At 33.9% G+C, this 118,145-nt stretch overlaps 12 protein-coding genes and 2 long non-coding RNA genes across 28 annotated transcripts; 10 read left to right on the top strand and 4 right to left on the bottom strand.

The window, feature by feature from the left end:
* The first annotated feature begins 2,649 nt into the window (after positions 1-2,649).
* Positions 2,650-9,763, top strand: LOC105345884 (uncharacterized). Its single transcript, XM_066079762.1, has 5 exons — positions 2,650-2,689; positions 4,154-4,342; positions 4,500-4,603; positions 8,509-8,578; positions 8,792-9,763. The coding sequence occupies exons 2-5, from the start codon at positions 4,162-4,164 to the stop codon at positions 8,938-8,940; spliced, it is 504 nt and encodes a 167-aa protein (XP_065935834.1). The 5' UTR covers positions 2,650-2,689; positions 4,154-4,161; the 3' UTR covers positions 8,941-9,763.
* Positions 9,764-11,016: 1,253 nt separating this feature from the next.
* Positions 11,017-12,869, bottom strand: LOC105345885 (toll-like receptor 3). The gene is made up of 3 exons (XM_011454230.4): positions 11,942-12,869; positions 11,728-11,793; positions 11,017-11,524 (listed from the first exon to the last, which is right to left on the bottom strand). Exons 1-3 carry the CDS (start codon positions 12,813-12,815, stop codon positions 11,247-11,249), a joined length of 1,218 nt encoding a protein of 405 aa, XP_011452532.3. The 5' UTR covers positions 12,816-12,869; the 3' UTR covers positions 11,017-11,246.
* Positions 12,870-13,565: 696 nt separating this feature from the next.
* On the top strand, positions 13,566-15,125 carry LOC105345886 (uncharacterized). Its single transcript, XM_011454231.4, has 2 exons — positions 13,566-14,615; positions 14,758-15,125. The coding sequence occupies exons 1-2, from the start codon at positions 13,688-13,690 to the stop codon at positions 15,045-15,047; spliced, it is 1,218 nt and encodes a 405-aa protein (XP_011452533.3). The 5' UTR covers positions 13,566-13,687; the 3' UTR covers positions 15,048-15,125.
* A 5,284-nt stretch (positions 15,126-20,409) lies between these two features.
* Positions 20,410-23,021, top strand: LOC105345887 (leucine-rich repeat-containing protein 15). Its single transcript, XM_011454232.4, has 3 exons — positions 20,410-21,562; positions 21,818-21,883; positions 22,406-23,021. The coding sequence occupies exons 1-3, from the start codon at positions 20,668-20,670 to the stop codon at positions 22,654-22,656; spliced, it is 1,212 nt and encodes a 403-aa protein (XP_011452534.2). The 5' UTR covers positions 20,410-20,667; the 3' UTR covers positions 22,657-23,021.
* Positions 23,022-25,222: 2,201 nt separating this feature from the next.
* On the top strand, positions 25,223-27,100 carry LOC105345888 (toll-like receptor 3). The gene is made up of 3 exons (XM_011454233.4): positions 25,223-26,333; positions 26,433-26,498; positions 26,619-27,100. Exons 1-3 carry the CDS (start codon positions 25,460-25,462, stop codon positions 26,873-26,875), a joined length of 1,197 nt encoding a protein of 398 aa, XP_011452535.3. The 5' UTR covers positions 25,223-25,459; the 3' UTR covers positions 26,876-27,100.
* Positions 27,101-28,623: 1,523 nt separating this feature from the next.
* LOC105345889 (uncharacterized) lies at positions 28,624-30,552 on the top strand. Its single transcript, XM_011454234.4, has 3 exons — positions 28,624-29,563; positions 29,676-29,741; positions 30,083-30,552. Exons 1-3 carry the CDS (start codon positions 28,699-28,701, stop codon positions 30,325-30,327), a joined length of 1,176 nt encoding a protein of 391 aa, XP_011452536.3. The 5' UTR covers positions 28,624-28,698; the 3' UTR covers positions 30,328-30,552.
* A 1,281-nt stretch (positions 30,553-31,833) lies between these two features.
* Positions 31,834-33,895, top strand: LOC105345891 (uncharacterized). Its single transcript, XM_011454235.4, has 3 exons — positions 31,834-32,800; positions 32,913-32,978; positions 33,108-33,895. Exons 1-3 carry the CDS (start codon positions 31,933-31,935, stop codon positions 33,368-33,370), a joined length of 1,197 nt encoding a protein of 398 aa, XP_011452537.3. The 5' UTR covers positions 31,834-31,932; the 3' UTR covers positions 33,371-33,895.
* Positions 33,896-35,882: 1,987 nt separating this feature from the next.
* On the top strand, positions 35,883-37,813 carry LOC105345892 (uncharacterized). The gene is made up of 3 exons (XM_011454236.4): positions 35,883-36,882; positions 36,980-37,051; positions 37,235-37,813. The coding sequence occupies exons 1-3, from the start codon at positions 36,012-36,014 to the stop codon at positions 37,465-37,467; spliced, it is 1,176 nt and encodes a 391-aa protein (XP_011452538.3). The 5' UTR covers positions 35,883-36,011; the 3' UTR covers positions 37,468-37,813.
* Positions 37,814-43,484: 5,671 nt separating this feature from the next.
* LOC105345893 (anoctamin-7) lies at positions 43,485-70,573 on the top strand. 9 transcript variants are annotated; one of them, XM_066079764.1, is made up of 26 exons: positions 43,485-43,680; positions 43,805-43,893; positions 45,119-45,158; positions 48,311-48,445; positions 50,166-50,262; positions 52,572-52,702; positions 55,832-55,939; positions 56,762-56,779; positions 59,448-59,584; positions 60,177-60,345; positions 60,699-60,864; positions 61,103-61,193; positions 61,571-61,737; positions 61,872-61,954; positions 62,267-62,404; positions 63,439-63,634; positions 64,099-64,210; positions 64,330-64,384; positions 64,607-64,704; positions 64,931-65,055; positions 65,936-66,141; positions 66,360-66,493; positions 66,641-66,731; positions 66,908-67,039; positions 67,429-67,449; positions 68,562-70,573. In XM_066079764.1, the coding sequence occupies exons 4-26, from the start codon at positions 48,335-48,337 to the stop codon at positions 68,664-68,666; spliced, it is 2,691 nt and encodes an 896-aa protein (XP_065935836.1). In that variant the 5' UTR covers positions 43,485-43,680; positions 43,805-43,893; positions 45,119-45,158; positions 48,311-48,334; the 3' UTR covers positions 68,667-70,573. The 9 variants fall into 9 exon arrangements, with proteins under 9 accessions (XP_065935836.1, XP_034299233.2, XP_065935837.1 ...); XM_034443342.2 differs by lacking the exon at positions 45,119-45,158; XM_066079765.1 differs by lacking the exon at positions 43,805-43,893.
* LOC105330151 (uncharacterized) lies at positions 68,908-75,863 on the bottom strand. Its single transcript, XM_011431746.4, has 2 exons — positions 75,480-75,863; positions 68,908-73,079 (listed from the first exon to the last, which is right to left on the bottom strand). Exons 1-2 carry the CDS (start codon positions 75,540-75,542, stop codon positions 71,667-71,669), a joined length of 1,476 nt encoding a protein of 491 aa, XP_011430048.3. The 5' UTR covers positions 75,543-75,863; the 3' UTR covers positions 68,908-71,666.
* Positions 75,856-76,864, top strand: LOC136273956 (uncharacterized). The gene is made up of 2 exons (XR_010712195.1): positions 75,856-76,340; positions 76,571-76,864. It is a non-coding gene; the product is annotated as an uncharacterized lncRNA (long non-coding RNA).
* Positions 76,865-77,458: 594 nt separating this feature from the next.
* On the bottom strand, positions 77,459-81,387 carry LOC105346269 (uncharacterized). Of its 3 annotated transcripts, none has more exons than XR_010712193.1 (4): positions 81,307-81,387; positions 80,351-80,418; positions 77,871-80,267; positions 77,459-77,787 (listed from the first exon to the last, which is right to left on the bottom strand). It is a non-coding gene; the product is annotated as an uncharacterized lncRNA (long non-coding RNA). The 3 variants fall into 3 exon arrangements; XR_010712194.1 differs by lacking the exon at positions 81,307-81,387 and adding an exon at positions 81,282-81,299; XR_010712192.1 differs by lacking the exon at positions 81,307-81,387 and having other exon boundaries at positions 80,351-80,603.
* Positions 81,388-83,291: 1,904 nt separating this feature from the next.
* Positions 83,292-97,794, top strand: LOC105330160 (putative leucine-rich repeat-containing protein DDB_G0290503). Of its 3 annotated transcripts, XM_066079766.1 has the most exons (25): positions 83,297-83,410; positions 84,184-84,267; positions 84,529-84,656; positions 84,907-85,038; positions 85,460-85,606; positions 85,909-86,055; positions 86,271-86,417; positions 86,744-86,890; positions 87,590-87,736; positions 87,849-87,995; positions 90,544-90,690; positions 90,865-91,011; positions 91,348-91,494; positions 91,613-91,759; positions 92,565-92,681; positions 93,262-93,402; positions 93,517-93,657; positions 94,025-94,171; positions 94,424-94,564; positions 94,675-94,791; positions 95,074-95,220; positions 95,466-95,606; positions 95,717-95,833; positions 96,118-96,264; positions 96,452-97,794. In XM_066079766.1, the coding sequence occupies exons 1-25, from the start codon at positions 83,314-83,316 to the stop codon at positions 96,626-96,628; spliced, it is 3,444 nt and encodes a 1,147-aa protein (XP_065935838.1). In that variant the 5' UTR covers positions 83,297-83,313; the 3' UTR covers positions 96,629-97,794. The 3 variants fall into 3 exon arrangements, with proteins under 3 accessions (XP_065935839.1, XP_065935840.1, XP_065935838.1); XM_066079767.1 differs by lacking the exon at positions 94,675-94,791 and having other exon boundaries at positions 83,292-83,410; XM_066079768.1 differs by lacking the exon at positions 93,262-93,402 and having other exon boundaries at positions 83,296-83,410.
* On the bottom strand, positions 97,795-116,947 carry LOC105330148 (protein SSXT). 3 transcript variants are annotated; one of them, XM_034443357.2, is made up of 7 exons: positions 116,766-116,947; positions 114,174-114,250; positions 113,001-113,085; positions 112,810-112,912; positions 112,224-112,403; positions 104,903-105,388; positions 97,795-98,511 (listed from the first exon to the last, which is right to left on the bottom strand). In XM_034443357.2, the coding sequence occupies exons 1-7, from the start codon at positions 116,832-116,834 to the stop codon at positions 98,492-98,494; spliced, it is 1,020 nt and encodes a 339-aa protein (XP_034299248.2). In that variant the 5' UTR covers positions 116,835-116,947; the 3' UTR covers positions 97,795-98,491. The 3 variants fall into 3 exon arrangements, with proteins under 3 accessions (XP_034299248.2, XP_011430046.3, XP_011430047.3); XM_011431744.4 differs by lacking the exon at positions 97,795-98,511 and adding an exon at positions 102,664-103,907; XM_011431745.4 differs by lacking the exons at positions 97,795-98,511; positions 112,224-112,403 and adding an exon at positions 102,664-103,907 and having other exon boundaries at positions 116,766-116,946.
* Positions 116,948-118,145: the final 1,198 nt, after the last annotated feature.

Below are 118,145 nucleotides of genomic sequence, written 5' to 3' on the forward strand. Positions count from 1 at the left end.
GGGGGGTCGAAATTTTACATAGGAATATATAGAGTAAATCTTTAAAATCTTCTTCTCAGAAACTAATCAGCAAGATGATTCTTTATAATTGTAAAAACCCTGGCTCCAGGACAATTCTTCGGCCTCACAAGAAGGTTCAGAGTTTGATGTAGCTAAATATCCCATATATAAACAATTGTAAAGGATCTTTTTGAGAACTGCAATACTCAACATGTGATATGACTATAAAATTGAAGCAGGCAGCTTTTTGTATTACTGTATTGAGTTATTGCCCTTGATTTATTGATTCTTGATTATTTTAATTAATGCATCCACTGTTAACCAATTATTGTGATGATTATTTTTATATAATAATAAATATTCAATGTATATAAGTTGTTCTGCATAAGAAGTTTTGGGTTAGGCCAGATTAGTTTGTTTATTTTTGATTTCCAATTTTTAGATACTATGAATTATTTAAGGCCGGCACATATATAAGGACAGTGTCTATTGCATTAAGATGAGCAACTGTTTGGGGTTAAACTTAAACAGGTATGGATAGATTGAGTGTGTGAACATCCCTGCTCTATCTAATCTACGTGTTTTCTAACCTTCGATACAAAGTGTGCGGTCATTCCTGCCCTGTATCGCCTTAGTACAAGTGTGCAGTCATACCTGCATTGGTGGTGGTTGCGGCGGAGCACTAGTGAATGGTCATCCCTGCTGGTGTTCAGGCCTTTCTAGCGCAAGTGTGTGGAACTCCCTGTTTGCGTTAGGTTGAGCTGTTGGCGTAAGTGTGCGGTCATCCCTGCCTGCTTGCGTAAATGTTGGTACCTGTTGAGTTGTGTAGGTGTTCGGTCATCCCTGCCTGCGTAACGTGTGCAGGAGCGGTGATTAAAGTCTGCTCTTGTAAATATTGGCAGCAATCAGGGCTATCCGAGTTCCAAGGGGGAAAAATGGATTTTATTTATACAGGATCTACATGTATTATTGTACATTGTCCAGATTGTTTGTATTATGACTCCATTAAGCTGACTTTATCATACCTATTGTTCCTCAGGTGAGCGATGTGGCCCATGGGCCTCTTGTTATTTATACCAGAAACATTGGTTACATTGGTTACAATGCTTATTATGAATGACTTACAAACTTTGTACTTGTGACAGGTAACAGTGGTTACAGGTAACATTGGTTATAAATTGTTCAGGTTTTTACTCTTCAAATTAACTTCAACTCGACGCCATTGTTGCCGCTCAGGCCTTTGATTATGTCAAAAGCTACATCTTGTACTTAAGTTCTTGATATTACGAATAATTCCTTACACGCAAATATATATATATATATATATATATATTATACCCTACATAACATCAGGTGCCTGTGACGAGAGCGTTTCTCACAACGTGACATAGCGTTTTCCTAAATAAAAACTCAAAGATCAGATATTCCTGTAAACTGTGATCCATACCAATAAAGCTTTTAGATCAGCTACACCGTACTGACTAGAGAGCAGATGGCCTTGAAGCAACCTTTGGTTCTCTGTAAGGTGTTATGTATATATTTATTCCAATGCAATGTTGTTGTTTTTTAATTTAACCAAATTGTGGGACCAAAATGATCGATAACAGTTTTTATTAATTATTCTTTTATTTCCAAGAGGCTTAGCGTCTGTAAAAACATTCTTTTTTGCTCAAACGTGTACTTCATTTTGTTATAAAAAAAAAAAAAAAAAGAAAGGGGGGGGGGAGGGTATACAAAAACTGATAATTCTGGCTGCAGATCGATGCAACACAATTTTTAGATCTAGGTCTTCCAACCCGCAGTTGTAGTAGTCTTGAATATTTAATGCCTTTGTTTGTCCTACGACACCAAAGAAAATTATACATTGTATCACTATATTTTATTTAGTCAAATTATTAATATTATATCAAACTTCTAAGAAGCAGCCCCCGTTTTCTTTTCATTCGCTTGCTCTTTTCGTTGCCGTTGTTACAAATATCTACCAATCAAAAGAAGATATGCGCATAGGTAATTAGGATATCACTGTAGTATTGAGACCTTCATTTACCCAACCACTTCCGATCACTGGCCGATCTACATCTTCATTAAGCGCCGCGGCCAATAGGATTAGGAACAACGAGGCTGCGATTGTCCAAAAATCCCGTCCGAAAGATGTCTCCACAAAGAGCCAATCAATGCACTGATTTCCACCTAATCGCTTCGACGGCTTTTTAAGAACCATTTACGTGACTTTATTGCAAATGGAAGTTTCGGAAATACATATTTTTTTCCTATATCGATGATTTGAAGCGGGAAATGAAAGTTGATCCTGCGAACGAAGGGCGTAATGACGGACAACGGTCGCTACGTAACGCCGCAATTATAAAAATTCTGTGTCGTCTGAATGCTCGTGTCGATATTGCAGTATAGAGATCGATTGGTTATTAATTATACATTGGTTATTTACATACCTATTGGGGTCCAAGAAATTTTCAGTGTAATGAAGGAATATTAATTTTCCTGGACTTCTGATAGACTTAATAAGGTAAGACCTCTCAGGTAAGACTTGAGTCTACGTAAAGCTAATTCTAAATTATACGAGACTGATATTTGATAACAAAAACCTCTTTGATATAGAAACGCTGAGACTCTTTAACTTACTGTTTCCATTTCTTTTCGCGCTGTATAGGCTGGGAATGCTTGACCATAGGTTAGTAAATTGCTTTAAATATTTGTAAATTTGAAATACAACTGCAGAACTATCGTGAGAAACAGTTATTTTTCTACCAAAGGTTGTGAGTAACACAAGTAAAAATACATCGTCGTAATTAACATTATATTGATCATTTACAAGTACATTACTGTGTTATTTTATTTCCCTTATCTCGTGGGTCGTTTATATTTTATTTTTATTTTTTTTATTAAAATGGGTGACGACTGAAATATCTGTAATTTTAGTTTTAATTGGGTTTTACTTTGCAACTTCGTTTCTTTTAAATGAGGTTTATCTTTTATCAAATTAAATTATTTAACATCTATAAAAGTGATGTATAAACAGATAGATGGATATACCACATACCCATTGCATCGCTGAAGATCACTTAACTTTCCCTGACAAACGTATTGTAAATTTAGTGTCAGGCTAGGAAGTAAATGGGGGGGTCATTCATGGAATGTGAATTTTGAAGTAATTTCTATTTATACTTACCCAGTACTTTCAAAATTTTAAAACATGGAAAAATGAGAAAAAAGTCCTCAAATTGAAGAAAATCGAAGCTAACCCGATTGACTTTCTGAAGATAAATATCATGTCCCCTGGCTATTCATTTATTTTAATACGCACCGAGGTCTATGCGTGAGAAACAGCTCGTAATAATAAGCTTATAATTAACAACATCGGCGTAAAACGCGAACCGGAATATAACGTCACTTTCTGTGATCTCTTGTTCACGCCGCATTTGCTGTTGGGATGGAAAATCTATATCGAATGCAATATTTATGTAGAGTGAGCGAAAGTTATCATGGTTACGCCAGAGTTTTGTCTTTCCCCGATTTCACGCCCTGCCTAGACGAGCTTATTTTGTGCTCAGTTTATGTTTTTCATTCCCTTTTGTAATCGATATGGTTTGCGCTTCTTGCATTTGGAGTCTGATGAATAATAAATTCAACAATTTGTCAAGTTATTTTTTTTAAGTCAGAAAAACAAAAGAAATTGTTAATTTAATTAAATATATAACAGGCAAGCACGCAAACCCATAATATTATACTAGTAGATAGAATGACAGACGCATACGCGAAACTTGTACGTAAATTGATATCGTGACTGTTAATGCCCTTCGAAATTCCGTACACTGATCAAAAGCTAATACAGAAAAAGCAAATAAGATATTTTTCTGAGATCTTTTGTTTGCTTACATCTGAGGCTGGTGTATCATTTTTCTTAACAAAGAAGGTGTTAAAGCAACAACGCGATGTGCAAAGCTACACTTCAAATGTTACTATTAATTCATATTTCTGTATTCAGCAACCATTACCTTATCAGTTAACTTATGATATCATAAAGAATAATCAGGCCAGAATATTGAACATTCATATTTTTTTTTAAAGATGATCGATTGCTTGGGATATTAAAATTGCAGTGCACATTAATTCTAAAATCAATTTCTTTCTTAAGGTTTCAATATGTCAAATGTTGCATCCCCTAAACCCGTACGTCGAAAGAACAAGGCGAAATTAAAGTTATCTTGGGATGAACCTACCAAAGAGGAACGAATTGCGAAGCAGATTGATGATTTCATAAGTGACGTCATCAAAAGTGCTAAACAGGAATACCTGATAAAAGAGCACCCGAGCAGCATTAATGGTGAGTAGCAAAAATGGAAGAAAAATCAGTCAACGGAAAAAATTATAGATATTTTGAATTAAAGACTGAATAGATTTATTGATTTATTGAATTGCTTGATGTTAAAACTTGTTTAAGTGCAACACTAAGTAGTGTTTTGTTATGTATATAAACACAGGAGAATGTGAGATATATCTAAATGAAGAACTGAAAGAAGAAATGATAAAGCTGGACAGTATGGAGACGGCGGAACACGTCTATGATGATTCTATGGAGAACTGCGTAAGTACGAGAACATCTATTTCAGCATAAGGTTTCCAGTTAAGTAGGAGTCTATGAGACACTTCTATGAAGAACTGTGTAAGTACGAGAACTTCTATTTCACCATAAGGTTTCCGATGAAGTATGAGGCACGTCTATGGCTATTGAGTTATTACTCCAGAGACGACTTAATCCAGTATGTTGTTGTAAGGTTCCAAAAAATAAAATCTATAGATAACGTTGCCATGGCCGGATTTATCTTAGCTACTTGTTATTCTACCATCTGTCCAAGTTAAGTCATTCATATTAGCTTGCTATTAAATCCAATGCCTCGGAGAAAAGGGATCTTTTTTTAAAGATAGCAAGATTCAGTAGTATAAAGAGAATCCGAGACAACATTAAAAGGCAATACTTGTTTGGCTATTGGATGCCTCGCTATTTTGCTGCTATATTACATGGTAATGCATTAAAACAAAGCTTGTGTATTTGATTGCATGTCGTAGTGCAAACAACAGATGGATAGATTTCATTTTTTCCTGATCAGTGCCTTTTTTCTCTCTCCCCATTTTCATTAATCTAAGTAACTTGACAGTAAAGTGTAGGACAATTTCCAACATCACAATTAATCATTATAGCAACCTTTTGGTTCAGTATAATGGATGGAATACCCACAGAGATTCAAATTTTTTTTTTGAAATTGCTCATCAAATGAAGGATAAAATGAAAAAAGATTAAAAAACAATAAATTATCGAAGTACATATAAAGACGCATAATTAACAATCTGTTTAATGATGCAAAACATGTTTAAGTGTATACACTTACATTTTTTCAACTCAAACAGTAGATCACAATATAAATAGTGCCTGTCAACTGCTACCCTCCTAAACAGGCACTATATATTTTATTATACTGAATGTCTTAATTTTAAAGAAAACTGAACCGATTTCTTTAGGAATAACGCGAATTCTACGGCGAACCCGGTATGCGCATAATTTACGCGCATGCAACAATACATGTACGTTGTGTTTCTCGTTGCAAAATGTGTTGCTAACGCTGAGGGTAATAAAACGGATTATTACCAATCAGATTTCAGTATCTAACATGAAAGTATTCTAAAATATATTAGATCACTATATCCAATGGGCATTCATTTAAAGCTGCTTGTAAATGTGCCATGCTGAAATTCTGTGATCAACCCAATGGGTTTCACAACAAATGGGTGATATTAAAACCTATGGCCGATACAATATAAACGATCTAACTTGTTTTACAATTCACATAATCCATAGAAACTGTATAAATGTTAAAGTTTGTAATGTACTTTGTGTAATATGCTCAGTCCACAAAAACTCATACTACCACTTATATATTGTGTGCAATCCAACCCGTTTGCTGATTTGTGCAAGAAAGTTTACATAATTTGTTCAATCACCCTTGACGTCATCGTATAATACATGTATCAGGCTTTCAGTGACCACTATAGTATACAATACAGTAACTTAAATGCGTACCAAATTGTGATATTTATTTTTTTAACAAATTTATTCCAAGCCATGATGCAAATTCGGCTTAAGCATATACCTGATGTAAAAATCGTTGACAGTCATTGAACTCTTCTTGGATTGGACATGCATTCAATCCATTGCAGGCTAACCCCAGCAAAAGATTGTGTCCGTTCCGTTTTCATCATATAGACTGAGACAATGCAACAAAGTGCTTTGTCCAAGGACACAAAAAATCATCAAGTATTCAGAGCATGGATTCGATCTTACCGGGCAAACACAATGACCACTGAGCCATATAATCAATGCATAGAACTTTTTCGTGATAAGTTAAGACAAGATTAAAGGGGCATGGTCACGATTTTGGTCAAATTCTATTTTCTATTCTTATTATCTACAATGCTTTAAAATTGCATTTCTAATAATCAAATAAAATTTGTGAGTCGTTCGTAGAGTTACAAGCAAGATACAGGGCTCACAACTCGTTGTCATGTAAACAAGACTCGTGTCCTGTTTTTGTTTACATAGGTTCAATTTACCAGTAAAAAATCTTTTTGCAGTTTATTTGACTATCTTTTTTATCTATTTTAGGAATAGATAAACAATTCCTAACGTTTAACACATTCGTTTTAGGTTTAAACCTGAAGTTTTAACTTCAACGTTCAAAATGTAAACAAACGCTTTGTTTACATAGCGAAGAATTTCAAGCTCTGTAACTCGTTTATAACTCAAATTCAGGTTGCCTATTAAAATGCCTTTCTGAAGCATTGTAAATATTAAAATCGGAAAATTAATTTTTGACCAAAATCGTGACCATGCCCCTTTAAGCTTGTGATTGTCCATAAATGAAAGAAATATATGATTTTACAAACTGAAGATAGAGAGATATTAATACTATGGAGAAAATGGTTTTCTATATATCATCTGTAACCATGGTTACGACTTTTAATTGCAATTGCAATTTGAAAGAAAATTACACTAAAGAAATTAAAATGGCACTAAACGACACAGACTTTGCAATGATTACGTCAAAACGTTGGAATGCCTTGCTGAGAATTTCGATTACATTACCAGAGAAGTTTAACGATTTTTCATTAAGTTGGTGAATTGAACTTTTTAAGACATCAAGTTCGGTAACGTGAGATGGGATGAAACAGGTTGGGGATGAAGTTTCCATTATCTCTTCCTTTCATTACCATTAGGAGCTTAATTTTATGATGTTTATTTGTCACCATCAAAGATATATTTCTACCACAACAAACCTATCAAGTGTTTATAGAATCAGTTTGAACTAACGATTGATTTATTTTTACATGAAACGCGTTCTTTTTTTACAGAAATACATGTCTATCACCCTCAATGAGTCTTAATCTAGGGGGAAATATTTGTACTAATAGAAAAATATATAATAATCCACATATATCATTTCGACCAAGGTTTGGATGACACTGACCATATATAATTTGTAGACATAATTTTTTGTATATGATAAGGACAGTAACAGTTTTCGGTGAAACATAATCGGATGCTGTTATAAACCTACAATGCTGTAGTCCTGTGTTACAGCAGTCGATCTACAGCGTACAGAGAGCCTAATCAAATACTGGAAATCCAATTAACTTTTGATTTTGAGGGAAATATCGACAATCTCTCTGTTCATTTACTATTGTAATCTAATTTCATATTAGGGGAAAATTCCATAAATGTCCTTTTGTAAATGTCATAAGCGGCAATTTTAGATTTTCACGTAACACTCTTACTTCTATCTTATGGTTATTATTGCAAGTTTATGTCTGAGACGGTTGCCTTGGTAACTAGATATTCACTGTGTCTTTTTTTTCATCTTAGAAGAATAAAAAAATACAATAATTGACTCGATGAATCATGAAAAAAATTTCTTTTTGAACATCGAATTTTTTTATAAAGTTGATAAAGTCGGCTTGAGCAGAATTTGCGACACTAGGGATCTGTGTCGCCGATAAAACTATCAAATTTACTGTAAAAGTGAAATTCATCGAAGTCAACGTTGATTAAATAATCCCACAATGGAAAAAACCCGAATTGCTATTATTTTGTTTGCCTGTGGAGTGAGGCATTGGTCCAGCACGGTAGTCACGTGACTAATAATGATAAATGAGCTTCAGTTTAAAACCTGCGCCTAATTCATGTTGCTTGTACTCTAAAGCTGTTTGTACAACGCAATTTCTCAATTTAATAGTATCACAGAAAATGCATTTCTGATTCTGTCTGTCAAATGTATTTTTGCAATGCACACTGGCGATGGTTTTGTAAAAAATAATTATGTCAAACAGAACTGATGAAAAAAGATATACGTAAAATATTCGATGTCAATATATCTTTTACACGTGTCATTGAAAGGCTACTGAAGAATCAAACTTTTAATAATCATAACTTTTCTTCAGGGCAAGACACGTCAAGCACAATCTGAAATGGAGCAAAGGCACCAAGATGAAAATTGTCCCGCAAGGCATTGTATGTGGCAAGGAAAGCAAAACTCTTTCAAAACATTCTTTTTAGTCACTTCTCTCTCTCTCTCTCTCTCTCTCTCTCTCTCTCTCTCTCTCTCTCTCTCTCTCTCTCTCTCTCTCAGGTTCTTTAACTCGTATTGCATTTTCTATACCTTACTGATATTACCATTAGTCAACTTCATGTCTTCATATTGCATTAAATTTAACTGTGTTCTAGATCGGGCCTCCGAATTAAACGAGGGAAATCCCCTGCTAGCAGAGCATGCCAATATGCCAAAAAGGAGGTATCTACGTTTTTTACAGAGACTTTTAATGAGAATGTGTTGCCAGTGCACGTGTTTCATGAATGGCAATGACGTCACTTAACCATGACAATCTATGACAATGTTTTTACGAGTTAATATTCTATATTTAATTATATGTATTTATAATTCAATCGCTGGTTATATTTATCAGTACAGAACCAAAGACTCTTAAATTAGAACCATTATAACAGGAGTTTGGACTTTGGGTAGTTGTGTCAAACAGCAATGTGACGTATGCCTGTCTATTTCATTGCTGCCCACTCGGTGAAAGCTCATTGAAATCAACACGATTTGTCTGGCTTTTGAGCTAAGACTACGCAATCGGTGCATATTTCATTTGAACCCAGCGTCATTTTTAACATGTTTTGACGCAAGAAATGATAGCTACGTCCTACGGAAAGTCCAAGGCCTTGTTAAAATGGTTCTATAACTGGTGTTTCCAAGCACCAAACTATATGTTCTACATAAACTGAAATTCAAAATTTCGTGTTTTATCAGTTTTAGATTTTTGGTTATTGTTTTCTCATAACATTTTTAAAAAAAATATTTTATTTGAGTACTGTGTACAAACTATGATTTCCTTATGCTTATGTGATACATGAACCTTTACATCTTCGCCAGCCAAGAGTTTCCGATACAATATGTTCTTCGTAAATGCAGGAACGTACTTGGCTAGCGAAAATTGGTCTTTTAACTTAAAGACATTTGACATATATTTGTACTTTTTGTAGGTTCTTGATGGATGATTTAATGATTCTGATATATAAAGTACTATGAAAAAAGTATTGGCAATTAAATTTTTTTTTTTTTTTTTTGTGTCAAATCAACCATATCGCAATTTTTAAAACAAATTATAATCTATATTTCTCCTAGTAATCTAGAAAACTGTAAAAAAAAAAAATATGAAATAAAACAGTTGTTAATCAATTTTTCGTGATTTAATCTTTTATATAAGGTAATGATACATAGTGTTTTCGACAAATATATACCGGTATTTAGTGTCATTACTGTCAACAAGTTTAGCTATTGACTTACGGTGAAAAGATTAGTGTCTTAACAACTACGTTGTGAGCTTCACTAGGAACAATAACGTTAGTTTATTTTGAAAGTGTTTTTCATTTAAAGTGCATCAATTGTTTATTTCTCAAAAATAACAATAACCTGACACCTAGTAAAACTGGCTACTAAAGTAGGCATGTTGTATATGCAAGGTGGCGCAAATAAAATAAAGTCGTGGAGAGAGTACGTTATAATAAAGATATGTATGAACCAATGTCCTTTTAGCATTATCTTCCTTAAAGCCAAATGTTGCATTTGATGTGTTACGTCTTGGTAGTTGTTTCCATGCAGTATAACCTGTCTAGTTCTGTTCGTGTACGATTGCGTTATATCGAGTCCCAATCAATCGCAACTTCTCGGGCCTTTCCGGCAAGGTCGGGAAAAAAACCTCGAATGTTTAAACATCACCGGATGTTAAAATTTTATACAAAATGGAGTCGCTTCCCATTAAAATAAGTATCGGCTAGAGAGTCTTGTATGTCGCTTTCTATTTATATCAAGTTTTACAAAAAGTGGGGTTGTCATGGACGCCTAGGTAATACATTCAAGGTGTTTTTCCAAGCTTGCCGGAAAGGTCCGAGAAGTTGCGATTGGAGTCCCAATGTCACAAATTTACCTCGTCATACTCGGCATTAAGTCTGAGCTTTGCCCTTAAATTTGTGCACTTTTCCTTTTTGAGTAGTTGAGTATTTGAGTTGAGGACTGAGTTGAGGTTTAAACATTTTGGTGAGGGGGGGGGGGGGGGGCTAGTTTATTTAGATAATAAGGTGATTTATGATTATAATTTTAATCATTAGTAATCATAATTAATTTAAACATTAGATGTAAATATTCATTTCAAATCATATATGGTATAATATTGAATTATTGAATTTCGGTTGTATATTTTTAAAGAATTTTTTAGTGTATTCTTGTTATGATTTGTTAGTCACCCGAATCTACGGACACTACAGTAAAAAATAAAATATTAGATGGAATCCGCCATTTTCTTGGCACTCATCATAATTGCTGTGGTCATACTAAAAGTGGCTGCTATTGCCAAACGTTGACGATTAAAACAGATGACACAACCTTGATACTTTATTCACGTTTATTCGTAACAAAGCATCAAATAAAATTAATAAATAAACTTTCAAGCAGTTATCACAGAAATGTACAAAAATAAGCAAGCATAATATTAGAAAACATCAATTTTTTAACGTAGCAGCTACTTTTGTAAGATATTTGAAATACTTTGGCACCGTTGCAGGAATGTTATGCCTGTAAGGTCTTAAATCCGTCTCTATAGGCTCCTTATCGACTCTTCTATTATGGTACTGTAGTCTCGATCCACTTCCGCTCCTTCATGCCCATCATGGCCGTCGCAGCCGGAGCATGCTGTCCGTCTCTCCCCCGAACAAGCGCTTCCTTAACCTTCATGAAGGCCTTTCTCTTCTTGGCTTCAATTTCACGAATAATTTGCATCATTTTGCGTCTGACATTGATCACAATGAAGACTGATATTGCAGACGCGACGAATGCGATCATCAACAGGAAGTAGAATAAAATCTGGTGCCACTGGTAACAGAAGACGCCGGATACAGAACCTGAAATAAAACAGATCATTATTTAACGTCCATAAAGATTCTTATGATTCGAAGAAGTCGTGATATTATAGTTTCATAATGATGAGCTATTACCATAACTTTTTTTTACAAGACATCAAATCAACAAGTATAAAGACCAATTTAGCTTACACGCATTGATTGCTTTGATATGTTAATGTCACAATAATGATTACATATGTTACCTGGGACTCCGAAGCAGTAATCTTTATTTTCACACTCATTGAAATAAAACTGGGTCCATTTCATATCTAAAATAAATGTTAATACATATTTTTAACATACAAATCAACTTTTCATATTCGCAAAAATAACAAATGTCTTATATCTCTAAGCCTTTTCTTAAATAGTATCATACATGTATATATGAGTTATTTCGATATCCATGTATTTACTTACATTGATAGCTTGTCGGTGTCATACATTGGATATTTCCATGCAAATTGATATAATTTGAAGAAAGAGAATGCTGGAATCCTAGATCCGTACATGTGCAGTCCCAGTCAATGTACGACATGTTGATGGAGGTCAGAGATTTCAACCCACTGAAGAGGTTATAGGAGACCTTGGTGAATTTGTTCCTAGACAGGTTGATGGTCTGTAAGGCTGTGTTGGAGGAGAACATCCCACTGGTTAAGTTGATCAAGTTAGCATTATCCACGGTTATCGAGACGGCGGAAGTCAACGGGGAGAAGAAGTTAGCGGCCAGCTCCCCCGCCGTCAGCTGGGCGTTGCGTATCGTGAATCCTCCAATTGGGTTCGGGACGGTAGAGATCTTCGCAATGGTTAAACCTGTGAGACTGGCAGAATCCGTTGAGGCGATGATTCCTTTGTCGATTTCCAGATAGTCCAGTTGCATTCCGGAGAAAACGTTAGCTGGAATTCCGCTGTCCAAGTTGCAACCGGTTATCCTTAATTCCTGGATATAGGTCATGTCGGTGAAAGAGGTTGTGGAGAGACCAAGTGTTCCGGAGGTGGCGCACGAGATTTCAAGAGAAGCCCGGTAGTTGGTATCAAACGTTGATACATCGTACGCATTGAAACCAGAGAACACGCTGGAACTGACCAAATTACCGTTGAAAAACGTAATTTTCAATCTCTGTGGGTTAGGACTGGAGAAAGATGACAGTGCCACGGGAAATGAGGCGTTGGTAAAGTCACAGGTGTAGACCCCGATTGGTTTGGTGTATTCCTGATAGGTACAGCCAGATGGGAAAGTAGCTCCATCACAAACCACGAGGGAGGCCAGGAGACAAACCACTCGGAAATCCATTGTCTTTTGGTGAAGTGTAGCAAGGTAAGAATTTACAGTTCTACATAACTTCAAACGTGGTTTTAATTTTAGCTTATGACATCGGACTTAACACTCCCGTTTAAACTAGTGTTTTTCTGAGAAGTTGGTCGATCTTTAACATTTTAATAAACGTTTCTTTATATGAGTATTTACACGACGTATTAGTTCGAAAGCTCTTTATTGAGAGATGTTTGTATAAGAGATACTCCTTCCTGACATTAGGCTTAAAATACTATAATTGTGTAGGTGCGACATTTTGCACTCACGTTGTTTTAATTTTCTTTAAATTATAGGTTATTGTAGATATTTGTAGTCACTAATTCAATAATTTTGTGCATAATAAACATTTTCCTACGTAATACATCTCTATTATTAGACAGAAGATTTTAATCAAAAAACAAAAGATTATTATTAAGATTTCTGGAAACAGCTAGGCCCTTAAAATATTCAAAGTTGCCTTATTAATTTTTTAACTTTTACATTGATTCAGGGTTTTTTAAATCAAGTTGTATGATTCTGTAGACCAGAAATGCCATGTATGTTGAGAAACAACTCAATAAATATAACAAGTGTTATCAATGTTCACAAGGAGACATATCGTTAAGTTAAACATAACCTACATTGACACATTCAGCCTAACTTCTTATTGTATTTACACATTTTCTTAACATACCTAGTTCTAATTCTTTGAATAAATATTCGACGTACAGCTCATATCCTAATTTAAAAGAGAATTTAAAACATATTTATACACCTGACAATGAGAGAATCTAAAAGTTAAAAAGACCATACGAAGATGTGAGCCAACCGTTCTGCATTTGGAAACAAAAAGTTGAAAAATTATCATCAAAATGTTTACTCTGTTATTTGGTTTACTGGGATTTTCCATTGGGATAGTTTCGGCTGCTATTTATCCCAGTGGATGTAATTATGACTCGTCCTCTTCTATGGGACTGTACACGTGCGACTTCGCCTCCATCACTCTTCCACTTCCGTATATTAATTTCAGCAACCCCGAACCGCAGCGTTTGGTTATTTATGACGTCACTGGAGATCTTTCGGCAACCCAGCTCGTCAGCGGATTCAGCGCCTTCAACTACTCCGCAGTAAATGCAGATTATACCAACTACTTGGAAATTGCTTGTAAAACTGGAGGATCTCTACAAATATCCAGCACGATGTTCACAGACATGAACTACATCAACGAGTTCAAGATGACTGGTTGCAATTTCACGAGCGGTCTCCCAAGCAGCGCGTTTTCTACGTTCGTGGAACTGGATTCTTTGACCATAGAGGGAGGTATTATTGCATCCACACAATCGGATACGTTTTCTGGATTGAACATCACCAAGATCTCTGGATTACCAACTCCACAGGGGAAACTAACAATCAAAAACGCCAATGTGGGCTCCAATTTCTCGGTAGGGTTTTTTGACTCCCTTTCCGATCTGTCCGCCGTGGATATCAGTGGGTGCGGACTTAATGCAATCGATCCCAATATGTTTTTGTACAACAATAAAATCAGACGACTCAACTTGGCGAACAACAATTTCACAACGATTTCAAGTTCATTTCTGAAGAACATGACGTCTCTGACGGAAGTCAACGTGGATGGGATTTCTTTTGATTGCTCCACCTGTGACAACCTATGGTTCCTGGATCATTTCTCTGCTTTCTCAATGCACATCAAGGGTACATTTCTCTGCAGTGGTGGGGAGCGGGTGTACCAATACTTCGGAGAGAAATGCCGGGGTAAAGATAACTGCAATAGCATACCAGGTGAGATCTTGACCCACATCATTATAATTCTACCTGCACCTTATAATAGTAAGAAAAACATGTTGTATCGTAATATTTTTTCCATGTTTTTATTTTTAAACTACAATGTCTTTTCATTTCTATTATGTTGATGTTTTTTTAGGCATTGCCATTGGAATTGACTGCTTTGAATGGTACCAGATTCTGAATTACTGCTTCACTTCCGCTTCCTTTGCATTGTCCTGGGTAGCTTTCGTTGTGGTTGTTATTTATCGTCGCGACATGTACAAGAATGAGAAAGAGATCGAAATCAGAAAGAGAGAAAAGGCCATTCGAGTTCTAGAGGCACTAAAACGAGGCGGAGGAGGAGGGCAGAAGGCGCCACCCAAAGGCAACTTCTCCTGGGCCATCACGGAAGACGGAGATGGCACCGAGGTCAAAAAAGCACTTTGATTGTTGGCTGTTGATTATACTCATCGTTTTTAACCATACACTATCTAATAAGTCTGTGCAAATCTTGGTTAATAAAAAATTGAAAAAAGATCTTCTGGTTTTCTTTCAATAAGTAATAAGAGTATATACCGACTCGTATTGTAAACTTGGGTAAATTTTTAAAACAGGGATAGACAACTAAGCACAAGGCCGATTTGTTTAGAATATTTAGGTAAAATTCAAAAGAATTTATATATTATTTAAGAATGCCATGTTTTCATCAAAATAACTTTATCGCATGCAAACCTCTGAGTTGTTATTATAACGCTGTTTCTTTAGAGTTGTTGATATTCGTTTTTCTCCTTTAATATCTTATTTTCAAAATTTTAAAGTATCTTTAAAATGTATGTACGAAGCAGACATTTATAAAAATTGTTCATGGAGAGTTGTCTTTCGTAGGTAAATGATTTGAAAGGAAGAGGGGTGGGGGATGGTGTTGGCGTGAGTTTCCAAAATACTAGTTATAAAAGCGGCGGCCGGTGTCGTATAATTTAAGGTCCGCCCCGTAAAATGGTCCGGGGCGGACCCTTAATGTTAACATTTAGGGTCCGCCTTTGCTCTAAAAGGGTCCGGCCCGTATAAGAAATGGTCCGCCTAACATTAAAGGTCCGGGGTATATTTCTTCATTTATATTTTTTCAATTTCGACTAATTTGTTACAATAAAATACTTAGTAAGTGGTATCATTTTGTAGTTCTTATAAAGGAGTGCCTACCCGAGGTGAGTCAGTAAATATCCAGCACAGAGTTGTAATGAAAATACTTATACATGTAGCTTGGTGAACACAAATAAATCACAAAAATTATTACTGTTTAAAACTGGATTCTCATTTCAACTTTAGTTTTGCCGGTCTATCTTATATAAACAGGAAATGAAACTGATTGGTGTCATTAATTAAACAATGGCTTGAACCAGGTGTTGTATACACACACCACCCTGCAGGTGTGAGGGGTTCACACCTTCAGGTGTTTGACTGTTTGAAATAATCATGTAAACAATGGACATTTCTTAAGTCCTCTTTTTGCACATCTTTCCAATACGATACACGCTTAAAAACGTTACCCTTTTCAATTACAACAATACATGCAAGCGATATCATTGCTACTTTTTATTTGCTCTAGGGCACAGGGGCATCGTATCCACTCTTCTCTCTATGATATATATATAAATAATACATTTATATAGAGAGAGAGAGAGAGATACGACGCCCCTGTGACTAGGGCATATTATTAAGTGAAAGTTATGCTAATTATTATAAATTATTCAGTTCTTCAATCCCTCTTTCTATTTGAAACTTTATATTTGGATCGGACTATATAAATCAAGGAAGGGGAGTATCCAAAGGAATGGATTTGTTTATAAGAAATTAAAAACATACATTTAAGATTAGTAAAAAGCCATATTCCTTCGGCTGTATATGCATTTTGCTTCTGACAAAAAAATTAAAGGGATCCGATTTTCTTCTTAGAAAAAAAATAACACAGGTGCTTGAGGACAGGACCCCCCCCCCCTTGAATTTAGACCCCTGGGGTAGTTGACACTGTTTTGGTAGAAATTCCATTAAAGTCATGTACACAAGATGCTCCGATTTATTTAAAACAACCCCAACCTGCATATAAAAGATCTTCTTTTCATTTTCATATGCAATGGTGGGGTGGGGGTACATTAATCGTTTATTTTCCGTTAATTTTTAGATATTTAAAATGGAACATGTTGTGTACATGACTTTAATTAAAAGAATTTTTATCCAAAAAAAGTCAACTTCACCAAAGGTTTAGACCGGGGGGGGGGGGGTTGTCCTCGTGCACCTGTGGAAAATATTTGTGTGAAAAAGCCAAATGTTCACACTCCGGCAAAATGTTACTCTAGATTCCTGCCTGCTACCCCCACATATAGCATTCATTATTTTTCCATCACATTTTTTATTGCCATTAGATGAAAATCGATATCGTCAGACATAAAGGACAAACCGACCTTAATATTTTAAGATTATTTCAACAAAACGGACAATCGTTTGCACGAATTTCATGCGTTTGTCACATTTTTAAAAGTCGTAGGATAAAACTCAATTTAGATATGTTTTACTACTTCTCTTACTTAACATTACACTAATTTTTAAGGACACAATGCATGTACATAATATATATACTGATATATGTACATGTATCGGGTCTCGCCCCTTTAATTGAAATATTTTACGATGAAAATTATTTATATAAATATTATTACAGTTAATGTGTAACAATTCTGAGTACATTTAAAAAAATAAAACCTTCACTGAAGTCAGTTTCATGTCTACTCCAACATTACGTAGTTCAACTGAAAAATATCACAATTAAAATCTATAACAAACTCACTACATGTACATTCATGCATGACTATGCAGTTCTTTTAACGAGGCGGACCTTTTCTTGAACTATAATATTGGGTCCTACCTCTAAAATGAAAGGTCATCGGGTCAAAATACAGTTAATTTTTTGCAAACAGTATTTCAATTGGGCGGACCTTTTCTAAACGAGCCATAATATTACATCTAGGTCCTATCCCTAAATTAAAAGAACATCGGGGTCAATCAAAGCAAGTATCAATATGAATGTTAATTTCCGCATTGGGTATTTCAACAAGTGGACCTTTTCTGTGCCACAATATTAGGCCCTAGCCCTAAATTAAAAGATTATAGGGATAAATCAAAACAAGTATTTATACGGATATTTATCATATGAATATTAATTATCTGCATTCAGTATTTCAACGTGGCGGACCATTCTTTAACTTTATTATTGGGTCCTACCCACTGAAACAAAAGATCATCATTAAATTAGAGTTGATTAAGCATTTTCCTATATACCAATGATACCATTGATGTATCGAAGGATATGTAACTAGACACTTCACCAACATGGAAGTCAGAGAGAGAGAGAGAGAGAGAGAGAGAGAGAGAGAGAGTGTGTTACATTTACGATGCTGTTTTAATTTGTCTTCTATTTTTAGTTATCCTGTACTGGACCTCTTATTCTATAACCCTTTCTGGTACCCCTCGATACCTGTATATATCCACCTGAGTTTAGGTTTTTGGCTCTCTTTGGACCGGGTAAAATCACCTGCACGTTCTTCCTGATATTATCAGTTTCGTTAGTTCAATTCTCTAATTTTGTAATACAGACACGGCTTATGGCTGAGTAAACCATTTTACTTATTCAATTCTCTTTGTATTTGTTTATTAAATGGTCCTGGGATAACTTTGTTGTTTCAATGTGTTTTATTTGTAATTTGTATTGTTTGAATGTCCCTTTCGTAAGTTATTCGTTTGTTATGTTCGTTATATAGTTCATTACTAGTATTTCTTTAGTTATCTATTGTCGTGAGTAGAGCATATTCATAAGGCTGCCGTATTTTGAGTAATAATGTATATGTCGTGTTTAGTGACTCTAACAGTGTAATTGGCAAGTAAATGTCGTTACAGTATTTTAAGTTACGTGTAAAGTAATTTGGTTTATCATTATGTATCGTGAAATGCAAGTAAATGTAATGCAGCGCTGCCACGTGTACCACGTTGTCTCGCTGTTATGTACGGTGGGTCATGTGGGTCATTACTTGTATGGAACTTTATGTGTATGTGTAACTTAATGTGTATGTTCTGTGTACGCAGGTCCCGAATATCGAATACTGAGTAGTGTTTGTGTACAGGAATGGAGTGACCTGTGAAGTTCAGTGTACCAGTGTCCTGACGACGACTATCAGCCCATGAATTTGTTTCAAATTGCGTGTTATATAAATTGTGAAAACGTTACTTTTGGTGTTTTATTTTATAAATTCTGGAGGTGTTTTGAAGCCTGTCGGCCAGCCCGCAACAGAGAGAGAGTTATTAATCTATACCAATGCAAGATTGCTACTCTGGACACTATCCATTTGATAAGGACGTCAATATTTTACTCCATGGAGATACAAATATTTTTTTTAGGCAGTTTACAAATATATTTCTGCATTAAAGCGCTTTGTGATATAGAATTTAAACAATATCGATGGAAACGGATTTACTTATAATAAGACTAATGTTTATTTGTTTCCAAATCCTTGCTTAATTGCATGTATGCATCATTATATACATATAAAAATATTGTAAAGAGGGAATAAGTCTTTTAAAATAATGAGGTGATCGAATACTGTACCACAGTACGTACATGTATACACTATATTGTCAACGTATACCCTCTGTTGCGGTAATCCACATCTGCGACCTTTTAATAATTATCTTAAACTTGTGATAAATCTACCTAGAGACGTATAAGTTATTAGTTTATTATCATAAGTTTCTGATCTACTGAAAATTAAACAAAGCAAAAGCTATAAAGCCAATCTTAGTTGCGCAGAGCACTACAGCGGAGACATTTTTTCTCTCTCAGTTAAGGGGTGTATTCTGATTAACACAGGTGTGAATGTCTGAAGGGCTTCTTTTACCTGTGTTTACCTGTCATGAAACCCTCTGCTAATACATATACACCGGAAGAGATTTAAAAACAAAAGGACTAAATTATTGTCATAATACTCTTGCTTTTCTTTTTTTCAGATTCTTAAACAATTGGTCAAAATCTAATCCGCTATGAATATTTGATATTCCACAAAGTAATACGCAAAAGGCCGACTGGATTATGTAAACAAAGACATATTTTAAATACAAGTACACGAGCAAAAAGAACAATTACTTTAAGAGAAATTTTAACAAGTGCATGACTACGGGTAGGACCTTTTCTTATAGGGGAAAGCCGGACCTTAAATGTTAACATTAAAGGTCCGGCCGGACCATTTTACGGGGCGGACCTTAAATTATACGACACCGGCCGCCCGAATTAAGCCCCTTAAATTTTTTCCAAAGACGAAATTTAACAACTGCGAATGAATTTCTGAACCTTTTTTCTTGCATTATATTATATGAGTAACTACTGTGTATGTTTGTTTGTATGTACATATTGAATGTGTCCATCCATAGTTGACGGGTTTGTCAAAACTGCGTTAAGTAAACTTCTTTCTTATACTTTATTCAAATACTTGGTTCAAATCCATGGTAAGCATTTCTAGAATTCCCTAAAATTGGTCGCCGAGTATCTTAATACAAATGTTGTCGTTTTACTTCATTATAAATGTTAAAGCTTGTTAATGTAGAAGAAAGTAAAATTAGAAACAAAATGCCAATTTTTTTTTATTCTCGGGCACTAGTGTACATTTTCTAGTTTCGTACTAGAGTAAATATCGACGAACTAATTTGAAAATTCGAGACATGAAAAACATATAAATATATTAATTATGATACCATGAACTACCTGTTAATGTTCTTTGATTTCATAGAGTAAAAGCTGTTAATCTCCGATTAACCTGAAAGTGAAAAGTTCTACGACATACATAGACACTCTAGAGAAATGGTTAATCTGGCTAGAAGTGGATTACATTATTATCGAAAAAAGGAAAGAAATTAAATGTTGATATTCGCCTGCTGGGGTCAGCTTTGTTAAAGAAAGAAATAAAACTGGAATCGACCCAGTGTGTGAAAATGTAAGATGTGAATCTTCCAGTAATTTCCGTCCATCATGAAGAGTTTGGTGTATTTGATTTGTTGGCTGACACTCTATTTATGGCCAGTCAAGTCGGCGGCCCCCACAGGATGTACCTACAGTACGGACACTGGGTCACGTGGTTTGTATACCTGTGACTTCACGGTGATGACACTCCCTGCTACCTACAGTACCTTCACCAGCCCGATCCCCCAGCGTCTTAAAATACGGAACATCAACGGGAATCTACCAGTCTCGAGCCCAACGAAGACTTTCAACGGATTCGGGAGTTACGCCACAGGAAGCCATGACAAAGACTTCACGTCGTACCTGGAGCTCAGATGTTCCTCGGGTAACCCCTCGGGTCAGGCCCTTATATCCCTGGGGACGTTCTCCCAAATGTCCTACCTGGAGGAACTGTATATCAAAGATTGCAGGCTCACAAACGGCCTACCGGAATTTGTCTTTTCCGATCTTCAGAACTTACACATCCTTGTTATTGAGGGAGGGTCCATTGCTGCAACCGCTGCAGACAGCATGGCTAATTTCAACATTAGCATCTCTTCAACTTTGTCTGAGTCTAGCGGAATCCTAAATTTTACAAATGTTGCCATAACGGGAGGAACCTTTACGACCGGCTTTTTCTACCCTCTGACCACGGTAAACACGATTATTCTCGAAAATAATGGGCTAACCTCACTGGAATTGTCGACATTTTCCCAGAACACCCAACTTCGAAGACTCATCATCCGGGACAACCCCATCACCGTCATTCCTAACAACCTGTTTTCCGGATTAGACGCGTTGGAGTACGTGGAACTGAACGACCTGAGTCTGACGTGTTCTTGTGATAACGTCTGGTTCGTCAAACATTTCGTCGACCACAACATCACTCTTGGCGAGGGAGCGGTCTGTTCTTTGAGTACTAATGGTAAGAAATGGCGACAACCAAAGAATCTGTCTAGGAAAAATATACTGCATATTTAATAGCTTAGAATGAAACCATATACACCAGCCTTATCATAAACTGAAAATTCAAGGTATAAAAGCTTTGTCATAAGAATGCAATTAAAGTTTTAAAAATACATTCCTCAATATAAGATACGTAATCGCAATATAAAGGGCGTTTTATATAATTTATGTCATTTTTGTGATAACCTTCAAAGTGACTTTCTATTTGTTACAGTTAAAAACGCCCAGAAGTACTACTATGAAAATTGTGTGACCTATGATATCTGCGATGGTGTCCCAGGTAAGACAGCGAAAAGCACTATCCTAACCTTATAAACTGGGTATCCTTTATATAACGGGTCCGTTAACTCCCCCATTACCATAAATATATTGGCATGAAAACGGCTCGTACATTCACGTTATCTCTATATTAGTTTTTGTAAGCTTTCTTTTGGTTAGCCTGATAGGCACACGACATCATTTTTGTCAGTGAAGGGGTCAGACAAAGAGTGGAATGGGCAATTGGGCCCGTTAACTCCTTCGCTCTCAAAAATAACTTGTTTTGTCTTAAAACGTATCGTAAAGTCACGGTATCTCTATATTAGTTTTTATGTACATGTAAGTTTTGTTTGGTTAGCCTGATAGGCACACAACATCATTTTTCTCAGTGGAGGGGTCAGACAAAGAGTGGAAATGGCAATTGGTTCGTACGTGTTGGTAATTGCAAGTCAGTTGATAAGCAAAGAATGGATGATGTACATATTGTAACACACCTATTACCTGGATCATGATTTACTATGTGAAGCGTACAATCTCTTTGCAGGCATCAAAATCCAAGGCAGGTGTACCCAATGGTATAAGATCGTCTTTGTCTTCTTACTTATCCTCGCTATAATCCTCACCATTGTGACTCTTGTTCTCCTCATCCACACCCGGAGGAAACTGATGTCACAACATGACAAACTCCGAGCCAAGCAGACGGAGAAATGGTCCAAAATCCAGCAAATACTGAACACCCAGACGGTCAGCAAGCAGAGGCCCCCCGCCGCCACCCTACCGCCCAAGGGCGTGTAGCGCTGACCGTTCCAGTGTTACATCAGTGACCACCACTTATGGTGTACCACCCTTTGTACTGATGATACTAGCAATATGATATTCCATAGGAGAACACATTTGGATATCAAATGAATTCAATTTCTTAAATATTTACGGGACAATATCACTGTGTTCTATCAGAATAAGAAATAATACCAGTAATAAATTTCTCCTTGTATGAGTAATTCCCTTTTCAATGGGATACAGTACCTCAAAAGTATGAAGCAACACTATGTTGATTATTTACTTGACATAAAGTATCAAGGGTGTTAACTATTGCCAATGAAATGCATGTGTGCTGGATTGTTATGTTAATTATTTGAATAAATCTTGTATAAACTAAGCATGCTTGATTTTGTTGTTTCTTTCAGAAAGAAATACATTTAGATTTGTTTTCCGTTACAAAGTTTTCAAGATAGCAGTAACAACATTTTGAGTTTTCCCAAAAGACATAAAGTCCACACCGTCTATTAATATCATAATAGTACACAATCCGTAAGTTAGCGAATAGGGGTTTAGATAACATATGCAATATATATATATATATATATATATATATATATATATATATATATATATATATATATATATATATATATATATATATATATATATATATATATATATATATATGGCTTTGTTTTTCAAATTTAAACAACGTAAGGTTTCATGTGCTAATATTTATAACGATGATTCATGTTCATCACCACACAAATGCGAAGAGTTTTCCAAAAAGAATTACGGCACAGTAAAATAAATAATACAATTTTTTCAGTAGAAACAATCTTTACAAAAATGTTATTTTACGCAATAATCGCACAATATTACATTGCAATGCATATATGCATCTTTGTAGTATTTGGACACATTTTAAACCTACGCTCTTCGAATCTCGTGAGTCATACAACTGGTCGCTATCGATCCATTATTTTAAAAAAAAAATACTTAATCGAATTGTTACGAAATATAGGAAGTTTTTTTTTTTTACCTTCAATTAGTTCATAAGCCTGAAACCGACATAAATGAAACATGGTCTGAAAACGAGAAAGTAAATTAGCAACCGGAAGATAGAAACAAGTGAAAAAACAGTCCATCTAGATCGATACATGTATAATTACATTTGTAAGAAGAATAAGTTGGTCCTTTTGTACAACGTATACTGATCGAAATAACTATACTTTATAAAGATAGTTTGATTAAGACAAATAACGTTGATACAAACAATTAAATGTTTCCTTTCAATTGAAAATTCAAAGGGATTATGAAGGTATTGATTATTGCAGATGAAAATTTATACATAACCCAAAGCAGGTTGTGCGTGTTTTTTTGTTTTTGTTTGTTTGTTTTGTTTTTGTTTGTTTGTTTGTTTTTGTTTTTTTTTGCAAATGCTTGCTAATAGAAATTATTTCATTGTTTATATGATAAGCTATTGTATATAGACAACTGCAATTTTATTGAAAAGAAGTTATCGTAGTGTACCATAATGGAAATCCTTATTAGAAATCACAGCATTGTTGTTGTATTCTTCAGATGAAACGAATTCGGATTTTTTTTAATCAATTATTTGTTTTCTGATATCAAAAGCAAACAAATACATATTATTTTTGACATCGACTAATCTATTTTTTCTATGATAATAAGTAAATTGAAATTATATTTCTTATATCATATTTGTCTTTTCTATATCAAACTCTGCTTAAAAGATTAAGGCAAATGAATATTTAAATTAAACAGATATTGGATCTTAAAATTTAAATTTCAGCAATCTAAAATTTACATGTATGTATATGCCTGAAGGCAGGTCATTACATATCACAAAAATAAAATTTTAATACACCCATTAACGATTGCATTTGATTTAAATTATCTAAAAAAACACATATCATTGATTTCAAAATTGCCTCATTGTTACATACTTTTCACGAAGATATCTGCTTTTTAAAAAAAAAAGAATTCATCATAAAAAATAATAATAAAAAAACACTGAAGATCTCAGAATATGATATTAGTGTAAGCATTTTACTTTCTTGGTATAATTAAACTAACCAAATAGTTTTTTTCTGAACTTGTATATACTAATTAATGTATAAGTCCTCATTCAACTTTTTCGTATTTTTGTAAATACCCATATCAACCACCCTCCCCGTCCCAACTTGTAATTCAGGGAGTGGTTCTATTCAATCTCTTCATTATATTATACATGTAAGCCCAGCTTTAAGTAGTTCAAAATAAGACGGTCACTCCATTTGTTTTCTACTGTACGTACATTTAACCTTCTGTTAAATAAACGAAGTTTATTGGGTTATCTTCTTTGGGGTCTTTATTGTCCATACAATAAAATGGAGAATAGAAATATATCAATATTGCTACAAGTAGTTGATAATAAAATGTGTGTCATTGTAATATGAAAAGAGCAGCTACCAGCGGTCTGTCAAACTAATCCGCCTTAAAAACAAAAACATTCATTTTAACAATTCTTTATAAAAATTTAAATTAGCTGGATTAGCAAACTTGAACAGGTTTCAAAAGATTAGAAATCATGGGCTTATACGTTTTACATTGCAATATCATTCCATATTTAACACAGAAGATTATACAGAAATCTGTGCTATATTGTTACTCTCGGGACGTTTTGTATAATACGATTATATTGCGAACGCTGGCTTTAACTGACAGAAGATCAGAAAATAGGAACACGTTTTGGGATTGTTAACGCCATTCCTTTGATAGTATGTGACCAAAAGAAAAAAATAAGGACTGAAGAAGAGTGAGATTTTTCAAAATGTATTTTGGAAATTGCGCTCTGGTTTTGTTCTTCACAGTTGTGACGTATTCAAATGCGGCTACTTTTCCTTCGGGATGCTCCTACCACGATTTAGTAGGGTCGGTACATCTGTACAAATGCACGTTTGGCACTGTATCTCTACCTCTAACCTACAGCGGTTTCAACAACCCTCTGCCACAATGGATCCAAATAACAAAAATTAATGGAAACATGAACGCTGGATCCTTTACTGGGTTTGGTTCCTATGATACAACCCAACTCAGCCATGACAAGAATCCAACTCTTCAGCTGTTCTGTACCACTGGTGGATCCTTAAATCTTCAGGCCACAAGCTTCAACACCATGGGGTACATCCAAGAAGTCGAAATTTCCAACTGTAACGTTAATTTACCAGATAATGTTTTCTCGCCTTTTGGGACTCTGAACAAGTTGACAATTAGCGGGGGCACCCTTACCCTGAATGCTGGTTCTTTCTCTGGACTGACCATTGCGCCGATTGATAAATACACCGACCCCGCGGGGGCACTGATCATCAAGGACCTGACCCTCAGTGGAGATTTTCCAACGGGTGTCTTTAGTCCCATCAACGGGACGAAAACAATCCGCTTAGAAAATATCGCCCTGACCAGCATCAATAGCTCAGTCTTCTCAACCAACATTGGTCTGCACACTCTCTCACTGAAAGATAACGCGATTGTTGATACCATTCCGACCGACTTCTTTGATGGACTAGATGGACTAGTCAATTTTGATCAGACATCTTTCCTTTGGACTTGTACTTGTGATAATGTCTGGTGGTGGCCAAAATCTGTCAAAAAAGGCATTACCATTCATGGAGCCGCCATCTGCAATTCTCCTGCTGATGTGGCTGGTATGTAATGTCGATCAAATGATAGAACCACCTGTTTAACTATACAATATATCAGTTATGTTGTGTTTAACATCTAACTTTTTTTTTATTATTTTTTAGGAATGCTTGTCACAAAGTATTACGAAACTAGCTGTGCCAAGACCTCCGTCTGTGGTGATACTATGGGTAAGGATTTTCAAGTCTTCCAATCTAAAATACTCTTTCCGATCGAAAACATATCATGAATTAATATTCATTTGTATCAAACAATAATCGAACAATGAATTAAAATAATTTATCTTTCAGGAGTCGCTATAGGTACCACGTGTCTACCTATCGGATATTTGGTCGGGTTCGGCCTCATATTTGTGATGCTCATCTTCTGCATTGTATCACTTGCCTGTATCTGTCATATGAAGAAAACCGCTCTGGCTGGTCCAGTTAAAAAGACCCGCAAAGGACCCCCAGCCCCGGGGGCCAACAAGAGGGGAGGGGGAGGAGGAGGAGGAGGCAAGGAGAAAGGGGGTGCCGAAAAGAAAAGACGAGGAAGTGGATGGGTGTGATTGAAAACATTTTACATGTACATTAATCGAATTAAATACATCTACATGTATTTCAAACTTAATATGATTCCGGGTTTAAGTAAACCAACATGTTTGTAAAGTAATTTATCAATTCTTAGTTGTTAAATGAAGAATGCCTTCCTGTTTTGTGTATAACATACCAACTAAAAAATGCTATATCTTTATTTTATCGATTACAAAATAAAATTGTTCACCCATGGCCAAATAAAGTATGTGTTTGATTAATTTTTCGCGTTTACAATTGTCGATAGTGTTTATTTTACTGTGGAATGATTATGTAGGGCTAGTTTTCGTGATATTTAGTTGTTCACGGGTTCATAGGGACGAAATTTCGTGGAATTTTATATTTGTATGATGAATCAGTACTAGTATAATTCGTTGAGGATTAATTTTATAGTTATAGATGGGGGGGGGGGGGGCACTCAATACCTTAAAATTAAGCCTACACGAATTCTAACTATTCCACAATAGCTGTCAGTGTACATGTGCTGTCTATAGAGTTAGATTCGGATGTAGCGTTCCATCAGAGCGCCTGTAAATTAGGACTTTTGCAATATGCTAGTATCCCCCCCCCAAAATGGAAACATACTGAAAACGTCATGATTATAATGTATACAATTTTATTATTCTTTGGTTATATTTAAATCATATAACACACAATATAAATGCAGAAATAAGTGATCAAATAACATTACATGTGTATATGCTGACAAGGCAATTAAATAAAATACAATAAATCATAATGTAACAGTGGAAAGACTGATAATATGAAAGCATACAATGTATCATACAATAAAAAGAAAATCGACTCAAAATCACGAGATAATAATTCGCAATAACATGATCACTAATTCGTTATAACAAAATGTCTAATTCGTTAAAATGAGATACTTGCTCGTTATAAGAAGATACTAATTTGTTATTACGAGAAAATTATCTCGTTATAACGAAAAACTTAAATCGTTATAATGAGATAACTATCCCGGTATTACGAGATACTTAACTCGTTATATGAGTAACTAATTCGTTGTAACACAATACAAACTCCTTAAAATGAAATGCTAACTTGTTATTACGCATTAATTTGAATCTACTGGGTGGGTTTAAATACAAAATTTACAAATTGACATATTGTAAATTTTGTATTTAAACCCAATCAATAATTAAAAATTTATAAAATGACAGTAGAATAACTGTAATTTTACCTATAAAAACAGATTTTTTGATAAAATTTAAACCTTGTTTGTATTGAAAAAAGACTAATGAGAAATTATATGTAAGTGTGATTTATTTGAATTTTAAAATATTTTACAACATATACAAGTAGATATGCTTATATAAAGAATAAGTACCGTACCATTGAATTTATTAGACCAAATCAATTTAGTTTTCTAAACTGATTTTGAAAGAGAATACCGGTAAAATGTTTCAATTTTTATTTTGCAACTCAACAATATTACTTGAGCAACGTTATATGTAATTGTTTAAGAAGTTAATACAAATTTCATGTGTCCTACTTAAGGCTTTGGTATTAGAAAAAATGAGAACGCAAGGGATTATTTAAAAATAGTCTCAGGTCGTGATACGTGAATAATTTAGCACTTTGGGGTAATCCTCAATTTTAAAGAAAAATATTGAGACCAATTTAATCGCCTTATACCATGTTCGATCACTGATTATTGAACTCCAGCTAAAAGGATTATGTATCAATAATATGGCACTGCTTTGTGATCCCAGATTGGGGTTAAAGGAATATATCCTACGAGAGAGAAACAAACCGTGAAGAAACACAGGCCAGCAAAATGGCGGCGGGAAAGTGGTTCTGCTTCTCCCTAGCATTCTCCCTGTTCGTCTTCACCCTTGGGAATCCCGCCACTTGTACAGAAAAGGAGGGAAACTATGACAGCGTCAGGCCAGTGCGGTGCACCCTTCCCGGGGGTGGGACTCTGTCTAACACCTTTACTACCTTCTCATGGCAAAGACTGGAGATGATCGATTACCAAACTGGGATCCAGGCCAGCCATTTTTCAGGATTTTCGTCAGCTTCCACGGCTACATTCGATTCCTCTTACTCCCACTCGCTGACAATCAACTGTAAAGCCGGCATTTCTTCCTTCACCTTGGCTGCCAATTCCTTCTCTCAGTTTCCAAACCTACAAGTGTTAGAGTTTGTAAAATGCCCCATCACGTCAATTCCCGCGAACGCCTTTCCCGGACACTATCTGGACCACCTGATTTTTACTGGTGGAAAAATTGACTCTGTAGATGCCAATGCATTCAGTGGTCTCAACATCAGCAAGCTGTCCATCCCGGGTGCTGTTGGAGGTATAACTATCAACAGCGCTCTAACCGCGGGCCTTCCAGAAAAAGTGTTCGATTCTTTGCAGTCTATGGAATATCTTGCAATTGAAGCCGCCTCGGTCAACACTATCACAGTCGGCCATGTTGGGAATATCACAAATCTCCGGCATCTAAGTCTCAGTGAGAATCTTATCACTAATTTAACCAGTGGTATATTTACCAATCTAAAGAGTCTGGCCTATCTTGATCTGAGGGAAAACAAATTCACCTGTACCTGTACAGACCTTTGGTTCCTCAAATATGTTGCTGACAACTTCATCACTATGCTTGGAGGACCAGTGTGTGATACTCCGGCCTCCCATAACAGTAAGTGGGACACTCCAGTATAACATCTATCTAATGTATATATTGAAGTTTTGACGGGATGGAGAAAAATATATAGCAAATCATACAAAGTATTTTTTGTTGTACATTTCAGATAAAAGAGTGACTGTTTACGACTCGGAGATTTGTGCGGTGGAAGATGTTTGTGGGGATACTGTTGGTAAGGGCATTGTTGTTATTGGAAAGACTTCGTGAGTTATATAATCAATAATGTTTGACCACAATTTAATAAACATGTGCAACTTTGGATGAACATCAACAAATTAATATTGTTGATAGCATTTTATTTGGTTAGAAATTTAATTGATTAAGGATACTGGTATTTTGAATTGTATTATTGGTAAACATGGACTTCTTAAAGCAGAAAATGGTTTCTAGTTCATTAACCACCAAATTTAGCAAAATTTTGTATCTAACTGAAGAATGCATTTTCGATAGAACGGTAATTGATTTGATCGCATCTTTTTGATATTGAAATTCTTCATTTGATCGTTTTTCAAGGAATTGCAATGTCAGGCAACTGCATACCTCTGTACCAGATGATGAGTTTTATAATGCTAATCATCATCTTGATCATGTCCTGCGTGGCTCTTGGATGCATCTGTAAATCTCGAAAAGATCTCACGAGAATTCAGAGAAGAATGAAGAACAAACGTGCTAGTTCTTGGAATAGGGTACAGGAGGCCATGAAACAGAGAAGTGGAGCAAAACAAAAACCGCCAGTCGGAAAAAACGGATGGGTGTGACAATTGAAAACAAAGATCATTTACAAAATATTTCAATATAAATATGCAGAAAAACATTATAAGCACAACATGGCTGTTTATTTGGGGCAATGGTGACATTGTTAATCAAGCTCGCTGAATATATATCTACAATGTGCATGTATGAGTGTATAAAGCTCGTTTCTTTATTAAGCCACAAGGTTGTTATTTTTTCCTGGGTTTTTTTTCTGTAATAAACCATTTCATGCTCAACTTTGTTCGTTTTATGATTCTCAATTTAATAAATGAATATAATTAGCATTCAAAGAATATTTGATACAACTGTCCTATAACTTCTGGTATGATTTATCTCAAAAAAAAAATAAATTACATGTATACAACATGACCATTTACGACACAATACTACTCCTTTTTTAATGTATAGTCTATGAAAGGTACGAATCAATGGATATGGAATTAGTAGTTCAGTAGAAGCATGGGATGAAGATGCATGCTTTCAATATATGCTGACCCTATCACAAATATTTCAAAATTAACCTATTAAAATTTAGAGGTTTAGTTTGTATAGGCTTCGGTCTGTTCATCTGATGTGTGTTATCTATTTTGAACTTATTTATTTATTGTCATTTTTATATCAAATTCCATTTCAACATAATTTTGTAGGGTTTTTAACATTTATTAAGACACAACGTAAAGCTTCCAATTAATTATTATGACAAAGTAAAAACTATTCTTATATGAAACAATATATTATTGTATCTTTAGGAAATATTCATGTGATCTTTAAAAGAGATAATTCGGGTTAACCAAATCAGCTCTAGATCTGGTTATATCGAAATTGCTTATTAAACGGCTTATCGATATGGTATCACATATTTTTATTTGTACGACATGTTATTTACCAGATAACAAACACTTGAAAAATTACCTACATCAAATGATTCACTTTTTTCATCTTCAATGATGAGAATATGATGTAACGACATTAAAGAAAAAGGAATTGCAGTTTTACATTTTATTTTAATTTAGCATTAAAGAGAAAATGTACGATTGTTTTTTAAAAAATTTTGTTGTGTTTGGTTTTAGAATGTTACAATAATGCTGTTTAAAACAAATCATGACAAAACACTTCAAATCACTAAAATCCTCGATTTAATTGCGAAACAATCACAATTTTTTAAAGTAAAATCTGATAGACCATACAAAACACCTTTAAATGTGTTGTTATAATCTTATAAGGTTTTCTGGATAATGAACTACTTTGTTTAAATGTGACAAAACCTTTTATGTCGTTCAATTATTGCCTTTTAGTACTTGTAAACTCCACAGATTGGATATATTATCCCTGCATTATTTTATTTTTTGGCAGATTTAAGTGAGGCCGGAATTTGACCCGGATTGATTTAGTATTATTAAATGGTTAATCCGTATGTATTGAAGAAAAAATCAGGTTTGTCCTACTAAGGCCAAGTAATTATAATTCTCTCTAATCGTCTAATCCTATATTACAGCAAGATTTAAGCCAGTAATATACAAAGTTTGGTCGAGGCCCTGTGCTTCCAGACTAGCAATGTGAAGGACAAACCCTAAAACAAACGGATACTTGTATAAACTACATCCGTCAAAATGGCGGACAAGTTGGTGTTCGTTGTTAGCTTATGTCTTCTCCTAGCCCCATGGCTGGAAGCAAATCCGACAGGATGTGTTGCAAAGCCCGGAAACTACGATTCTACTATTCCAACACAGTGTACATACGGGTCATTCTCGACGCCTTTAGCTCAGACGTCTTTTACGACTCTGTCCACGCAGAGAATGGAGTTTGTGGAGTATCAGACGTCATTCACGTCCGCTCAGTTCTCAGCGTTTTCAAGCACAACTGGATTCAGCACCAAGCATCCAAACTCAATCACGATAGCCTGTAAGTCAGGGATCTCCTCCTTTGCCTTTGGTTCCAATGCGTTTTCAGATTTCCCTAACGTGGTAGAAGTCACCATTATTAACTGCCCTAGTACTACTTTCCCAGCTTCTGTATTCAATGGACTGACTTTGAGTAAACTGACTATCAAGGGCGGAAGCATCGCATCAATAGACGCGGGAACATTCACGGGACTAACCATCACCAACATGAATATTACGTCCGAGGAGAGCGGACTTATCTTCAAAGACTGTCCGATCACAGGGACGCTACCGGAGGCCTTGTTCTCAACGCTAACCACCATGGAATACCTTATACTAGAGGGACTGAACCTCGACCAACTAGAAACGACCACTTTTACTAATTTGACCAGTCTTCGTTATCTGAGCTTTTCCAATAACAAACTCACGAACATTACTGAGGGTATCTTCGGCGAACTACGAGCCCTCACTGAGATCAATATGGACGAAAACCCGTGGTTGTGCGACTGCGATTCCCTGTGGTTCTTGGACTACAGCCTTTACCACGGCATCAAGCTCAGTGGAGGACCACTATGTTCAACACCTGTAGAATACAACTGTAAGGGAAACCGTCAGTTCTTTCTTTTAGTCCTTCAATTTCATAAGTTCCTTTGACAATAGTATGTGTTTATGATTTATTTTGAACAAAAAGTATCTTTATACTTATTCAGATAAACGTGCAACGAAATACTGGGACGAGGTATGTCCAAAGCTTAACGCATGTGGACACAATGTAGGTATGTAATGAGGGATAAAAAGAAATGAGCACAAATAACGCTGAGGCCATTAAAACAAAAATTAATGGGGATGATATTTTGATGGGTCTGGCATGAAAGGAAACTTGATTTCAATGACTGTCTTTTCAGGGGTTGCTATAGCTCCAGCGACGTGCATTCTGTTGGCTGATTTTATCAGTTACATCCTCGTAGTCATTGTTGTCATCATTTCGAGTATAGCACTTGGAATCATCTGCAAGGTGCGCCGAGATCTGAAAGCCGTACAGGACCGTCTGAAAAACAAGAGAGCTACGTCATGGGGCCGCGTGCAGGAGATGATGAAGAAGAAAGAGGCCAGCAGTGGGGTATCACAGAAGCCACCGTTCCCGACCAAAACGGGATGGGGAAATTGACATTTCAGAATTTATGTGTTTATGTTATTTTCTAATGCATGCAAGTTGTTTGTTTGAAACAAATCAACTGATTTATGTTCTTTTTTTACTACAGTGTCGACAATATATTCCTCTTTGTACTTGTTTTGAATGTTTGACTTGTTTTAAAAGATGATCGATTGTATTACTGATACCGGTATGTTGATTGTGAAAGATTGGCATTGGTTTTCTAAGCAAACCGTACGAACCTAGGAAATTGCCAGCAACATATATAATATCAAAGTCCAATTGCATCTTCGACAAGAAAACTATTTATAGACAAAAAAACAAATGCTTGTTAAAAAGCACAGCAATAAGAAACATTTTTGTGCTTTTATGTTGTAGATAGAAAGCATTTACTTTGGACAGTTTGTTATGATGCACTCTGAATAAGCATTACAATACTATTGTGTTCTTTATGTCAGTCGAGTTCATTGTGTATCATTGCATTGCGTCAATGCCTAATAAACAAGAGTGTAATACATGTATCTAATAAATCTTCATTGTATTTCATAAAGTCTTTATCTTAATTGTTAGAAAATACCGGTATTTGCTAAATGTTAATTTGACCAGCATGCCATGACAATCTATACCACTGTGCATGTACATTGTAATTTCTGCTTCATTTCCGAAGAAAAATTTACAATGTTTAAACAATGTTTAAACAACTTCTGATAAAACCGATTCTCATTTTCAAAAACCCTTTTTAGTTGTTTATCCGCAAATGATTGTACACATCCATTAACTTTTAAAAATTGTTTTAATCCTGATGAATTTTGCAGTATTTGTTGCATTTATTTGTATCCGACAATGTTAAAAGATGGAATGGCGTCATATCTTTAAAATCATTATTTTAGATTCACTGTGCGTGTATTATTTTGTGTTCGATATAGCTTAGAATGCACGGACTTCATACTACCAAAAATTATAAAAATGTCCATTTATGAAAATATTGGCTTTTTTAAAATTCAAGGCACTAAACAACAAAAACAACAATGAAACCTACTTTGACTCACTTTAAACGAACAATCAAAGATTGGTGTAAAATTGCAAAGTAAAATGCTTTATTTCAAGGGGTCAAGAAAAACAACTGCCTCGGGAGGAGGCGGTTTATTCTGCAATTTTAGCTACCTTCTTAATGCATAAACCGCCTTAAAAAAAATTGTTTATATCTCGACATGAATCGGTCGTTTATCTAAATAAAATAAATAAATAAATAAAAATCTTTGCAAAGTCGGTATGTCTTGTGCATTTCGGACGGCTTCTTTCGGCTTTTCGACAACTAAACCGTTGCAAAGTATAAATAAAATGCTTATTAGACGATCTATCGTTTGCCCGATGCAGAATGTGCTGCATATAAAGCTGAGATATTTTTTAAAGGTTGTATGGGCCACCTCCATATTGTGTCGTACTTCCTATCGAAATAAGAAATAAAATCATATGTATAATCTCATAATTATTTTCTTTCTCAAAATTTGTAACAGTATAGCGAAGTGGACTTCGAACTCATACGATTATGCGAGTCACGAGTTCGAATTACGATTCCAAGGGCTTTTATAATTTGTATCCTTAAAAACAAGCAGCTTTTGGTCAAATTGGTGAAAGTATTTTGATTATAGTCTATTTTTATCCACATTAATATCGACAGGTGTCCCATACTGGTCCCCTTTGTTGATGCATACATAGTGCATCTCGCTTTATCTACATATTGTAGTAAAAAGGAAGATAATCTACATGTATGTATATTAGTAATTAACACAAGAATGAACCCCAAGCATTAACCTACCATTAGACGATGAAATGAATTTGTTCTCTTTATCTAAACCTTTATACTTTGAGTCATTTCTCGTTCATTTAAATGGCATATATTTTTTCTCAACAAATAATATGGTCCCAGATTAACTTTATTTTTAATATCTAAGGTCATTAAGCGATATGAAAGCTCTAAAGTAGGTCAACTAAATGGGGCGACGTTTGCTTATATTTTGTTTATTTGCATGGATACTTATCCCAAAAGAATGTACATTGTAAATGACCACTTACATATACGACACGTAAAGTTCGTGTTTAGTAATCCACTTCAGATTTTTAAAGGACGAATGGTTAAAAAAAAATAACCACCATCGTAGAAATCGTATTAACAGAATAAGTATTTTTGTGAAATCTGTTTTCAAAAACTTTAAGATTTTTGTTAAATTAAAATACTTTTTGAAAGAAATCTTGAAACGCAATTTGAAGAAAAAACGTATAGCAAGGACATTTCATTTTAAACGAAGCTTCATATTTTTCTTCTACACGTGTATTCAACTAAAGATAAAAAAAAATTAACATTCATCAGTGTGTCGGCTCATAATCATCGAACAAAGAGGACGAAACGTCATTATATTTTCAATCCGCTTACATTTATCCGCACAAATCGTGTTCCATTTTTAAGAAATTAAATCAATAAGAGTTTCAAACTTTTAAACGTGTTTTACCGTCGCATTATTTAAGGTTTTTACGGATCATTGAGCGCCCGAACATTACAGGACTACATAGGTAGTTCGACCGTTATTTGGAGGAGATAAAAGTATCTCCAAATGAAAACTTTTTTTTAGAAAAACAGTGACATCAGATTGAAAAAATGTCTCTACGATTTTTGGTCGTAGTTTTGGCTATGTGTTACAGCGTGTATGGAAATCCTCAGGGTTGTTCTTACGATTCCACGGAACTCCTCCACACGTGTAATGCTCGAGCCTGGTCCTTACCGCTGGCCTTTGGAACCTTCTCTCCTCAGCCACAAAGAATTCTACTACGTGAAGTGGATGGAGAACTCCCAAACGGCTCACCAAGCGGTCCAACCTTTTCTGGATTCTCCTCCATCAACACGGGAACGTTTGATTCCAACTATGCCCCAGAACTGATCATTAGGTGTACCTCTAATGGCCAGTTAATCATCACCCAGGCCGCTTTCACTGACATGGGATGGGTAGAGGAGTTGACGATAGAAGACTGCGACATTCTCTCTCTTCCTGTTCAAGTCTTTCAAAATTTCGGAAACATTAACCGTTTTGCCATCATTGGCGGGTCCATTGATGCGATGGTAGGAGATAGCTTTACTGGGATGAATGTCGAAAAAATGACCACGGTGCCTGATCCTAGAGGGGAGTTTATTATCCGGAACAGCCGACTTGTATCAGGAGGTTTTGCTTTTGGCGCCCTTTTCTCGCAGGCAAACGCAACCCGCGTCATCATCGAAAATGCCAATCTGAAATCCATCCAGACCGATATGTTCTATGCCCTACAGAAGATGACCTATCTGTCTCTGAGTAACAATCCCTATACTTACCTACCCACAGATCTGTTCAAGGGAATCAACTCGTTGACCACGGTGGACTTATACGGCATTTCCTGGGCGTGCACTTGTACAAACATCTGGCCACCTACGTGGTTGGGAAGCAACAACATCACCATGAACGGAGATGCTGTATGCGGCAGCCCAACAGCGTATGAAAGTAAGTTCAGGTTTTCTACTGAAAGCGTGAAATGGTTCAAAATGTTATTTATTCTTATATAAATATATGTATAAAAACAACGCCATCTTTTCTTCAGATGTAAAAATGTCCTATTATGAAAAAGAACAGTGTCCTCAACAAGATGTTTGCGCAAAAGCCGGACAAACAGGTAATAAACTATACAAAATCATCTTCAAATTTTTTTATTTTCTAAATTCCTGATAAACATGCTCACAGCAAAAAGAATACAGACATCGGGGACGATAAAACCCTCTTTGTCTATAGACCAATACTAGTAAGCATCAGATGTCCCTTTTACAGTAAATGACATTGTCCTCTGTCTATCATCCAGGTTTCGTCGTGGGAAGCGTGTGTGTGACCATTCTGGACGTGGTCAACTACGCCCTACTGTTCACTACCTTCGTCCTCTCCCTCGTGGCCCTTGGGCTGGTCATCCACACCAAGAGACAAGTAGGTAGCGCCAAGGACTCCAAACAGAAAGGCAAACCCGCCGCCAAAGGTTCCGCGATCCGGCGCTCCAGTGCCAGCTGGAACAAAGTCACCGACGCCCAAAGCCAGGGCTAGTCACGAAAGACGAAAAATTGACAATATATTTGAATTTTTACCATTATATCGTTATCATTAATGTCGCTGGTTTGTTATACTGTTTGGCGTCTTTGGTCCAATGTAGAATGTGACTTCCTCTTCCTCCAGTGCGTGGCGACGATTAACAACTTTGTGTAGTCTGCATTTTAATTTAAACTCACAGTAATGATATTTTTTTTTACATGAAAGCACTTTTTTAAAAATTTTGATTGATATTTAAAATGTATCAAAAGAACACATTCCTCTGGTGCCAAACAAGCAAATAGAGCTGTATAATCGTGTACAAAGTCTCTAAGTGTACATAAAAAAGATTTAATTTATCTTCATGTCGCATTTTATAAAGAAATACCCCATGTTTCATCTCAATTTCTGGTAGTATGGGGTTCGTTGAGAGTAATAAAACCTATATTGTATGGGTATTTAAATGTAATATTGGAGCCTTCTTTTTGTGATGCACTTCCTATTGAAATAAACAATAAAATCAAGTATAATTTTATAATTTTTTTCTTTCCCAAAACTGAGCGCAATAGGTTAGAGCGTTGACTACAAATCTGAAAGTCATGAGTTCGATTCCCGCTGGTGCTTTCACAATTTTTATCTTTCCAAATGCTTTAAAACATGTTCGTATGTTGAAGTAAAATTACTTAAACTTAGTTTGATTTAGTTTAAATTACGAAAATAGTAAAATGTTTTGGTATATTACCTCGAGGACGCTGTATATAAGACCGACGGTCGTTATGCTTGAGACTGGTACATACAGTCACATCCCGGAAAATCCCGAGCTCTCTGGCTCAATTGTACATCGGATACCTTAAGAGCCAAATTGAATATAGAATACGATATAAAAAATAAAAATACTATGTCTTTATTTTATATTATATACTTATAAAAATTAAAAACATAATTATCCAAACATTTTGTACATGTTGTGTATGCTAAGAAATAAAAGAAAAAAAATAAAGAAAAAGACGTTATGTCCGTCATGTGTCCGTCAAATATCTGTTGCTGTTGCCATAGAAATATAGACAGCAATCACGTTGCGTCGTTGTAGTTCGAGGCAAAACAAAGCCTGTGAATTTACGAGAAGACAAATTGTGCTATGTCATGTGAATATCCACACAGAGAAATTTGTAGTTTCGGAATCGATACAATTTACGAATCTTGTGATTAATTTTGTGACATTACTGTTCTCTGTTCCAAGTCATGTGCATAATGAATACAGCGCTGCAGAGGAAATTGTTAACGTTTTCAAATTATCAGATATACACTGACTTTGATTTTTTAAAGTTTAAACGAAAACTCAAATCCATCACTTGTTTTTAGGTTGACCTTCTTCTTCAAGAAACCAACCAGGTCCTAGAGACGCCATTGTTCCAGATTTTAGGAGGCTGAATATATTGCCATACATGTATTTTATATGTATATAGGATGAAACTACGCCAAAACTTGCCTTCACGTGAAAGGGAAACAACCCCACTAGTTTGTGGATACATACTACGCTTTGTACGAGTATTATTTGCATATACGTGTTTCGTACTAACTGTAAGATTAATAAATTACCAGTTTTGACTTACATTGTACATGCTATGTATATCTGTTAAATAAAAAAATAAAAATATGTGCCCATGCATTATATTTTGACAAATATGAATATATATCAAATTGATAATGCTGGGAATCTTGTTCTCTTGCCATCGATAGTACTTTCTCCCACAACCCTTATATATTTGATTTGATCAAAATAAAAAACCAAGTACATGCTTTTGATTTAATTCTGCTACAGGAAATAGAGATGTTATTTTAATAAAAGTACATTTTGTTGGTGGTGGCTTGTAGTTGTGTTGGAGGGTTATATTATATATACACGACGATAACTAAGAATACGGCAGGCACGTAGCATCGTTTTTGAAATTATAGGAGGGCCAAACTCACCCAAAAAATCTTGACAAGCGAATAAAAAAGAAAACTTCTAAAATCCATGATAATATTAATCCATGGGGGGGTGGGTGTACCTATAACGTCTTATAACATCAATTTCACTGTTAATTGCCCCCCTTTCAATTCCATCTTAAATTGGGGGGGGGGGGGGGGGACTCTATGTTAATTTACTTTTTTTAAATGTAAAAACATTGTTTGCTGCGAGAAAAGCCCCCCCCCCCCCCCCCGATGCTACGTGCCTGATACGCTAACCGCTTTAAAAAAGAGTTAGTAAAATTGATGAATTTAGACACTCGACCTAAATGTAGTACCCTTTACCCTCTTTACCGTCTATTTTGGAAGAACCGTCTCAGTCGATTTATATCATTCTTGATGCTCTTTACTTTTATTTGTATGAATTTAAAAGTTATTGCTAATTGCGAATTATCAATTAATGTCTATTTTCATGTTGTTACCTTTTTTGTTATATATTTTTTGGTGTTGTAGAAAAACAATATCAAGCTTATTAAATTATTTCAAACTCCACTTTATTTTCATTTTGTTCAGCCCAAAAATTTACGAATAGCGATATTTTTAAAAAATTGATTTCAAGATCACGCATAATCTTAAACTTGATATACATCTATGTACAGTTTTTCGTTGTGATTAAACACTTCTTAGTTCGAATTCCTGTTATTGTATGACCCCTTACTGATAGCATCGTTGCAAACCACGGTTTTGAGTCTACAAGTTTCCTCAAACTGGTGATGGAGAGAATCGATGTGAATCACACGTGGGTCACCGACGATGTACTGATAGGAGGGGAACGAGTTCAACATAAAATTGTACAGGAAAAATCTCGAAACATTTTCAGTTCATATCATGGAGTTCTTGATTTGATTTGAACATATTGTATTTCAAGAAATACAAAACGTTCAGACACAAGTTCTGACAACTTACGGATTATGTGAAAGAGGGTTGAAAATATTCATTTAAGGAGGCCGATTTGGGTTTTTTTGCGGAAAAACTACAATAGCGTAACTCTTTATTTTTTAACCATATGTAATTTAAACCAACTCTAGTTTATTTGCGAAGGTTCATGAAAATCGACCGTCTGGTTCTTTTTAGGGACCATCTCAAAATAGAGGTACATTTACTATAGGAATATATAGGAAACTGTCATTTTCCACACATCAAAGCAAAGCAAAGTTTTTAAAAAATACTACAATAGCTTTTTTTCTCAAATTGTTAAATATGATTAATAATATCATTTCCTACCTTAAAAAACACAAAATTCTACCGTCTGGTTTTTAGTGGGGGCCATCTCAAAATATTAAAATGCACCAAATTTTGCTATATATTTGTTTCATCACGAATGATGATTGGTATAATGGATTCATTCCAAAAACGAGGAAAAAGTCCTCGAGGATAGCATCATTCTGTATATAAAATTTCAACAGCGTACAATATTTACCTTTTCTTTTATGTTATTTCGTTTAACGTACTCCTACAAAGCTTCATTTTATCATAACGTCATAAAAGCGCAGTGGCAATGCTCCCCTACCGCACAACGTAAAAATCGTGTTAAAAATCAAATTTTCCTTTAAAAATCTAACAGTCACTTGATATTTTATATATTACTTAAAGACAATGTCTTACGTCTTTCCATAGACATATAGCGTTATATGTGTATGGTCTTTCTCATAAAATATTATCAAATCCCTCTATCACTATTTATGTCCCCCAGTGGAAAAACCTTATGTAGACCCCCCTTTTTGTTTTATCATCGCGAAGACCGGGGGTTATCTTATTTGTTAGAATCAGTATGGGGATAGAGGTCTCCTAATATTTTCTTTCAATTCATACCTAAGGTTACTTTATGGGTTAAATTTTACCAATTCATGGACAGCGGGTCGTCATTATATTTTATCAATCCAAGGACCGGAGGTTACCTTATATGGTATATCAATACGGGGATTGTGGGGCATTTATGTGTACTATCAATACAAGGTCATTTACTGTATTCCATCGATGCGGAAACCGGATGACATCTAATGTATTCTATCAAAGTCACAGACCGGAAATCGCCTTATACAATCTTTAAAAAGTGGAACGGAGGTACTATAGCCATAGACGGACCGGAGGTCATGCAAACAAGGGTCAATTTACGTGTTCTCTGAATACGGGGACCGGATGTCACTTTATTTGTTATGGCTATTTGAATTTTAATTCAGTTAGGTAAACAGTGCATTTACAGGCACGTAGCATCGTTTTTTTTTTACGGGGGGGGGGGGGGCAACCTCATTCAAAAAATTCTGACAAGCCAAAAATTAAAAAAATTAGAAATTCAAAAATTAAAAAAATTAAAAAAACCCCAACAACTATAACATCAATTTTCAATTTCCCTCATAATTTCATTTTTTTTAATCATTTTCATTATATTTTTTACATACTCCCAAATGAGTGGGAGAACCAACTCCATGATTATTCAATTTTTTTTATATGTAAATTTAAAAATCAGTATGTCATGTAAACTCTCTCTCTCTCTCTCTCTCTCTCTCTCTCTCTCTCTCTCTCTCTCTCTCTCTCTCTCTCTCTCTCTCTCTCTCTCTCTCTCTCTCTCTCTCTCTCTCTCTCTCTCTCTCTCTCTCTCTCTCTGATATAAGCGAGATAACTCCTGTAAAGTTTTTTAAATGTCGCAAACAGTACAAGGAGAAATACTACTTACATAAAAAACGAAAATGGATAACCTCTTTAACTTTAAATATAATAATATGCCTAAAGTTAAGAATGCTTTTAAATTGAAATATCATTCACTTCGAAAAGTGTATTAGCCATCGTTAAAAGATATCCCTTTAGATATTTTGTTTTAAGAAATATTACTTTTACATTTAAGAGACATTATTTTTTTCTTTTCTTACAAGATATGTCACTTGGAAAAAAGATACAGTGTACACTTATTCTTTTTTTAAAGTGTTTTAAAGCATCTCTAACGTTTGCATAAAAAAATATATTCAAATTTTATTTAATACTATTTATTGAAACTAGTCAAAATGATTCGACACAAGTTCTACAACAACAAAGTTCTCTTGTCCGCTCTTTCTTACATACATGTACAATATCTTTATTTAATTACATAGTGTCTCTTTATCGCATAGATATACCTACTACAATCAAATAGATTTTTCTTAAAATAAAACTCATTTCTTTTCAAAAGAAATAATTTTCCAAGTTGATAGATAAATCTTCGTTGGAGAAACGTCTTCTTCATTAAGAGATGTGTCAGAAATGACGAGAGATTTTTTTAAAAATAAATATTGAAATGGCATGCAGTGCATTCTTTACTTGTATTTTAAAGCAGGAAATTGCTACATGTACCAGTGTTTCTGCATCGTTTTGCTTGCCAATATGTGATATGCCAACGAATGTGATAAACATGTATACTTTAATGTGACGGATGACTGTTTCAAAGATTTTACCGAGTTATCTATTACCCAGAAAAAACTACACCCTACTGTTATTTTGTATAAATCATACAAACGTACAATGGGATATAGTTTTGTTTGGGTAGTGGCTATTAATCAGCTAATTATTATGGATAGTGGATAACTGTAAATGCATTTTTTATTTAAAATTACGTACACATTTTGCATTCATATACCCACACAGGCAATTAACAAAAATACGACGTGATATATCTTATATGTATTTACTATGAAATACTTTTGACCAATAACCCCCTCCCCCCCCCCCCCCCCCCACACACACACACACACATACACACAAAGACAGAGTTTTTTTTATGAGACATAAAATAACATAGAAGTACTTTCAATAGACGACAGTAATGTACACTGAACCTTACTTGGCCAGATTTCCCGGACTGGAATAACACATACATTGTACTCCGTGAAATGGACCGATACACAGATAAACAGTCGAATGAAAAAAACAAACGCAGCATTCATCTAGACTAAACATTCGTATTTAGTCTACACTATAGTCACATTCACACCTATATAGATTCAGACTGTGATCGAATAATAAAATTTTAATTTAAATATTGTATTAAAAAACTCATTAAATATGCAATTCATGGAGGACAGGTTTCCATGATTTATAGAATTTTATCCACACAATCGACAAATGAATCTATCATCTTGTTTGAGGGATTAATCCAGATGCTTGGAGGGATATACAAATTTATGGTCAGCATAAAGTTCATGGATCGCCTAAAGATACTTGTGTGCAGGAGACTTATCTGAATTTATGCAGGTACATGTATATATCATTATTTTAGTTTCCGTCCACTCTATAATTTCCTTGAAGTAAATAAATTCTGATATGTACAAAATACAATATACATATTATAAATCATTATACGTCTCCTTGTTTTTAGATCAAGCAATGCTCTATAGTATACGGCGGTCGCGTTGATATAGTCTGGTACGTTAGGTCGAATGTTGCACAGGATGGATATCCTCAAAGGTCAGGCAGGAAGTTATTTCTGAAATATTTTGAGATCCCCCTCCCTAAATCTTCAATCATAGAATAAAAGTACGGGGATTGAGGGTAAAATGTAAATGTATCTGTAATTATTTGCTGAATTCATATATAAATATACCTTGGTTTACAGATTTCATTTACGCTAACATAGAGTTAATGATGCAGAAATCTATGTGATATCTATCATCCGTATCGTACAATTTTCTTTCTCATAAAACAAATGTTAAAGGTCGGTCAAATATACACGACAAGTGGACTTGATTTTTTTCTTTAAGTAATTGGTTGGTTTGAACATATCTTATAAAATCGAAATTTATCAAATCGATCGGTAGCAAGTTCTAACAACTTAAAGTTCATGAAATTGTGAACCAACCGAGGTCTGGATCTGATGATTGAGGAACGCGCTTAAGATATATATGTATTTTTTCACAATAAAAAAATCAAATAATAACCACGTACTACATGTACTGTATGCATTTTATCACAACAAGATATTTTCTCGTAATGATGAGATAATTAACTCGTAATAACGAGATCTTTTCTCGTTATCTTGAGATTAAATATATTTTTTTTAATGTGGCCCTATTCGTATCGGAAAAATAAGTTTGGAAAATTGAGAAAATCTCTCTCTCTCTCTCTCTCTCTCTCTCTCTCTCTCTCTCTCTCTCTCTCTCTCTCTCTCTCTCTCTCTCTCTCTCTCTCTCTCTCTCTCTATTTCTGGAGGTAGACCTGTCATTGATATTAATCAAAACTAAAAATGGACCTATTCCATTTTAAACAGGTCCGGATTTTGTTCGTGATAAATAAATAAATTCAGGGGCAATGAAAAAATCTACTGGATCCGCCCATTCCGACAATCGGATTATCTATGGTTCTAAATCCACGGTGAGGCTGGGTGAAATGAATTATTTCATCCCTGTCTAAACCTCGATCGATTTCCATCTCTGATACATCCGTCGCGAGCTTATCGATTGATCTGCACTGGCGTAAATATTCAGGTAGGGCTCTTTAATACATTTTGTTGTACTTTGAGGGGTACATGTGACACCCGAATGGATTGACATTCGGAATCTTCTTCAAGCAGACGTCGTTCGAGAAATAGAGTCCTTCGCATCGTGAGCCTACGTGTAAACCTTTAAATTCTTTGTTATGCTTGGACATTGTGTGGGTAACAATAATGAAAACACGGTAAATTATCTTTAAAAAGCTTACAAAAGTTACTTTGGGGACTCAATGAGCATGAAAAGGTAAGAGCATTTTTCAAAATTTACTAACATACTATATCCATTTCGACATTATTTCACTGTTACTATGTTTGGGTTCATGGAGTTTATTGATAGATATATATGCTCTTGATCGATAGAATATGCGATTACTGAGTAATCTGGCCATTTGCATATGAAATATTTTGAATAATTAAAATGCTATGCGTTTCCCTGGCCCATCAGGTACAGTAGGATTCTGCATTGCGCAAGCAGCTTTACACATCATAACCTGACTGAACTGTATACCATGTGTACTGTATTACAAACAATGATAGCAGTATATAGTATGTCAAGACAATGAACAAACATTATATTTCTTTTCAATTTAAGGGATTTTGATATCGTTAGGTTGTTAACAAGTGCTTGTTCATTCTACTTGTACTGTGTTCTAAGCTTTGGTCCTGCAGACTTGTTTCATTTCCTCTAAGATTTAGTCTGTAGATTTGGACAATACTGGCGTGCGACCAGTTCTTGCCAAGTACCATTTCTCGCCAGTGCATTGTTACGTCATTTTTCGTATATTATTTTATGTGTTGATAAAATGACATAACCATGCACTGGCGAGAAATGGTACTCAGCGAGAACTGCATGGTTTCATGCCATTAGTATTTACCTAGCTGTTTTAAGCATACTGGTAATTAATGTCACTACTGGTTTAAGAATAATTCTTGCCAAGCACCATTTTTCACCAGTGCATTGTTATCCATACATCATTTTTAGTTTAGATCTTTATAGTTTATGCATTGATAAAATGATGTAACAATGCACTGGCGAGAAATTGTATGACTTGCGAGCGAGGACTGGTCTTAGGCCAGTATAGTTCTTTTAAGGTCAATAAAAGACTTTTGTAGTGAGTTACACGCCATGGGTCAAACACCAGTTAAATTACAATAAAGTGGTTGTAAACTAGGTATTTCACCCTCCATGTATGATTAATCACAAAGTAAGAATTGATAACAGTATGCCTCAAACAGTGGTTTGATGAAAGCCCAGTTTTTTGGTGCCAGTGGTCATTTTATCTTTTCTGAACAATATATTGCTGACTGAACTGCCAATTCAGATGCAACAACGTGATGCATACAGTGCATGAAAATGTTAAGAGAACGTTGGACAATGCAGACTGCATGATACAATAGCATTTTGCTGATTATGAAATACTTTGCATACAGGTATATACCACTCTTGCCAAATGTACGGTATATGCAATATATCCAATACATGCATGTTCTCATGTCATCATGTAACAATAACCTATACACTTGTGGGGAAATTCTTGATCTTAGTCAAAATAGTGTTGACTTTGCACCCAGTGGGCCAGTAATGTTATACTAAATGTAGCTGTGTAAGGACCAAAACAGAAACCAAATATCAGTCTTTTAAGCTAAACTAGTTGGTTAAACATGATACAGTACATTCTCTTATTACTGGGATCATGAGAACTTACATAGCCTAGCTACATAAAGACTTAGATGGTATCATTTCAGTTTAAGCCCATGCACATATATAACAAGTATGCAATATAGGGGAAGTTAACAATGAAGACCCCCATACAAATTTAAAAAACCAAATCTTAACCCACTGACCTGAAGTGTCTCTACTTACTTTACATTAATTGAGCATATAAGCATCTTATCTGTTATCACTTGCACTTTTCAGGTATTTAATAGGTCTTTGTCATATGAACTACAGGTATATTTTAAACTATTCGACAAGTTGTACTCTAAATACTATATTTATTAACTTCAAGTGGTGCCGAAAGTAAGATTTAAGGTACTGAGTTCAAAGTTAATGTAATGGATGGTCTGAGGATTGATGAGTACATTGGTTAGTTGGATATTGATTAAGCTATTCTTGCATACAAAAAAAAAAATTCAGCAATAAATCCAAGGGTTGTTAGCATTATAGTCACAATTTCTTAGGTCTTAAAATCCACTCCAAATAAAAGAATTGTCTGAACAATCCATATGATATTGATACTTGTTATCTTTGCAGTACATTATTGTTTAAGATTATCAATATTTAACCCATTCTAAACTTCAACGTTCCCTGATTAGCAGGTGTCAGATGGAGAGGTAGACATATTGAAAGCAGAATAATCAATATAGTTTCTTTAAAATTGTTGCTATAAATGTACTAAATTGTTGATCACTATATTGTGGTTCATTTTTAAATTTTAGGTTATTACTACTTTTATTATAGCACATATAAATATATATTAACTAGTATTTAAAGTCTGTTGATAAGTGAACGTTCAAATGTATGATATGATAAGATAAAAGATAACTAAAGTTGCTACATGTAGTAATAAAGATTAATTACTAAATCAGGGATCAAGTGGGAATACCATTACAGTTAATTACATAATTTAAGTAACAAATATAAAATACAGTGGAGGAATTGACACCAGTATCAATGGTATATACCATACCGGTATTATATACATATATATACTGTTAGAAGCAGTGGTTTCACTAAACAGCCAAACCAGCAAAATTTCAACTGTATGTCCAGGAAATGTTTATATCCAGGAGTCTTTTCATACTGTTGTTTGCAAAATACATGTAACATATATATTTTATATTATATACACGAAGCTCCAAAGGCAACAGGTATAGATTGTGTTTTATTGAGATGAAAATAAGAAGCACATATGTATTGTAGTTTGTTAATTGCATGACCCCAATATATTACACTTGAAAGGATCATGATGTATTTTACATGTCATTGTGTTATATGTCACTGTGAAATTGATCTTGATGTGTCCTACATGTAGCTAGAGATTGAAATGGTTTGAAAAGTAAATAAAATGTATTGACTGTTTAGCCCAGGAATGTATGCATGACAAAGAAGTTAATTGTATTCAGTTTATCAATATCATTCAGCCTTTACATGATTATTTCAAGCAACTACTATATAACACACATGGAAACAATAGTAATTCATCTCATCTGCAAATGTCATATGTTCATGAGTTAAGCAGAAGGACCAGACCATTCGAAATTAAATGGTTCATTTGCACAAATGAGAAAGGATGTGAACATTTCAAGACTGCAGCGTGTGATTGCCAGCCCATTGTTTTTCTGTGTGAATCCTCTTTTCTGTATTAGCCACACATTGATTTCTTTCAATTGTAGGATGATTCTTAGACCTGATGCAGCATGAGTGAGAGGAAAGGACTGAACGGAGCTGTGAAGGCTTTTGATGGCTACGGAAGTGTTAATCGAAATGCCGAGGATAAAATTCGTATTTTGCAGGAGGAGGATGAGGAGGTGAGAGAGAAATTAGTGGACACTTAATGAGTTCTTCTTAATTCAGGAATATCCCTTACATAAATGTGTCAATTAAGGTGTCTGGAAGCAAGTAGAGAATTGTATATTAACTGTTCTTAGTTCAGGAAATCACTTGTAACACTTGTTCTCAAGCCACTGAAGGCAGTCAGCTTTGCTTCGATCATTATACTGAATATTCATCTGATATATGATTACATTTACCAGTATATGATTTGAAGTAAATTACATATGTACCATGTATGAATGCAATCGTACCTGCGCCAGAAAGTCTTTGTCAGGACTATGAAAGATGGTTTTGACATTAGAGAACTACAATGCTATGAAAACTCCAGCTTATCCGATGGCAATCAATCAGGCAGAGCTTAATGCAAGCAGACAGTTCAGATGACACAAACAGTATGGAAAGACACTATGCCTTCAATCAATGCAGAGTGCTAGTGTATGGAAGTTTTTCTGAATCTGAAATAGAGTTACATTTTTGGCCAGTAACCAGACGGAGTTCCTTTCAATATTTTATCAAAAAATAGATATTTTATCCATTACAGGTTTTTTTCCCCGTAAATTTCTGAAATAAATCTGTTTCATTTTTTTTTCTCTATTCTCCTGCAATTTATGTTTCAGCAATGTAACATTTACTCAACATGTGATAATTACTAATTTTCATTACTTCATTATTAAAACTGATTTTGATTTTTTCTTGAAATGTTTCATATTCACATTAAGATGTATCCTTATGATGAGGACAAATTTTCTGAATGATTGAAGATTCTGACTTTAGTCCGAGGAGTCTGTCCTAATCAATGTAGCTTTGATCAGGCAAAAGATATATAACCGTAGTCATCAGTTTCTTAAAAAAATAAGACAGAATTTAAAAATGTAAGTGTTATTTATCATAGGTGTAACTGTATGAACCATCAATATCTTTTTATGAATAGAATGAATATATTTATACATGGACAAATTGATTTAATTAATTAACTGGTTAGATCATCAGTTATAAGTTTTATCAGTGGCTATATATATGAACACATTCAGATTTCTTTAGAAATAAGGAATAAGATATTCGGTAAATAATGTAAATATGCATGTTTTACAAAATGATGTATTAAAAGTTTGCCCTGTGAATGCTACATTCACAGCATTGTTACTTTTTCAAAGCTTAATAGATCAATTTAATGTTCACAGAATACATGTACACAGAATACTTTATGTTAGTTTTTTAAGTATGTTTTCTTTTTATGTGCATGATGCCCTGCTATAAATTTCCTGTTCTCCCAGTAATAGCAGGAACTTCATACTTGAGTGATACAATGAAGTTAATTATTACGATTCAAAATTGAACAAGAACGCTGTTTTCAATTTTATGTGGTTGCAAATTATTAAGAAACTGTCAATACTTCAATAACATTCAATAGAAAGTGTCTTTAAATGGCTTTGTCGTAGTCTAAACTTTGTTAGATATTTTTGCTGTGGAGTTTGTATATGGCATCGGTATGTTAGTTTACTTGTTAAATCATTATTTATGAGTTTTATGGTAAAGAAAAGTACTCTTATGTATGTACATTTGTATGTGGTTTTTATGATATTGCCCTTTATGTTGAAGCAAGTTGAAACTGATATATTTTAATTTTTCTATTGAAGATTAACTTTTAATTCATGAACCAAGTATAAAATGCCAGATGTTGATTTTTTTTTTTAGAACTCTGATAGAGGCATCCATTTAAAAGGATTAGATGGAGATAGGGGTGACCAGTACAACTTCTCATGTTTCTTCAGTGATGGCAAAAGACAAACAGGTATACTTAAAATTGTAATAAAATATAGCATTTTCTATAAATATAACTCTAGAATAAGTATCAGTTATTTTTAAAAGTTTTTCTTTCAGATTTTTCTTTACAGCTTACTTAAGTCAGAGGTTAATCTGAAATGATTTCATTATTATAAATATCCCAATCTTTCTGGGTAGAAAAACATATCTCAGTTTGACATTGCATTATTGAAATTGTTATATAGCCCATGAACATATCATAAAAACATATATACCGGTAAGTACAATAAGTACGTCAGCTTAGTTAAGAAACCATATATATGATAAGCATTTTAGTACATGATAAAAAGAACTTGGATGCTAGCTAGGGTTTGCTGGACTAATTTGTTTTTCAAGAAAAAAAATTCACAAGGAAACAAGTATCAAGTGCGTACTCCAAACCAATTAATTCCATTTATCATTTGAAGATCTATCTATATACCGGTCCCACGGTATATATATTGTTGTGTAAGGCATTTCATGTTCTTAGTATTGAACCATTAATATTTGAGTTGTTTAAATAAGTATTCAAAATTTACAATTTTTGCATGCAGTTTGCAATTATAAGTAATTTTTGTATTGAAAGCATTTTGTTATCTTGAACTTTCATAATACTTTTATAACAATTTTTAAATTTCTAATAGACTAGTATATTTGCTGCAAATTGTAGTCATAATACCCATATCATTGGTAAATTTTCTAAATGTCAGAACTAAATCCCTTATATAATCCCACACAAACTACCAAAATGAAATTGTTTGCAGCTTGCAGATACATATATTTTTGTTTGATTGATACAATTGTAGTTTTTTATATTACAGTGTATTTAAGAATATATATTATAATTATATATATATCACCTCATATCAATACTCTCCATATATTTTATCTACTTCCATGAGAAATACTGAAGAGTCCTTAGTTTATGCAAGTACTTAATTCAGCGTTTCTGCTGCTATGAATCAAATTAATTGTACTCAAGTTTAATTACAACTTCATGTAAATGTATATCAGAAATATAAAGGCAAGATTTTAGCTCCCATCAGCCAAAGGCTCAGCTGCTGAGCTTTTCTGATCAAAATTAGTCCATTGGCTGTCATTGTCCCCATTGTTGTTGTCTTCATAAACTTTTGATATTTTCATCTTCTTCTCCAGAACCAATGGACCAATTTTAACCAAACTTGGCACAAAGCATCCTTGAGGAAAGGGGTATCAAGTTTGTTCAAATGAAGGGCCAATTTCTTTTCAAATGGAAGATAATTAAGAAAAAATGATCATAGAGTTGGGTATTTAAAAAATCTTCCTCTCTAAAACCACTGGGCTAATTTCAGCCAAATTTGGGGAAAGGGCTTTCAAATTTGTTCAAATAAAGGTCTAGTTCAGCTTTTAAGAGAAGTTAACTATTAAAGAGGGAAAGTATGGTTTGATGTTTTAAAAATTTTCTTCCTTCAACTAAATTTAAGAGAAAGCATCCTAGGGAGAAGAGCTTTCGAGTTTGTTCAAATGAAGGACCATTAGTTGTTGATGGCTTGTAATCAGCTGAAAAAAATAGACTGACACTGTGCACTGAGATTCCATTGTTTGTATTAGACTTCGATTTTAGCTAGCTGATTAGTAGTGATGTTCCAATCATTGATTGTAATCGAAAATCGATCGATTGTTATCGCATTCTAAGCGCTCGATCATAAAAGGTTTCATTACGATTAATCAGTTAAGGTTTTTTCCCTTTCAACGAGCACATATCATAAACAGAATATTCTAGATGTGAACTATCTAAACCCTAAAAAGGCGCGTGGTCTGAAAATGGCTGACATGTCAGACAAGCTCGATATTCTTACTCCGGAAATATAGCACATTCTAGAATTTGGCCGCATTTTGGTTTCAAGAAAATTAATGTTGGACTGCCTACAGAGGAAAATCTTTTGAATATAGTTTTTTTATTGCTAGAAATACTAAGTAAATCAAATTACGAAAGCCTAGTAATGAGTCTGTTCATTGTAACTTGTTTATTTACATTTATTTAGCACTACACTATAAAATATAAAAATTTCCGATTATAATAGATAATTAGTTAGTTGCGGGAAACTGATTATCGATTATGAAAATCTCACCGATTCCCATCACTACTGATTAGAGTTATGACCAATGTTATTCAGGCGAGTGATGTGGTCCCTGGGCCTCTTGTTTAATCTGTAAGGGATGCTTCTCATGATTTTACGTGGATAGTTAATTCCTTGCATTTACAATAAGATATTTACAGTAAACACAGTATATGCATGTCTACTGGCTACTCCACAGATTTTGTGCTAGTCTATGAAGAGGAATTGGATAATGCCAAGAAAAAATCCCCAGCGGAGTCATCCATCTATGATAAATGGAGGGCAAAGTTTATGGTCAATTTAAGGAAAAATGGCTTGGAGTTGGAAGAGGTAAGGTGTATATATATTCACATTACCCCAAAAGTAATTATTTTTCCTATCAGTGATGAGGAAAGTGTTTTATTAGTATACCCGGTAGTTGATTTCATCCTCTACGTTTTGCACTTTACTGATAGTTAATATGGTAATACTTTCGCGCTGTGTTTGACTCTCCATGAATGTAATAGACTGGTATTTGTGGTCATTGTCTAACAGTCTTAAGCATGCCATATATACCAGCTAGGTAATTTAATGGTCCAGGAGAATTTGTTTTTCTTCAAAGACATTTTAAGTAAACTCATGTTCCAAGCATATTAATTGGTGTCAATCGGTGTCTTAATATTTTTCGTAATTTGAGTTGATGTTAAAATACTATTTTCAACTTACTGTATGTTAACGATTGTAATCATGGTAAAATTAAAAAAATTCCTTGGTATATAGGTTATCATTTGAGGGTGATGTAGATGTACCAGAAAGTTATGGATATATACATGTTTTAGACATGGTACCATATATACATTGTTTTCTCAATTATTACAGTGCTGTCTCCTACATGTAGATTCTACCATAACTGAACACTTTGTATAATTTCTTGTACTAATTAAACTAAAACTAGAGTATCTTACTTCTATATGTTGTGTAAATTTTCCTGCAATATATTTGTAATTACTGAAATAATACATCAAGTGAAAATCAAACCTTTTATGTAGATTGACTTTTTATCTTTTATACATGTAATTTGATTCCCATACTACATAATGTTACACAAGGTTCTTTGTATTTGACCTTTACATCAAAAAGAAATATAGTGGTATTTTGAGGAAGAAACATTTCACAGAAAAATTTCTCTTATATCCAGCAGTTATCAGGAAGTTCTAGCTGTATCGTTAAGTGCATACTTTTGTTTTATTGATTAAATTTGTAAAGGCTCTTAAAATGTCCTCACTTTCAGGATCACATTTTGTTATTCAATCATTTCATCTTTAAAAAAGTGAAAATGCAATGCGAAAATGTTGATAGATGTTTTAAGAAAAAAAATTACATCAATATTTATTTTCATAACTACTATAAAGTACAAGCTCTGTGGGTGCCTTATAGTGATCAGTCAGTCTGTCCATCTGTCTGTCCTTTCATCCATCTGTCCATCTGAGATCACTTGTCCAGAGCATTTCTTATCTCCCCTTGACCCAATCTGGCTCATACTTCACCCAAAGAGTGTCTTTGACAAAAAGGTGTGCAGTGACCTTGAACCATGTTTTTAGGTCTAAGGTTTAGGTCATTGCAGAATTAGATATAAAATCCTTGTGAAGGACATATGTTTCTCCCCTTGAAGGTCATATCAAACCATGCAAAAATTCCTTTTTTTCATAGCATATATACTTTACATAAACAGGGCTTTTGAATAAGGAATATGTTGTGACCTTGAACCCATTTTCAAGGTCACATCACATGTAAAGGTCATAGCCGAGCAGAATTATATGAAAATTCCTTGTCTGTAGCATATCTTCTCTCCATTTGCTCCAATCTGGCTCTTACTTGACCTACATGGTGCCTTTGATCAAAGGGTATGCAGTGACCTTGAATAATGTTTGTAGGTCAAGTTTCAAGGTCATACAGGATCACACAAAAATCCTTACAATTAAAAGATCTTTCCTTTGATTTGGACTAGCTGATATACATGAACTCTATATTTTACTTTTCTTGTGATGACTTCATTCTGCCAGTGATGAAAGCTGGTTTGTGGCAACTGATATTTGCTGCTAAACCATAAAAGGAAGACAATCAAATTCTAGAAACTTAAATTAAGCACTCATTCCATTGAGACATATATTTGTGACAACTGTGCAACTCTGTGTGAAAATTTCTCACAAACTTCTCAGAATTTTCTTGCACAAGAATTAAAGTTGCCTTACAGTGTTCTAGTATCCTCTTAATATACAAATACCAATTTTACAGATTCAGCATGTTAAATATCATATGCAGTCTGTATATAACCAGGTTACGGTAAACATATCTCACACCTGGTTGAGCATGATGAAGATTTGTCCAGTGGCTCCAACACAATCAATGAATTCAGCAACCAGCCAAGCAGTCAATAGAACTCCATCACAGCTTGTTACCCTGCATTATAAATACAGTCCCTTTGGGTCTGCTTAACATTTCAATAGGTTGTCATCTGGAGGATTTTTTTTTTTACTTGGCTCTGTTTTATATTTTTATATACTACTACCAAAGGATGATTCAGGTTACAATTTATCCCAATTAATGCCATAGTGATAGTTCAGAACTCCTCGATCAATCCCCATTGTGTTGTTCAGGGCTCAAACAGGGTTTTATATATTCTTTTTAACAAATTGTTGCCTTGAGAGAATTGTAGGGCATACAGTGTACCAAAATACATGTATTATTATCAGTGGTGACTAGCAGAAGTCTAGTTGCTATATATGGCAAAGTCATTCTCCACAATTGATTCTAAGAGCATAGCTTGCATGCAGGTTAATGTTTTAGAGACTTAATTGCTTTATTTGCATTTGTTGGTTAGTGGAATTGATCAAATTGGTATGAATAGTAATTGTCTCCATGGAATAGTCTTTCTATAGTTAGGGTTAACATCAGGATTTTATGGATTGTGCTTTTGCATATGAATCAATTGTTACATTAGAAAATGCAACCCATGAAATTATATTTACATATGATGTTTAGTACATGCCAGGTGAAAAATCAGTTAGGTTTAGAATGGTCACAAGTGCTTGACAACTGATGTAGGAGTATAATCATGTATGCATGTCCACTCCTTATCAATTTAACCTGTCTGAATAAGGCCCCATCTGTCACAGCTGTTTTCAGTGAAAAAAAAATGTTTGTTGTTCTGACATACTGCATTGGAATACTTTAAAATTATTTAATCTTAAATCAGAAATTATAAGATGTACCAGCTGTAGAATGTTAGCAATTGGTACTGGTGTCAATGAGATGCGCTTTGAAAGAACAAAATGGAAGTGAAAGGCAAATAAATAATTTGTAGTTTCTTTCTATATCTATCCACTGTCTTTGCGGCCCACACCCTTTCAATTTTAAATAGAGCTATAGAAGCCCAATCTGAACTGTCCATACTGTAATTTTCATTCTTTACTTTAATAGGAACGCATACAGAGTCAGAAGAAGATCACCTTCTTTATCAAAATCCACGCACCATGGGATGTGCTATGCTTCTATGCTGAAGACCTATGCTTCAGGGCTCCACTTCAGGTAGGGACCAGTTCATTCTGAAGGGCTTTATTGAAGCTTTTCCTATATATTGGAGGAGGTGTCATTTATCTAAGTATCAAAAGCCAAAAAGGAGAATGATCCTCTATGGCATAAAATATTAATTGTACACAAATCTGATATACATCATTGTGACATCAATTGAACAATGTAACAATATACTGAATATAGTTATTTTAATTTTAGCATATAAAAGACAAAGTTATCTGTTTGTGTATCAATTTATTTCTAGAAAATACATGATGGGAAGTGTTTTATATGCATTTTTGATGACATGAACATTAAAGAAACTTACTGAGTCAGTGAACATATTTAAAAACAGAGATAAAGGGCTTGGTGTGTGTATGTGAGGATCAAAAATAAATAACACAGCCAAAGACTAAAACAGATCGGTACTGTTCAATGCTCATCATTTATTCATGTTAGAAAATTAAAGATGGAGTTATAGGGTAGCTATTTTAAGAAGAAAACTAAAGATGACGTTAGGATAGCTTAGAAGAAGAATTAACGGTATTTTGTACTTCACTCAAATAAGCAAGTCAATGGTGTAATTAAATCAATTCAATTTCCAGCTATAATTAGGGAATCTTCTTTGACACAGTTAGATTACTCAATTTGCACACTTGGTGTTTATGTTATAGCACTTTTATTATGAGAGAAATGCATTATCACTTCTATTAATGTACGTAATCTGTTTCAATACATGTACATGTATTAGTTTGTTACAAATAAAGTTATTCACATGAAGCATGAATTTCAAATTATTTTTTTTTCTTTTCTTTGGTATTATTAATTTTTTTCTAGGAAATCACACACAGTAAGGTTGGTTTATTTTTTGTTTTATGTTTGCCTGATGCAATTTTTCCCCATCTGTGAATCAGTAAAATATATTTTCTAATGCATGTCTCAATTTTCAGAAAAAGCGAATAGTTACGCATACATGTATTATGAAATTGTGTCTATTTGTAATGTCTTGCCATGGAGAGGTTGCTAAATCTGTACATGTCAACTACACAGGGGCAATATATGCTAATGTCTGTAAGAGTAATTATCAGTAATACTATGTATGTGTACCAACTAATCTTTAGACTGGGGCATTATTTCAAAGCATTCCATATTGAATGACAGATTTTGATGAATGTGATTGGACTGTTTACCCTCTAATTATAATAAATTGAAAAATGTCCATAATTTTCTTTAAGATAGATCAAATTTAAAGTCTTTTTTTTTGTTCAGTTTTGTACCCTAATACATTAAGTATTCATAGGTGAAAAAAATAATTGGATAACTCTGTAAAGAATGTTCTTAGTCTGGTGATAATAATTACTAGTAGTTACCTGAAGGAGGGATATTGTTAACACTGACTATGATCCATTTATATTCCATATTGACTCATAAAGTGGTCCTGACGAACCAGAACTAGGCAATATTAATTGAATTATTTCAAAAAAATCAAATAACTTTGCTACAGTATTAGGGATTTTTGTGTCTTTATTGCTTAGGAAGCTAAATTGTATGTGGATCAAAGAAAGCATTGACAATTAAGTACATTGTAAGCTACGTAAAGAGGAATAATATCAGTCTAGATTTATCAAGAAAGGGAAATATTTTGGGATTACTAAATATCATTTCAGTATAGAAATACACCTATCTATAGATGCATTAAGCAGTTAGGTTTCTATTTTATAAAGTAATAACTTTAAATCCAAAGTGCATCTTATATATAAAAGTTTTAGTGTACATGTATTAAATTTGTATGATGTGTTATTGATAAGCTCACCTGAGCCAAAGGTTCTAATCAAAATTCGTCCATTGTCTGTCACACGTGTCGGTGACGCTGTTGTTGCTGTCATAAACTTTTCACATTTTTATCTTCTCCAAAACCACTGGCCAATTTCATCCAAACTTGGCACAAAGAATAATGGGATGAAGGGGATACAAGTTTGTTTAAGTGAAGGGTCATGTCTCTTTTTATAGGGTATAGTTGGTATTTCTTTTAAATCGTCCTCCAAAAAATCTTTTGTGCAGAAAAGCCAAAACTTGTGTTGAAGCATCCTCAGGTAGATTCAAATTTGTGAACATTATGATCTACTGAGGTAGGGATGGGGGCTACAATGGGTGATGATGGAATTTTTACTTTAGAATGAAAGAAGAAAAACTTCTAGAAATCTTATTCTAAAAAATTGAAGCATCAAAAGGAGATCAATGCTTATAAACTAAAGAATATGTGGAGAAAAAATTTAAGAATTTTTATAAAAAAAAGATGTACTCTACTAAGTTGGCTAGGTATTTTGTATTTGATACTCCAAAGACTATCGAAAGATTTTCTTTTCAGTTATGACTACTGTTGCTCAGGTGAGCGATATAGCCCACGGACCTCTTCCCATGTTTTGCATATAAAATAAGCTTTTTTATGTTGCTGCAAAATTGCGGTTTGATTTTACATTTATCTTGAGTAGAGCAATATTTCCATAACATGCTTAAACTTTCCTTATATGGTAGAAATAAGGTTGGGTGCATGAAATTGTAATAGTTGGGTTTATTTTTTTTCAAGGGAAAGTCCTTTGATTGTGCATTGCAAGGAGGGAGGATTAATTTGTCTATCCGGGTGTGAAAAAAATTGTTTGCTCAGAAAAAAGAATTTGAGGAAATTGCTCAGCTATTTACTGTTACTATTATAATTAACTTAAAAAAATAATTCTAATTCCAAAAATAATTTCACAAAAAATTTCATGATAATGTCTATTGGATGCTATCATGCTAGTTAGAATTCAAATTCTCAATATCACCAGAAAGGAGGAATACATCAATTTATCTACAGTGACAATCTGGTTATACTGTTTCTCAAATTATCAGAAGAAATGATGGCATTGCATGCTAAGAGCTGCCCATATTCTGTGGATGGAAGGACAATAAAACAGGCTTTCTGCCATTTATTTTACCTCTGCGCAGTAATTATACACTGTTGTCTTGATGCCTTGACTTCTGTGATATGATCGTTACTTGTTGCTGAATGTAACAACAGAGATTTCCCGTGGAATCTGTTATATTGAAGACTAGGGTTACACTTCAAACTCTGTGAGGGCTAGGGACTTAATCAGGTTGTAATTCTAGAAAATCTCATAATTCTCTTAGATTTGTTCTGTCAAATATCCTTATAACATTGAAATCGCAATATGACATTTATGAGGATCAAATGGAAAGGAAACGGACTGAATGTTAGGATATATATTCCACAAGAAAAAACATTTGTATAACATTATTGCATCTGCACGAATGCATGTTACAGCTAGTACATGTGCATAAGTGCATGAGGACTATAGTGGAAACAAAACAAAACAATTGATTTTTCAAACATTATACTCTCAGTACATGCTCATTTTAATGTTTTTATTTTGCAATCCTGTGGTATATCAAATCAGGGTCTTTTATATTTGTTTTTCATTTGTATTTTTAATATGTACATGTATATAATTATGTATTTGTTTAGGCACATCCAAATCCAGCAGACAACTGGTCAGAAAATGTGCTCAAATTCCTCCACATCCCTAACTTGATGTCTGATGATGTCCCCCGACAGCCAATGGACTTCTATACCTGCCAGTTCAAAACCTCCAAACTAGAAAGGTTAATCATAAGTGCATTCATTACAAGCAGTTTCAAAGGAATCAGTCAACTTAAAAATGTCAGAGCTAGCATACTTTTTTTTGTAATTATACTGACAACTTCTAGAATTTCTAGACTGTGTTATATTGGTACACTGCCTTCCACTTAATTGTTCCATAGATTCTGGTGTAATTCTGGTATATAACTCCCTTGTGGGAGCGTTTTTTTTTTTACAGTGTCTTATCGATCAATAAGTGATAGCATGAATTGATCTTATTAAAGATCTTATTGAAGATCTTATTTCAACAAAAGCTGTAAATTAAAAAATTACTGTATATCGAGTTGCAATGATCTATTAATATTTTTGCCTTTTTTTGCAATCTTTTTCAATGTGCAAAAATACAATATGCAGAAGTCGTATCTGGTATTGTTTGCTATTAGAAACTTTTAAAACAACACAAATATGAAAAAGTAGCACATTTTCATCATTTATGCAAATTTTGTGACACACAAAAATTTAAAAAGAAAAAAATATGAAGGTACTATAATTTAAATACATGTACATAGCCTAACATAGCAGTCCAAAAAGGTTTTGTTCTTCAAATCTCTGTAGGTTTTTGGGAAGTGATAATAAGGACACGTACTTTACCAACACCCAGAGACATCGAGTTGTGTGGGAAATCTTATCCACCACGGGTTATGGCAAAAAGAAGAGAGCAGAAATAGGAATAGAAAGGCTCTTGGAGGAGGATGTATTCAAAGCAGCATTTCCACTTCATGATGTAAGTTATTTTATCCCTATTACTTTAACTTAAACCAGGGATTTTTCTCTCTCTCTCCAAATTATCAAAACTGATTCATATGATTATTAGGTCTCTACTCTGCTGGTGCCATCATTGTATCCCTCTATCCTTCTATCCATCCTTCTGTTCACTATATATCATTTATGACAGAAGCATATTTTTTCTTCCCGGGGCCCAATCTGGCCCAATAATTCATCTAGAAAGAGCCTTTGGGTAAAGGATGTGCATATACATATAAGAAACAAGTTCTAGGTCCGATATGTTCAAAGTCAGTGGAGATCTTCTTGACTGTCAAGTCCTGCATTTTTTTTTCCATTTGAATTCTGATGTAGGGTCAATATGAGAAGCCAGTTCATGGCATTAGTCCTGAAGACATGAACCTCCGTCAGATTTTGTATGAGTACTGGGCTAGATGGGGGAAGTGGTACAAGTATCAGCCTCTGGATCATATACGAGAATACTTCGGAGAGAAAATTGGCATCTATTTTGCCTGGCTGGGTAAGTGAAGTTATTTGAAAGATATCTAAAATGGATAAAAGCAACAGCAATTGTTAAATTTAGTTTATACAGTGATTTTAGATAGTTATTCATTGTAATAATTTGATAATTATTTATATATAAAGTAAATAAACTGAACCAGTTAAAATCACTAAGACTTCCAGCACAGAATTAAATGTTAGAATGGTGTAATGTGGTCCTGAAGTAAGAGTACATGTGTGGTTGTGTTGTTTAACAGGGTTCTACACAGCCTGGCTGTTACCGGCGGCAGTTGTTGGGATCATTGTGTTTGTGTATGGAATTGTCTCTATGGTTAACAATGTAGCAGTGTAAGTAAACCATATTCAAATACAAATTAGAACTCTTTCTGTTCAAAACCGATTGATTTAGAAAAATTGTTTTTAAATTGAATTAAGTCTGTCGTATCTGTTAAAAATATAATGAGTACAGCCAAACTTCGTTATCTCGAACTATAGATGGGACTGTTTAAAAACTTTAAGATATCAGAGTATTCGAGATATCGAGGGGTTGGGACTCACAGATCACTTCAACATATTCAAGTGTTCAAGATATCAAAGTTCAACTGTTTTCCATTAATACATTTAATGGCATATATGAATAGTAGATTTCTGTAATCCCCAGTTTGCACTGATTTTAAATGAGCATCCTTCATCTTTTATTGGTTTTAATTAATACCTTATTGCAGTAATGATGTATGCTCAAGTGATAAGGACTACAAGATGTGCCCGCTGTGTGATGAGAAGATTGGTTGTGCCTACTGGTACCTGTCTGATGTCTGTACCTACGTCAAAATCGCCTATCTGTTCGATCACCCAGCCACAGTCGCCTATGCCGTATTTGTCTCTTTTTGGGGTATTGTAAAATTTATGACAGCAAAGTTCAATTTGCATTTTATTTTGATACATGGACATTAAAAAATCATAATTATTGATTTTAAAATCAATAAAGTTTGATTTATTGTCATTCTCATTATTGTTACATAAAAGCTGTGACGTTTTTGGAGTATTGGAAAAGAAAGAATGCCAGTCTCGCTCATCACTGGGATGTCTTGGACTTTGAAGATGAAGAGGTCTCTTGTTTTTTATGCCCTTATTTCCTACTTGCAGAGATAACCATCTAAAAAAGTTATTCAACGACTTCATCTTGCATATTGAACAAAGTTATATAAGAGTGTGCACATGAAAAGAATTTCTGTGTAATTTTTTTATTATTCATTTATTTTGCAATTGTTAATTGATAAAGATAATGTGATTGCTATATAAAATGTGTATGCTTTATTTGGTGAGAGTTTAATAGGAATAATTATTACAAAGGTTTTTAGTAGTGAAAGTGAAATTTTAATGACTCTTATGTCCTATGCTTATCTCGATATCCATATTAGGAGAGACCTAGGCCTGAGTATGCCGCCAAGGCTCCAACCTATGAGAAGAATCCCATCACAGGAGTCAAAGAGCCACACTTTCCTCCCAGAGATAGGATACCCAGGATTTTGTCTGGATTTGCAGTCATCATTATTATGGTAACATGTGCGAGAGTTAACAAAAGTAGATGCTCTGTGCATCCCGTGTACGACATGATTCTAATGAAATATAAATCAAACAAGTATGCTGGATTAGATATCTTGATTTTAAAACCATATTCATATACATGTAACAATTTTTTGATTATAGGTGTGCCTATGAACAATTGTTCATGAAATATTTTATATAAAAACCTGTCATTTCTGCACACTGCTCAATTGTGTACAAGAACAAGACAATTTCAGAACAGCTAACTGATATGTAACTCAAACAAAAGATACAGAATTTTAATTTACTCCTCTAACTGGCCTACCAGAAAAACATTTATCTGAATTCAAGATGTACTTTCTTTCACAGGAAACCAATATCTTCCGAGGAAAAATAATATTCTCACAGTTGATTTAAGCAAATTATCTGTTGTCCTAAAATACCAGAAAAAAGCTGATGTTTTCAAGAAGCTTATTGATTGAAAGCCCAGTAATCTTTGGATATGAAGCAAGTCAATCTCCACAATAATTTGTGGGTGACGGGCTTATAATTGAAGGCAGCAAAAGCTCCTACAAAGTTGATAGAAAGGAGAGAGAAAATTATGGCCAAGTCTTGTCATTAACTGGGTGTTTTACAATATACACTGTGTTTTATTTGGGGATAAAGGATGTGATAGTGCACAATTAAAGACAGTTCATTGTTCTGTTGTTGTTAATATAAATGTGTTAGGTTGTGATTAGTTGTAAGCATTGCAAAATCCATGCAAAGGAAAATATTGAAATTAAGTTTATTATATGCACAGTTTTAATTTTCACTTGATCTATACATGATACACGATTTTTTTTTTTATTAGTGTTAATGCAGTTGACAAAGTTAATTTGCATCTTTTTTTGTGAAGCGGCACACAGTGTTGAAATCTTGAATCATTAAATAATGATTTGAACAAAAAATTTGTGCTACAAGTGTTGATTTCACTGTTTAACACTTAATAGACACATGATTACAAACATGTAATTGTTTTTGATTGAATGTTTCACATTTTCAGATGTCACTGGTCCTCATTTTCATCGTTGCTGTGATCATGTACAGAATTTTAGTTAGTATTCCTTTGTTTCAAAACAAAACGTTACGAGGCCAGGCCAACCTTATTGCCAGCACCAGCTCAGCCGTAGTCAACTTAATACTGATTATGGCACTTGGAAAAGTTTATGAAAAGCTAGCACTAAAACTCACACAGTGGGGTATGTTCCATCAAACCATTATGATACTGTAGATTCCTAATTTAATTCGAGGAATCAGTATCTGTGTAAAATCGCAAGAAGCACATCTTGTGGATTTTAAAATCTCGCTTTTATTTTTCGAAGAGATGTAACCTAAATGTAACTACCATATGATGAAAATATTGCATTCGCGATTTTATATTCTTGCGATTTGATGCAAAATGGTTCAATCGCAGAATTGAATGCTCGCTGAAATAAGGAATCTACAGTATACCGAATTAACATTGACAAAATTTGGAAAACTATATTGATCATCATTTAAAGCAGCAATATTAGAAATGGTTTTTAGATAAATTGAAAACTTTTCTTTGAGAAATCAATTTATTAAGTGACAACTATTCTGCTTCTCAGAAGATTTGAAAAAAAATGTATAAATATGAACTAATGAAAAGTATAGAAACCAATAATTGATTTTTTATTTTCAGAGATGCATCGAACCCAAACAGAATTTGAAGATCAGTTGACTTTTAAAGTGTTCATTTTCCAGTTTGTCAACTTCTACTCTTCAATTATATATGTTGCATTTTTCAAGGGAAAGTAAGTCTTTTGAGAACCAAGATTTTTTAAATGCATTTTTAAACAAGTCATATTATCACACTGCTGATTCAGTACACATTGCTATTGATTTTTCACATGAATTGCTGTTAATTTTTCAGGTTCAATGGATACCCTGGTCATTACACAAAATTATTTGGATTGAGAAATGAAGAGGTAAAATTTTTTGCTACTAGTATATGCATCTACATAATGTAATTTATCATTATGAAACTTGATTGTTAATAAAAAAAGTATAAAGCATTAAGATGGTTATATTCAGTAGCATGAGTAATGTAGAAATTAAGCAAAAAAGATAATATGAAATGTTTAACAGTTATGAAAATGACCATAGGATATTTAAAAGAAATGTACGCATATGTAGATACAATATTTCAGTGTAATAATGGAGGCTGCCTCATTGAGTTGACACAGCAGCTAGCTGTCATCATGATAGGGAAACAGATGATAAACAACGCGCAAGAGATCCTGATCCCGTAAGTTTAGATAATGAACTCTGGCACAGTCATGAGTGAAGAAACCATCATAAAATTACAGTTTCAATGTGTATTCTGATTGCATGTTAAATTATGACTGTTGTAATTGTATTAAAGGGTTGATTTATTTTTACTTGCCAAAATTTAGCTAACAGATACTCATACTAGCTAAAATTAAGGCCATTTCTGAATATTGAGTATAAATAAACTGTTCTTTTTCTAACAGAAAGGTGAAAGCCTTCATGCATAGGTGTAAGGTGAGCCTAGATAAGAATGCAGTGAGAAGTAGGTGGGAGGAGGACTACCAGCTGATAGAGAACGAGGGTCTATTCGAGGAGTATTTAGAGATGGGTAAGTAATTAATTGGAGCAACTAAAGATATTTGGGTAAGTTTAGTAAGTGAAAAGAAGAATACAGCTGATAGAGATATAGATAGGCAAGTGGGAGGGGGGGGGGGGTTCCAGCTGATAGAGATGAGAGCCTCTTTTAGTAGTATTTCAAGATGGGTTAGTTAAATGGGGACTAAAGTGGAAAGAGGACTACTGGCTGGTAGCAAATGGGGGCCTGTTAGAGGAATATTAAGTAATTGGTAAATGGGAGGAAGTCTACCATCTGCTAGAAAATGATCTTTTTATTGAGTGTAAGCCTGGGGACAGGGGAGACAACCAATGCTTTTAAAAAAGTAAATGTCTTCCTGTTGCATCATTTTTTGTTATACTTTGGTTTGATGGTATATTTCAATGAAAAATGCTTTTTAATCTATATTGATGAAGTGAAACAATATCATATAAATCAGCATATAATATAAATGTTATTGATACTTACACTATGAACATAGGCATCTTGGCCACAAATGCTGCTCATATGAAGCGCTTTTCTTATCAGAATGATATTGAAATCGCATGTACTGTAGATTCCTTATTTTATGTGAGTACTTAATTCCACGATTCAACCGTTTTCCATCAAATCGCGAAAACATGAAATTGCAAATGCCGAATTTTTAATCATACTTGCATGTTCTTTACATATGTCTGAAAAATAAAGGCGAGATTTCAAAATTCATGAGATGTTCATCTCGCAATTTATGCGGATATTAATTCCTCACTTTTAATGAGGAATTTACAGTCATAAATTAAGATTATTTTGATATGCAATTTATAGCTACATGTATAAAGATAAAATTACGGTAGTTTTTTGTTCCTTCATTTAAAGTTACTGAATTTGCTTGCAGTGCTACAGTTTGGTTTTATCACAATATTTGTGGCCGCCTTTCCACTAGCCCCTCTGTTTGCTCTGCTGAACAACTGGGTTGAAATTCGACTGGATGCCCACAAGTTTGTGTGTGAGACTCGGCGCCCTGTGGCAGAGAGGGCCCAGGATATAGGAGTCTGGTTCAAAATCCTAGATGCACTTGCACAACTGGCTGTCATAAGCAATGTAATGTTTTCCATCTTAGTGTAAACAAAGTTTTCGAATTTTAACAGGAATGCTTTGTATTTATTTTCTGAATAAAGTGTCTTTCATTGTACATGTATTGACATGTTAAACAAGAAATTTGTCAATGATGCAGGTCACAATACTTTGATGTGGTTTAACAATCTATGAATTTTTTATCATTAATATAATAATTTGATGTCAACATTATATATTTTCAGGCTTTCCTGATAGCATTCACATCAGAGTTTTTGCCCCGATTACTTTATCAATACCAGTATGACTGGGACCTTCAAGGATACATCAATTTTACTTTAGCTGTATCTCCATCAGGCACATTAAACCAAACCTGCAGGTTAGTCTCTCTCTCTCTCTCTCTCTCTCTCTCTCTCTCTCTCTCTCTCTCTCTCTCTCTCCATAAGAATTTTCATTCATATTGTTCAAATTCATTTGTGTAACTTACATCCACAAATAAAGTTTGCAATGTTCCAACTTTTTGCAGATACAAAGAATTTCGAGATGAAAAAGGAGAATACACTCTGTTTTACTGGCATTTGCTGGCAGTTAGATTAGCATTTGTTATCTTATTTGAGGTAAGTGACATAAATAAATCTCACCAATATCTGGATATGTAAGTATTTCACTTTAAAAGAATAACTTAATTCATTGATTATTTTTCTATACAAGTTTTCAGACTCATACATGCAAGTTTTGCATTTTGATTAATACATAACATTGCAACAATTTTCATGCTCCATACAAATTTCAGCATGTAGTGTTTGGGATATGCAAGTTAATTGACTTCCTGGTACCAGATGTTCCTGAAGCTTTAGAACTGAAAATCAAAAGGGAGAGATACTTAGCCAAGCAGGCCCTGGCAGACACCGATGCTATTATGAAGGTATGTGTCTGAATAAAATCAAATGTAGAACTAATTCCTATTAAATGTACTGGTACCAGTATTTGTGAACATTTCAGTTGATGTCATAGTCTGTCCATGGCAGCTATGCATGAAATGAAATAAACAAAAACTTTAAAAAAAGTTATGATGTGATTATGTTAGATATAATATACATGTAATTACCAGTAAATGAGTGAAAACTTTTGCTGAAATCTGTCTTATAAAGCAGGTCCTGTCCTCCTGATTATTTTGTAATTTTCTTCATGAAATAATTTTATCTGTAATCCAGACAAACAATATTGCATGAAATTTACATCTACAAACAATTTTTCTCAGGATCTACAATCTTTGTTTTCTGATTGAATATACTGCTATGATTTATGTATTAGACTATACAACCCGAAGAGGAGGTACGTTCAGTGTTGTCTGAAGAGCTACTTGTCAGTGTATAAAATTCTAAGATTAAAAGTGATCAATTCCCCTACCAAAGCATGAAGTTTATTAAGGCATCTTTTTTTGATTATCAATAAAGTGACAGTCATTGAACTCAGAAATAATTTGACAATAAAAGATTTTAGGATGTCCTTGTCACCTTTGTTCTTTCATTCCACTGCAGTTTGAATTTTGAAATATGTACCATATATATAAAGTATGTTGTTTTACCATTTCACATGAAGAAACTGCTAATGGTTCCACTCACCCCACCCCACCCCTCCTATTTGTAATACATGTATGTCATTTAGTATACACATTGTTAATGTGAAAGATTTTAAGGAGGCTGGATGGTCAACAAATTAGACATTAGATTTGCCAAAAATTTTAAATTATGATTTGTTTATCTATAAACTATTGTTTAAAAAAAAAACAACAACATGTATTTCACCTATAGTTTTTAAATTTGGTATTCTTCTATACTTTTATATAGAGCTCTTCTTCTAAAAGAGGTCAATACAGTCTGAAAATGGCCATGACCATCGAGTCTTCTTAATTCTAGATTATTGAAAAAATTTGGATATTAACATTTTGTAGAATTCTGGTCATGATAATACAAAATAATGTGAAAAAAATCAATGGGTGCATGCCCTAAATTGTGATGTAATGCATACATAGATTTGTCTTCCTCTGTATTTGTTGTTGTGGGAAAAAATCAAGCTATTACTGTTCAGTTATTGACTTGGAATTATCTTCATTGAAATTCTATAAAGATTTTCTCATTTCCTTGATCTATTTTATATTCAACATTTTGTACATACCAGTAGTTATTTTTTCTCTTGTAATTTAAGAAACTTACTCTCATTTCCAAAAAACAAATGGCATTGTACCATCTTTCTAAAAGTATTTGATTTGTGTAATTTTTGAAAAAAAAGTTGAAAGAGGGGTTAAAATTTACTTCTTAAAGGAAATTTATAACAAGAATTCTCAAATTAACAGGTTTTTATCATCAATCATGCAACATATATTTGATTTTCCTTTAGGAGCAGCTAAACATAAACAAGCATTGACTTTAATCTTATTTGTGTAGATTGCCCGAGGGGACGATGAATCGGGTGATGAAGATGATGTGATGGTGTCCACTGCACCGAAAGCCAGCTCAGGCACCAAGACAGCGGAGGAGGACAGAGTCTAGACACCCCCTCCCACACACACGCCCCCATGCACTTACTGTATTAAGAGAGAGCGGATTTTATTGGAGTGATTGACACATGAAAGCTTTTCTCAAAATATATTGTATGTGCATGTAAGTGACTGTGTATCTTATGGTTTACTGGAAATTTTACAGTCAATTTTGTCATCTTCACTTAACGTGACTTATGTATGTTGGGAGAGATATATAGTGCTAATCTAATAAAGGAAAAGGGGGGGGGGGATGTAAAGGATGGTAACTCCTGTAATGACTATATATATAGTTATACTCTAATCTGTTTGGAGGATTTGTTACTTGTTGATTGATTGAGACTGCTCGGTGTATTTATGTATGATATATACCAATAATATTGTTACATCATGTTGACATGATTGTTTTGTCACTTTTTAGATTTTATCTTCTATGATAATGTTCATAAATTTAATCATAACTCAATATATTTATTCTATGGGTATAGTCTAGTTGATTTTAATTTTTTTTCCTTAGGTTTTTACTAGTAAACGAAATGCGTTTTTTCTTATAGAAGTACATATATACTGATATTAAAAGTAATCAAGTTTCCTTTAACAGTTTTATTGTACACATGTATGTAGCACAAATAAACATTTCCAGTATTTTTCACAGTACTTAGGTATACAGGTACTTTGGATTATAAATAAGTTATGCATGATGATCTTTTACATCATTATTTTATGTTGATTTGATTTCGTACAATCAGTTTAATACATCATTCTTCCAATATTTATTGTGAATGTGTTGTTGGCCAATGGGGATTTTTTTAAGTCCAGGGTTATATATTATATATTTCATAAAAGTTTGAGGTAAAAAACGCATTTAGATTTTATGCATTAATTGTAAAGGAAATGTTGCAGACACTTTCTTCTTAAAGCTTTCTACCTTGGTTACAGTATATAGTTGCAAAGGACTTTGATTAATGCAGCAATTGTAGTACATGTAATACATATGTACTAATTGTAGCAGTGCATTGTAGGTGACAGTGTATCAGTGATTTTTTTCTTTAAGTCTGTCTCATTTATTGTTCATCAATATGTACAATATTAAGCATAATACAATCTTCAGCTTGACCTCATCTTGAACAATAGTTAAATTTTTATCAAGAAAAGAGAGATTATAGACAAAAATGTATCTTTAAGTAAATTTGATGACTAGCTGCAATGAAATATAATTTTTCTTATCTAAAAGAAACTGACCTTTTCTTGTGTTGTGCAAAAGATGTTGATGGTAGTTTACCGAGATACTGTTTTTAGTCTGGCCATCCTCTGTTGTTTATAGTACAGTTTTTTTCATTATTCCCTTCATTGAACGCTTTGTTGGATGAGTGGTTTGATTCATGGCTTTTAATATTAATATGCTCATAGATTGATCCAAAATGTGCAATTGTTTGCCCAAAGAAAAAAACTTTACCTACATGTAGAAGTGCAATGAGCTTTGTATACAGCTTCCATACCAGAAGTGATGATTGCTACTCTTTTCTGGGATATACACACTGGACAATCCTGTAGTTCTTATAGATGGCTGTTGACTTAACAATCACCCTATTACTCACTCAATGAAAGCTTTGTTGTCTTATTTTGTTTGTCTTGGAAAATGAACTTACTCAGAATGGGACTGTTGCTTGTCATAAACATTGTCAACCTGAAACTGTTTATGGAACATATTGTTTCCATGTTAAATCTTCCAGTTTTTATTTTTTATATTTGTTAGAATTTTTCTCTGCAATCAATTTGTATGTTTTGTTATACACTTTGTTATTATTATTTTCATACTCTTATTCTATGACGTGGAATACGCATAATGCTATGATTGAATCTCAGATTTTTATTTTATATACTTCTGAACCAATTAAACGCACTGTAGCCAATTTCAAAGTTGTTTTGTTCAGTTATAAAGAAAATGTTTCAATCCATGAAAATGTACATGTTTGATCCCTGTCCAAAACAGACGAATGTCTTAAAAACAGTTATCTCCACGTATTAAGTGGAGATAATCAATCGATGTGTATGTTATAGAAGATGTACGCGGAGGTTAAAGACAGTAAAAGATGTAATCTGTCTTGTATTTGTATACCCTCGTAGACTAACCCTTTATTCCCCCTCCCCTGAAGGGCAATAACTGTTGTAATGGCACCCTCTGTAGCATTGATTGCTGGATTGCAGGTATGGTGTACACGGGGTACATAGATGTGAATATTGTTACAAATTTTAAAATCAAATTCAATATAACAGAAACAAATCCTTATTAGCAATTTTAAAGGAGTCGCTGAAGTGCAATTTTTTGATAAATCAACATCGTAATGACGTCTCTTTACTTTCGGAAACGCAAAACTCGATCCTTGCGCCTGGAATAAACGACAAAATGAGAGGATGGCGAGTGCTTTTTGCGTATTCGTTTCTTTGTAGTCATTCTTTAGTATTAAGGTACCTCACTACACACAGACTCTTACTTTTTAAGACACTACGCCACAAGATGGCGATTTAAATGTTTTTTTTAAATTGTTTATATCTTCCGATTCGGTTGTATATCGTCGTAGCTAAGTGGTTAAAGTATTGGGCTTCTGGAACCAAAAATCATGAGTTCGAATCCGACTGGAGCTTTTGCTCATGTTTACTGAATTAAATTTTCGAAAATGTAATTTTTCATCCAAAATTGCACATTTTTTTGGCGTATTAGAGCCAAACGATTGTAAGCATGACTAGATTTCAAGACTTTTGCATGCATGTATATGCAAAAGCATTAGAATAGTTTGCAAAAGACCAGTCTCCAGTAAGACATTCATTATACGTTACCATATCAAGGCAAAAATCAAACAAACAAACATAAAAAAAATCCCACAACCAAACAAACTAGATATTGGTCATAAGGAAGAAGAATTAAGCTGTAATCCCTGTCTCCAAAAGTTTGGAGACAACGTTTAATAATATCAAACTGATTAATTATCTAAAACAAAGACGAGCATTGAGTTCATGGACTCATGTCCTCCCATGTGACCGGAGACGTACACAACGAGTGAATTCCGGATGTGACATCTGTGGTGTAGTCTCCGGATGTGGAGGGGAAGAAAAACGAACTGTTCAACGAAGATTCCGGGGGTCTACTTGTATCCCGAATTCCCTCTAGTTGGTAAATAAATCCAACCATTTTCATACAACTTTCAATCTGGTGATTGTGAAAGTGGTACGCCATCACTGACCAAGGAATAAGTGCGTTCATTAGCTCTCGCCTGACGGTGACCGAGACACAGGCAATAACTCTCTCCAACAAAGACAAATAGGGAGTCAGAATTTTGTTCATTTCTATATTTTTCAAACTTTTAAACGTACAAGAGGCGCTACAGGTATGGAGGGAGTTGTGGAGGTCTTTGAGTTGGACCAGATCTTGCTGGTTCTCACACTTGTCAACAAACGGTGCCAACTGAAAGAGTAGATCGATTTTCTTGCTGCAGATAGCAGGAACTTTTGCAGTGAAAACCTGCTGAAAGGGTGTAGTTAGAGCTGCCAGATTAACCGACCCCTTGATATTGTCATGAAGTCTCTCGTACACTAACCATGGGATATTGGTCCGAAGGGACCAAGCAAACAGGCCGGCCAATGTTTGGTCCCAAGCGGCTCCAAAATATCGCATGTTGAAGTGGTGTTCTCTGGTCAAGTCTTCTGTGTGGTCGTGGACCATCGATCGACTGCAGAGTGGCTTGTGTGTCACTGACGATATTTTGCACATTGGCCAGGGGTCCTCTTCCAGAATCAGTTCTACGACGTGCTCCATTGCTTTGCCTTTGTAACTTTGGCAGATTTTCAGAAAATAATACGTCTCTGATTCCACCCCTTCCTCGCTCTTCTCCTTTTGAATAAAAATCGGTCCACCTGGTTTAAAAATGTTATATTTAGGAAGTTCTTTGTATTCCTCCTTCGTTATGAGAAATCGAGAGACCGATTTATCATCCGATTCATAGTCTAACACCTCCAATAAGTAGATATTCATGTTGCTTAAAAGATTTTCTCTCTCCTCTTCCGGAAACGTGAACGAGAATTTGATATTGCCGACCATGGATTCATCGTCAAGTCCGACGGAGTCGGATCGATCCGGGCGGAACCAAAGTCCTTTAATTCTAGGATAATTCCGAAGGATGGAATAGTCCTGTGTAGGCAGCAAGGTCGTGGCTTGGTGGGTAATGACCGGAATTGCGTCATCAAAAGGCAGTACACAACTGACGCAATCGAATTTTGTGTAATACAGTTGAAGAAGCATGGGCCATTCATCTCCGCGGAGAGTCTCTGGAATGAGGTAGTATTGTTTAGTGTCTGTAGCTGGTCGCCATAGCGTTAAGGTTTCTTCCTCTAGAAACACATCTGTAATCTTTGTCGGCGGCAAGGATGTCTACCAAAAAATAAATAAATGAATAAAAAATACTTGTGTTTTATTGACACAATAATTATTTAAGGGACGCAATTAAAGAGTTTGCTTTTCATAAATACCTGCATATCAACTGCAAATCTACCATTATGTGTTAAATTTACCTTTCATTCTCAAGTTTCGCCCACTAAAATTGGGGTAGAATGTAGGTGGATTTTTGTACCTTTAATTCAGTATCGTACATGCAAGGACTTCATATTTTAAACTAAATATCATTCTTGTTTTGTATGAAGACGATTTCCTATTTATTTAGCTACATAAGTGTTATGTATGGTCAATTGAATCTCCACTCCAATAATTCAACAACAAAGGATTTCTCATTAATTAAGTGACTGATGATTAAGGCTTTGTTCTCAAAATATGTGTATTGATTGAGATTTAAGAATGAAGATAAGTGCGTTGATATGCAGGTATTGAGAGCTGACAGGTCGGGGTGTACATCTCTGTGATTGATCTGTGATAGACTAAATAGTTGAGAGGATTCCAGCACTTATAATCTTGTCTTCAGGATTCCAATACATATAATCTTGTCCACAGATTCTTGGTGTTAAATAGTCCATTAAACATCCTTGTTCGATCAGTTTGTTTGACTCGGCTCAAATCTGGAACGACATCTTGTTGAACGAACAGATTTTTATCAAAATTGATTGACGGTCAAAACCGTTATTTACAATTAAGCGATTGCAAATGAGTTAATATTTTATTGATTGATTGGTTTATAATGTGATTCTTAACGAATCTACAGCTAAAGTTTTAATCATTTTGCAAAAATACTTTTCAGTTTAACAAAAACATGACATTCATCGAAGATTCGGTTGAAATTGGGTTATCGATCGATATTCTGTCAGCATGTAAGATTAGGTAACACAAATAAATGCCAACACATAACTCTGAAGTGTGGAAAGAATTGTTTTATGTTGGGATGCCTAATATTGGTTAACTGTGCGATTTCTGAAGTCTCGATCGATAAAATAAAATGTCGTGGTGGGCGACAAGGCAATATATTATATAAAATGGTGTGGAAATTGATTTAATCATTTGGTCAATGAATAAAGAACCGAGTACTTTAGATATAAAATTGAACCATTAATTCACATAACATGCCCGTGAACTCGGGCGTCGAATTGTTCTTCTGTATGTCCCGAGAGGTTTATGAACCTGTATGTTAAATCCCTGATCAAACCCTACACACTTCTTATCTCGAAGTTTAGACAACGTCTTAGAGGAAGAAAGTCAAATTTACAAAGAAAACCCAACATTTACATGCCGAGGTAATGTGGGTATCGCTCAAGTCCACTGGACCGCAATAAAATCACGTAATTTACAGTATTTTGTATGGAATTTAATAGCCAAGTCTAGATCTGATAGCAAATAAATACTTTTTCGTTAAAATATGACTGAATGCAATATATTGATTTTTAATATAAACACAATATATCCTAACTACAGTTTATGCTCTCTCTCTCTCTCTCTCTCTCTCTCTCTCTCTCTCTCTCTCTCTCTCTCTCTCTCTCTCTCTCTCTCTCTCTCTCTCTGGGACTTTTAGCACCTTGTTGATGGAAGAATTGGGTGTTTACCAATCTATTTACCGACAATGGTGTTTTATGGTATCACATAGCCAATGTTAAAATGACCGAGCTAAGCTGATCAACCGACATTACGTAGATACCGGCTCCTAAGTATTCCTGTTAAACAAAATTTGAAACTACTTGAAAATCTCGAGGACTTTTAAATTGTTTTGCGTCTTTTTATTTAAAGTTTAATGTCGCCGAAATTCATCAGATTCAAACACATAAATCATTCAAACCTTTGCTTGGGTAAACCCTAATTTCTTCTTACAATTAGATATGAGTTTTTTGCACGATTGTTCATTACGGCGTTAAATTCGTCCACAGCGCTAATGATTTAAGAATATTTGCCCGATCTTGCAAACTCTAAAAACCTGAATAAATTTAAAAGCTTAATGACAAAATTTGTTTACTCTATGGTTTAAATAAATTTACGGGTCTAATGACATACAGTATTGAATTACTTCTTGTTCGTTGAATTTCTGCTTTTCCTTCTTGTTCGTTGAATTTCTGCTTTTCAAGGTTTCCATTTATTAATATTTATGTAAAGAGAATTTGAATTTTGAATTAGATGAAGCTAACGATTTGGCATGCGAATTGTATTCATATAATCATGTTTCTAATAAGGAAGCTTGTATATGGTGTATTTGGTTTTCTAACTACAACCATCTCTTTCTCTCTCGGTCTCTCTCTCTCGGTCTGTCTCTCTGTGTATCTGTCTGTCTGTCTGTCTGTCTGTCTCTCTCTCTCTCTCAATAGAAATGTTTTAGTAGAAATTACAACGAAATCAACTTACCTTAACGTTAACCTTGGACTGGTTGATAAAATTATTGTTCAATCCATCTGCTCCTTCCATCATTCTTGTAGTCTAAGTCTCCATAGCAATAGAATGAATCTCTATGAATCCATTTTTTTAGAATGGGTAACACATATAAACGCATAAAATTGCGGTGCCCGTAAAAGTGTTGTGGATTTCTGTGGACGGGTACCTGTCGGACGCCCTCAGTGTTCACTGCTTGCGCCGATCACCGCCGATTGATCGCTTTATCTGATCTACGTATGTACAGGTATATCCTCGATCACCGGCATGTCAACGAACCTTAAAATACCCAACAAAATTGATTTTTTTTAAATACTTCACTTGTCTCTTGCGATAGAGCAATTTACGAGAGTTGGTTTGAGGACATTCATACAGAATTGGAACGCACGTTTTCTGCGTTTCTGAAATTTTAAATGTAATTTTTCTGTATAGAGCTACACCAATAATAGTTTTGTATAGCAACAATGTAAATATATCGTTGGAAGGAGAGATAGAAAATCAATTACAAAACGATGTAACCAGATTTCAATTGTTACATAATATCACGACCAATGATCGATGGTTGATTAATACCAACATCCAAGGTTTCGAAATTGGACCGTATTAAACGATGTGAATATTTATTCAATTACGGGTCAGTTTGCTCTATTAACTGTCCATCGTATAATACCGAATTATAATTATTAGTCCATAAAGCCATACTGGTCAGCTACTAATGTCCTATTACCCCTTGGGCTATCATTGGTATATGTATATATACGAGTACTAGAGCAGCAGGTGTCCAGCTGCCAGTGATGACCATTGAATCCATTGGAAGGACTTCGTGTATATGTACATGTAAGTACATCACCATAGAAAACTCCACTTTTATTTATTTCTTTACTTTGCTACTTTACTTTACTTTACTTTCCCTGTTTTGGTTATCTAGATTTACGAAAATTTATATTATAGATTTGATATTACATGTAGATACTTTTCATATACACCGAACAAATGGCGTACATCACACCAAGTGCTAACAGTAAACTTAAGATTACTTATCTATTTATCCATGAATTTATTTACAGCTTCAAAATGCTCGGTCGCGTTCGATTTGTTTTTCTCGTGCTGGTGACGATAACAATTGGACACGCCTACAATACAGGGCGATATCATCCAATCATAAAGCGAGCTGCTGTCTGTAGAGAGGAGGACGGACACTTGTGGTACGAGAACGAGTGCGTCTGCGTGGACGGAAGAACCAAGTGTTGCTGTGGATCCGAGGGAATACGATGTACCCAGCTCATCTCGTGTTGGTGATATGTCAGTGCTTCACCAAATTGACATTGTTATGACAGATGTGCACGTGTACACGTTTAAATGATATACACGGAAACATGAAATCATTTATAAACGATTAGTTGTTTTGTTTCTCGAACAAAGTAAAGATAGGAAATGATACTATCTTTTTATCACGTAATAAAACCATCTGAGAAATTTTGAATTTTGTTGGTTCAAGCGTATCGATATGTGTAATATTGTTTTAGCCAACAAAAAAGATCGTTTTTCCTTGGCTATAGATAAGCTATACTTGAAGTATAAGCGAAAAAAACCACCCGTCGAATAGTCGGTACTGTGTTGGTTCTGCTTTGGTTAAGTTTTTAATTTTGATCGAATTTAATTACTATAGTAAACTTTTTATATTTGATAAAAACGTTCCGATGCATGTGATGTTTGTCTTTGCAGCTGAAAAAGAAACATGCGGACACAAAGGATACAATATCCGCTTTTGTCTACTAACATAAAGGCTATTCTTTTTTTTAAAATAATTTTTTTTTTTAAATCAGAAAAACATCGTAAATATCACATATCCAAATGTGAAAAATCTTAAATAGATAAATTTTGGGTACATATCAAGTAAAAGTCATCTAGAAGTCATCTAAAACTAGCAAGTACATGTAATAACTCAACAGATATATCGCTATAGAAACTTGTTTATTTGACTAAAAGGCTAGTTTCACTATCCAGTCTAATTTGAATGTCTCAATGGTGCCGTCTCAAATACATGACCTGCTCTCACTGCAGTGTATTTTTCCTGATCCACAACAACATTCGTGCTCAGAGTCCACACAAAAGCACTCGTTTTCAAACCACATATGCCCATTCTCGTCCGTACATATCGCGGAACGCTTCTGAATGGAGTGACCTCTCCTGGTATTGTAGGCTTCTCCAATCACCGCCAAAACCAGTACAAGAAAAACTAATCGAACACTCGTACCGCTATGCATGATTGTCAAAATAAAGTCTGCAAATAAGAGAATACCCAAACAATTTAGAAACAATTCATCGTTACGTGATTCACTAAAATATACAAACTTTACTACTTACTTGTTGAGTTGTGGTGTCCCAGGGTTTGATAATTCCCCTGGATGCTTGTCTCCATTTATATCAAATGCCTGAAAAAGACGTCGCAGTTAACGTGGTTACGTAAAACTTGCCACAATCTGTTCCTTCCGGATGTCCATAAATATGTATGTGCTCCGGTAACACTTAAGACTATAGCATGCCGTTCAGGTATTTTGTGTGTACCGTATCACTTCTACGCAACAGGGTTTTTTTGTTATTACGTTGTAACCTTGACATAATGGCAAATTCTAGAATTTAATGTCCAACAATGTTTAAACACATACTAGTAATCAAACAAACTTGGGAAAAAAATCCCACATCAAAATTCTCCTTCCAGCATATGTACAAGTGTAGATATTTGTAATTCATTATCGAAAAACAAATGGTGACAGAAATTAGCAAGATTTGTTTTTATTCAACAATTTAAAATCAATCGTGGCGAATGACATTTTATTAACTTGAGATTTATGACAAATCTATGTCAGGTTTCAAAAACCATTTCTAACATTTACACTTTTTATGAACAGATACCCTAGCGACACTATAAAACATTCATGGCATTAAAAGCATAAGTTTTCGACATCTTATTTAATCAGAGATATCCATTTACGTGCTAATTCCACTTGACTACAGGGTACTGTTCTTAAGCCAGAGTATTTTCTTTAAATATTTTATGCATGTCCATATAAATATAATATAGAAAGCATACTCTAAAGAAAACATAAGCTGCATTTATAATTTATAAGCAAAGTATTGATGTTCTTTAACATATTGTTAACGCAATTATACATCTCTATTTTCAAAACTAATGAAGTGTATTTTCAAAAAAACAGAGAGACTATGGCAGTTGACTGTTCAATAATTAATAAAAATGCTAATAGTCACTGAAATCTGCCATAAATTTGATTAAGTAACCACGTCTATACACCTGTTGCTCTCCCCCCGAAACCTACTCCGTCTGTCCCTGCCCTCATCCTGGCCTTCAACTCACTCCAGTACCTAGTTTTGTCGGTCAACAATGCTCAATTTAACGTGCAACAAGAAGCATCCATTTAACTACAAAAAAAAAAACCCAAAACAAATGAGGACAAGTAATTTCATAATATATAAATTGCTAGAAAATTCTTCTATGTAATTATTATGCTATTGATTTACAGTTATATATATTTACAGAGGTTTATTATCTTTTCCATGACTTGACCGCTAAAGCAAAGACATCTTGACCAGATCATCGTAGCTAAAACAAGTGACTAAAGCTATATACGTTTACAGGACCGATACTTCTGAAAAATCTTGATAGTCTAACAGTATCTAACTTATTTGAAGAGTACTTGCAATATGATAGGAAACACATTGAAACTCAGGTGAGTGTTTGGTAGGCAACTTGAAAACCATTAAACGCATGGTCATAATTAAATTCCAAAATTATTTGAAAATATATCTTGTCATTTAAGGTAACATATTATTACACAGTGGAAGAAAAACAAAATTCAACTTTTATTGTAAATTTTCAATCAATACATCAATGACCAATAAATGATATTAATTCATTCATGATTGACAATTTTTGTGTACCTTTGTACACAAAGGTACCTTTTTTAAGGAAAAACAATTTTGAGACTTATTTCGTTGTTTTGGAAAAAATACACAGTAAAGAGATATTTGACCAAAACAAGATGCTCTAATTGGCTGTAGGCATTAGTCTTATTTATCATTTTTATAAAGTTACATGCATAGTCATCACAGTTCTCAAAAAAAAAAAATTCAGCGCATATTGTTTTAACGAAAAAGCTGGAACATTCTACTATAGAAATATGTAGAAAAAAGTGGAAAAATCTAAATAATACAAAGGGGGGGGGGATGTAGGCAACTTTACTAACAATGAAGGGCATTCGGACTAGCATAATAGATCAAAATTACTACACTTGCTAGAAATTCATAAAGATGTGAGTAATAGTTTTGTCGACACTATGTATTTTAAAGTTTTAAGTCGACAGATAATCGTTGATTATTTCTAGGTCAATGATGTATTGTACAATGCTGACAGATATATTTCTTTGGAAACTTGTTTATTTGACTCAAAGGCTAGTTTCACTGTCTAGTCTAATTTGAATGTCTCAGTGGTGCCGTCTCAATCACATGACCTGCTCTCAATGCAGTGTATTTCTCCTGATCCACAACAACACTTGTGCTCAAAGTCCACACAATAGCACTCGTTTTCAAACCACAGATACCCATTCTCGTCCGTACATACCGGGGAACGCTTCTGAATGGAGTGACCTCTTCTGGTATTGTAGGCTTCACCAATCACCGCCAAAATCAGTACAAGAAAAACCAATCGAACACTCGTACCGCTATGCATGATTGTCAAAATAAAGTCTGCAAATTAGAGAACACCCAAACAATTTAGAAACAACTCATCGTTACGTGATTCACAAAAATATACAAACTTTACTACTTACTTGTTGAGTTGTGGTGTCCCAGGGTTTGATAATTCCCCTGGATGCTTGTCTCCATTTATATCAAATGTCTGAAAGAGACGTCGCAGTTAACGTGGTTACGTAAAACTTGCCACAATCTGTTCCTTCCGGATGTCCATATATATGATTGTGCTCCGGTAACACTGAAGACTACAGCATGCCATTCAGGTATTTTGTGTGTACCGTATCACTTCTACGCAACAGGCGGTTTTTGTTATTACGTTGTAACCTTGACATAATAGCAAATTCTAGAATTTAATGTCCAACAATGTTTAAACACATACTAGTAAAAAAAAATAGAAAAAAATCCCACATCAAAATCATCCTTACGAGTGTAGATATTTGTAATTCATTATCGAAAAACAAATGGTGACAGAAATTGGCAAGATTTGTTTTTATTCAACAATTTAAAATTAATCATGGCGAATGACATTTTATTAACTTGAGATTTATGAAAAATCTATGTCAGGTTTCAAAAACCATTTCTAACATTTACACTTTTTTATGAACAGATACCCTAGCGACACTATAAAATATTCATGGCACTAAGAGGATACGTTTTCGATATCTTTTTTAATCAGAGATATCCATTTACGTGCTAATTCCACTTGACTACAGGGTACAGTTCTTAAGCCAGAGTATTTTCTTTAAATATTTTATGCATGTCCATATAAATATAATGTAGAAAACATACTCTAAAGAAAACATAAGCTGCATTTATAATTTATAAGTAAAGTATTGATGTTCTTTAACATATTGTTAACGCAATTATACATCTCTATTTTCAAAACTAATGAAGTGTTTTTTCAAAAAAACAGAGAGACTATGGCAGTTGACTGTTCAATAATTAATAAAAATGCTAATAGTCACTGAAATCTGCCATAAATTTGATTAAGTAACCACGTGTATACACCTGTTGCTCTCCCCCCGAAACCTACTCCATCTGTCCCTGCTCTCATCCTGGCCTTCTGAATAACCTCACTCCAGTACCTAGTTTTGTCGGTCAACAATGCTCAATTTAACGTGCAACAAAAAGCATCCATTTAACTACAAAAAAAAAAAACAACCCCAAAACAAATGAGGACAAGTAATTTCATAATATATAAATTGCTAGAAAATTCTTCTATGTAATTATTATGCTATTGATTTACAGTTATAGGTTTAATATCTTTTCCATGACTTGACCGCTAAAGCAAAGACATCTTGACCAGATCATCGTAGCTAAAACAAGTGGCTAAAGCTACAGTGTATATACGTTTACAGTACCGATACTTCTGAAAAATCTTGATAGTCTAACAGTATCTAACTTATTTGAAGGGTACTTGCAATATGATAGGAAACACATTGAAACTCATGTGAGTGTTTGGAAGGCAACTTGAAGACCACTAAACGCATGGTCATAATTACATTCCAAAATTATTTGAAAATATATCTTGACATTTAAGGTAACATATTATTACATTCATGATTGACAATTTCTGTGTACCTTTGTACACAAAGGTACCTTATTTAAGGAAAAACAATTTTGAGACTTATTTCGTATTTTGGAAAAAATACACAGTAAAGAGATATTTGACCAAAACTCGATGCTCTAATTGGCTGTAGGCTGAGTAGTCTTATTTATCATTTACTATAAAGTTACATGTACAGTCATCACAGTTCTCAAAAAAAAAAAAATATAGCGCATATTGTTTTAACGAAAGAGCTGGAACATTCTACTATAGAAATATGTAGAAAAAAGTGGAAAAATCTAAATAATACAAAGGGGGGGGGGGGGTAGGCAACTTTACTAACAATGAAGGGCATTCGGACTAGCATAATAGATCAAAATAAATTACTACACTTGCTAGAAATTCATAAAGATGTGAGTAATAGTTTTGTCGACACTATGTATTTTAAAGTTTTAAGCCGACAGATAATCGTTGATTATTTCTAGGTGAATGATGTATTGTACAATGCTGACAGAGAAAGGAATATTCAAAGCAAAGTTGTGAATATTTCGACGACATCTGAGTTGAGTTGATGGAGAAGAAGAATAAACTCGGGTGTAAAAATTGTTTTACGAATTTGGTTGCGAACAGTTATGTAAACATAAAAAGACAATAATATTGGTTTTGGTAAATGATGTTTATTTCAAACTTTCTATTGTAAACTAATACGAAATCGGTGTAGGTTTATCAGTCTTTAATCAACCGCAAAGGATCGTTTACAGTTGAATATGTTTTTACATGCAAATCCGTTTATGTAATTTTTCTAAAGATTCATATGGGCTATGAAAGTATGGACGCGCGTCCAGAATTTTTTCCCCGGGGGGGGGGGGGTTGGAATTATGAGGGAAAAATGTTTTCTGGATCTGGAGTCCTGAGCGGGGGGGGGGGGGGGTTAAGACTTTTCGGAGGTTTACTATGCTGATTTAAAAAGAATGTGAATATAAACAATAAAATATGTTCAAGATTCATTGAGCTATGAAGGTTTGAGGAATTGAGGTAGTAATCATTGCAAAAAAAATTAAAAATACATAGCCAGCTTTTTTTTTGTTTGTTTGTTTTGTTTTGTTGTTTTTTGTAATTTTTTTGCATAGTAAGGCCATCCCAAGTTTTTTTGTTTTTTTTGTTTTTTTGTAAGTTTTTTTGTCTATGGAAAGTTTTGTTTTAAGCATGAATATCAAATAAAACATACATTTGCACAAAAATGTACATGTACTCTTCATCTTTTGAAATACATATACTAGAAGTTTAAATTTGCTTTGTTTTACCATATCTGCCGAAGATTTGGAATTTTAAAGATTATTTTTTATCCTGCGTGAAGAAATTACTAAAATAATGATAATAAATTTTATTTAAGGAAATACACATGTACTAAAGTGTGTTTTTCTGTTGATTTCTGGGTTTTTTTTTAAATCTAGGTTTTTGGTTTTTGTGTGGAATTTAAACATTAAAAAAATTATGAATAATCTGAATGGCCTAAGGACGAGAGCACTGGTAACCGAATTTATGACGAATGATTATGACGTCATATCCTACAATGCCGAGAACAAAATGTGTGGGTATATTTTGTATTTGCTTAAATTAGAGAAATATAAGTATTATTAGATTTCTTTGGAGATCCTTGAGATCATTATGATGATTCTAATGTGCAACAAGTGCATCAAGCTTATATGTAATTGTATATTTCCACAAGGTCCCTTGACAGGTGCCATCCAATATGGCCTCCATGATCCATCCATAGGACTCTCATACCTGTTACATTGATTTGGATTTGTAACTTTGTCATTAAGCTTAAGTTTAAATTCATTTACATGCCTTGTTAGGTAACTAGGTAATCGTAGCAAAATTGTGTGGCACAGGAAGAAAAGTTAGGACTAACGTTACATAGGTTTTTGCTTAACGTATCTTGAACTATAGATTTTTCTGTATTTTTTTTTTTTTTTTTTACATCATCTTCTTGGTATGATGAAATTTGAGTAAACATACAACAAGTAAAGGATAAAAAGAAACTGAACCATATTCTATAAATTTTATTCATTATATACAAATCATATAATTTATGGTTTGTGGACCTGATATTTCACTTTAACTTCAAAATGTTAAGTTTATTAATAAACCTTGAATCTAAGTTTCCATTATCCTTGTTAAATTTAAGCATAATGTACCAATATACCTTTTACAGCATGTTTCCGCCAAATAAATATCTTTTAAAAAACGATAGGGTATAGTCAATCAAAATAATCAGACACCTCTCAACAGAGAACAAACCTTTAGGCCGATTACTTTTTTATATTAAAGATGATTAATTTTCACTGTTGTACCTGACAGTTTTAGATACATCTGATCATGGTGAAAACATGGAGAATTGTAGCATGTGCAGTTGGGAGGAACAGCGACCATTACCTTTACAGAGTATTATTTCTTATTGACATTAACATTCAAATCAAATTTAATCAATCAAATATTAAAATTTGACCTGCAATGTAACATCAGTAAATATTTTAGGTATATTCAGTTTGAATTCAGTTTATGAAATAAAAAAAAAAAAAAATGATCTAAAGGAAAGAAGCATCTCATGTCATTGTGTCCTTTGTTTGCGTATTATATATACCGGTATATAATATCTTTTCATGCTATGGTATCATAAAACTCAATTACTCTTTTTTTTTTAAGTGGCCGATCTAAATGAATTAAGATCGCTGCGACGGTCATTCAATGCTGCTTGTGAGAGGAAAGCCAGAGAAATCAATGAAGTGGACCTGAGTTGTGAAAAACCACAGGATAAAGTGAAGATTTTACAGGTTAGGCGATTCTTTGACTAATTAATTCAAAGAATTTTTTTCTGATTTTAACTATGTGAATAATTCTACTAGCATGCATGAAAATACCAGAAAACTGAAATTATTGATGACAAAACCCCATTTGTCGAACTATGTAAAGATCGATGTATTAATTAACTTAGAGGTGTTTTTAGCTCATCTGAGCCAGATGCAAAAGAATTGCACCGTCCTTTTTGTAGTCATGTTTTACTCACATTATTTTCATTCTAAGAGTCGAATTCAAATTTTATCCCAATATGGAGAGGATCTGAACGACCAGAATAAGTACTTGTTCAATATCTTGGATGCCAAGTTTAAGGAAGTTAACATGGCCAAGAAAATGATGGGTTGTCTTAAAAATGAGGTAAATTTTATGTAAATTATCATTAATATATACCTTACAGTAATAAAAATTGACTAATTTAATTACATGTATATTCATAAATGTATGTGTATATAATTGGGTAAGAAAGTAAGTTTGACACTCTTCAAAACTACAAGAATGAAAATGTTTATAACTAGTGAGATACATGTATTTTGAAATGAATGAGAGCCATTTTGAAACTAAAATATCCTAAAAGCACTTAAGTTAATTTTTGAGTTATTAAAACTTTGATTTTGAAATTAATGTAAGCTAATTATTTTTGTTCCCTATGAAAGCTGGTTTGAATACTAGTATTAAAATGGTTTCGATAAGAAGATATAGAATTATTTGGTATTAACAAACACTTTAAATGAACATTTAAATCATACAGAAAACATTATACTGACATTGTGATTTCTAGATAGTGATTAGAGATGGAACTATAAAGAAGCTGCACACTGAATATCACCAGTCTGTGGCCAGACATAAAGAGGAGGAGACAGAGGTGGAAACTCAGATGGAGATGATAAGGAGACTGGAGCAAGAAAACCAAGCGGTTCATAAGAAGGTAGGTGTTCCCTCCCTCTCTCTTTCCCCTCCCCCTCCCTCTCTCTCTCTCTCTCTCTCTCTCTCTCTCTCTCTCTCTTTGTATACATTTCAAAATCCTAAAAACTCCTAAAGATTATTATCTGTTTGATGAAACTTCAGTTGTATTACAGACAAGTTTTGATATACTGTACTTGTTCAAATTGCTTAGACTTAAAGAAAACTTAAGGGGAAAACTGGGACAATGCCAATGCAATACCTATGATAGTATATATCATTTTTAATAAAAAAAAATTCGAAATTTTTACTACTTTTTCCACTCAGTTGTCAATCAAAGAAAAAACAATGGAAATGATGGAAGCTGAGCATCAGGAATTTATTACGAAATTTGAAGAAAAAATTGAAATAGCACTGGGTCTAGAAGAAACTATCAGAAAGTTGCAGGACAGTGTAGCTATTGCACACAAAGAGGTTACAAATTTACATCTTTTTCTGTTCTTCAAATTTAAATCTAACTATTATTTATCAGAAATTTTCTAAAGGTCTTAAATATTTATATTTTAATTGCATTTTAATGAAGTCTTAATCATCAACATTTATAAGGATTAATTTTTTAGTTGTCTCACTTATTAGATGTACCGGTATAAATTGATCAATGAATGTGTTATTTCTTTTCAAAAATACAGGTAATGTTGAAGGGAGAAACAATTCAGAAGATGCATACTGAACATCAGGAATCCTTTGCTAAACATGAGGCCAATGTAAAAGTAATTCAAGATCAGGAAGACACCATTCGAGAGTTGAAGGATGGAATTGCAATTTTGAATACAAAGGTAAAGTACTAAAGTTTATATACAAATCTTAAATAAAATGAATTAAATAAGAATTTTTTGACTTAAAATAATCTATACTTGCATTGCCTCAAAATTATAACTCTTGGACATTTTTTAATTTCCTTGAGTTTTCCTAGAAAATATGTTTAGTTTTGAAATTCAAATTTAAGTGGGAAAAGATGCTAAGTTAACATCATGATGGCAACTATGGTGCTTAAATACCATGGAAGGATAAAGTTGATGTGTTGAGTTAACACTAAGAGAAGATTATCTCAAATCAACTTGGTAATCACTTGTTTTATTCAAATTAAATTTAATCAAATTAGATGGCAAAAAAAGAAGAAGCTATTCAGTCTTTGCAACAAGAGCACCAGAAGTCCATGTCTAAGAATGAGGAGAATGTAAAACTGGTGCATAATCTAGAGGAGACTGTTAGCGGGCTACAGCGCGAAAATAAAATGGCCAATGGAAAGGTATGTAAGTCACTTTGTAAGACCTGGTATTTTTTTTATATGAAAAATATTTACAACTTTGTGAGGTGGCATTCAGAAAGGCTTCTCTCAGCTGCCAATATTTTATATAGTAAAGCCAAATATACAATATCAAAAATGCTTTATATCAAAGTTTAAATTGAGTCAGTACTTCTGTATATTATACAGAGACAACATGCAATGAAGAATATCTTAGGAATATTTTTGTTGAAGAATAAAGTAATGCTACATGTAAAATAGGACTTTACTATTGTAAGTGTCATGAGTGCTATAATAAAAATCAGGTCAATTGGATTGCTTGATTTTAAAGGTTTGTGGGGACATAATTTTGTGTATTCTCTTAAACCTACAAAGGAAGTATGGCTTCATCCTAAATTTATTAATTCATCGAGGATGTTAATTTGTGGATGAGAGGTACACATGAATTCCATGAAAATTGAGCCACCACGAAATCTAATGATTCCACAATATTTATCTTCACAGTTCAGTATTTTAGTCTAAAATAGGCTATGGAAATTAATTAATGCAGATCATCTTGCATTCAGATTCTTCAAATTAATTTCCAAATAAAATATGATGTACATAATACTAGGTTTACAGAACTATTTTTCATGAGGGACATGATTTTTTTTATCTTCAGGTATATACCCCTATTATCAGCTAATCATTTTTAAATTTTAGGTGATTAAAAAGGAAGAAACAATTCAGAAAATATATGCAGAGCGTCAGGAGTTGTTTGCTAAAAACGAAGAAAACATAAAAATGATTCAAAGCCTAGAAGATGCGGCCAGAAAGATGAAGAACGAGATCACAGTTTTAAGTAACGAGGTTGGAACACAGTGATTTATAATGGCTATACATGTACAACTAAGTTAATTTTAACAAAGTTATATGATTAAATATTTATTGATACATTAATTTGTATTTTGGGAAATGAAAGATACTGAAGAAAGAAGAATCAATACGAAAGTTGCAAACTGTCTGCCCAGAGCCCAATGCTAGAAATGAAGATGATGTCAAAATAATCCAGATATTGGAAGATAATGTTAGCAGGTTGCAGAATGAGATCAAAGTCATTAATGGGAAAGTAAGTTCTGTACATGTGTAAATTAAAGTATCATTTCAATTCACTTAATTATCTAAGGTTGTCATGTAGCACCTGAAATGATTAATCTCAGCGAGATTTGTTGAGACTGAAAATATTTGTCTGGACGTCTCTTCTGAAAAGAAGAGAAGTTGACGTTAGACAAAATTTTTCAATGAATTTCACTGAGATTACTGAATGATATGCAGTGACTTCAGACCAAGTTTTTGGTTTAAGGGCGATGTACGTTAATCTTAGATTTCTGCATGTGTAAGATCACGGTACTGAGCAAATTTTCTCTTCAAATTTCCTTAACCCCTTCCTGCTTATTGTTCACCTAAAGAGTGACAGGTTAACAAAAGGTCAAAGCAGATCTCTGTGCAAAATCATTGTCATGAGCATATATATAGTTTTTCTCTCTTTTTGTCAAATCTGCTTTATGCTTCATCGTAAAAGTGCCTTTGGGTAAATCTATCCTGTGCAATGACCTATGGCAATATTTGCCCAGTCATAAATTAAGAACAATCACATTCCTTTTTATTCTATATAATACCCTTTACTAAATGTTGAGTCCCTTGAAATATTCACAGTCTGATGATACTTATTTGAAATTGTTCCTTTATCATTTTATTAGGTCACCTGAGTCACTCAGGTGACCTATTGCAATTGGTCTTCGTCCGTCGTCCTGCGTTGTGCATCGTGCGTTAACAATTTTACATTTTTAACTTCTTCTTGAAAACTACCAGGCCAATCGTTACCATTTTTGGTGTGAAGCATCTCTATGGTAAGAAGAATCTAAATTGTGAAATTTATGGCTCTACCACCCCTGGGGTGCCACCGGCGGGGCCAAATATGCAAAAAAAAGCCAAATTTTCAAAAAAACTTCTTCTTTACTTCCACACATGTGAGGAAAAAACTGAATGCATGGTTATGATGTCCATGAGGCCCTCTACCAAAAGTGAAATTTATGGCCCCTGGGTCAGGGGTTCTGGCTCTAGGGTGGGGCCAATATGGCCATATAGTAAAAATGTATTAAATCTTAGAAAATCTTGTTCTCTACTACCATATATATTTGTTAAAAACTAAATGCATGATAATGATGTACATGAAATTGTGAAATTCATGACCCCTGGGTCAGGGGTTCAGGCTCTAGGGTGGGGCCAATATGGCCAAATAGTAAAAATGTATTAAATCTTAGAAAATCTTCTTCTCTACTATCATATATATTTGTTAAAAACTAAATGCTTGATAATGATGTCCATGAAGCCCTCAACCTAAATTGTGAAATTCATGACCCCTGGATCAGGGGTTCAGGCTCTAGGGTGGGGCCAATATGGCCATATAGTAAAAATGTATTAAATCTTAGAAAATCTTCTTCTCTACTCATATATATTTGTTAAATACTAAATGCATGATTATAATGTCCATGAAGCCCTCTACCTAAATTGTGAAATTCATGACCCCTGGGTCAGGGGTTCAGGCTCTAGGGTGGGTCCGATATGGCCAAATAGTAAAAATGTTTTAAATCTTAGAAAATCTTCTTCTCTACTCCCATATATATTTGTTAAAAACTAAATGCATGGTTATGATGTCCATGAAGCCCTCTACCTTAATTGTGAAATTCATGACCCCTCGGTCAGGGGTGTTAAGGCTCTAGGGTGAGGCCGATATGGCCAAATAGTAAAAATGTATTAAATCTTAGAAAATCTTCTTCTCTACTCCCATATATATTTGTTAAAAACTAAATGCATGATTATGATGTCCATGAGGCGCTCTACTAAAATTGTGAAATTCATGACCCCTTTGTTAGGTGTTCATGCTCTAGGGTGGGGCCAATATGGCCATATAGTAAAAATGATTTAAATCTTAAAAAATATTCTTCTCTACTCCCACACATGTGGGCAAAAAACTGAATACATGGTTATGATATCCACAATCTCCTTTACCTAAATTGTGAAATTCATGGCCCCTGGTATAGGGTCAGGGGTTCAGGACACTGAGGGGGCAATATGGCAATAAAGTGTTAATGCATATAATGTTTAAAAATCTTCTTCTCTATTCTCACACATCTGTATAAAAAAAAAACGACTAATAATTATGTTTACCAGGAAGTCCTCTACTGAAATTTTAATTTTCATGTCCCCTGGGGTATGGGTTTTGACTCTAGGGCAGGGCATGGATGTATAGATGTTAATGCATATAACGTTAAAAAATTATCTTCTTTACTCCCACACACCTGAAAGGAAAACTGAATTCATTATTTTGTAGACCAGATCTTTTAGTTTTCGACCAAAATTATAGGTTTCACAGTTCTTTTTGAATTAAATGTGGTTGTCATTACAAATTTATAATTTTTCTACTCCAGTATGAAACCTAATTAATTAGATGCATATATGAGACTCCATGACAAGTTTGTGTATTAGATATATGCTACTCAGGTGACCGTTAAGGCCAATTGGCCTCTTGTTATTTTATCAAGTAAGAGTTGTCTATTCTATGAGATAGACATGGTACCTTAAATGCCTCTGTACTATTTCAATTTAACTTCAAGGTGTCATTGAAAGAAAAAACAATCAAGGAGATGAATGCCAAGCATCAGGAGTTCTTTGCTAAACATGAAGAGAATTTAAGAGTGATTCAAAATCTGGAAGATAATTTACAAGATTTAAAGAATGACAATGCAGTTTTAAATAGAAAGGTTAGTGAATGAGAGTTAAAAATATTTATGTATGGCATATGTAAAAATAAATTTAATTTAATTTTTGACATAAGGGATTATGCTGCATGTATTCTTACCATTTCTTATAATTTATCCATGTATATGGTGTTGGATGGTCTAGAGATCTTTAAATACATTCTTTTGTAATTAAAGGTGATGAAGAAAGAAGAAACAATCCAAAGGTTGCAAGCTGAGTGTCGTAAGCCTATTCCTAGGAATGAAGATGATGTCAAAATGATTCAGAGTCTCGAAGAGACAGTTGGTAGGTTGCAGAAAGAAATCAGAATTGTCAATGAGCGGGTAAGTGCTTTATTCTAATATTTATCAAATGTCAGGACTCTACAATAAAAGACTCCTTTTTTGTATAAGCAGCAACTAATTGATTAAGGACATAAATTTAGGGGTAAAATAAGAAATGTAGCTGTCAAGTTAATTTAGTTCTTTAGATTTTGGTTTTGCCCATCTTAAATTTGCCCAGACACAATTGTGATAAAAGAAAGATAATTTGAGAAATTTGAATTCACCCAGTCTTTAAATTCCCCCACTGACAATGGGGGTGAATATTTCCCTGTTTACAGTGTTCATTAAAGGCATAATTATGTTTCCTAACCCTGTCATTTATTTGTTATATTTCAGGCAGTGATGAAGGAGGAAATGATTCAGAAAATGCATGCTGAGTGTCAGGAGATCTTTGCTAAACACGAAGAGACTTTCAAAGTGATTCAAGCCCTAGAGAACACTATTCAAAAGTTGAATAAGGAGATCAAGGGCCTAAATGAGCAGGTTAATAAAACAGCATATATTTTTAAAATAAACAGAAATTCATGACTAATTGTGGATTTTTAAAGAATTAATCTATTTTAAAAAAAACTGTACAGATAATTACTTTTGAAAATAATAGGTATTGAAGAAAGACGAAACAATTCACAAATTGCTCACAGAGCAAAGAGAGTCTTCTGCTAAACAGGAAGATAAAGTAAAAGTGATCCAGTGTCTTGAGGATACAGTTAAAGAGCTAAAGAAAAAAATTACAGATCTGAATGAGAAGGTATGTGAATGTCAAGTAGAGGTACATGTACTTATGACGAGGTTAAGACCAAAGCGATGTACAGACCAGCTGTCAGACCTATTACTTTTGACTACTCAAATATCTAAATTTCAAGTTTAATTACATGCTTTGTCTTCAGCAATACTAAAATTTAAAAAGACAAAGAACATTCTGATACCTGTATACATTCACAGAATTTTTATGCCTCCCTTTGAAGAAGGGAGGGCATATTGCTTTGCTGCTGTTCTGTCTGTCTGTCGGTCGGTCCACCAATAGTTTCCTCTCATTTTCATCGCAAAGGTTGCAGGTATTGAAATGAAATTTGGTATGCACATTTATTATAACTATATCTAGGTCAACTTCGATTTTGGGTATGATCAAGCAATTTTCGACCGAGTTATGCCCCATGGACTTTGTGAAATTCCACTCATTTGCAGTTTCCATTAATTTTCTTCGCAGAATTATGCACGTATTAAATTGAAATTTGGTATACACATTTATTATAATAATGTCTAGGTTAACTTTGATTTTGGGTACGTTTGAGCAATTTTTGACAGATTTATGCCCCTTTGACTTAGAAAAATTCCAATTATATGCAGTTTCATTTTCTTCGTGGATGTTTTCAAGGGAGGGGGCAAAAGCGTTTCACAAACATCTCTTGTTTAGTACAGAATAGAAGTTAAATGAATGACAGACAAATTATTCTTGCAGTTTACTGTAATTTTACACGTTATGAATAACAGAGGATTTGAGTTCCTGTTCAAGTTAATATGTGCTGATATGCTTATATCAAACATTTCCACAGCTACAAAAGGAACAGCAACAATCCACAGCTAGGAACGAAGAGGATGTAAAAACAATTCATGATCTAGAAGAAACTGTTAGCAGATTACAGGAGGAGATCAGAGTTCTTAACCTGAAGGTTAGTGGCATTTTATACTGTAAATGAATTACAGTTGGCTGTGACATTTTTCATAAAGAGAAGGTTCTGCTAAATCAAGCTCACTGTTAAATATCATCCACATGTAATTTTGATAGAAATTATCAGGAACATGCTAAAACAAATCCATGCCGACTTTTGCGAGAGAAAAAAAAATCATATCCACTAAGTATTGCATATCATAAACATATTATATTTAATGCGTACGATATTTGGCAGAGAAATTGGTTTGTCAACAGGTTAGTGTGGATTGGATTTAGTGCATTCCTGAACATACTTATCAATATATATAAGTTTTAAATTTGTCAATATAAAATTTGATGAAAGCCGCATTCCGTCAAAAAATGCTAATTAGAATACACAGCTATATGTAACATGTTTACAGTATTATGTTAACAGTTATAACATTGTTGGTTGCGGGTATTATGTTATCATAAACCCAAGGTCAAAGGATAATTGAAATGTAACACAAATAATATTAATTTAAAAGGATTAACATTTTATACTGCATATAAGTAAAGTGTTGATATAGTTAAATTCATAACTTGTATCAATATTAAAGAAAAGAAAAGAAGAAACATTTAAACAGATGCAAAATGAAGAGAAACAGCCCACAAGAAGTGAAGATGATATCAAAACAATTCACGATCTAGAAGAAACTGTTAGTAGGTTACAGGAGGAAATCAGAGTTCTTAATCTGAAGGTTACTGACATTTTATACTGTGAACTTATCACAGTTAGCTTTGACTATTCTTTTAGAATTTTTCACCAAAAGAAGCATCCGCTTTAAATAAAGTTAATTATTTCTTTATTGAAGAAAAGAAAAGAAGAAACATTTCCACAGATGCAAAATGAAGAGAAACAGCCCACAAGAAGTGAAGATGATATCAAAACGATTCACAATCTAGAAGAAACTATCGACAGGTTACAGGAGGAAATCAGAGTTCTTAATCTGAAGGTTAGTTTTATAACATACTGGAAACATATCACATTTGGCTGTGACTATTCTTTTTAGCATTTTTCACAAAAAGCAGTTTCCATTAAATCCATGAATTATGGGTATGGTGAATTCACATATTTTTGATAAGAGTATTCAAAAGAGTTTTAATTTTGAATTATGTTGTATATAATAGCCTACATACCCTTTAAATGTGTGTTTATAACATACATCAAGAATGAAATTGATTAATATGATTAAAATTGATTATAAATGGTGTTTACTCTGAATATAGTGTATGTTTAAATACAAAAAGGGTTATCTTTGATTAAAAAGTGCAATAAATCCAGGGATGTACATAAAAAGCAGGCATCATAACAAATTACAGGTGTTAAAGAAGGAAGAAACAATCAGAGAGATACACACTGGGTGTCAGGAGTCCATTGCTAGGAATGAAGATGATGTAAAAATGATTCAGAATCTAGAAGAGACAGTTTGTAGGTTGCAAAAGGAAATTACTGTTTTAAATGCGAAGGTGAGAGCCATGTGTTTTTACTTTCATTGCAAAAAATATTATTTTCTTCGGATTTTCCCAAATTAATCATGTATCTAATATGCTATAATTTTTTTGGTATCAAAAATCAACTTACTGTTAGTCAGGTTAGCAGTGTTGTCTATAGGCCTTTTGTAGTGTTACTGTACATCCCAGTTTTATTATTTAGCATTTAGCATTTTTCACCAAAAGAAGCATCCGCTCTAAATAAAGTTAATTATTTCTTTATTGAAGAAAAGAAAAGAAGAAACATTTCCACAGATGCAAATTGAAGAAAAACAGCCCACAAGAAGTGAAGATGATATCAAAACGATTCACAATATAAAAGAAACTATTGGCAGGTTACAGGAGGAAATCAGAGTTCTTAATCTGAAGGTTAGTTTTATAACATACTGGAAACATATCACATTTAGCTGTGACTATTCTTTTTAGCATTTTTCACAAAAAGCAGCTTCCACTAAATCCAGACCACTGTATTTCTACAGATGCAAAATGAAGAGAAACAGCCCACAGCACAGAGTGAAGATGACGTGACAACAATTCACAATCTAGAAGAGACTGTCAGCAGGTTACATGAGGATATCAACGTTCTTAATGTTCAGGTTGGTTTTATTATTTTCATGAAATATGGGTATGGTGAATTCACATATTTTTTATAAGAGTATTCAAAAGTGTTTTAATTTTGAATTATGTTGTATATAATAACCTACATACCCTTAAAATGTGTATTTATAACATATGAAAAATAAAATTGATTAATATTATATAAATGGTGTTTACTCTGAATATAGTGTATGTTTAAATACAAAAAGGGTTATCTTTGATTAAAAAGTGCAATAAATCCAGGGATGTACATAAAAAGCAGGCATCATAACAAATTACAGGTGTTAAAGAAGGAAGAAACAATCAGAGAGATACACACTGGGTGTCAGGAGTCCATTGCTAGGAATGAAGATGATGTAAAAATGATTCAGAATCTAGAAGAGACAGTTTGTAGGTTGCAAAAGGAAATTACTGTTTTAAATGCCAAGGTGAGAGCCATGGGTTTTTACTTTCATTGCAAAAAATATAATTTTCTTCGGATTTTCCCAAATTAATCATGTATCTAATATGCTATAATTTTTTTGGTATCAAAAATCACCTTACTGTTAGTCAGGTTAGCAGTGTTGTCTAAAGGCCTTTTGTAGTGTTAATGTACATCCCAGTTTTATTATTTAGCATTTTTCACTAAAAGAAGCATCCGCTTTAAATAAAGTTAATTATTTCTTTATTGAAGAAAAGAAAAGAAGAAACATTTCCACAGATGCAAAATGAAGAAAAACAGCCCACAAGAAGTGAAGATGATATCAAAACGATTCACAATATAAAAGAAACTATCGACAGGTTACAGGAGGAAATCAGAGTTCTTAATCTGAAGGTTAGTTTTATAACATACTAGAAACATATCACATTTGGCTGTGACTATTCTTTTTAGCATTTTTCACAAAAAGCAGTTTCCACTAAATCCAGACCACTGTATTTCTACAGATGCAAAATGAAGAGAAACAGCCCACAGCTCGGAGTGAAGATGACATGAAAACAATTCACAATCTAGAAGAGACTGTCAGCAGGTTACATGAGGAGATCAATGTTCTTAATGTTCAGGTTGGTTTTATTATTTTCATGAAATATGGGTATGGTGAATTCACATATTTTTTATAAGAGTATTCAAAAGTGTTTTAATTTTGAATTATGTTGTATATAATAGCCTACATACCCTTAAAATGTGTATTTATAACATATATGAAGAATAAAATTGATTAATATTATATAAATGGTGTTTACTCTGAATATACTGTATGTTTAAATACAAAAAGGGTTATCTTTGATTAAAAAGTGTAAAAAATTTAGGGATGTACATAAAAAGCAGGCATCATAACAAATTACAGGTGTTAAAGAAGGAAGAAACAATCAGAGAGATACACACTGGGTGTCAGGAGTCCATTGTTAGGAATGATGATGATGTAAAAATGATTCAGAATCTAGAAGAGACAGTTTGTAGGTTGCGAAAGGAAATTACTGTTTTAAATGCGAAGGTGAGAGCCATGTGTTTTTACTTTCATTGCCAAAAAAGTTATTTTCTTCGGATTTTCCTAAATTAATCATGTATCTAATATGCTATAATTTTTTAGGTATCAAAAATCAACTTACTGTTAGTCAGGTTAGCAATGTTGTCTATAGGCCTTTGTAATGTTACTGTACATCCCAGTTTTATTATTGCAGATTGCATCAAAAAATGAATTAATAGAGACTCTTAAAAGGGATATTATTGTGATAAAAACCAAATACCGAGATGTTGTAACAGAACTAACTATACAGAAGACCACAAATAGGAAGATATACGAAGAATTCTCAAAGAGATATGACCATCTGTTTGCTACCTATGGATGCCGTACATGACACATAATCAAAGGAGATTCATCATGGAATAGCTCATCCTGTACAAGTGAATCAAGTGACTGCATAAGAATGGACACTGATTGCAGTTAACCAAAAAATGTTGTTGGTGCCAATTCGAAAAAAGACAGCTATTGGGAAGACAGCAAGGTCATATGAGCTATTTTTAGACTGTACGTTACAAGGATTAAGTTAAAGCCTGCAAAAACTGATACGGTAATATTGTAAATAACCTTGAAAATCTCCCAGTATCACTAACCTGACATACGATGTGTGTATCATGGGAATTCATGTCCTTCGTAATCACTTCCTGTCAGAAAATGTAATGTTCAGCTAGCATACATGTACCACATATTCTAGCTAGCTTATGGCTCCTATTATCCACCCCCCCCCCTCCCCCCCCAACCACTCCATTTAAGCAGTACATTGGGCTACTTTTTAAAGAGGATAATAACTTTCTGCTCCATTTTGGTATATTGAAATGTTTTGGGATAGGATGTCGAATATCCCTCACCAAGCAACTGACATCTTGATGCACATTTATTTTCTGTTTGACTTAGGTAAAAATATTTACTTAGATTATTAGTAAGCAATGTTAGAGTTTTCAGGGATCCATAAATGCTTTGTTGTTCCGAAATTATGTACCGTAGGTTATAGTAGTGGATTATCATGCATTTATAAACATAACAGTTGCTGAACAGTTATCTGCATAATTGGTGATAGAATTGTTTTGTATAAATATATTCCAGTATATTTATATTGGTCTGTGATACTTGACTCATGTTTGTGTTGAATAATATTTATTCTATTGTGATAAGATCTATCGTCAAATAAATCAAGTGCAATACATATGCTACTGTGCATACCTGTTAGTTCAAAGATATGCAATATAATTGATTATAATTATTGTTTTGTTGATTACTACAGTGTGTTCTAGAAAAGTATGTTGTTTCCTGTAAGTTATGTAATCATACTATTGAAATATATCTTCATTGAATATTCATTTCACTTTGAAAAGACTACCGGTATATGAAAAAAGATGTCATTTGATATGTCTATTTCAGTTTGATCCAATTTTAAGAATTTTTTTATTGCCATCTCTTCACCAAAAAAAAAGAACTATTTGTAACAAGTTTGCAGAAAATTTGTGAATAAATATTGAAACCAAATCAAGTTCATCCATTTATGTCAGGAAATATACAAGTTAAAACAACAAACAACATTAAAACACGAAGAATAGTTTCCCTGACATTGATAACAACAATCTTCAGTTGAAACATTTTTAACATTGACCTTCAACAGACATCAACATTTGACCTTGACCCTTTTGTTTTACCAAAAAATATGATTTTTTTTATACAGCACATTAGCTCTAGACAATTCTTTGAAGCTTTTATTGGCTTTTTATCATCTCCACATCAGTTTATCACTTTATATCAATTCACAGTTTGTTGCAATCAAGTTTTTTTTTCCAAAAGAAAAAATCTCTTAACAAATAATGTATAAAGTAAACAAATACCTATTGTCATTCATATATAGTGATGAATAGTGGATTACCCTTGATTTTTTAGGTAGATAACTAGATGGTGATTGCATATATATATATATGATTTCTATATTTATTAGTCTTCAATGTCACCTATTTTATTGACTAAGTTTTACTTAATACTTTTCTTTTTTCCATTCATTTCCAATTTGGAAACAAAATATTCATTTTTAAAATTACATTGTATGAAATTTCCATAAATTGTCAAAATCTTATGTGCAGCCCAGTTGAGCCACACAATTGAGATGAAGATCCCAAATCGAAAAATTGCATCCATTTTCCCTTCTTGCATTGGAGAGGTAGATTTCAAGTTCATCATTTCATCTTTTGGCAGATTTGTCTAGGATTACAAAAATAAAAACATTATGCCAGTGTAAGTCTACCACAAATTTATTTTCTTTATATCGATACTGTACAAACTTCTGGTAACAACACAGTAATAAGTATAATATACACTCTAGTTACATGTACTTGCACTCAACCACAGCCAGTGCTAGGCTATTTCAGCAAAGCTCTACTTTGCAACACAAAATATTAACATGTCCACTCTCCCTTCAGTCTTGGCACATTTTTTTCACAGTTTACATAAAGCTTAAAGTTCTCATTGATACAGTAAATTTTGATCAATACACTTCGATGTCATATGTATAAAAAATATTGACAGCAACATCATTTACACAAATAAGTTTTAACAATTTTTAAAAACTTAGGTTTCTTGTAAAGTAAATATATATGTAAATAAATTGATAAATACTACATAAAATTTCTAAACCTGTAAGGAATCATTTTTTAATGACAAATCTGGATGAAAGCAAACTTCATTAAAATCCTATTATGAAGGTACATGTGAATAAATTTAATCATAGATCACTGAACAACCTCTCTATTTGTAGTACAGGACTGCAAATCTTGTATACCAGATATATTGATGCAAGTCATCCTTTTGAAATGCTTAGAAAATTAAAATATTGAGAAAACGTGTGCCATTCTCAAGGATCTTTTTAAAAATGACCACCACCAATGCAAAAATCAAAGCATGAACCAATAGATCTAACAAATGTATTATACAACTTGAGTACTCATCCAAAATCAGAATTCAAAGAATCAAAGTTCAGAGCTACACTCTGCATTCAGATCACTTGATTTACAAGCAAGATATCTTCATCATTTCAAGATATGGTATTCAGTCATTTTGGAAAAATACTTGACTGGAGACCTATATATCATGATCAATTTTTGTGCTGTATAATACTCTTCAATGCAACATTAAAGCTGCTTTGGTCCAAAAAAGGAAACCGTTTAAGAACCATGGAAACAAAATCGAACATCCACTGAGCCTGTCTTGCAACTTTGTTGAAGCATGCTTTCAGTTTCATACCTGTACATGTATAAACTATATCCTTTAAAATAAACATTTGGACGACTGATATTTTACACACACTCACACACATACGAAAGGAAAAACTTGCGTAACCTACTGACTAATTACATACATGTATATATATATATAAATGAATATGTCTATTTTAATATAACACTATCATCTTGTACCATACTTTTCTCTCATTTATATAGAACTAACTCTACATATTTCTAAATTATCCACTTCTTTTAAATAGATTTAACACTTGTCACACAAGAATCCATTCAAAACGCCTCAGCAATGTACATGAAGAAAACATCGATTCAGTTTGAATCATAATTAATCCTGTTCAGTTTTACATCAATATGATGCAAGGATTTTAAAGTAAGTTACAATGAGATTCTCTGGGGATTACACCAAGATTCAGGTTAACTAAAAGCACCTCTACCAAAGCAAAATCTGATTACATTAAAAACATAAACAGTATTTAAATTTCACAAAATGAAACAAGAGGCCCATGGGCCACATCGCTCACCTGAGGAACAAGAGGTATGATAAAATCAGCTCAATGGAGTCATAATACAAACTATCTGGACAATGTACAATAATTCATGTAAATCCTGTATAAATAAAATCCATTTTCCCCTAGATATTCTTATGTTTATAATCATTAGTCTTTTTCTTACAGGATGATTTCATAGTCATATCATATGTTGAGTATTGGAGATCTAAAAAAGATCCCTAACAATAGTTTATATATGGAATATAAACGTACATCAAATTCTGAACCTTCTCGTGAGGCCAAAGAATTGTCCTGGGGCCAAAATCTTAACAATTATAAAGAATCATCTGGCTGTTTAGTTTCTGAGAAGATTTTTAAAGATTTACCCTATATATTCCTTTGTTAAACTTTGACCCCCCCCCCCATTGTGGCCCCACCCTACCCCTGGGGATCATTATTTTCACAACTTTGAATCTACACTACCTGAGGATGCTTTCATACAAGTTTCAGCTTTCCTGGCTGATTAGTTTCTGAGAAGAAGATTTTTAAAGAATAACTCTGTTTATTCCTATGTAAAACATCGACCTCCCATTGTGGCCCCAACCTACCCCCAGGGGTCATGATTTTCACAAATTTGAATCTACACTACCTGAGTATGCTTCCACACAAGTTTTAGCTTTCCTGGCTAATTAGTTTCTGAGAAGAAGATTTTAAAAGATTTACTGTATATAATTATATGTTAAACTTCGATCCCCCATTGTGGCCCCAACCTACCCCCAGGGGTCATGATTTTCACAACTTTGAATCTATACTACCTGTTGATGCTTCCACACAAGTTCCAGCTTTGCCGGCGAATTAGTTTCTGAGAAGAAGATTTTTAAAGATTTACTGTATATATTCCTATGTTAAACTTCGATCCCTCATTGTGGCCCCACCCTACCCCCGGGGGTCATGATTTTCACAACTTTAAAATTCACACTACCTGAGGATGCATCCACACAAGTGTCAGCTTTCCTGGCCGATAAGTTTCTGAGAAGAAGATTTCTAAAGAGTTACTCTATATATTCATGTTAAACTTCGACCCCCCATTGTAGCCCCATCCTCAGGTGAGCTAAAAAAGGTTAAGTTTACAATTCAATAAGTGGGTTTCTGGAAGAACAGATTTTGAAAATTTTCGTAATAAATATTGACAATTTTTTATACTTTTTTAATCTTTAGCTTTTAAGATCTGTGTACAAACATAGAATTGTGAGCAAATCTCTGTATCTTGCTTATAATTCGAAGCTTAACACTCAAATATGGTTAGTAAATAGATATTGTAAACAACATGCATTACATGTATAACAAATAAAGAACACAATTTATTTTTTCGAAATGAATCATATATATATATATATGGATATACCTACATAATTCCGTAAGCGATATCAAACTCTATTTAAACTGAATAAACTAGAGAAAATGCCGAGCATCTCAACAAAACCTATTGCATTAATCTACCATTACGCAAAAGATAATGCCGAATTACCGATAGAATGAATTGTATTTCAGTACCCCTACATCAGATTTTGCTTAATTTGCGCAGGTAAACAGTTAGCGTAACTGTTTGATTTACCGAAGTCATTGATTGATTTGATACGTAAAAATCACGAAATACAGACGATAGTTTCCAGGTTACAAAGCATAAATAATGAAAACGAAACAAAAATCAGAACAAGCTAACACCAACGTCATGTGTGAAAACTGTCAACGCATTGAAATATTTAGCTCAATTTACTTCACAAAATCGGCACCAATATATTTTGCATGTTTCAAAACTTCCCTTCATACGCGAACTGTTGCACAACAAGCAAATTCATCATAGTCAGATCGACCCTTTTTCGTATAATGTCATGGCTGCTTTAAACAAAGAACCTCGTTTTAGAAGTATGGAATACGAGTCTTGGTAAAATGGGTATGCAAACCCGGGCCGTGGCAAAAGAAATGCCGGGGCAGATCGGCAATCGTCAATTCCAAATACGCATTATTTTGCAGCAATATCTACAGCGAATACAAATATACTAGTCCATCAAATATCCTGAAATTTTAATGAGATTGGCAGATTAATAACTGCCAATCTTTTGTTTTGCCCAGGCCAAGTCTTGCCTACCCATTTTACCGGATGCCGAGCCCGATTGAAATACGCCTTTCCTTTATTATTATTTTCGTAATAACTTCGATTTGAAACAAAATTACCCCTTAATTTTTGCAATTTATATTTTCCTTCCCATAAGGATAATTTATGCTAAACTACGTTGAATTTGCCTCGGTAGTTCTTGAGAAGAAGATTTTTAAAAATGCACCCCCCTTTTTCTACAGTTTCAAGGTTTTCTCCGCTTTGAATACAGATCGGACTTTAATTTTTGCAATTTATATTCGCCCTCCCATAAGGATGCTTTGTGCCAAATTTGGTTGAAATTGGATAAGCAGTTTTAGAGAAGAAGTTCAAAATGTAAAAAGTTTACAGACGGACAGACGGACAGACGGACAGACGGACGGACGGACAGACGGACAGACGGACAGACGGACGACGGACAAAATGTGATCAGAATAGCTCACTTGAGCTTTCAGCTCAGGTGAGCTAAAAAAAAAATACAAAACAAACACCTTCAGTTTACTTCTCTGCTATAGCATTGTTCTAATGGCATATTGATTATTAAGCAAGTGTACCAAGTGGAGAGATTCTTGAAGCATGTTTGTGAAAGCTTTTTATATAACATACAACATGCTTTTCAAAATTTTAGGCATTGTTTTTATCATGGATGTAAATGAATAAAACTGTTGCATTCAACAGATTTATGAAAAATCTTGACTGATGAAAAGTAACAATTTTTTGGTAATGTTTTGATAGTACATGTATGCAAAAAGGAACAAAATTGTATAGCACCAATTTGATTAACAGTAAACCGATTCTATAAGCTTTCTTAATTTTCAGGCCTCAAACAATGAAATGCATACTAAGGATTTCATGTTTGAAAGTACAAAAGCTACCTAAGTTGCTAATAATGGAAAAATGGATGTTGACCAACAAAATTATTTGTAGTACACTTGTTTGAAAATACAATACGCACATGAAAGCCAAATAGCACAAAATATGTGGAATACCGGTAATGTACACATGTGGACAAATATTCAAACAAGATATACAATGTAAATGAGATCTTTGTTCCTAAAAAAGTGAGTAAAATATATTCTTAATATTTGTTGTATTGATTTTTTTTATAGCTGCTCAACAGAAACAACTCTATTCAAAATAGAAAACATCATTGAAAAACAAAAAGAAAAAATAATTTTTTATCCATTTTCTCTAACTAAAGTTAATATTGATTTTGTTGATATCCGTAGTTGTTCATCTGTCCTTGTCCCTGCATTGGAGCCCCTGGGCTTTGCCCGGGCATAAGGCCTCCCTGCTGTCCAGGATTAGCCATTGGAGACTGACCAGGGGGCCCTTGGGACTGTATTGGACCCTGACCTTGATTTGGCATTCCCCCAGGCCCTGGTATGGATGTTTGACCTCCCTGGTTGGGCATTTGACCCTGGTTTCCAATGGCATTTTGTTGAGGTGGCATTGGACCTGGCCCACCCATTTGGCTTTGGTTTGGCATCTGTCCTTGACCAGGCATTTGATTAGGCATTTGACCTTGGTTTATTTGACCTCTGAATGGGCTATATCTTTGAGGTGTGTTTTGACCTTGGTACCCTCCATACTGATTCTGTTGCATGTTTTGATTGTATCCATGGCCTTGGGGGAAGTTCTGTTGGCCTTGACCTTGCTGGTACTGTGACTGACTGTTGTATGGAGGCTGGCCTTGGTAATTCTGGGGAAACTGGCCTGTGAATGAGAAGTCAATCCAAATGACCTCCGACATGCATAATCATCAAGAGCATATTAAGGATGATTCTACCTAAAGGTTGTTTCTCTTGTATCAATATGAAAATTTTCTACAGAAAAGTCATATTTTTTTTTATTGTACGAATCAAATAAAATTGCAGCATTCTAAGACTACAAAGCCTTTCACTTCTCAACAGTCGTAAAAACCCCCACTTATTTGCTGATACCTGTTTGACCAGCTATACCTGGATAATTGACCACTAGTCTAACTACTACTGTCCTACTGAAACTTTAGAAACTGTCTGGATATCTATGACAAAATTAAGACATCTGTGCTGAATAGGATGAATAATACTTTAAAAAATTTCCAGAAATTTAGCTCAAAAAGACAACAAATGAATAATCTAAGACCCAAATTCATACTTAGTGGAATCATCCTTTCTTATATTTTATGTTCATGTAGCGAAGTGATAGTCAATTTTATAGCCTCTGAAAACTTGCATGGAAATGGAAACAATCTCCAAACTCAATTTTTTTTCCTTCACCCACACCCACCATCAATTTTATTTACTTTTCATGTTTTGACCATTTCTGCAATGACAGAGGCACAGAAATTGTGTGTAACTAATGTCTTAATGAATCAGATTATCATTTTACAAACCGTATATAAAGCATTTTTCATGTGTCACAAAATTAGTGAAAATTGGATGTGTGTAACATTTTGTACTTGCATTAATCATGTTTTGCGATAAAGAAAATTTCTAATAGCAAAATTTCTTTTGCAAAACAAATGTGGGAAAAAAAAATCATCACACAAATAATTAAATATACAGCATCTGACTTCAAAGGGCTGGATTTCCTAAAGTACAATATTGGTCTTTAAAAATGCTAAATGATAGCAGAGCTCTTTGCATTCTAAATAAATGATGGAAATATTAGGGTTTTTTATAGCCAAATATGAAACACAACTGAAGCTTTTTAAGGTTCAGGCCTACCTTGCTGTGGGCGCTGGCGATTGTATCCTCCCTGCATGGGCATTTGCTGGTTCATCATTTGACCTCCTTGGTTAGCCATTCTGTTCCCAGTAGACATCATCCCTTGATTAGGCATCATTGGCTGTTGCTGATTTTGTGACATCATGGCTTGTGGCTGGCTCTGTGTTCCAACTGGTTGCTGATTCTGTGACATCATTGGCTGCTGATTCTGTGACATCATTGGCTGTTGCTGGTTCTGGGATCCCATTGGCTGTTGTTGATTCTGGGTACCCATTGGTGGCTGTTGCTGGGTCTGGGACATCATTGGTTGTTGATTTTGTGACATCATCGGTTGTTGCTGGCTCTGCGACATCATTGGCTGTTGACCTTGTGACATCATTGGCTGTTGCTGTGACATTCCTGGCTGTTGTTGAGGCATCATTGGATGACTGCTTTGCTGATTTCCAAAGTTACCATGTTGCATGTTGAAATTCTGTTGTCCTTGACCTATGAAATATGCAATAATTAACTGAAGGAAAGTAATTAATTTACTTGTATATGAAAAAAATCAAATCACCTTTTTGAAATATTAACTACCATAATAAATATGATCTTAAAATACATAAATATCCAAAAAAAAAAACTAAATATAATTCAGCTGATACCCTTTGATTTCTTTACAAAAGTGACTTTTTAGCCGACATCTCTGTCCATTTAATTAATGCAATCGAATGATTGAATAGTTAAATATTTTTCAACTTTAGGGTACAATACATATTTCATTGAGTACTACATTCAAATCATTCAAAATGTAACACATTAATGGTTAAATTGTTTGCCTCTGCTGAAGAATTCATCCTATTTCCACATAGAATAAGTAAGTGTTTTGATGAACATTATTCTGTAATAATTTTTCTTAGAAGTTATCTTCAAATATAGTAAAACAAAATTAGCTTTATATTAATCAGTTCAAAAAGAAAAGATCACTCAGAGGATGAAAAAATGATAAAAAAAATAAATAAAACTATCATATCAGTACACTTCATCTACTGTATAATATAAAACAAAGAACATGAGAAATGCCACTGCAGTTTCTACCAATGTATAGGAAAATTCATCAAGGAAAGGAACTTGTGTATATAAACTAGAACCATTCTAACAAGAGCTTGGACTTTGGGTAGTTGTGTCAATTGGCAATGTGACGTAGGCCTTGTCTATTTCATTGCTGGCCACTCAGTCATGGCAATTTGAAATCAACATGATCTGTCTGGCTTTTGAGCAAGACTATGCAATTGGTGTATATTTCGCTTGATACCAGCGTCATTTTAACTTGTTTTGACGCAAAAAATAGATGGTAGTTACATCGTACTGAAAGTCCAAGGCCTTGTTAAAATGGCTCTAAATGGACTGGAAGATATTAAATAAATGTTATATAATTTGAACAATGTCACACAATGATAAAGTGTGTCATGTCCATATGTATTATTTTTTAAATTATGATCAGCTGTCATATTTGAGGGTGCAATTTTTCAATACTTTGGGTAGTTGTGTCAATTGGCAATGTGACATAAGCCTGTCTATTTCATTGCTGGCCACTCAGTCATGGCTATTTGAAATCAACATGATCTGTCTGGCTTTTGAGCAAGACTATGCAATTGGTGTATATTTCGCTTGATACCAGCGTCATTTTAACTTGTTTTGACGCAAAAAATAGATGGTAGTTACATCGTACTGAAAGTCCAAGGCCTTGTTAAAATAGTTCTAAATGGACTGGAAGATATTAAATAAATGTTATCTAAATGTTATCTAATTTGAACAATGTCACACAATGATAAAGTGTGTCATGTCCATAAATTATGATCAGCTGTCATATTTGAGGGTGCAATTTTTCAATAGTCTTGTCGAATACTTATATGACAGATGAAAAACATGTCAGATGCTGGACCTAGATAATCAAGTTTGCCCATTACCTCATCTATTAGTATTCTTATACATGTGTTACATGAAAATCTTGTCAGTGCTTTGCATAAAACAATTGATCCTCCTGCAGAGAAGCAATATTTAGCACCCCTATCACCAATACATTGAAAACAGTGCTGCAATTCATGCTCAGGAAATCAATGAAACAAACAAGAGTAGTTTTTTTCCATAACTTTCAAAAAATAAATTCTGATTAAAATGCAGTCAAGATTCTGAAAGTATCAAATACTGTATTTTTCAGAAATTAGGTCGATACTTTTTCCCCTGACACGTGGACCTCGCCCTATTCATCGTTTCGCCCAATTTATGTTTTTTTTTTTTGGTTGGAAAATTTGATATGAAATTTTGCAAAAATTTATGCAAGCCTTCAATCAAATCATAAGTGTTTACTATAATACTGCTTGAATTTCTGTGTAAAAATCGTATGTATTTTAATCAATATACTGTAGTAATTTATCATTTAAACAAAATTAAATGTAAATAGATTTATTTCATCTTACATTTCTTACTTAGATCACTGACCGAATCATCTTTCGATCATTATTATATGCTGCCATGCATTTTGATCGTGTGCTTACGATAAACAGGAAATCGATTTCGCGCGGTAAAAGTAAAATGAGAACCGTACAAAGGGTAATTACGGGGGGAGGGGGGGAAATATCGTCGGGTAGAAATAAAAAAAAAATTGTTTTCATAATAGAATACATGAACAAGTTTTTTTCCTGTATATTCAACATAAAACTTTCGATGAAATTTTAGCCAGGTGTCTCTGAAATCAGTCTGGGTAGCGCTTACTTTGTTTATACACAGTTGAACTCTCGGCACGTGCTACTCATGCCGCAGGCTTCAATAAGATCAGAGGCTGACTCGTATGTATATACACGGTAAAAAGTCACACAGAGACACAGGGTGGCATGTGCTACCGTAGTCATTGATGCCTCAAGGCTAGGTTACTATCCCCCGGTTAACACCAGTTTGTACACACGGCAGGGAAGTGATAAAAAACGATCTTAAATTAAAACCGGCTGTACAGATTTAATTGGTTTGAAAATTTTGATGCAATTTCAGACATTTTCTTACGATGTTTTCAAGAAATACATTTTATTTCCCTTTTGTTTAAAACTGTGAAATAAGATTAAAGACGTTATTGGTTTGTACCATTTATTCATTAGAACTAGCGGTAATTTTTCGACCAATTCTTCGAAGTCGACCTATTTATACTTTTTTAAATTTTTTTGGCTAAAAACAGCCTCCTTCGCCCAATAAACCATATCGACCTAATTTTCGAAAAATACGGTACTTATTTGAATTTTCAAGCTGATTGAAAATTTAAAACAATTTGAATACACCTTTTGATATATTCAACGACAATGGAGAGACAGAAATCCATGTCAGCAATGTTAAAGATCTTAAATCTGAACAAAAAGGCAGAAAGACGTTAGAAGAATTAAAGTAATCAACGAATAACAAATTTTGATAAGCCAACAATGGATTGTGTATATACTTGATGCTTTTCCTGAAGGCAAATGCAAAAGTATTGAAAGAGTTCTAGCTAATTCGAATATTTTTATTCTAAGGAACAGAACATATACTACATATCTGCACTCAAAATTCATACCAAATTTCTTTATATATGCCAATAATAAATTATTTATTTGACAATACTAGTATGTGAACCTGTGATTTGAAAATTGTGCCTAATTAATTAAATGTTATCTTAATTTCTGTGATGTTTACAGAATGAGAGAAAGGAATAGAAATTATTTTTGCTAAGTTATGGGTAAACTTTGTGCCCATATACAAGCTATAAGTCTGAGTCTATAAGTAAGGTGTATAAAAAGTGAAACAAGAGGCCCATGGGCCACATCGCTCACCTGAGGGACAATAGGTATGATAAAATCAGCTTAATGGAGTCATAATACAAACTATCTGGACAATGTACAATAATACATGTAGATCCTGTATAAATAAAATCCATTTTCCCCTGGATATTCTTATGTTTATAATCATTAGTCCCTTTTCTAACAAGATGATTTTATAGTCTTATCATATGTTGAGTATTGCAGTTCTCAAAATGATCCTTAACAATAGTTTATATATTAGATATAAACGTACATCAAACTATGAACCTTCTCGGGAGGCCAAAGAATTATCCTGGGGCCAAAGTCTTAACAATTATAAAGAAACATCTGGCTGATTAGTTTCTGAGAAGATTTTTAAAGATTTACCCTATATATTCCTTTGTTAAATTTTGACCCCCCCATTGTGGCCCCACCCTACCCCTGGGGATCATGATTTTCACAACCATGAATCTACACTACCTGAGGATGCTTTCACACACGTTTCAGCTTTCCTGGCTGATTAGTTTCTGAGAAGAAGATTTTTAAAGATTTACTCTGTTTATTCCTATCTAAAACATCGACCTCCCATTGTGGCCCAAACCTACCCCCAGGGTTATGATTTTCACAAATTTGAATCTACACTACCTGAGGATGCTTCCACACAAGTTTCAGCTTTCCTGGCTAATTAGTTTCTGAGAAGAAGATTTTTAAAGATTTACTCTATTTAATCATATGTTAAACTTCGACCCCCCATTGTGGCCCCATTCTACCCCCAGGGGTTATTATTTTCACAACTTTGAATCAACACTACCTGAGGATGCTTCCAAAGAAGTTTCAGCATTGCCGGCTGATTAGTTTCTGAGAAGAAGATTTTTAAAGATTTACTCTATATATTCCTATGTTTAACTTCGATCCCCCATTGTGGCCCCACCCTTCCCCCGGGGGTCATGATTTTCACAACTATGAATTTACACTACCTGAGGATGCATCCACAAAAGTGTCAGCTTTCCTGGCTGATTAGTTTCTAAGAAGAAGATTTTTAAAGATTTACTCTATATATTCCTATTTTAAACTTCGATCCCCCATTGTGGCCCCACCCTACCCCCGGGGGCCATGATTTTCACAACTATGAATCTACACTACCTGAGGATGCTTTCACACAAGTTTCAGCTTTCCTGGCTGATTAGTTTCTGAGAAGAAGATTTTTAAAGATTTACTCTATATATTCCTATGTTAAACTTCGATCCCCCATTGTGGCCTCACCGTACCCCGGGGGTCATGATTTTCACAACTTTGAATCTACACTACCTGAGGATCCTTCCACACAAGTGTCAGCTTTCCTGGCCGATTAGTTTCTGAGAAGAAGATTTTTAAAGATTTATTCTATATATTCCTATGTAAAACTTCGATCCTTCATTGTGGCCCAACCCTACCTCCGGGGATCATGATTTTCACAAATTTGTATCTACATTACCTGATGATGCTTTCACACAAGTTTCAGCTTTCCTGGCTGATTAGTTACTGAGGAGAAGATTTTTAAAGATTTACTCTATATATTCATTTCTTAAACTGCGACCCCCCATTGTGGCCCCACCCTCAGGTGAGCTAAAAAGGTTAAGTTTACAATACAATAAGTTGTTAAAGTTGGTTTCTGGAAGAACAGACTTTGAAAATTTTCTTAATAAATATTGACAAATATTTTACTTTTTTAAGCTTTAGTTTTTAAGATCTGTGTACAAACATAGAATTGTGAGCAAATCGCTGTATCTTGCTTATAATTCGAAGCTTAACACTCAAATATGGTTAGTAAATAGAAATTGTAAACAATTAAACACAAGAAACATGCACTACATGTATAACAAATAAAGAACACAATTTATTTTTTCGAAATGAATCATATATATATACATGTATATACCTACATATTTCCGTCAGCGATATCAAACTCTATTTAAACTGAATAAACTCGAAAAAATGCCGAGCATCTCAACAAAACCTATTGCATTAATCTACATGTACCATTACGCAAAAGATAATGCCGAATTACCGATAGAATGAATTGTATTTCAGTACCCGTCCCCTACATCCGATTTTGCTTAATTTGCGCAGGTAAACAGTTAACTGTTTGATTTACCGAAGTCTCTGTTTGATTTGATACGTAAAAATCACGAAATACAGACGATAGTTTCCAGGTTACAAAGCATAATGAGAACGAAACAAAAATCAGAACAAGCTAACACCAACGTCATGTGTGAAAACTGTCAACGCATTGAAATATTTAGCCTCAATTTACTTCACAAAATCGGCACCAATATATTTTGTATGTTTCAAAATTTCCCTTCATACGCGAACTGTTGCACAACAAGCAAATTCATCATAGTCAGATCGACCCTTTTTCGTATAATGTCATGGCTGCTTTAAACAAAGAACCTCGTTTTAGAAGTATGGAATCATTTTACCGGATGCCGAACCCGAAGCTATTAAACTGATTGAAACACGCATTTCCTTTATTATTATTTTCGTAATAACTCAGATTTGAAACAAAATTTCCACTTAATTTTTGCAATTTATATTTTCCTTCCCATAAGGATAATTTATGCTAAACTATGTTGAATTTGCCTCGGTAGTTCTTGAGAAGAAGATTTTTAAAAATGCACCCCCCTTTTTCTACAGTTTCAAGGTTTTCTCCGCTTTGAATACAGATCAAACTTTTATTTCTGCAATTTATATTCGCCCTCCCATAAGGATGATTTGTGCCAAATTTGGTTGAAATTGGATAAGCGGTTTTAGAGAAGAAGTTCAAAATGTAAAAAGTTTACAGACGGACAGACGGACAGACGGACGGACAGACGGACGACGGACAAAATGTGATCAGAATAGCTCACTTGAGCTTTCAGCTCAGGTGAGCTAATAAAAAGTAAATAACCAAAATATTAGTTTTCAATATTCAAAAATATTCTGATACATGTACTAAATTTATGCTTAGCTGTTAGTTTTAAAATGTTTTCAACTATAAAAAATAAAATAAAATGCTACCATAACTAAGATATTGGTATATTAAGATATTATAATACATGTTTTAAAAATATAGATGCCAATGTTAATAAATGCATTTATGAAATAAAGCATCACACAGTACCCATCTCAGCTTTTATAATGTGATAGGTGTATTAATTTTAATCGACTACCATACCAGTTTACAGCCTTTCGGCAGAAAACAAGGAACTGTATTTGCCTGTTTTTCAAAATTCAGTAATAAGGACTAATTGTTCAAACAAACTTGTCTGAATTTCTTTTTTTATACATAGAGATGTATGGTTCTTGAACAGAAGAACATCTTTCATCAAGCGACTTTCAACTCCTTGTTTAGTGATAAATAGGAACTAGTGTTGATACACAGGTGAACTAGTAGTACAGTATGATCAGTATCTTTGCCAGTATACAGATATAAAGTCACTCAGTACACCAACACACAAACAAGCAGAGTAACGCAAGTCTAGCACAGATCCACGGCCACTCACTGAAGCTCCCGGGGGCCACCATGTTTGACTGGTTCATCTGTGGCTGCATTGGCCCCTGTGGGAAGCCCCCTGAGCTAGACTGCCCTGGGGGTCCCACAGGACCTTGCTGAGAGTACATACTGTTGGGCGGAGACATGGCATTTCCGCCCATGTAATGATTGACAGATCCTTGAGCTCCACCTTTGTGTACATAAACAGGAATGTTCCTTTCATAATTAGCTTAAAATAATTACACCAAAAATATAATCAAACATTCTTTAATCAAGACTTCATTCAGTTTAAAACCATTTTCTTGTGGAGTTTTTTTTTCTGTACCACACACATTAGGCTTGTACTTTGAAATACAGCTTGTACTTTGAAAATACTATAAGTATTTTACTCTGTTTAATTACATTTTCTCCATAAAATACTCTAAGTTTAATGACTTGTCACCAGAGTTTACCTTCTACTTCTGCTCCAAATACCGTATACAAAACCTTTTTGAAACCCTCCTTTCTGAATGTCTTGTGTACACAACAAATTACAAAAATTAACACCAACAGCTGAGACATAAACTGGATGCTGCAATGCCTAGACTGACAGTTACCTGGAGGCATCTGGTTTGGCATATTCCCGGGAGGCCTCATCTGATTCATCTGAGGGTTTGGCTGCTGAGGGGCCATGTTTCCTTGCCCAGATTGTCCTAAGGCCTAAAACGAATAGTTTTAAATTATCCATTGAGCGTCATCTTTCTTTAATGAGCGCCTCTTTCTAAACAAGGAAATCGATGTTACTTACAGGCAAAAGTTGATTTGAGAGATTCTGATTTGAGTCTGCCAAGGTAGCTAGGTAAACCAAATTCCTGTGCAACATATGCTGATATCTGGAAAAAAAAAACCAGCCCAATTTAAAAAACTATGTTAGCTTTCTACCAGTTGTCATGTAAAGAACAAATGTTTTAAAGGATTTTTTTCGGATTTAAACATTACTGTGAATCTGTTTTTATCACTTATACTTAATTCAATGATCAATTGATTGTAGTTATACTAATAAAAAAATCTCAAGAAATATTCAGGGTTGCAAATAACATTTTCAAACCCAGAGGCCATGTGAACTCCCAACTTTTCAAGTTATACAAGCCCACAATAATTTATAGGGGCCCAATGATATTCACAATGAAGTTAGTTTATAATATTAAAATATATTCATGTAGAATAAAAATTGTAAAGTGCCATTATTAATTTGAATTAGATCCAATTTATTAAATTTAATTCTCTATGTATTCATACATTTTAAATGACAAATAAAATTAGTCTCTGTATTTCTGTGTACTTTGTAGGTATTAGTCCAACCCTTTGACCCAGTTACAACCGTTATATAAAGGATCTTATTTTTTTTAAAGATAACTGTTAACAAACGGTTTTATGATTATTTAGCTTTAATTTGGCAGAATTATTAACTAATTACAAATTACCAACTAATAATAATTTCAACACTAAAAGTAATAAACATCAGTTGCACAGTATGTGGTTGCATCACAGGTATTTATAACCCCTAAAGATAAGACAATCTCCAGTTATTGATTACAACAGGGGTTAACTTATGCTGTGAAAACGTCTTCAGAATTAGATAATTATCATTTCATTGTCTTTGGGGTTAATTTAAACGATTGTAAACTCATAATACAGGGCGACTTTAACTTCTCTTATGGAGGAAATTCCAACGAAGTTGCCGATCAAAAAATGACGTACCATTTCGTTTAAGTTGGTCCTTGATTTTCAAAAGAATTTATACTTGCCATGTGGGCAACTAAATCTTTAAGAAATAGTCGCCCACTGTAAAAATTACTCGCATTTGCGAGTGGGCGGTTGGTTATTTGCAACCCTGAATATTGATACTGTATATTTTCAGCAATCTTAATAATTCTATTTTATGTAAACACTGATCAAATAGTTTTCAACAGTCACTTACTGCACACATTCTGATGTCTTTCCCTTTGTTTGATAATCCACAATGGTCTGTATCAGCTGATTATTTTCATCAAGCATCTAAAATGTATGTTATTCATTATATTATTTGGAAAGATAGATCTTGATTATTATTGATGATAAGTTTCCTAGTTAATAGCAAACAAAGTTGTCATAAAAGGAAAAGAGCTATACTAACAGTATGCGTATAAAAAATGAGCTAAACCTACAGGTGTCTCCATAAGTAAAGGACTGGGAATATAATATGCATCCTAACAAATGAATTTTTATTTATCAAAAACATCTCTCATCAGTTTCTTTTAAATATTTTGGGCAAGTTGGTACATACCCGGTATATAACCTTTCCATTTGGAATAAACATTACAATTGCTAACTGTAGTTTCTGGGTGGGGGTAAAAGTTTTCAAGCGGAGTAAAGCCATGTTATTTAATGGTGGGGCAAGTCCATGGAATATAGTTGACAATGATGCGATATATGTGTACTTCCTGCTGTGCTTACCCCAATGGTTACACCATAAAACATATTTATTTTACCAGCTTCACTTTTTAAACCCAAATTTTTTCTATAGAGCTACAGATTAGCAGATACAAACAACTGAATGTACAAATTATACTAGTAAATAATTCATAATTATAAGAATGGAAATTGGAAAATAACAGAAGTTTCTTTCATTTATTAACTAGTAGATGTTGCATAGTTACAGAATGTTACAAAGGACCAAAGTTAATTGCACAATCTTCATGAGTGCCAGACCAAGGTAACTACACAGAATGCTGGAGAAAATGTACCCAGGAGAAAACGTACTCAAGAGAAAAATTACCCTTGAGAAATCATTAACAGAACGTGAAATAGTTTTTGAATTATTAAATTTTTAACTATTCAGTTTCTGGTTATTTCTCTTGGGTACATTTTCTCCAAGAGAAAACATACCCTTAGTCCTAACATAATTTTTTCATCAGTGTTACCCTAAACACACAATAATTTTTTTTAGGCCTTACTATGTATACTGGTGTCTCATAATATCGCGGTACTTAATTTTTTCCCTAAAAAAAGATATACCAAGTTATCATTTTCACATGTCATTAGGCTGTTCAAAAAGCTTGTATTAGACTAACTTTTCTGAGGAACATCAATTTCCCAACTTACGTAGTTTATTTTTTGTGCTATTTTTAAATCACAAGTCTTATACACCTTCAAAATTAGAGAGTTCCATTGTATTGCGGCATTGGGAATCTGGAAGCCTGGTTCAGTTATAACGGACAGTTTTTATTTTTTTTAAATGAAATATGATTCTGCATGAAAGCAAGGTCATTAAACTGGTTAGGGAATGAAAAAACATTCTATTTTATATTATTTTTTTTTCATCAGATACATAGTGGACTTTTGAACTTGCTTTCTCTCCAGAAAATTTTTATTTGTGAGAAAAAATTATTTGCCGATATATTTGACAACATTCTTTGCACTCATCCTGAAGTTTGTGCATGAACTCCTTGTGGAAAATCGCGGAAAAAAATGGGAATCCTATTTTTTAGAACATACCGCGAAACAGAACCCGCGATATAATGAGATGAGGGGTAACTAGAATTACCGAAATACCCGTGATTTACCGAAATGCCCTTCAAAAACACCGAAATGCCTCATTTGAGCACAAATATTTAACATCATAGTTTAAATCTAAGTGTTTAAATGTATTTCCCAAATTTTCAGTTTGATAATGTAATTATTTTGACATAAATAACGAGTTTAACATGTGTAGACATTGGGTTAAGAATGATAACTCTTGCATGAATTGCTTTTCACTCGAATAGCGGTGTGAAATTTTATTCCAATAACAGCTGGTTTATGAGCTTTTATTTTTTAATATCATATAATAAAACCATCAAAAATCCATATAGAGTGGAAGCAACTATAAAAAGGGCAACTATTTTAAAGACGTAATTTCTATCAGAATTGCTCCTTTCTCTTGCACACGTATATGTTATAATAATATACATTTATTCCAAAAATTACCTTTATTTACAATAACTATCTATATAAAATACTAGACATACACTCTTTATGGCGTAATAATGGGCATTTTGGTGTTTGTGAAGGGTATTTCGGTGTTTTCACCGGGTATTTCGGTAAATCGCGGGTATTTCGGTAATTCTATGTACCGTGAGATGAGAGTATATAACCTTTCCATTGGGGGTTTTCTAAGAAAGTTAATGACGTCATTATTACATTATATTGATTCGAAAATATGCGATGGAGATATTAAATTAACACCTCTCGAGTTCTTCCATGTGATGAGAAAATCTCGTACAGAATAATGAAAACACATGACATGTACTACACATGTACCTGTATGTGACTATTTCACACTATTATTCAGTCACGACTCACGTTACATGCGCATTTAATCTTTCACCCGTGTTGAAAAACTGCTATGAAAATGACAATACAGAACAAGTCTTTGAATCAAATTCTTTTTCTTCCTAGCAATCAATATTTTAAAACCTTAGACTTAGTCAATTCTTGTGGTTGTGAATGCGGTGACCTAGATAAAGAATGAAAAAGATAAATTTCGTCAAACCTTTTGGATTGATGCTTGATTTGGGGGTGGTCCCTTCTTCTGTGGTGGTTGGACGAAGGCTAAAGACATTGCTTTTATGGTGCCGTGGTGGAAATGATTCCAAATATCGATGTCGTTTGGCAGGTGCTTGGCTCGAAAGTCCGCGTCAATATGCGACTGCCCCGCAGCGAATGAAAATGAATTTTGGGTAAAATGGGTAATGAGAAATTAGCCGGGTTTTCACAAATTATAATCTAGAATTTGCTAATTTCTTCATGCAAGTCTTTTCATTAGGCTCAAATAAGCTATTATATAAACATTAATAATTATCTACATAAATATTAGAACTGAATATACCCATATTTTTGATTTATAATCGCGGTTCGTATCTTTTTTACAAGTGTTTTATACACACCATTAATAGAGTCTATTACCCAAACAAAATCGAATCATCAATTTTCCGGATTTAACCCCCTCCCTACGAAAGACGATTAGGGCCACATAAAAAAATATTTTTATCTCGTAATTACGAGCTAATTATCTCGTTATTACGAGAAAAGATCTCGTAATTACAAGAAAAGATCTCGTTTTTACAAGTTTATTATTTCGTTATTTATCGATAATTACAAGAAAGGATCTCATAAAATGGTACGTTTCATTGTTCTACGTGTTCTCTCTGAGTCTCTTTATGTAAAATGGACGAACATATATTTCGAAATACATATACATTAAATTAGTTAAAAAAAAATTCATCAGAAGGAGGAGGAGATTGATTAATGAATTACATGTAATTGACCAACTTATAGTTATATGAAGGATATAATTTGTTTTCAGACTCCAAAATGTTGATATACAAAAACAAGTATTTTCAATAAAGGTTGGGTATGAATATTTAAAACTTAATCCGGGGTAAATCATGATTGAAACAATTTATATATATAGTTATCAGTAACTAATGGAATTGAGTTCTTTATGACTAGGGCAACTTGATATTTACTTTGGAGTGGGGTTGTAATACACTACAGTTTTCTATTATGTATTTCATCATGACGAGATCTTTTCTCGTAATTACGAGATAAAAATATTTTTATTTGTGGCTCTATTCGTCTTTCGTACCCCCCCCCCCCCAATAAATAAATATAAAAAATATTGGAATACTTTAAAAGTTCACGAATATAAAATTCTAAAAGAGAATGAAAAATATAGGAATCCAATTTTTTTTTACATGCACAATATGATTTAAAATTAAAAATATGCGTTTTCCGAGATCAGCGGCAATGGTGGTGGGGTTGGGTTGGGGGTTGGGAGGGGGGGGGGGGGTAGTGAGGTTCATACAATATGAATTAAAGGGAATACTAGCATGTAAGACTTCTCTGAGTTTTTTTTTTATAAAGGTTCAAA

The sequence above is a fragment of the Magallana gigas genome, chromosome 3, assembly GCF_963853765.1.
Source record: "Magallana gigas chromosome 3, xbMagGiga1.1, whole genome shotgun sequence".
Lineage (NCBI taxonomy): Eukaryota > Metazoa > Mollusca > Bivalvia > Ostreida > Ostreidae > Magallana > Magallana gigas.

Bases quoted from the DNA above. Each gene is read 5' to 3' on its own strand.
- LOC105330148 (XM_011431744.4), bottom strand. From the start codon at position 116,834: ATGTCTTTAGCCTTCGTCCAACCACCACAGAAGAAGGGACCACCCCCA. The intron at 114,251-116,765 runs GTTTGACGAAAT...CATACATTTTAG, and splicing joins ATCAAGCATCAATCCAAAAG to ATGCTTGATGAAAATAATCA. The intron at 103,908-104,902 runs GTAGGCCTGAAC...TCTCATTCACAG, and splicing joins TCGCCAGCGCCCACAGCAAG to GCCAGTTTCCCCAGAATTAC.
- LOC105345886 (XM_011454231.4), top strand. From the start codon at position 13,688: ATGTTTACTCTGTTATTTGGTTTACTGGGATTTTCCATTGGGATAGTT. The intron at 14,616-14,757 runs GTGAGATCTTGA...ATGTTTTTTTAG, and splicing joins TAACTGCAATAGCATACCAG to GCATTGCCATTGGAATTGAC.
- LOC105330151 (XM_011431746.4), bottom strand. From the start codon at position 75,542: ATGATGGAAGGAGCAGATGGATTGAACAATAATTTTATCAACCAGTCC. The intron at 73,080-75,479 runs GTAAGTTGATTT...ATTTTTTGGTAG, and splicing joins AGTCCAAGGTTAACGTTAAG to ACATCCTTGCCGCCGACAAA.
- LOC105345885 (XM_011454230.4), bottom strand. From the start codon at position 12,815: ATGGATTTCCGAGTGGTTTGTCTCCTGGCCTCCCTCGTGGTTTGTGAT. The intron at 11,794-11,941 runs GTAAGTAAATAC...CATTTATTTTAG, and splicing joins GACACCGACAAGCTATCAAT to ATATGAAATGGACCCAGTTT. The intron at 11,525-11,727 runs GTAACATATGTA...GTTTTATTTCAG, and splicing joins TTACTGCTTCGGAGTCCCAG to GTTCTGTATCCGGCGTCTTC.
- LOC105345889 (XM_011454234.4), top strand. From the start codon at position 28,699: ATGGCGGCGGGAAAGTGGTTCTGCTTCTCCCTAGCATTCTCCCTGTTC. The intron at 29,564-29,675 runs GTAAGTGGGACA...TGTACATTTCAG, and splicing joins TACTCCGGCCTCCCATAACA to ATAAAAGAGTGACTGTTTAC. The intron at 29,742-30,082 runs GTAAGGGCATTG...TCGTTTTTCAAG, and splicing joins TGTTTGTGGGGATACTGTTG to GAATTGCAATGTCAGGCAAC.
- LOC105345887 (XM_011454232.4), top strand. From the start codon at position 20,668: ATGAAGAGTTTGGTGTATTTGATTTGTTGGCTGACACTCTATTTATGG. The intron at 21,563-21,817 runs GTAAGAAATGGC...TATTTGTTACAG, and splicing joins CTGTTCTTTGAGTACTAATG to TTAAAAACGCCCAGAAGTAC. The intron at 21,884-22,405 runs GTAAGACAGCGA...ATCTCTTTGCAG, and splicing joins TATCTGCGATGGTGTCCCAG to GCATCAAAATCCAAGGCAGG.
- LOC105330160 (XM_066079766.1), top strand. From the start codon at position 83,314: ATGAATAATCTGAATGGCCTAAGGACGAGAGCACTGGTAACCGAATTT. The intron at 94,792-95,073 runs GTTGGTTTTATT...AACAAATTACAG, and splicing joins TCAACGTTCTTAATGTTCAG to GTGTTAAAGAAGGAAGAAAC. The intron at 95,221-95,465 runs GTGAGAGCCATG...TCTTTATTGAAG, and splicing joins TTACTGTTTTAAATGCCAAG to AAAAGAAAAGAAGAAACATT.
- LOC105345888 (XM_011454233.4), top strand. From the start codon at position 25,460: ATGTATTTTGGAAATTGCGCTCTGGTTTTGTTCTTCACAGTTGTGACG. The intron at 26,334-26,432 runs GTATGTAATGTC...ATTATTTTTTAG, and splicing joins TTCTCCTGCTGATGTGGCTG to GAATGCTTGTCACAAAGTAT. The intron at 26,499-26,618 runs GTAAGGATTTTC...TTTATCTTTCAG, and splicing joins CGTCTGTGGTGATACTATGG to GAGTCGCTATAGGTACCACG.
- LOC105345891 (XM_011454235.4), top strand. From the start codon at position 31,933: ATGGCGGACAAGTTGGTGTTCGTTGTTAGCTTATGTCTTCTCCTAGCC. The intron at 32,801-32,912 runs GTAAGGGAAACC...ATACTTATTCAG, and splicing joins AACACCTGTAGAATACAACT to ATAAACGTGCAACGAAATAC. The intron at 32,979-33,107 runs GTATGTAATGAG...CTGTCTTTTCAG, and splicing joins CGCATGTGGACACAATGTAG to GGGTTGCTATAGCTCCAGCG.
- LOC105345884 (XM_066079762.1), top strand. From the start codon at position 4,162: ATGTCAAATGTTGCATCCCCTAAACCCGTACGTCGAAAGAACAAGGCG. The intron at 4,604-8,508 runs GTAAGTACGAGA...ACTTTTCTTCAG, and splicing joins ATGATTCTATGGAGAACTGC to GGCAAGACACGTCAAGCACA. The intron at 8,579-8,791 runs GTATGTGGCAAG...ACTGTGTTCTAG, and splicing joins AAATTGTCCCGCAAGGCATT to ATCGGGCCTCCGAATTAAAC.
- LOC105345892 (XM_011454236.4), top strand. From the start codon at position 36,012: ATGTCTCTACGATTTTTGGTCGTAGTTTTGGCTATGTGTTACAGCGTG. The intron at 36,883-36,979 runs GTAAGTTCAGGT...TCTTTTCTTCAG, and splicing joins CAGCCCAACAGCGTATGAAA to ATGTAAAAATGTCCTATTAT. The intron at 37,052-37,234 runs GTAATAAACTAT...TCTATCATCCAG, and splicing joins CGCAAAAGCCGGACAAACAG to GTTTCGTCGTGGGAAGCGTG.
- LOC105345893 (XM_066079764.1), top strand. From the start codon at position 48,335: ATGAGTGAGAGGAAAGGACTGAACGGAGCTGTGAAGGCTTTTGATGGC. The intron at 62,405-63,438 runs GTAACATGTGCG...TCACATTTTCAG, and splicing joins TTGCAGTCATCATTATTATG to ATGTCACTGGTCCTCATTTT. The intron at 65,056-65,935 runs GTAAGTAATTAA...ATTTGCTTGCAG, and splicing joins CGAGGAGTATTTAGAGATGG to TGCTACAGTTTGGTTTTATC.